The sequence below is a fragment of the Engystomops pustulosus genome, chromosome 2 (genome assembly GCF_040894005.1).
Source record: "Engystomops pustulosus chromosome 2, aEngPut4.maternal, whole genome shotgun sequence".
Classification (NCBI taxonomy): Eukaryota; Metazoa; Chordata; class Amphibia; order Anura; family Leptodactylidae; genus Engystomops; species Engystomops pustulosus.
Genome location: NC_092412.1, coordinates 221,861,111 through 222,005,289, shown reverse-complemented (window position 1 = coordinate 222,005,289; position 144,179 = coordinate 221,861,111). Strand labels below are relative to the sequence as shown.

The following is a 144,179-nucleotide window of genomic DNA, read 5'->3' as shown; positions in this document are numbered from 1 at the left end:
CCATTTTGCCCCGATTTTTTGGCACACGTGATCAGATTGTGTTGCATTGGCGCCGGGTTTCACACAAAGGAAATTTGCGGCGTGGGCATCGGAGAACCCGACGTATTCGGAAAAACCACGGTATTTTAAAAAAAAATGTGTCGCTTGACACGCACTTACATGCACCAGGAAAAGAATGCTGAACTCCGGCGGACCTCGGCGCAGCAACACCTAGTGGATATCGGGCGCACGACCTTAGTGAATCCCGGCAGACCCGAATCCTCGTCGGACAACACGCCGCGGGATCGCGAATGGACCGGGTAAGTAAATGAGCCCCATTATATTTATCCGGGGGAGGGGGGCACATCAGGTCTGACAATGTGTTGCAGCATAGCTAAGAATGTCATTGTTTGTAATATGCATCTCATGTATCTCATGGATTTCTCATCTATAATCTGTCTCAGCTCTCTTTCTATGTTTCAGATACTAGTAGACAGGTGCGGAGTGGGAATTTAAAGTGGCCCTGGAAAAAACTGTAAAAGTGGCCCCATTTTGTGGGTGGGGGCCAAAACAAGTAGGCGTGGTCATGCAATGTGGGTGGAGTTCCTGAACTCCACACAAACTGTTTAAAGATAGTCTAAATTAACACGTACAGCACAGAGAAAGAAACTCATACTGCCTCCCTCATACAGGAATAAAGCTTCTTTTTATATACTTATATGTATATACACACACACACATATATATATATATATAGATACACAGAAAATGACTACAATACCTTATCCACCAAATAGGTACGGGAATATACCGTAGTTACTATAATACTGCCCCCTATGTACAAGAATATAACTACTATAATACTGCCCCCTATGTACAAGAATATAACTACTATAATACTGCCCCCTATGTACAAGAATATAACTACTACAATTACTGCCCCCTATGTACAAGAATATAACTACTATAATAATGCTCCTATGTACAAGAATATAACTACTATAATACTGCCCCCTATGTACAGGAATATAACTACTATAATACTGCCCCCTATGTACAAGACTATAACGACTATAATACTGCCCCCTATGTACAAGAATATAACTACTATAATACTGTCCCATATGTACAAGACTATAACGACTATAATACTGCCCCCTATGTACAAGAATATAACTACTATAGTACTGCCCCCTATGTACAAGAATATAACTACTTTAATACTGCTCCCTATGTACAAGAATATAACTACTATAATACTGCCTCCTATGTACAAGAATATAACTACTATAATACTGTCCCCTATGTTCAAGAATATAACTACTATAATACTGTCCCCTATGTACAAGAATATAACTACTATAATACTGCCCCCTATGTACAGGGATATAACTGCTATAATACTGCCCCCTATGTACAGGAATATAACTACTATAATACTGCCCCCTATGTACAAGAATATAACTACTATAATACTGTCCCCTATGTACAAGAATATAACTACTATAATACTGTCCCCTATGTACAAGAATATAACTACTATAATACTGCCCCCTATGTACAGGGATATAACTGCTATAATACTGCCCCCTATGTACAGGAATATAACTACTATAATACTGCCCCCTATGTACAGGAATATAACTACTATAATACTGCCCCCTATGTATAAGAATATAACTACTATAATACTGCCCCCTATGTACAATAATATAACTTCTATAATACAGCCCCCTATGTACAGGAATATAACTACTATAATACTGCCCCCTATGTACAGGAATATAACTACTATAATACTGCCCCCTATGTACATTGTACAAGAATATAACTACTATAATACTGCTCCCTATGTACAAGAATATAACTACTATAATACTGCCCCCTATGTATAAGAATATAACTACTATAATACTGCCCCTTATGTACAATAATATAACTTCTATAATACATCCCCCTATGTACAAGAATATAACTACTATAATACTGCCCCCTATGTACAAGAATATAACTACTATAATACTACCCACTATGTACAGGAATATAACTACTATAATACTGCCCCCTATGTACAGGAATATAACTACTATAATACTGCCCCCTATGTACATTGTACAAGAATATAACTACTATAATACTGCTCCCTATGTACAAGAATATAACTACTATAATACTGCCCCCTATGTACAAGAATATAGCTACTATAATACTGCCCCCTATGTATAAGAATATAACTACTATAATACTGCCCCCTATGTACAATAATATAACTTCTATAATACAGCCCCCTATGTACAGGAATATAACTACTATAATACTACCCCCTATGTACAGGAATATAACTACTGTAATACTGCCCTCTATGTACAAGAATATAACTACTATAATACTGCCCCCTATGTACAATAATATAACTTCTATAATACAGCCCTCTATGTACAAGAATATGACTACTATAATACTGTTTCCTGTGTACAGGAATATAACAACTATTACTACTTCTACTATGCCATATAACACGCCAGCCAGTCCCCTGTATATAGCCAGCCAGTCGCATCGGTATTCAGCCCACCAACCCCCAGAGTATGTAACACCCCCCCAGTACATAGCATGCCAGCCTCCACCACAGTATATAGCAAGCCAGCCCCCCACAGTATACAGCAGCCTACCCCAGTATATAGCCAGCCAGTCCCGCCGGTATTCAGCCAGTCAGCCCCCCCAGAGTATATAACCAGCCCCAGAATACCTCTTGAACTATTTCACAACAAACTGGTAGTTGTTTATTAGGGCTATTTCTGCTGACAGGTTTCCTTTAAGCAGTTTGATATTCATGAGGGAAATATTCTTTCCTAAGCACCCTTGTAACACGATTTTCAAATTTTTCTTGGGACAGGCACATGATGTATCAAATGAAGTTGCAAAAATATCCAAGAGATCCATAATAGAGGATTCCAGAATAGGACGAATGGTAATACAATTTGGGCGGTTTGTTGAACATGACATTACTTTCTCTCCTCCCACTCCAACTTCATCATTTTTGGAAGATGTGGATTGTAATCGCTGTGTTAAAACTCATCCCTGTTTCCCTATAATGGTAAGACCATTTCCTTCTGCATGTATAAATATTCTCGCTGTAGATCTCTCTACGTGTTCTCTCTCATGCTGGGACTCCTTACACATAAGTATGATGCCAACAAGTCTTGGATAATCAGGTTTCACTCACTATAAAGAGCTGGCTTTTCTGGCTCCTGAGCAGCTCAATGTGTAATTACATATGCAACATCCCCCACCGGGGCCTAGCCTTTTCTTGGGGCCTGGAGACAGCCGGGGCCTAGAATACCGGGGTGGCTGGCGGTTGCGGCCTAGGCACGCTAGTGTCACGGTGCTTGGTATGGGGACGGGAGGGCTGACACCCATCCCCACTCCAGTTTTAACTCAAATTTTTTTTTGGGGGGGGCTACTTGATTGGGCGGGGATAACTGAGTCATTGGGGCACATTGACTTACCTGGTCCCTGCGTGATCCCCGACGAGGATGAAGTCTTCTGCAATTCAACAAGATCATGCGCCCGAGATCCTGCATGTGTCCCTTGCCCGCTCAGGTCTGCTGGAGTTCACCTTCTTTTTCCCGGTATATATGAGTGCATGTCTTGTGACACAATTTGACTTGTTAAATCCCGCGCCTAGTCCGAATCCGTCGGATCGTCAGTCGGCCCACCCGCTATTTGTGTTGCGTGAAAGTTTGCGTGATTGTGACACAATCCTATCGCTTCCGACGCAATCCCTGGCACGATCGCCGAAAACGTTGGCAAACCCGATGGAAATGCGGCCTCGGGACCTTAGTAAATAAGGCCCATTGCCTCTCTGCCAACACCCAACACCAGTCATTCACCATAAAGGGCAAGCTCCTTGAGCTGACTCATTCGCGAACATCTCATCACAAATGCAGAGCGACACACAGCTGCGTAGATGTTGCACGGCTGCAAGTAGGACACTCCAGTGGCAAGGGAGAGCAGAGATGAGTAATAATTGTATTACCTGCTGCAGATTGCACTGGCACACTGACAGTGCCAGGCGATCCCCAAGACGATATAGATCACCTTCAAGCTGCAACAGCCTGCTAATGAGGACAGTCTATAACGCCTCACATCCTCAAGCAGTTAATAACAAATCCATGTGGCTCTTTACGTTCCCATAGTTTTGGAGAGGTGAATTACCACTAAGCTGTGTTACCCTGTGAGTGCTTGTGTGCTAGCAGTTAGCTATAAGCAGTGTGTATCCAGGTAGTGGATGGAGTAAGCATGTTAGGAAGCAGAGTGGTAGGGGAGTCTGATGAGCGGTTTCCTTTACAGAATTGGGTGCTAGGTGGTAGGGGAACAGAATTTAGTATAAAGACTCCATCTTACGTAGGTGGATGGGGCTTTATTTGCTAAATTTGAGGCTCTCTAGAGTAGGTGCACCCCGTGACGACGCTCGGCAGTCAGGAGTTTGTCACAGTAAAGGACTACTAGTGTGTGAGACAGCATCAGTCTGTAAATTCAGGGGATCAGGGTGTAGAGAACTGGAGGGGGCAGCATTTAATTTTTTGTCTCAGACAGAAAAAAGGCTGGAATTGGCCCTGCTCATAAATAACAGTCTATGAATGTTCAGTGAAAATGGTTATGACTAGGACATGCTTGCTGTTTAAGGAATCATTTATATGGTCTGTTAAAAAAACAACCCTGGTTATTAATCCTAAAAAATATATTGTATTTAGTGCAGTTTTGTGCAATCCGTCCTAAAAATTGAGGGCACTCAGCCAATATTCACTGCCACATGCACCTTTTTAAAATGGTTAATATTTCATCACAATTTATCAATATTTTAAAATAAAAAAAAAATAGAAATATATTAGTTTTTGTAGTATAACATTAATATATTAACATTTTATTCTGTATTTTTCCAGTTTTCACCAAGTGATCCCCGGTACATCAATGGGACGGAGTGTATCCCATTCACCCGCTCAGCTTCTGTGTGCAGTCAGACAAATCCTGTACGTGAGCAGGTGAACATGCAGACTTCATACCTTGATGGCAGCCAGATCTATGGCAGTGACAACAAACTCGCCAATATGCTTCGCAACAACACAAACCAACTGGGTCTTTTGGCTGTTAATCAGAACTTCTCTGACCATGGATTTGCCTTCCTGCCTTTTCATAGGAATGTACGTGACCAATGTTCTATGGCCGATCCATCAGTAAAAGGTCCTTGTTTTATAGCAGGTGAGATTATGGAAAACTTCATGGTGTGTTTAAAGAAAGTTTACTTACATAAAACAGTATGAGGCAATGATGGTAGTCCAGGAGGCGAGTGGTTGGATGGTACAGCTGTTTGTCACAGCTCTCTCCTGGTATAGGGCCCCCTCCATACGTGTTGGCGCCATCAGAGATGAATTATGATCGTAAGCTTCCCCCTGGAGCACTCCCGGCTGATGTTAAAGGGGAGGTCCGTGATGGTTAGTGGCTAGCCAGGACACATGCCATCTCTCTGACTGTTTACTGTCCAAAATAGAACAGTCTGAACATCCATCTCTGGCGGCAAAGCTTGTTGCAAATTATCCCCTTTGTTGCTGGTGTCAGTCCATTGTAGCAAAAGTCTGCTGGCTAAGTCCTTCTCTGCTATATCACAGTTTAGCAACTCCAGACTCATAAACTCCTCTATCTCGGAAAGACTAGGACAGAAAAGACTAAAGCAGAATTCCCAAGTACATGGCTAACTGCACACAATCGTTGTCTGCAATCTGTAATGGCTTTTTGGGGGGCCGTGTGTAATCTGTTTTCCAGGAAGCCAGTGATTGAGCTAGGTCAGCCAATTAAGGTCATGTAATTTTTTTCTGCCAAAGTGCAAAAGACAGAGAAGATATCATTTGCATGCTGTGCCACCAGTGCCTAAAGCGAGGGCAAGGTTACAACAATATGAGCCCCTCATGTATGACCGGACACCTGCAAAGTAATCATGACCAGTGGCGTAACTAGGAGTGGCAGGGCCCCATAGCAGGCTTCGGCTTGGGGCCCCCCTTCCCACTTCAAAATTATACATATTTGTATACTCACACATGCAAGTTACAATCACACATTTATACACTTATGCACACTCATGTAGAGCATATACACACACATACAGTGACATATACAAACACACAGCATATATACACACACACAGTATATGCTGACGCCATACACCGTATAGACATACAGCATGTACACATCACAGATGCAGCATATATACATCACATATTTGTTATATACATATTGGGGCAGATTTATCAAGTGTCTGAAAGTCAGAATATTCCCAGTTGCCCATGGCAACCAATCACAGCTCCGCTTTAAAATATTCATGAGCACTGGTAAAATGAAAGCTGAGCTGTGATTGGTTGCTATGGGCAACTGGAAATATTCTGACTTTCAGACACTTGATAAATCTGCCCCATTATGATGTAAAAAGTGCAGCATAATATGGATATAATGATGCACATCCTCCACTCTTTAGTATGTCAAATCGGATGATGGGGCCCCCTGACAATGTGGGCCCCATAGCGGTTGCTATGGCTGTTACCACTGTAGTTACGCCCCTGATTATGACCTATAGTGGATGAGAAACCTTTTTTGGAGCATTCAAACACCTGGGTTCCCTCTGCTGCTTCTGTTGGATCAGCCTATACCACTGCTTCAGGAGTGACAAAACTACCAGTCTACCCACAAAGGGAGGATGTCCCACCACCAGCAGCAGGGCCACTGTCACCATCACCAAGCTAGTCCACACCATCCATACAGCTTCCATTTCCCTAAACAATTGATAGATTAGGAAAATTTGGGCCATCTCCAATCTGGTGGCAGCAACTTCCCTATAGTATGAAGTTCCTAATTGCCACATCATTTTCAGACAGGCCATCCCTGCCCTTTAAAAACAGGTTGTGGGCAAAATCAGATGTGTACTGCACAATGCCAGCTTCTGAGTAGGAGGAGTTCTCACATTGGGGGATATCATCCATTGTAGGGATACCCCAGTTGCTTGTCATATGATCTTGTTCCACAGTGGTAACATTAAAGGGGTTGGCTCCTGTATTTTGTAATGTGTGTATACGTGTGTGTGTGGGAGGGGGGGGGGGGCTGCAGGATATTAGGCAATTTACCAAGATGCATCATTAATAGTTCTGCTCCACTTTATTGATATGTAAAGTGAAGCCTCCTGTGTTTTACCTCATCAGCCGGACATTCCTGACCATAAAATGGCCGCAGATGGAGGGTCATGTGATCTCTATCTGTCCATGAACAATCACCAGTTAGAGATCCCATGACCGTCCATATGCGGCCATATGCGGAGCAGAACTAGTAATAGATGTACCTCATATGCTGCCCCTAACACTTACACACACATTACAAAAAAATAAGGTAACGTGGTCAATCCCTTTAATGTCATCTAATTCATGGGTATAGACCATGTGACTCCAAGAGAGGAAGACTCGGACAAATCCATGTTGCAGAGAGAGACAAAGTGGATTTTTTTGTGTGATATTGTGATAAATATGATATGATGTTGATGTTGAATCGTCAGTCCCCCTCAACCACGTAATAATCCAGGACAGACAACCTCAGTTCTTTCCCTGAGATGAAAACTTCTTTATTGGATTTAAGGCTAGAGACGCCCAGACATTGACATTGACATACAGCCTTCTCTTCTTATACAATTTACTTCACATTGACTAGAATGTGGAAGATGTCTTATTGGTTAAAACAGAGATAACTAACTTTCTCACCACTGAAATCAGCTAATTAGTGCCTACAGGGCCGGCTACAGGTTTCAGTAGTCCCCTGGGCGACAGAGCCTCAGTGGGCCCCTTTGCATTGAACTCCCATCGTGGCATTAAAAGTTCAGAAACTAAAACAGTCTCCTGTTCCCTAAAATATTCCATTGTTTATCATACCAGAGAGCCCCCTCATGGTTATTTTGTATAAACATAATATACAATATATGCATTCATATAATAGTGTGGCTTCAACAACTGCAACACTACTAAGTGATGCTATAGGTAGCCTTGCAACGTATGGTGGTATCCGCTGAAGTAGGTGGCATCCGCTGTGTCCCCACCTCCAAAATTATTTATACATCTAAAAACGGAGAGGTGCGGATATATCTGTGAACTCATAATAACAATATTACTTTATTCTTTCCAAACTGTAAAAAAACGCATGATCTCATGCGTTTTTCTCAGCCATGTAAATATGCACCAGCAGCATTGAACAAAGAATAACTTATTCTGTTAATCTTAGGGTGCCGCATACCGCTACTCTTCTCTGCAATATTTATTGTTACCCACAGCACCCAGTATCTGATGTCCTGCACATCTCCCCGTATATATTGTCCCCACAGCCCCCAGTATCTGATGTCCCCCACAGCCCCCAGTATCTGATGTCCCCCACAGCCCCCAGGATCTGATGTCCCCCACAGCCCCCAGTATCTGATGTCCCCCACAGCCCCCAGGATCTGATGTCCTGCACATCTCCCCGTATATATTGTCCCCACAGCCCCCAGTATCTGATGTCCCCCACAGCCCCCAGGATCTGATGTCCCCCACAGCCCCCAGGATCTGATGTCCCCCACAGCCCCCCATATCTGATGTCCCCCACAGTCCCCAGGATCTGATGTTCCCCACAGCCCCTGGTATATATTGTCCTAAACAGCCCCCAGTATCTGATGTCCCCCACAGCCCCCAGTATCTGATGTCCCCCACAGCCCCCAGGATCTGATGTTCCCCACAGCCCCTGGTATATATTGTCCTACACAGCCCCCATTATCTGATGTCCACCATAGCGTCCAGTATATATTGTCATCCACGGTTCCCAGTATCTGATGTCATCCACAGTCCCTAGTATCTCATGTCGTTCCCAGTATCCAATGTCCTCCATAGCCCAGAATATATAATGTCCCCCACAGCCCCCCATATTAAATTTTGCTCAGTTTTAGTGCTGTTTAAGCTCCTATCAGTGATGGCCAGTGTAAAATTCAAGGGTATGGGTGGGGACTCTCTAAGCAGACACAGTGGGGGTTATTTACTAAGCCCGATTCACGTTTTCCCAACGTGTTACCCGAATATTTCCGATTTGCGCCGATTTTCCCTGAATTGCCCCGGGTTTTTGGAGCACGCGATCGGATTGTGGCGCATCGGCACCGGCGTGCACGCGACAGAAATGGGGGGGGCGTGGCCGAATGAAAACCCGACGGATTCGGAGAAACCACCGCATTTAAAATAAAAAAGTGTCGCGGAACACGCGCTTACCTTCACCAGGAATAGGAACGTGAACTCCGGCGGACCTCGGCGGACTTCAGCGCAGCAGCGACACCTGGTGGACGTCGGAGGAACTGCCGCAGTGAATCGCCGGAAGACCCGAATCCACCGCAGAGAACGCGCCGCTGGATCGCGAATGGACCGGGTAAGTAAATCTGCCCCATTATGATCCCTCTAGTGCTGTTAGATACAGCATGCTGAAAATGTGGTTAGATTATCAGGGTACAGGGTTTATATACACATTAATTTACCTTCTGAACATTGTACTAGTATCTGACACATAGAAAGAGAGATGAGACAGATCTGAAATTAGATGATGAGATGCATATTACACACAATGACAGTCAGCGCTGCTACATCTCTGCTCTATCACACTGTCAGATCTGACGTGCCTTCCTCCCCCTACCCTGATAAAGAACTTATCTGCCAGTAGCTTGTAGCTCTCCCCTCGTTGCTGCTGTTCTTTGCTGGCAGGAAGTCAGTGTGTATCAGTGTGAGCTCCTCCTGGAATGCAGGGGGGAGGGACTAGAGGCATAGAGACCTCAGCTACACAGCCTCAGGCAAGATGGCTGCCGACCCTAAAGGCAGAATATACTGTGAAATTGTGTACACCAGGGCTGATAGAGACAGGTTGAAATTATATCTGTGAAATGCTGTATTTTTTAATAACATTGGATTAGATAACATGTTATTTTGTTAACCTGAGTACATTTAAGAAACTTGTCTTCAGTGTAATCATTTCAACGTGTCTCTGCCACCCCCTGCTGGCAGGAGGAAGCTGCTGCCTGAAGTAAAATCTTCACCTTACTTCATGGACAATGCTTCACTTGATCCATATTGCGTGCAGAATGCCCAGTAGATGAATTAAAAATATTATCCATCAAGTAATATCTCTCAGTCAAATCATGGAAATCCTGCAGAGCGAGTGATACAGTCTGTGGGGAAGTGCTTTCAATGCCTTCTTTCGTTTTGTATAGTTAGGAATTAATAGCTGCCATTGACTGGCAATAAGGACCAAGATCCAGAGAATTAATGCAACTTGAGAATCTGATGTTGGAAGGAACAGCTCATCTCCAGGGGCAAGACTGAATAGGAAAGACGTCGGCTTCCTATGTGCATATACATGGGATGTGAAAGGCCCTTATTTGAAGACTTAAAAATGTAGATTTAGCCGCCTTACTACTCCAAACACAGTAGAGTAGGCTGATGCTGTTTCTTCATACATCCCTGAGCAGGTGCACAGACCGCTAAAAACCTGGCACAGATCATAGGTGTTAAACATTTAACGATCCCCGGAAAACCATCTTGGTCTAGGTAGCGCCCAGTAGTATGGCAGGATATGTTAGGATCGATCAGACATCCTAGGGTTCAAGTACCATAGGAGGTCTAAAAAAGAAAGAAAAAAAAATTTAAAAAAAAAACCCTAAAAGCTAAAATCCCCCTCCTTCCTTTAGAACTGATGCAGAAATAAATAAAGAAACATAATCATAAAGATACTAGGTATTCATCAAATATAAAAACAGTTATTCCCAACAGTGAAAGCCATAGCAGAAAATAGCTCCCAAAATGTTTTGAAGGTCAGGAGAGAAAAATGGAAATGTAAAAACAAAAATGGCTGTGTCCTTGAGAGTTTAAAATCAAATTGTTCCTATCATTAAAGGAAACCTACCACTTGTAGTGGCAGGTTTCTGATGGAAATACCGGGCACCAGCTCAGGGTGAGCTGGTGCCGGAGCTTATTTTCGTTAGTGTTTTAAACCGCGGTATCGCGGTTTAAAACACTTTTTAAACTTTATAGCCGGCGCAGGCAGGAAGTGAATGAGAGCCGCACGCATGGTAAGCGCCGAGCGCGTACCTGCCTGCGCCGGCTATAAAGTTTAAAAAGTGTTTTAAACCGCGATACCGCGGTTTAAAACACTAACGAAAATAAGCTCTGGCACCAGCTCACCCTGAGCTGGTGCCCGGTATTGCCATCAGAAACCTGCCACTACAAGTGGTAGGTTTCCTTTAAAGGGGTATTCCCATTTCAGAAAATAAATGTTATTGTTTTTATGATAAAATGTTATACAATTTTCCAATATACTTTCTGTATCAATTCTTCACGGTTTTCTAGATCTCTGTTTGCTGTCATTATATAGAAAGCTTCTTTGTTTACTTAGAAATGGTCACACAGGTCCAGGGCTCGTTATATCTCACAGCTCTGATCACTGTATAACCTTTCATTAGACAGACAATAACATTAATTTATTGTAATGGGAAAACACGTTACAATAAACTTCTTGTCGCATTGCCATTGAATCCACCAGCCTAATAATGTACCCACACCAGTTTTCCCCTACAAAGTATGCCCCCATGCAAGTAATGTCCCCTCACTAATTTTGAGCCAATGCCAGTAATGCACCCCCACTATTTGTTCCCACACACCAGTTATGCCCCCTAATTGTACCCCCATTAATGCCCCTCCTATATGTGTCCCCACACCAGTAATGCCCCATCTTGTTTGTGGCCCCCCCACATCAGTAATGCCCAATCCTATTTGTGCACCATCAGTAACGCCCCATCCTGTTTTTGCCCTCTCACTAGTAATGCCCCATCCTATTTGTTCCCCTCGCTCATTGTAAAATTAGATATTAAAAAAAACACTAATACTCACCTGTCTTTCGTCCTTGACCTTCCTCTTCTCACTGAGCTTGCGCACTACAGGACAAATAAACTAAAACTGGAAAGCCAAATTTATAGCAATGCCAAATGCCTGATTTTAAATTTTCCATCTTTGCTATGATTTCAATTTTTATCTTAGGGGACAGTCGTGTCAATAAGCAGCCTGTGCTGACTGCCCTCCATACACTCTTCATGAGAGAGCACAATCGCCTGGTGACAGAGTTGCATGAATTAAACACAAATTGGACAGGAGAGAAACTATACCAAGAAGCCCGCAAGATAATGGGTGCCGTCTTACAGGTGCAGTATTATTATTTCAGTTTGTCTCCATTAAACAGACAATAGTCTGCTGTAGACTTTTCCTTTTATAATGTTATAATGTTTAATATTTTTTTGGTATTGACAGAAAGTAACATACAAGGACTGGCTTCCTTTATTGTTGGGTGATGAAATCTCAAAGGAGCTTCCCCCATATACATCCTACGATGAAGACGTGAACCCAGCAGTAGCCAATGTTTTCCCCATTGCCTTCAGGACGGGTCATATCAGTAACTTATTGGCAGAGGACTACTCCCCCACCAATGAAACATCTGTTACCCCATGGAGTACAGTAAAAGGTAACCTATCAATTCCATCGCAAATACATTTTGCATACTGTAGAAATGTAAAATGTCATAATAATAGTGGCTGTACAGATTTAATTCTCATAACGGTAATTATTAAAGATGACCTGTCACCAGAATTTTACCCCTCATATCAGTAATACTTGCTGGTAAAGGGTTAAAAGTCCTCCCCATATCCCCTAAAATTACCTGCCACTGTGCCTTAAATACAGCTGTTTTTCTGATATGCAAATAAGACTAGATGAGTCATTCTGAATAGAAGTGTTCCGTTTTGTAAAGGCCGCCTGTGAACCCCGCCTCTTTCTTTTGAATGACAGCCTGAGCAGAATGGGAGTCTTCTTTCTGTCCACTTCCTGTACTTACCAGAATGCTGTCCCTCTCACTGCATGTTGAATTTAGCAATGAGCACTCTTTGGGATACTGCAGCTCCTGTTACCATTTCACACACCCCTCGATGGATGGAGCCACGCCCCAATGGGCGCAGCCAACATAGACAAAGCCATAAAAAGTTTAGACAACCAATATTTTGGTGGGAGGAGACAGATTTAAACTAGAACACATGTGCTTCACTTTTCAATAAAGGCACAGGGGTTGGGGGTGGGTGAATAAGTTTTATTGTGCCTGCTCTTGATGACAGGTTCCCTTTAAGCTGCCATCTCTAATGACCCTTTATTACGTCTACAGATGGAATTGATCCTGTCCTCAGAGATTTATTATTGAATAAAGTCAGAAAAACCCTCCTGGTTAATGGTATCAGAACGGATCTAACGTCAGTCAATATACAGAGAGGGCGAGACCATGGAATACCAGGTAGGGTGTGAACACCTTTACAACTTTAGAAATAAAAAAAATTGCATATTTTATTTTTTTTAAAGCATATATCAAAAAATATATATAATGCAGTATAAGACAAGTGCCCAGATTTATTAAAGATAGTGGAATCTGTACTAGGTGCAGTTAGCCTCACTAACGTGCAGGATGCCCCAGATTATTGTATACTGGCGCACAGTTTTCAATTATCTGGTGCCCCCCATACTGCTCGGGAAGTGGGCACCAACTTTTTTTTTGGGTGCACCTTTAACATAGAGCGTGCAACACAATTTTGTCGTTTCACAGTAATATTATGTGGTTCAAAAAACTGGCGCTGACACATTATAAACACATGTACAAGCAGTTTGTACGTTCTTTTCAATGCAAAGTCAGATAGAAAACTGGCGCAAGCACTTTAATAAATGTGTCCCAATATGTCATTATGTTAAGAAATTATAAAAAATTAGCAGCACAAAGTTAATAAAAAAACTGGTTCCAATCCTTTTACAAAATTCATCCTACTCTTTACCCAGACCCATTAGGCTTCCACAACATTCACCAGGACATACGCAGTTTGTACCTTCAGGCACAGCCTCTTTTTTTTGTACTATGGGACGTGTCACTTTATATGGTTGCAACTTTTGAACACTTTAACTTGTTAAAATGATTTAATATTATTTTTTATTATTATTTTTATGTTACATTGTACAAATTAGTGGCATATTTTGGTGGATAAGTTTTGTATTTATTTTAAAAAAAATGCCATTCTTTTGAGAAATTTGTCATTTACTAAATGTAAAATTATCTGCTTTTGATTGATAGTTTTACCACCAAAATAAGTTACTTACTAACATTTCCTAAATCTCAACTTTATATTTTTATCCTTTTTTTAAAAGTCCTTGTATTTGTATATGACGGTAGACAGCTTACAAATAGAACAGAGATTTTCCTTTTTTTTTAAAAAAAAGATCAATTTGAAATTTTTGGGATCATTTATTTTTAAATAAGTTAGTAATATAAATTATTTGAATCCCGCTGTGAAACCACCCATTTTCAAAAGTACACCCCTCAAACTACAAGAAACTGCTTTTAGGAATATTTTAAACTCAAAGTAATTAAAACAAAATGGAGTTGAAATTTAGAATGGTCTAATTTTGTCGATAATACATTCAATTAGCCCTAAAATTTGCACATTTCCAAAAGATTAAAAGAGAAAACCCAACTTAAAATTTGTTATGCATTTTCTCCCAAGTACAGAGACACCCCACTTGTGGACGTTGTATGGGCACACAGCAAGGAGCAGAAGGGAAAGAGTGCCATTCAGTTACCAGTTTTGCCCTATAGAACTAAGTGGATTTTAGTTTCCTCATTGGCACCCTTTTGTAGGCTACAAAATTTTTGGTTTTCCGCTTGTGGCGTCATGTAATGCCATTTTTTGGGGGGATGAGATGCATTTTCCATTTTGGGGCTGCTATTCCCTATTGCTGAAAATGTATTCACTTTTTTGGGGGGGACAGAGGAGTAGAAAAGCATCAGTTCTGTAATGGATTTTTGGTGTTCGCCATATAGCCTAATAAACATTTTATCTTTATTCTTTGGGTCAGTATGATCATGGGGATACGATACTTAAATAATTTTTCTTACGTTTTACTAAATTTGAAAAATAAAATCTAATGTGGGGGAGAAAAAAATTGTTTTTGCATTGCCGTCTTCCAAGTGGCATAACATTTTTATTTTTTTTTTTGTCTACGGAGCTGGTGGATGGCCTGTTTTTTGCAGGACATGTTACACTTTGCACCAGTATCATTCTGGAGAATTTCCCATTTTCACCTACTGACAGATTCCCATAGCCTTTTTAATGATAATACCTAATCTTCTTTTATAACTTACATTAAAAAACCACCCGAAACACAGATTTGGAATTATTATGAAAAGATCTATCTGAACACAGTCAGTATTATTCTTGAAATCTACTGATCTGGTAGTTTTGTTTCCCTACAAACTACATTTCCTATTAGTTTCTAGTAAAGCAATTCAATGTACTCACTTTTCGGAACTTCGTAGGGTACAATTCATGGAGAAGGTTCTGTGGACTTTCTGCACCAAATAATCTTGATGAATTGGCTGATGTGTTGAAGAACAGAGAACTTGCCGAGAAGCTCATTAATCTGTATGGAACAGTTGAAAATATTGATATGTCAGTCGGTGGAGTCTCTGAGCCCCCAGTTAAAAATGGAAGAATTGGGACATTGTTAACTTGCTTGATTGGAAACCAATTCCGCAGGCTCAGAGATGGAGATAGGTAAGTGCCAATGTACAGTACACAGTATATATACACTCACCGGCCACTTTATTAGGTACACCTGTCCAACTGCTCGTTAACACTTAATTTCTAATCAGCCAATCACATGGCGGCAACTCAGTGCATTTAGGCATGTAGACATGGTCAAGACAATCTCCTGCAGTTCAAACCGAGCATCAGTATGGGGAAGAAAGGTGATTTGAGTGCCTTTGAACGTGGCATGGTTGTTGGTGCCAGAAGGGCTGGTCTGAGTATTTCAGAAACTGCTGATCTACTGGGATTTTCACGCACAACCATCTCTAGGGTTTACAGAGAATGGTCCGAAAAAGAAAAAAAATCCAGTGAGCGGCAGTTCTGTGGGCGTAAATGCCTTGTTGATGCCAGAGGTCAGAGGAGAATGGGCAGACTGGTTCGAGCTGATAGAAAGACAACAGCGCCACCCGTTACAACCAAGGTAGGCAGAAGAGCATCTCTGAACGCACAGTACGTCGAACTTTGAGGCAGATGGGCTACAGCAGCAGAAGACCACACCGGGTGCCGCTCCTTTCAGCTAAGAACAGGAAACTGAGGCTACAATTTGCACAAGCTCATCGAAATTGAACAGTAGAAGATTGGAAAAACGTTGCCTGGTCTGATGAGTCTCGATTTCTGCTGCGACATTCGGATGGTAGGGTCAGAATTTGGCGTCAACAACATGAAAGCATGGATCCATCCTGCCTTGTATCAACGGTTCAGGCTGGTGGTGGTGGTGTCATGGTGTGGGGAATATTTTCTTGGCACTCTTTGGGCCCCTTGGTACCAATTGAGCATCGTTGCAACGCCACAGCCTACCTGAGTATTGTTGCTGACCATATCCATCCCTTTATGACCACAATGTACCCAACATCTGATGGCTACTTTCAGCAGGATAATGCGCCATGTCATAAAGCTGGAATCATCTCAGACTGGTTTCTTGAACATGACAATGAGTTCACTGTACTCAAATGGCCTCCACAGTCACCAGATCTCAATCCAATAGAGCATCTTTGGGATGTGGTGGAACGGGAGATTTGCATCATGGATGTGCAGCTGACAAATCTGCGGCATCTGTGTGATGCCATCATGTCAATATGGACCAAAATCTCTGAGGAATGCTTCCAGCACCTTGTTGAATCTATGCCACGAAGAATTGAGGCAGTTCTGAAGGCAAAAGGGGGTCCAACCCGTTACTAGCATGGTGTACCTAATAAAGTGGCCGGTGAGTGTATATATATATATATTTACATACAGTACAAAGATGTCAAATTTGGACTCATCCGACCAAAGCACAGATTTCCACTGGTCTAATGTCCGTTCGCTGTGTTCTTTAACAAGTCTCTTCTGCTTGTTACCTGTCCTTAGCAGTGGTTTCCTAGCAGCTATTTTACCATGACAGCTGCTGCACACAGTCTCCTCTTAACAGAGGACTCTGTGTGACATTGACCTGGTTTCTAATCTAAACTGCTGCTGTTACCCTGCAATTTCTGAGGCTGGTGACTAGGATGAACTTATCCTCCGCAGCAGAGGTGACTCTTGATCTTCCTTTCCTGGGGCGGTCCACATGTGACCCAGTTTCTTTGTTGCACTTGATGGTTTTTAACTACACTTAGGGACACTTTCAAATTTTTCCCAATTTTTCAGACTGATTGACCTTCATTTCTTAAAGCAATGATGACCACTTGTTTTTACTTTACTTAGCTGCCTTTTATAGCCATATAACAAATTGTACCAGTCTATTCAGTACGACTATCAGCTGACTTCTGCACAACACAACTGAGGGTCCCAACCCCATTTATAAGGCAGGAAATCCCACTTATAACACCTGACAGGGCACATGTGATGTGAAAACCTTTTCAGGTGACTACCTCTTGAAATTCATCAAGAGAGTGTGCAAAACAGTAATCAAAAGGTGGCAACTTTGAAGAACCTAGAATATAAGACATATTTGCATTAGTTTCACACTTTTTTGTTAAGTAGATAATTCCACATGTGTTAATTCATAGTATTGATGCCTTCAGTGTGAATCTACAATTTTTATAATCATAAAAATACAGAAAACTCTGTATATATACATTTCTTTAATTGAATATTATTAAAAAAAAATTACCTGTGTGAAGATAATTTCCCATAGCTATATTTATATGGTCCCTTAGAAAAGGAGGGCAATTGTCCTTAGATATGTTATGATTTTGTGTTATGATTGCACAAATAAACTGTTTTTGCATATGAACTGAATGGAAGTTACTGCATGTCCCACAGCTATTCTGTGGTAATGAACACTGAATCAAGGTGGTTGGGCACCTCGATAATGGTGGTGATCGTGTCCAATGACAACTATATAACTATCTCGTTCCTAAGGGACAACATGGCTTCCTTTATGGGAAATTAACTTCACATAGGTACACTTTTTAAAAGTTTTCCCGATTTTTCAGACTGACTGACCTTCATTTTTTAAAGTAATGATGGCCACTCTTTTTTCTTTACTTAGCTGCTTTTTTCTAGCCATAATATAAATTCTAACAGTCTATTCAGTACAACTATCTGCTGTGTATCTACCTGACTTCTGTATAACACAACTGATGGTGCCAACCCCATTTATAAGGCAGGAAATCCCACTTATAACACCTGACAGGGCATCTTTGATGTGAAAATCTTTTCTGGTGACTACCTCTTGAAGCTCATCAAGAGAATGCCAAGTGTGTGCAAAGCAGTAATCAAAGCAAAAGGTGGCTACTTTGAAGAACCTAGAATATAAGACATATTTTCAGTTGTTTCACAGTTTTTTGTTAAAGGGTTTTCCCACAAAAGAAAATTCTCACATTTCCCGTAGTGATGTTAACACAATAAAGATCATTTTAACCTTACTTTACAATTTTGCTCGGTTTTATTGCTCTTTTAGCTCCTATCACTCCCTAGGCAGACACGTCTAGTTCTGAGAGGTGACAATGTGGTTAGATTATCAGGGTACAGGTTTTTATACACTTTCATCTGGTGTCTGACATTATGCTAACACATTGACACATAGAAAGAGATGACACAGATCAGAGATGCATGAGATTACAAATACGCTGACAGACGTTTACACTGATACACTGTGAGCTCTGCTACATCTCACAGATATGTTCCTGCCTCCCCTTTTCCCCGGATCACTTATCTCCTTGTAGTTTGAAGCCTCTCTCTCTGCTCTTCGTCTCCTGGCAAAAAGTAAATCAGTCAGTGTCTCTGAGCTCCGTGCAGGGGGCGTGGCTACAGGCTCACACAGAAATGCAATATGGCGGCCACCTGACCCTAAGTCAGAAGTTACAGGGTCGTGGCTAGGGGCAACTTAAATTGTGTACAGAGAGAGACAGGTTGCACTTATATCTGTGAAATGCTGTATTTTTGTTAATAACAGTGAATTAGAGAATGTGTTATTTTGTTATCCTGAGTACATATAAGAAACTTGTCTTTGTGGGAATACCCCTTTAAGTACAGGCGGTCCCCTACTTAAGAACACTTGACTTACAGACGACCCCTAGTTACACACGGACCTCTGGATGTTGGAGATTTACTGTACTATAGCCCTCGGCTACAATAAACAGCTAGAACACTTATTAAAGGTGTCTGTAATTAGGAATTAAAGAAATTTATCCTTCTATTTTCTTTTAGTTATTATTATGAACGCTCCACAGTTTTCAGCTCAGCACAAAGGAGATCAATAGAGTCAGAGACTTTGGCACAGATCATATGCGCTAACACCAACATTAAAAAAGTCCCTCCAAATGTCTTTGAGGCCAATGATTACCCAGCAGATTTAATGAAATGTTCTAACTTCCCAGTCATGGATCTGACTCCTTGGAAAGCTTAGAAGTCCATATTGTAAGTATGTCTCACTATAAAGAAATGAAATACTATATATTGTTCAATGTTTTAAATCTAGTTTACATTATACTGTTTATAGTATGGCTCTATGGATAACCATTTATTGAAAGGGCTTGTTTTCTGAGTAACAAATTGTACTTCCTAGAGGCCTATTGACTATTCCATTCTATGTACTGGGAAGCGGGAAAAAATTCCGGAAGCAGTTATTGATGCATTTGTGGCAGTTTCTTGATGGGTTTGTTTTTATGGCTTTCACTATGTGTTTACAGCTTTATGGCTTTCACTGTGGTTGGTATAGCTATTCACTTGGTCGGTATGGGATAACCCAATTTATGTAGATTAGCCAGAATAGGCTTTCGCCATATTCTGGCATTAAAACTTTTTCACATTTTGGTGTTGTGGGGTATTGCTCAGGTATAAGCTAGGTAGCGGTCGCAGACAGAGGGAAAGAGACAGTTCTCAGTTCAGTTCAGTGTTTATTCACACCACAAAACAAATGGAACAAAAATCCAGCATTGTCTTCATGCTTGTTTAAAACATAAACATACAGACCAGGCTTGGCCTTCTCACCCAGTAGCAGGGTCTTCACAAATAGTCCAAATTGTTGGTGTAAGTTCACACCTTGCAGAAGCTGCTGCATAGCACTTAGTCCATTTAAAGTCCAAAACAGCCAACCGGTCCTCCTAGACAGGACACGTGTTTGCTCTTGGAACAAGCTTCTCCCTCCGAGACTAGAGCTCACTCCACTCTCTTGTGCACACTTCCAGCTCAGCTTTGTTAGCTGGAACACCCTGAAAACCCGGTTTGGACCGGTGCTTGAAGTTTGGTCCGGTGCTTGATTTCAGCTTGCTGCATTACTCTGAGCAACACAAGCTGAGAGGATAATACCTCCCATCCAGCAACAAACCCCTGACTGTGTCACATACCCCCTCCCTTTGTTCAACCTTGAGGGGATGAACACTCGCCAGACAGTGCACCCGGGACAGGGCATCTGCATTCCCCTGTAGCCGGCCTGCTCTGTGTTCCACTGTGAATTTGAAGTTCTGTAGAGACAAGAACCATCTGGTGACCCGAGCATTCCTCTCCTTGGCCTGGCTCATCCACTTGAGAGGTGAATGGTCAGTCACCAGTCGGAACTTCCTCCCCAACAGATAATAGCGGAGAGACTCGAGTGCCCACTTGATGGCTAGGCACTCCCTCTCCACTATACTGTACCTGGTTTCGGCTGGGGTGAGCTTGCGACTCAGGAACCCAACAGGATGCTCTTCCCCATTAATTTCCTGAGATAGTACAGCACCGAGGCCCACTTCAGAGGCATCGGTCTGTACTACAAACTCCCTCTTGAAGTCGGGTGTCACCAGGACTGGTGACCCGCACAAGGCCGACTTCAAAGCGGAAAAAGCCTTCTCCGCTTGGTCATTCCAGCGAACCATCACTGTCTTACGTCCCTTCAGGAGCCCTGTCAATGGAGCCGCTACAGTAGCAAAATGGGGAATAAATCTCATATAATACCCCACCATCCCCAGGAATGACTTTATTTGCCTGGTGGTGACAGGTCGTGGCCAACTCCGTATTGCCTCTACCTTATTCATCTGGGGTTTGATGACTCCACGCCCAATGATATAGCCTAAGTACCGTGCCTCCTCTAGCCCTATGGCACATTTCTTTGGGTTAGCAGTTAGCCCGGCCCTACGGAGGGAGTCTACTACAGCCTGCACTTTTGCCAGATGACTCTCCCAGTCAGCACTGAAAATGACAATATCATCGAGGTACGCTGACGCGTAACGCCGATGTGGACGAAGCACAATGTCCATTAAACGCTGGAACGTGGCCGGGGCGCCATGCAGGCCAAAGGGTAACACTTTATACTGAAATAGTCCCTCAGGTGTGATAAAGGCAGTTTTCTCCTTGGCAGCCTCCGTCAAGGGCACTTGCCAGTACCCTTTAGTGAGGTCCAAGGTAGAAAAATACCTGGCCTGTCCTAAGCGCTCAATTAGCTCGTCCACCCGGGGCATGGGATAAGCATCAAATTTGGACACTTCGTTCAGTTTACGAAAATCGTTACAGAAACGTAGCGTCCCATCTGGTTTGGGTATCAAAACTATTGGGCTTGCCCACTCACTTCTTGACTCTTCAATTACGTCCAGCCGCAGCATCAACTGTACTTCCTCCGTGATGGCTTGTCGCCGAGCTTCGGGCACCCGGTACGGCTTTAGCCGGACTTTTGCCTGGGGCTCCGTGACAATGTCATGTTGGATTACGGAAGTACGTCCAGGGAGGTCAGAGAACACGTCCGTGTTCCGACTAATGAACTCCTTGGCCTCTTGAGCCTGTTTAGGGGAAAGGCTGTCAGCAATGTGCACTGTGGCAGCCGCTTCCCCGGGGACAGTTGGAGGTACTGGTTTCCCTTCCCCTAAACATACCGGCTGCGGGGTGCTCCCAACGCAGGTCTCCCTATCTCTCCAAGGCTTTAGCAAATTGACATGGTAGACCTGCTCTGGCTTCCGTCGCCCTGGCTGATGTACCTTGTAATTTACATTGCTTACCTTTTCCAGAATTTCGTAAGGGCCTTGCCACCTTGCGAGGAACTTACTGTCTACCGTTGGTACTAAAACCAAGACTCTGTCTCCTGGGTTAAAGCTCCGCACCTTAGCTACTCTATTGTAGACCTGACTCTGGGCTCGCTGAGCCGCCTCCATATGTTCCCTGACAAGGGGCAACACTGTCTCCATCCGCTCCTGCATCTTAGTGACATATTCAATGACACTCTTATGCGGAGTGGGCTGTTGCTCCCATGCCTCTTTGGCCACGTCCAGCAAACCTCGGGGATGTCTGCCATATAGTAATTCAAAGGGCGAGAACCCAGTAGAGGCCTGGGGCACCTCTCGCACTGCGAACATAAGATAGGGCAGAAGCAGATCCCAGTCCCTTCCATCCTTGGACACTGCTCTTTTCAGCATATTTTTCAAAGTTTGATTAAATCTCTCCACCAGGCCGTCTGTTTGGGGGTGGTAAACTGAAGTCCTTAACTGTTTAATCCCCAGCAACTTGCAGAGTTCCTTCATGACCTTCGACATGAAGGGAGTCCCCTGGTCTGTCAGAATCTCCTTAGGTATCCCAACCCTTGAAAACATCTCCATTAACTCCTTAGCTATAAGTTTGGCAGAGGTATGACGCAGTGGCACTGCTTCTGGATACCGGGTTGCGTAGTCAAGGACAACTAAAATATGTTGGTGACCCCTAGCAGATTTAGGTACTGGACCCACAAGGTCCATGGCAATTCTCTCAAAAGGTACCTCGATAATTGGGAGGGGTACTAGGGGACTGCGGAAGTGCTGCTGGGGGCTAGTTATTTGACAGGTCGGACAGGACTTACAAAACTCTTCCACCTCTTTGAACACACTGGGCCAGTAAAATCGCTGTAGTATACGGTCCTGGGTTTTCTGCGGCCCAAGGTGTCCACCTAAAACATGTTGGTGAGCAAGATCCAGTACCAACCTACGATATGCCTGAGGCACTATTAATTGTTCAACATTCTCACCCCGTAGTTGGGTGACCCGATACAGTAAATTTTGGTGAACCACAAAACGAGGAAAAACTGCCTCAGCTCCTGGTTGTTGTGGCTCACCTTCAACCATTAACACATTCCCCCAGGCTCGGGACAGAGTCTGGTCCCGGAGTTGCGCCGTACCAAAATTGTCACCAGAGACGTTTAAGTCTGACAATTCAGGGCCTGGCGGCAAGTCCTCTACTTCCCCAACCATTACATTCATTGGTAGTGTCTCCCCATCATCCACCGAAGTGGTGGTCACCCCTACCGCTGGCCCTTCCGCCTCGGGTTCCCAAGGTTCTGGTTCTAGGTCTGGAACATGACCTTCAGCTATTGCTCTCCCTGACCCCTGGGGACTGACATGCAGTAACGATGGCCATAGTGCAGAGAATAATGGAAAGTCTCTTCCTATAATTAGGTCATAGGGCAGATTTGATGCTACTGCCACCTCGTGGACTTTCCTCCCAGCAGGTGTTTTTATGACCACCAGTGCGGTTGGATAATCTTTTAAGTCTCCATGAATACACAATACTCGAACCTTGCGACTAGTGAACTGAGAGGGTAGCGCCAGGGTATCCCGTACTATGGTCACTAGGCTCCCTGAGTCAAGTAATGCATTAGCCCTGCACCCATCAACGGACACTGGGCACATGGGAGGTGCCCTATCTGCATCCAGGACGTCAGCGGTACATACAGGCCGTGCATAGAAGGAAGTACGGCGAGCGTACCCACAGTCCATAGGTTCGGAGGCCAAGGGGCAATTTGCAGCCATATGTCCCAGGACATGACAGCGCCAACAGCGGAGTGTGGGGATCTCACGAATCTTTGTGGAACGTTGTTTGGACATCGTTGGGGAGCTACTCCCAGCAGAAGGTCGGGGCTTTTCCTCAGTCACTGCAAGTGGGGGTGAGGGACGGGGTGGCTTACGCGTAGGGGTACAGTCCCGCACAAAGTCCTGGGTGGCTATATAACGTTCGACCAGACCAACCAGCTGGTCTAAATTACCTGGGTCACCTTGACCTACCCAGCGCTGAATGGCAACCGGCAGAGTGCGCACAAAACGGTCTACCACCACCCTCTCCACTATTTGGGCTGGGGTTAAAGTCTCAGGCTGAAGCCACCTTTTTACCAGGTGCAGTAGGTCATAAGCTTGAGACCTGGCAGCTCGGGATTCCACAAACCCCCACTGATATACACGTTGGGCCCGCACATAAACATTGCCTCCCATGCGTGCCAGGATCTCACCTTTCAACTTCTTGTAGTCCAGGGCATCCTCCTGAGTGAGGTCAAAATATGCCTTTAACGCATCGCCAGTCAGGAACGGGGCCACCACATCAGCCCACTGGTCAGGCTGCAGCCCCTCACGCTCTGCCGTTCTCTCGAACACCGCCAGGAAGGCCTCTACGTCATCCTCCGCTGTCAGCTTTCTCAGCGCAGTTCAGACTCTCTCTCTGGCCGCAGGCTGTAGCTGGGTCACCACTGTTGGAGTCTCACGCAGCGCCTTTATTTGTTGTAGCAGTAAGTCGTTAGTCTGTTGCTGGGCCTGCATAGCCTCAGAGTGTGCCATCTGCTGTTGAACATTAGCTTGCACAAGTTGTTTAATCAGCTCCTCCATCTTGTCCGGTGATGCTAGCTGAAACTTTGCAGGTTTAATCCACGACATGCAATGGTGCCCAGAAAAAAAAACTCCGGTTTTGCACCACCCTCACTGCGTTTTGCCCGCTCCAAGCCACCAATTGTGGGGTATTGCTCAGGTATAAGCTAGGTAGCGGTCGCAGACAGAGGGAAAGAGACAGTTCTCAGTTCAGTTCAGTGTTTATTCACACCACAAAACAAATGGAACAAAAATCCAGCATTGTCTTCATGCTTGTTTAAAACATAAACATACAGACCAGGCTTGGCCTTCTCACCCAGTAGCAGGGTCTTCACAAATAGTCCAAATTGTTGGTGTAAGTTCACACCTTGCAGAAGCTGCTGCATAGCACTTAGTCCATTTAAAGTCCAAAACAGCCAACCGGTCCTCCTAGACAGGACACGTGTTTGCTCTTGGAACAAGCTTCTCCCTCCGAGACTAGAGCTCACTCCACTCTCTTGTGCACACTTCCAGCTCAGCTTTGTTAGCTGGAACACCCTGAAAACCCGGTTTGGACCGGTGCTTGAAGTTTGGTCCGGTGCTTGATTTCAGCTTGCTGCATTACTCTGAGCAACACAAGCTGAGAGGATAATACCTCCCATCCAGCAACAAACCCCTGACTGTGTCACAGTGTATAGAACTGTGTAAGGTGTAATTTTTTATGTTTTCATTTATAATGTTTTTCGGACTGTAACACCTTCTAAATAATTTTTATTTAACTTTTTATGATTTACAAAAGTGCAAAAAAGTGATGATTTGTACATTTGGGCGCTATTTTCTGTTATAGGATTTACCCCATAGATCAGCAACTGTTATAGATTAGGAAGTGTTTAGGGTTTTTTTGTTTTATTTTTATATCAGTTCTAAGGAAAGTTAATTGAATTTTACTGTATTTTTTTATCTCATATTTTTTTTATTGGACTTTCAGTTCCCCTAGGGTACTGTACCCCAAGGGAGTCTGATTGTTCCTACCATATACTGCAATCCAGCTGCATTGAAATATATGGTGATTTGGTGATGAGCTGTTACAATGTGCACCAGCATCAGAAATGACAATGCCTGGATTCTGTGTTATAGAGTCGATCGCCCTTCCCCAATGACATTATGGGGAGCTAAAATCCTTTGAAGATGATATAAATACCACCAACGGCTTTGCCAAAAAAATTAAACAGGCTAATATTAGCATCTGGTGTTTCCAGTGGGTGTTTGCTGCATAATGCAACAAACACCCAGTCTGTTGGTGTAGCCTGTGAGCCCTATTGAAACATCCATAAAGATAAACTGTATAAAAAGTATAACATTTTTTCCCTAACTCTACATTAATCTAAGATAAGCAATTTGCTAATTTGCACTCATTAGCTATTTGCATCCATTTTCCCGCTAGCCTATGTTTAGAATGGTTGCCATTGGAATCCGTAGCTGGAGATGAGAGGAGGGTAGGGGGATCTTATTGTGAGGGGCACTAGAAGAGGTATGCACTCCCGAGAATATCAGTCCTGATAATTGATGGCAACCTGAAAAAATCTTGAGTGATGTCACAAGCACGTGACTGATCAAATGCTTCATGTCATCCAATTACTAGGAGGCAGCCTCTGCACACTGTGCATATGAATGATATGTAGCAGAGCTGGGTGTGTGTGACAGTTTGAATGCAAATATAGAGAGAGAGCTCAGACTCACTATCAATTGTAATGAATGGCATCACATCCTGCTCACACAGCTTCTCTTTGCACAGGAAAAGGGTGGTTTCCGGATACAGATAGGGGGCAGCTTCCATAGAGTATAATGTCAAATCAACATACACTATATATATATATATATATATATATATATATATATATATATATATGTACACATACAATGATGTTGCCATGTGTTTATCTTTTTATTCCTATGTAGGTGTTTTATGGTGTAGGTGGACATGTTTTAATATATCTTTTTCTTTGTGGTGTAGTAGATTACTGTGTGAAAATTTTCATACTATGATGCAGAGATTGAGTGCTCTGTGCAGTCAGCTCTGTATCTTCCTTGCCTTGCTCTGCATCTCTGTACATGCAGTAATGCTTATTCTGTGTCCTGATTGGCTGTTTGTGCACATTCACATGAATGGCCTCAGTGCTCTGGCCTCACTGCCCTTAGCTGATGTCACAACCAGGAATTTCCGCCCACCTTTGGAGAAACAGCAGCAGACTTTACAGATAAAGCTCATAGATATATCATATCATAATCATTGACCACAACTCTCTGGATGCTATCCTTCAGCCAGTTTTCAATCCAATTGCAAATGATAACTGCCAAACTAATGGGTAAAATTAGGGCTATTGGTTTGGCAGAAATCATTTGCAATTGGATTGAGAACTGGCTGAAGAATCGTATCCAGAGAGTTGTGGTCAATGATTCCTACTCGGAATGGTCACCAGTTATGAGTGGTGTATCCCAGGGTTCTTCTCTTGGCCCACTACTATTTAATACATTTATTAATGATGTAGAGGTAGGAATTAACAGCACTGTATCTATTTTTGCAGATGACACCAAGCTGTGTAGTGTAATGGAGGATGTTCATAGGCTGCAGGGTGACTTGGACAAACTGAGTCATCCACTTGGCAAATCAGGTTCAATGTGGATAAATGTAAGGTTATGCACCTGGGGGCTAATAATCCAAAGGCAAAATATGTCCTTGGGGGAGTAAATATGGGAGAGTCCCTTGTTGAGAAGGACCTGGGGGTACTAGTAGATCATAAATTGAATAACAGCATGCAATGTCAATCAGCTGCCTCTAAAGCCAGCAAGATCTTGTCATGTATCAAAAGTGGTATGGACTCTCGGGATAGGGATGTAATATTACCACTATACAAGGCACTGGTTCGGCCTCACCTGGAATATTCTGTCCAGTTCTGGGCACTGGTCCATTAAAAGCATGCCCTGGAGCTGGAGAGGGTTCAATGTAGAGCCACAAAAATGATATGGAGATATGGAGGGTCTTAGGTATGAGGAAAGATTAAAAAAACTAGATTTATTTAGTCTGGAAAAGAGACGACTACAAGAGTAAATGATTAATTTATATAAATATATGAATCCATGAATCCATATGGTCCATACAAAAAATGTGGTGGTAAGTTGTTCCAAAAGACGAGAGGGCACTGTCTCTGTCTGGAGAAATCAAGGTTTAATCACCAGAGGTGACAGGACTTTTTTACTATGAGAACTGTCAATCTGTGGAATAGCCTGCCTCAGGCGCTGGTCACAGCAGGGACAGCAGAGAGCTTCAAGAAGGGTCTAGATGCCTTTTTACACCTAAATAACATTGATTGTTATGCTATATAGATACATATATAGATACATATACATATGGGACAGAATGGAGAGGGGAGAGTCCTGAAGAAGTGATTTGATGATACATTGTTTTTAATAAGACTCTTATGTTTTTTTTATATATTTATCACAGATAATCCCATGGAAGTTGCAAAAACAAAATCTCTGGCCTAGAATTTCCCTTGCTGATTCCTGATCATTTTGTTCTGCTGATTCCACAACTATGACATCCTCTTTTTAAAACTTTCATTCTTTTCTTTGGATTTTATTCTGTAAATGTGTTACCTAAGTGTCCATAAGACTCCTATACACCTATGGAAACAGAAGACTCTGTAAACCCTGGTTACCACTGCTTAGCATCGCACTGTTGTCATTTTTACTTATGTCTGCCATGCATAAAGGGAATCCAAAGTTTCCTTAGGAATAAATTTGTCCTTTTTTGTTGCCCAAGGGAAATGTTTCCATTTGACAATAGGAATAGTGAGATACAGATTATGTAGAGGACTGTTAGCACATGGATAATTTGTATTGTAATTATTACAATAAACTGAAAACACATTACTGTTATGTCAGTGTCTGAAATCTGTATATTATCAAAGAAAATGCTGAGATTTTCTGAATAAATGACATGCAATGGTCTTTGTTTTATTATTGTTTTTTTTAAATGAATCTAATCTCATCTGCACTACCCTACATAACCTCTGGAGGATTGTGGCAGTGTTTCTGAAAACATAAACTGCAATATCTTCTATTTCCCCTCCTGATTCATTTAACTCTTTCAAAACTTGGTCTGCGATAAGGTGATTCAAAGAAATTTAGTTTTTAGTTACACTTTATTTTTCATCTTTCCAATATAGGGGGTCCTCGGCTTAAGGACACCCGACTTACAAACAACCCCTAGTTACAGACAAACCTCTATGGCCACTGTGACCTCTGGTGAGGCTCCCAGGATGCGTTACTTTCGTCCCAGAAAGCAATGATCAGCTGTAAGGTGTCTAATGAAGTTTTATTAATAATCCCTGTTCCAAAAAATGTTGAAAATCCAATTGTCATAGGGACAAAACATTTGGTCTGGAGCTACAATTATAAAACATACCTGTAATGACTTACATACAAATTCAAATTAAGAACAAACCTAAAAAGCCTATCTTGTACATTACCCGGGGGCTGCCTGTACATTGTATGGGATATTAAACATACCATTACATGGATATATCCCAGTTCCACAAAATGTTACAACTGACTTATGGATCAACTAGTCTTGTCAATGAAACCAAATCTGTTCTTTTGTATTCCACCTAAAATATACACAATTGACATTACCTTTAGCAATGGGTAAGCTTGTTAACCCTTTAAAGAGAACCTACCACCACATATCTACCTATAAAGGTAGATCAGGTGGTAGGTGGATCCATAGGACGTGACAATAAGGCCTAATCCTCAAGTCTCCGCAATCTTTTGCTAACTTTTTTTAGGTAAATATGTAAATTTTGTAAAGCGGCTACTGGGGCGTGGAGTAGACGGAGCTGAGGCTACACCGCACGGCTACTCCACGCCCCAGTAGCCTCTTTGTTCCTCCTACCAAAAATCTTCGGCGCGCAGCTCCTCATAGCTGTGCGCCCTCGTCTGAGAATCCTGTGGTCCTATAGATCCACCTACCACCCGGTCTACCTTTATAGGTAGATATGTGGTGGTAGGTTCCCTTTAACTCCTTCCCGCCGCAGCCCTTTTTCGTTTTTGCGTTTTCATTTTTCACTCCCCACCTTCAAAAATCTATTACTTTTTTATTTTTCCATGTACAGAGCTGTGTTATGGCTTATTTGCTGCATAATCAATAGAAAATGGAACCTTGCACAGCAGAATACTGCACCAAGTAGAGGTAATAGTCGACACACTCAAATCGAGCAAATCAAGAATCAGAGAAAAAAGTAGTGTAGTTATTTGCTGCATAACAAATTACACTTCAAAATGGTGGTATTGAATATTCCATGCCGTGTACTGGGAAGCGGGAAAAAAATTCCAAATGCAGTAAAATTGGTAAAAAAAATTGTACCGTATTCTTGTGGGCTTGGATTTTACGGATTTCACTGTATGCCCTAAATGACATGTCTGCTTTATTCTTTGGGTGGGTACGATTACGGGGATACCAAATCTATATAGGTTTTATAATGTTTTCATACATTTACAAAAATTAAAACCTAATGTACAATAGATTTTTTGGGGGGATTTTGACATCTTCTGGCCTTAATAACTTTTTTATACTTTGGTGTACGGAGATTTGGGAGGTGTCTTTTTTGCGGCTTTTGATGACGTTTACAATTTTCATTTTTAGGACTGTATAACCTTTTGATCGATTTTTATAGAATTTTTTTTTTTTTTTTAATGGCACAAAAGTGCCATTTTCGACTTTGGGCACTTTTGACTTCTGACTTTTCCGTTACGGGGTTGAACGCAGTGTAAAACCGTTATTATATTTTGATAGATCGGGTATTTTCGCATGGGTCGATACCTAATGTGTTTATGATTTTTACTGTTTATTTATATTAGTTCTAGGGAAAGGGGGGGTGATTTGAATTTTTAGTTTTTTTTTATTATAATTTTTTTAAAACTTTTTTTTACTTTTATTTTTACTATTTTTAGACTCCCTAGGGTACTTTAACCCTAGGTTGTCTGTATGATCCTATCATATACTGCCATACTACAGTATGCTGATAGCACATTGTAATGAATAGGTTAACCCGAAGCAGCCTCGGGCCTTCGGAAGACCAGAGGCTGTCATGGCGATGGATCGCGGCTCCCCTATGACGTCACAGGGAGCTGACATAAACAAGAGTCATTTTTTAGGTATTTATTGTTATAGGACCTTGAAAAAAGGTAAATTTTGTTTTATATATTAGTTTAATTAAAAGAATAATACAGATGATTAAATTTTTTAAATTTTTTTTTTGCTTGAGCTTATTAAGACGCTCGTTGGGATCACAACTGACAGCGGTGTGCACGCCGGCTGTGCCTGTAGCAGTGGATAAGCAAATGCTCTGTAGTCTAGAGTCAGGGCTGGCTCCAGGTTTTAGTGGGCCCCTGGGCGACAGAGCCCTAGTGAGCCCCTTTATGGGCCGCCCTCCAGTAGTCACACTGCCCCCCCTCCCACGCATGGACACAGTGTCGCCCCCATCCCACTGTGTATACATTCCTCCCCCCCTGTGGAAACTCTGCCCCCCCTCCCCCTGTATACATTCTGTCCCCCCCCTTTATACACACTGCCCCCCTCCCCCTGTATACACACTGCCCCCTCCCCCTGTATACACACTGTCCCCCCTCCCTCTGTATTCACACTGCCCCCCTCCCCTGTATACACACTGCTCCCCTCCCCCTGTATACACACTGCCCCCCTGTATAAACACTGCCCCCCCCAGTAAGTAATGCGCCCACACAGTTCCCCCCTCAGTAAGTAATGTACCCACACAGACCCCCAGTAAGTAATGTACCCACACAGCCTTCCAGTAAGTAATGTGCCCACACAGCCCCCCAGTAAGTAATGTGCCCATACACAGCCCCCCAGTAAGTAATGTGCCCACACACAGCCCACCAGTAAAGTCCTCACACAGACCCCCCAGTAAGTAATGTCCTCACACAGCCCCCCAAGTAAGTAATGTCCTCACACAGCCCCCCCAGTAAGTAATGTGGCCAACACATCCCCCCAGTAAGTAATGTCCCCACACAGCCCCCCAGTGAGTAATGCGCCCACACAGCCCCCCAGTAAGTAATGTGCCCACACAGCCCCCCCAGTAAGTAATGTCCTCACACAGCCCCCCAGTAATTAATGTCTTCACACAGCCCCCCCAGTGAGTAATGTCCCCACACAGCCCCCCAGTAATGTCCCCCACACAGCCCCCCAGTAAGTAATGTCCCCACACAGCACCCCAGTAAGTAATGTCCTCACACAGCCCCCCAGTAAGTAATATCCTCACACAGCCCCCCAGTATGTATTGTGCCCACACAGCCCCCCAGTAAGTAATGTCCCCCACACAGCCCCCCAGTAATTAATGTCCTCACACAGCCCCCCCAGTAAGTAATGTGCCCAACACAGCCTCCCAGTAAGTAATGTGCCCACGCAGCCCCCCAGTAAGTAATGTGCCCACACAGCCCCCCCAGTAAGTAATGTCCTCACACAGCCCCCCAGTAAGTAATGTCCTCACACAGCCCCCCAGTATGTATTGTGCCCACACAGCCCCCCAGTAAGCAATGTCCCCCACACAGCCCCCCAGTAAGTAATGTCCTCACACAGCCCCCCCAGTAAGTAATGTGCCCAACACAGCCCCCCAGTAAGTAATGTGCCCACGCAGCCCCCAGTAAGTAATGTGCCCACACAGCCCCCCCAGTAAGTAATGTCCTCACACAGCCCCCCAGTAAGTAATGTCCTCACACAGCCCCCCAGTATGTATTGTGCCCACACAGCCTCCCAGTAAGTAATGTCCCCCACACAGCCCCCAGTAAGTAATGTGCCCAACACATTCCCCCAGTAAGTAATGTGCCCAACACATTCCCCCAGTAAGTAATGTCCCCACACACCCCCCCAGTAAGTAATGTGCCCACACAGCCCCCCAGTAAGTAACGTGCCCACACAGCCCCCCCAGTAAGTAATGTCCTCACACAGCCCCCCAGTAAGTAATGTGCCCAACACATTCCCCCAGTAAGTAATGTCCCCACACACCCCCCAGTAAGTAATGTGCCCACGTAGCCCCCCAGTAAGTAACGTGCCCACACAGCCCCCCCAGTAAGTAATGTCCTCACACAGCCCCCCAGTAAGTAATGTCCCCACACAGCCCCCCAGTAATGTCCCCCACACAGCCCCCCAGTAAGTAATGTCCCCACACAGCACCCCAGTAAGTAATGTCCCCACACAGCCCCCCAGTAAGTAATATCCTCACACAGCCCCCCAGTATGTATTGTGCCCACACAGCCCCCCAGTAAGTAATGTCCCCCACACAGCCCCCCAGTAAGTAATGTCCTCACACAGCCCCCCCAGTAAGTAATGTGCCCAACACAGCCCCCCAGTAAGTAATGTGCCCACGCAGCCCCCCAGTAAGTAATGTGCCCACACAGCCCCCCCAGTAAGTAATGTCCTCCACACAGCCCCCCAGTAAGTAATGTCCTCACACAGCCCCCCAGTATGTATTGTGCCCACACAGCCTCCCAGTAAGTAATGTCCCCCACACAGCCCCCCAGTAAGTAATGTGCCCAACACATTCCCCCAGTAAGTAATGTGCCCAACACATTCCCCCAGTAAGTAATGTCCCCACACACACCCCCAGTAAGTAATGTGCCCACGCAGCCCCCCAGTAAGTAACGTGCCCACACAGCCCCCCCAGTAAGTAATGTCCTCACACAGCCCCCCAGTAAGTAATGTGCCCACATAGCCCCACAGTAAGTAATGTGCCCACACAGCCCCCCAGTAAGTAATGTGTGAGGACACAGATCGTGATGAGAGAGGGAAGGAATCTCCCAGGCAGCGGGGCAGATGTCCTGCTGACCCGGGGAGACCCTGGGCACCGGCCAAAAGATCTGGGGCATGAGCCCCGGATCTTTTGACCTAGTGACGCCCCTTGCGACACTGGTACAATTTATGAAGTTCATAAATGCTTCAGATTTTCCAATTTATTGTAATTAGAGATGAGCGAGCACTAAAATGCTCGGGTGCTCGTTATTCGAGATGAACTTTTCCCGATGCTCGAGTTCTCGTCTCGAATAACGAACCCCATTGAAGTCAATGGGAGACTCAAGCATTTTTCAAGGGGACCAAGGGTCTGCACAGGGAAGCTTGGCCAAACACCTGGAAACCTCAGAAAATTATGGAAACACCACGGAAATGGACAGGAAACAGCAGGGGCAGAATGCATGGAAGCCTCTGAGGCTGCTTAATCGCACCATTATGCCAAAATTAGGGGCAACAGCATGGCGATTACAGAGTGACCGAATGAGGCTAGATAGCATCTAAAACATACAATAATTGACCCTGACACTATAGAAGATGGCATGCAGAGGCAGCGGCAGCAGCGGCAGGCTAGAGAGTGGCATGGCGACATACCCCAAATGGACTCAGGCTTCAAACCAATGGGTGGCAGAAAGGAACCAAAGGAGGTGAGCAAGAAGCGCTGAAATGATTTCCTATGTGAACAAAAGGTTGACGGTATATTTATTCGATAACACAGCATGGTGGCGACATAGTGACCAAGTTCCATAACGTATCTGGTGAAACACCCAAAAAATGAGCCTGACACAGCTTGTTTGATAAGGGGACGACATGTGGAGGCAGCCATGGAGACGACTTCCATGATTAAGAGTGACAGTATGGGGCATCCATATTGCGTTGCTATGATTGAAACTTTAGGTCTCCAGCATGGTGGCGACAGATGCGCCGAGTTCCATTATGTATCTGGTGAAACACCTGAAAATTCTGCCTGACACAGCTCGTTTGATAAGGGGATGATGTGCTTTATATCCTCTCACGCTCCAGCGTCTGGGGTATAGAGAGTTGAAAGTTGTGCAGGGAGACATTGGTGGACGCTGTGGAGGATCGTGGAGGCGAAATGGACAGGAAACAGCAGGGGCAGTATGCATGGATGCCTCTGAGGCTGCCTAATCTTGGGATGGAGCTGGCGGTCCGCTGCCAGGCGAGCTTTCGCCTGTCCAAGCCCCTGTCTCTCCGCTCCTCCCCACCCAAAATGGGCCTGGGGGCCAGAAGCGTCTACTTTGAAAAAATTATAATTTTCAAAGCAGGCGGGGTCGTTTGAATATTTCATCTAGGAATAATGGAATAGCATAGCGGTTCTATTTTTAATAGTTTTTTCGGAAAAGGTTCCATGATTAAGAGCGACAGTATGGGGCATCCATATTGCGCTGCTATGATTGCAACTTCAGGTCTCCAGCATGGCGGTGACAGATGCGCCGAGTTCCATTATGTATCTGGTGAAACACCCGAAAATTCTGCCTGACACAGCTCGTTTCATAAGGGGACCATGTTTGGAGGCAGTGAACTAGTAGTAGATTAAAGGTGCTGCAGTTAAAACTATGTTAGTTGTTATGTCTCTCGGCTACTCCCCAAACAGCACCTCTAAGAAGCTTTTGTATAAGATCAAGTGTAGTAGTGTTCTTATAAGTTTGGGTTATGGCGGGTGAGGGGAATGTAAACAGATGCGCAAGAAGCGCTAAAATAATATTGGTAAATGATAAAAGTTTGCCAGTATATTTTGTGGATTACACAGCAGGGTGGCGACAAAGTTAACAAGTTTGATGTGGAAGCCATGAAAACAACCCAAAATTCTGCCTGACACAGCTCGTTTGATAAGGGGACCATGTTTGGAGGCAGTGAACTAGTGGTAGATTAAAGGTGCTGCAGTTAAAACTATGTTAGTTGGATCTTGGGATGGAGCTGGCGCTCCGCTGCCAGACGAGCTTTCGCCAATCCAAGCCCCTGTCTCTCGGCTACTCCCCAAACAGCACCTCTAAGAACCTTTTGTATAAGATCAAGTGTAGTAGTGTTCTTATAAGTTTGGGTTATGGCGGGTGAGGGGAATGTAAACAGATGTGCAAGAAGGACTGAAATAATATTGGTAAATGATAAAAGTTTGCCAGTATATTTTGTGGATTACACAGCAGGGTGGCGACAAAGTTAACAAGTTTTATGTGGAAGCCATGAAAACAACTCAAAATTCTGCCTGACACAGCTCGTTTGATAAGGGGACCATGTATGGAGGCAGTGAACTAGTAGTAGATTAAAGGTGCTGCAGTTAAAACTATGTTAGTTGGATCTTGGAATGGAGCTGGCGCTCCGCTGCCAGACTAGCTTTTGCCAATCCAAGCCCCTGTCTCTCGGCTACTCCCCAAATAGCACCTCTAAGAACCTTTTGTATAAGATCAAGTGTAGTAGTGTTCTTATAAGTTTGGGTTATGGCGGGTGAGGGGAATGTAAACAGATGCGCAAGAAGCGCTGAAATAATATCGGTAAATGATAAAAGTTTGCCAGTGTATTTTGTGGATTACACAGCAGGGTGGCGACAAAGTTAACAAGTTTGATGTGGAAGCCATGAAAACAACCCAAAATTCTGCCTGACACAGCTCGTTTGATAAGGGGACCATGTATGGAGGCAGCTATATGGACGACTTTTGGAGGCAGCTATTGCGATGACGTGTGGAGGAAGCAATGGAGACTACGTGTGGAGGCAGCTAAAAAGACGACGTGTGGAGGCTGCTATGGAGACATTTTAATTTGGATAGTGCCTGTATGTGGCAGTACAAAAAAGTTTTCAAACCAGAGGAGCAGGTAGGTGGTCCTCCAGAAAAATTAAATAGATTGAGTGCCTGTATGTGGCAGTCCAAAAAAGTTTTCAAACCAGAGGAGCAAGTAGGTGGTCCTCCAGAAAAATTAAATAGAGTGAGTGCCTTTATGTGGCACTCCTAAAAATTGTTTAAAACAGAGGACCGGGTAGGTGGCCCTCCAGAAAAATTAAATACATACAGTACTATAGCTATAGCCAGTTGGCCCTGGCAAAAAATAGCCAGTTTCCTCTGCTTTAGTGTACAAAGAGGAGAAGAAGGAGGACAATGAGGAGGAGGAGTGCATACATTATTCAGGTTGAGCTTCTTTCACCTAGTGGAGAATGGAAATTCTGAGAAATCCAGGCTTTATTCATCTTGATAAGCGTCAGCCTGTCAGCGCTGTCAGACGACAGGCGTCTACGCTTATTGGTGATGATGCCACCAGCTGCACTGAAAACCCGCTCGGACAACACGCTAGCGGCAGGGCAGGCAAGAACCTCCAAGGCGTACAGCGCCAGTTCGTGCCACATGTCCAGCTTTGAAACCCAGTAGTTGTAGGGAGCTGTGTGATCATTTAGGACGATGGTATGGTCAGCTCGGCCTCAACAGTGCTCTACCACGAGTCCCAGTAACTTGAGACATGATGAACCTAGGGAGTGTAGCTCTGCGGCGTTCCCCTGCTCCCTCATCAGCAGGTGGTGTCTCACCCCGCCCAGGACCACGGCCTTTGACCCCTGCAGTAGTTTGACGCCCACGTCCACGCCTTCGTCCTCTACCCCTTGCCCTCGGGTTAAACATTTTCCAAATTAAAGTGTAAGCTTTAAATTTTTTTTTTTTGTGTTTATTTTTTATTTTTATTTTTTAAACAACACAATGCTATCCTATTGCTATGGCTAGTTTCTAACCTACACTGACAGCACACAACTGGATTTTGTGCTGTGCCTGATGACTTTGAGTTATAAAAAGAAATAGACGTAAAAAAAAATAAATCAGAAGACTGTGCCTAATTCAAATCAAACCCCTAATAAATTGTCCCACTTCGGTGTTTGAGGTGGATATGTTTGTCACTAAGAGCTAAACACAACGGTCGCAAGTCTCCCAGCAAATTCCTCACAATATGGTACTAGCTGCACTACTAGTGGCAGCAAGCCCAGCCACAAGCAAACAATAAAAAGTAAAATATAATGCTATTGTAGGCCTAAATAAGCCGTTGGGGTTCTCCTATGGCTATTTTCTAGCCTACACTGAAAGCACACTGCTTTGCCACATTACTTTGAGTTCTAAAAAGAAATAAACGTAAAAATAAATAAATCAGCAGACACTGCCTAATTCAAATAAAACCCCTAATAAATTGTCCCACTTTGGTGTTTGAGGTGGATATGTGTGTCACTAAGAGCTAAACACAACGGTCGCAAGTCTCCCAGCAAATTCCTCACAATATGGTACTAGCTGCACTACTAATGGCAGCAAGCCCAGCCACAAGCAAACCAAAAAAAGTAAAATAAAACGTTATTGGAGCCCTAAGAAGGGCTGTTGGGTTCTTGTAGAATCACTGCTGCCTAACACTATTCTAATAGAACACCCTAACGCTTTCCCTGACCAGCAGCAGCTCTCTCCCTAGCGGCATCCAGACAGAGAATGATCCGAGCAGCGCGGGCAGGGGCTAGTCTATTCCAGGGTCACCTGATCAGGCCAGCCAACCACTGCTATCGACGTGTAAGGGTACCACGTCATGCTGGGTGGAGTGCAGAGTCTCCTGGCTTGTGATTGGCTCTTTTTCTGGCCGCCAAAAATCACAACGGCGGGAGATGCCATTTTCTCGAGCGGGCGAAGTATTCGTCCGAGCAACGAGCAATTTCGAGTACGCTAATGCTCGAACGAGCATCAAGCTCGGACGAGTATGTTCACTCATCTCTAGTCAGACCCCTCATTCCTGCAGACCCCTCTCCATGACCACTCCAGTAACCAGAATCCAAATGTGCTGTTTGATCGTTTGGCCCGTTGCCTGCTGTCTACTGTGCAATAAAGAACTGTAAGCTGATTTGCAAAACGTTGCCTCCATCTGGTCCCTGGATATGGCTGCTTACCACCACGGGCTTCATTACCCCGGAACTCATCCTACAGACACTCAGGTGTTGCCCCAGGGAGAAACCAGTACATCAGCCTCTCCCTCCTTAGTTCTTGCACACACCACGTGCTGGAGACCTGGCAGGCTGTAGGTTAGCCCTCCGGTCCCCATACCAAGCCAGCCATTCAAGTATGATAGTTATACCCTATAGTTATAATTTAGTGAGATACATTTTAGATACAGTATAGTGAGTGTTAGATACAGTATCGTCAATATAATTCCATATCTAACATATATTTTGGCTCGTATGCAGATGTGCAATCCGGTCGGACAATGCACTCTCGGGGATCACACAGGTCAGGTAAGTAAATGTGCCCCACTGTCTCTCTCTCTTCACTCTGACTGCCAGAACAGACTCCTGAGACAGACCATGTGCTCCCACTGCACAGGGCTTTTATACTCCCCCTGGTCAGGTGGTAGCACCTCTCCAATCACACTCCAGCTAACAATACAGCCACATAATTGGATAATTACTTAAATCAACTTAACTATTGCCTTCCCAGGCAGTATCTACAGCTGCAATTACATCAAGTTCCCCTAGCATTATATTCTGGGTGAGTTGTGCAGGCTCACCAGATAGATCCTGACATAGAGAGGGCGCTATTCGCAACTACCCACCTGCCTATGCATTGGCAGGGGTGTTGCACACAGAATAAAGATTACAGAGTATAATAGAGCTGGCAGACTAATAGTTTGACCAGCAAGGGAAAATGGCTGCACACAGATCTTCAATCAGAGCTAACCAGCTGAAGGAGAGGTATGTCTGACGGTGTGTTCACAACTTGAAATGGCTGAGGTCCGCACTCACTGTTGCTTGAGTAGAGGTAATTTTTATGGAAAGACAGTTACAGATACAATAAGGTTACAAATCTGACACGTTTCTGACCTTTCCTTAGTAACTAAGGACCGTAAAGGTCAGAAACGCGTCAGATTTCCACCTTATTGTATATGAACTGCTGTCTTTCCATGAAACAATAAAGAAATAACCTCTACTCAAGCAACAGTGAGTGCGGACCTCAGCCATTTCAAGTTGTGTGTGTCTGGGAAAAGAAAGGCGTTTCTGGAGGTCTTATGCACCACTATAGTTAGGGTGTGTTCATACTTGTTGTTAAAGGGAACCTGTCAACAGATATTGCCTAATAAACCACTACCAGTATGGTGTCAAGCAGCTGAACAGCTTCTAGATCTTGTTTCTTTCAGAGCCCAGCTTGATAGAAAAAAAATCAACTTTGAAGCAACATGTAAGTTGGATGCAGGGGTACACCTGCCATGAGGTGAGTTGAGACTCTCGTCTCAGGCAGCGCACCACCTGCTGGACAAGGGGGCAGCATCGTGTGCCCGCCCGCCCGTGCTTCTGTCCGCTAGCCATGCCGATGCCTATGCCGCCGCCCAGGCTGACCCCCCCCTCCTCCATGCCGGCTGGCGCATTCTCTTTCCTGCTGCACACATACCCCTGCCCAAAGTGTAGCACCACCTGCCCTTCCACCCCGCATACCCTCTCGGCTCCCTCTCCGCTCCATCTCCTCTCCTCTCTGCTCGGCTCCCTCTCCTCTCCGCTCGGCTCCCTCTCCTTTCCACTCCACTCGGCTCCCTCTTCTCTCCACTCCACTCGGCTCCCTCTCCACTCCCTCTCCGCTCGAGTCCCTCTCCTCTCCGCTCCCTCCCTTCTCCGCTGGGCTCCCTCTCCACTCCCTCTCTACTCCCCCCGCTCCCTCTGTCGCCCCCTCCCCCCGCTCCCTCTGTCGTCCCCTCCGCTCCCTCCGCCCACCTCAAGTGCAGGACAAGGCAGAAGCTTCCTAAAAGAAAAGAAAGTAAGTTTATATGTATATGTATGTGGATGTGTATATGGATGTGTATATGGATGTTATGTGTATATGTATGTATTTATATATATATATTTATATATATATATATATTACTCTGTATGCATTTTATACTACATGGCGATATGCTGTATGTATTTTATACTACATGGTGGTACACTGTATGCATTTTATACTACATGGCGGTACACTGTATGCATTTTATACTACATGGCGATATGCTGTATGCATTTTATATTACATGGTGGCAATCGGTATGCATTTTATATTACGTGGCATGCTGTATGCATTTTATACTACATGGCGGTACTACGTGGCATGCTGTATGCATTCTATACTACATGGTGGTACGCTGTATGTATTTTATACTACATGGCGGTACACTGCACGCTTTATGCATTTTTCATTGATTTATTTTCACACCAAACCAATATGAAGGATCTGGTCCTGACACTCCCATATTACATATATGGGTTGGGGGGGACATCTCTCTATGGCTCGCCTCAGGCAGCAGACAGGCTTGGTACACCCCTGGTTGGATGTATAAAAGTAAAGCACCCCCTCCCTCTGAGCACCTCCTCCCATGTGATTGGCATCATGTGCCAGACTTCAGGAGATCTGGTCAATGATGTCCCTGGACACAGGAACATCAGTCACAGTGAAGGGGCCATTCTATGGCAGGAAAAGCTTGTGTTAAACTCTCCTCCTCCTTGACTTTATAAAACCAATTTACAACTCACTTCAAAGTTAATTATCTGGAAAAATGCCACCATGAAACAAACTAGTTCTTAAAGCTGTTTAGCTGACAACATACTGGTTTTAGTTTACTAGGCTAATTTCACATGACAGGTTCCCTTTCAAGGGGTTATCCGGGTGTTAAAAATTACTTAGGGCCGGACTGGGGCGGGCTATTTAAAAATAATAAACATGTAGATATCTCCTCCAGCGCCGCCGATGTCCCGCGCCACGGTCCGCTTGACCCGTGCCCCTGTTTGTTTACAGGGACACAGAAGCCACGCACAGGGAGCTTCCGGTCCGCGATGTGGCCGCCTCCTCCCATCCGTCCCTATCTCTCAGCATTGTAGGGCGCTGGGAGATGGTGTCGAATGCAATCAAACCGGCACACAGAGGAGACGGACTGCGTCATGGGACATCAGCGGCGCTGGACGAGGTAAGTAGATGTTTATTATGTTTAAATAGCCCACCCCATCCCGGCCCTCAGTATTTTTTAACACCCGGATAACTCCTTTAACACATGTGTTTTTTAACCACAACAGTAGAGAAGAGGAGGTTTGCCTAATTACATTGCTGTCAACATTGTATTTACAAAATTAACACAATGTTAACATCTGTGTTAACATGGGGGTTAACGAACACATGCGTTAACTGATTTGTTTCCTAAACGCAATGTTGACAGCAATGTAATTAGGAAAATCTCCTCTTTTCAGGTGCTGTGATGCATTTGAAAACGCATGCGTTAACGCCACTTTGCAGCTGTCAGCAGTAGAGCGCAGTTCAGACTGCTGACTGAAAAGCATCAAGGAATTCAGTGCAGGGCCGCACCTGCCATGAGGCGAGATGAAAATCTCGCCTCAGGCGGCAGACGTCTGAGCCCTGATGAGAGCGGCATCTTGGGTGAATAAAATTAGGGTGATTTGGGCGCCCATTGCCGCCCATCATGAAATTAATCGCGTCTGTTTCTTTAAGAACACAGACGCGATTAATATACAGAGCGGCGCAGGCCTGTTTGCCTGCGCCGCTCTGTTGCTCTGGAGGACCCAGGCGGCGTGTGATGATGTCACGCCGCCTGCGTCCCGGCACAGATCGTTCGGGGGAAGTAGAGGAAATGGCAGCGGCTGTGGGCAGGCTCGGGTCTCCGTGCTGCCACCGGAAGCATCTGATAACGATCCCCTCCAGACTTGCAGGGAGCGGCGTAGGAGGCTTAGATCATGCACAGCAGCTGCCTGGGGCCGTCGATGGTGATGGGGGTCCGTGCAACTCAGCCCCGAAGTCTCACAGCTGCAGCTCCTCCTGCTCAGGATACTGGCACCATCGGATCCCCACGCTGCTCACACAGCAGCAGCCCGCATCGCGCATCGCAGCCCTAGCCACACAGCCATCTTGGGGACACAATATGAGGAACTGATGTATGTATATGATGTATGTAAATAATGTGTCTATGTGTTTATGGTGTGTATGCTGTGTGTATGTATGCTGTGTGTGTGTGTGTGTATGGTGGGTGGGAGTGTGTATGGTGGGTGTGTGTGTATATATTGTAAATCGTTATATATATATGTCCAAGTATATTATGTTTATATGCTATAAGTACTATACAGAATGTGTGTATATGATGTCTATATATTGTGTGTGTGTATAAATGTATGTGTACATATTTTGTGTGTATATACTTTGAGTTTACATATAATGTGTATATATATATATATATATATATATATGTATATATGTATAGAACTTTATGTAAATGTGTGTGATTTTACAAATCTGTATAAATCTGCTATTGGGCTGCGTGGGGACGTAAACAGAGGTTTATTGGGGGGGGGGGGGGACAGCATTTTCAAGTTTCGCCTCAGGCAGCAAAAAGGCTAGAATCGACCCTGATTCAGTGCCCTCTCATTCGAGGAGCAGAAGATTGTGACACAACAGTAACGGTGGTACTTTGTCCCCTAGTGTGGAGAATGCTGAAGGGAACCCCAAAAGCACGGGGCTTAGAGTCTTGGTATATTACAAGTGTGGCTCTAATAGATGTAATTGTTGCAGAGTTTCGCAACCTACTAAAAATGTGATGATTGACGTTGATAATACTAATTATAGAATAAAAGATTTTATCAACTGCAACACAAATAATGTAGTGTAGTAAAGTTTATACATTGTGTAATCTCTGCTATGTTACATGATGCACCAGAGTTTGAAAGTCAGGAGTAACAAACATCTTAATGGAGCAGTCAACAAAGAGGTTAAAAATCTATCTAATGTGGCCAAACATTTTCAGCAGTATCATGATGGAGATTTGGCTGGCATCAGAGTACTTGGACTAGAAAGGGTTAAGTGGTTAAAACAGACGGCTACTCGATAGGGAAAGCTTTTGGATTTGATAATGATAAATACTATTATATATCATGGACATCTTTGGGGAGATTTATCATCAAGTTTCTGAGGTTAGACTGTTGAAGTTGCCCATAGAAACCAATCAGGGCTCAGCTTTAATTTTATAAATAGCTGTGAGAAAATGAAAGCTGTGCTCTGATTGGTTGCCACTTGAGACTTGATGATAAATCTCCTCCCATGTGAGAAATGACTTGATTATATTGTATTGATTTTGTTTTTGAGGATGCACAGATTATTTATATATATGTCTTTGTATGTGATTTTACTCTCTCTGCTTGAACCTTTTGTATTCCACACCTGGACTGATTGGGGCAGATTTACTTACCCGGTCCATTCGCGATCCAGCGGCGCGTTCTCTGCAGTGGATTCAGGTCTTCCGGCGATTCACTAAGGCAGTTCCTCCGACGTCCACCAGGTGTCACTGCTGCGCTGAATGCACTGAACTTCACCAAGCCGGGCCGAGTGAAGGTAAGCGCGTGTCGAGCGACACTTTTTTTTTAAAATGCGGCAGTTTCTCCGAATCTGTCCGGTTTTCGTTCAGCCACGCCCCCCAATTTCTGTTGCGTGCAAGCCGACGCCGATGCGTCACAATCCAATCGCGTGCGCCAAAAACCCGGGGCAATTCAGGAAAAATTGGCGCAAATCGGAAATATTTGGGTAACACGTCGGGAAAACACGAATCGGGCCCTTAGTAAATGACCCCCACTGTGTGATGTTTGGGGGATACTTTAGACACTATGGGGCAGATTTACTTACCCGGTCCATTCGCGATCCAGCGGTGCGTTCTCTGCGGTGGATTCGGGTCTTCTGGCGATTCACTAAGGCAGTTCCTCCGACGTCGACCAGGTATCGCTGCTGCGCTGAAGTCTGCCGGAGTTCACGATCCTATTCCTTGTGCAGGTAAGCGCGTGTCCAGCGACACTTTTTTTAAAAAAAAATGTGGCGGTTTCTCCGAATCTGTCGGGTTTTCAGTCGGCCACGCCCCCCATTTCTGTGGCGTGCACGCCAGCTCCACAATCCGATCGTGTGTGCCAAAAACCCGGGGCAATTCAGGAAAAATCGGCACAAATCGGAAATATTTGGGTAACACGTCGGGAAAACGCGAATCGGCCCCTTAGAAAATGACCCCCTATATGTGTTAGTTCACTTTGATTAAAGACCTTGACGGTCAGAAACGCAACAGTTTGTTTGTACTGTATTGCTTTTAATGCTGTCTATGTAACGAATAAAGCTGGATGCCAATTTCTGTTATGACACTGGAGTTCCGACCTTCCCTTCTGAAGTGTTGTTCATCTATTGTACTGGAACAAGAAGAGGATTATACTTTAAGTGTGCACTCGATTAGTGAACTGATATATTCTGGTGTGTGAATTGCATTTGATGTTCATAACCCTATCTCCACGTGTGAGACTTGACTGCCACTAACATCACATGCCCTCCCTTCACCATCTTCCCGGGGATTTGGCCTGTTCAACTGGTCCAACCTAACCATGACACTATTGCTATGGCATGCTTCAAGCCAGCCATTCAAGTATGATAGTGATGCCCTATAGTTATAATTTAGTGAGATATAATTCCATATCTAACATGTATTTTGGCTCATAGACCTTTAAGCTACTTAGGAATCAAGGAGTTTTTAGCATCACTGACTTAGCAAACATCCGCTCAAGACAGAATATTGGAACTTGACATCTCAATCCGGAAAGCACACAGCAACACAAAGGGAATAATGCCTGAATGTATCTACTAAAATGTTTAACGTGTTTAACATCGCCATAAAAAGTAAACTAATATAAACGTTTCAGAGAGATTAGTGAGTTCACTATAAAGCAGGCCCCGGAGTGAAGGTGAAGACGTAACAGAGGGGACACATGACAGGGGCTGTAATCTTGCAGCCTCACAGGGGGGGATCATGGAGAGGTCACTTGGGAGGGGTTGTTTAGGTTAGAGGAAAAGTTATGTTCAACATTAAAAGGGGGTGGAACAGAGCTTTTATAAGGGGCTTTCACAGGTGCATATTAACATTTGCTGGGTTAGAGCCATTAGTGAATTTTCCCCTGTGATGTCTGACATGGACGATTTGATGCAGCGAGTTATGCAGGCTGTCGCCCGGCGTGGCACAGCATGGCTGGAGCAGCAGCACCTCGATGGGGAGCCTGCAGGTCCCTCATCCCCAGCTGAGGTACCTGTAGTTCCGAGGAGGAGCTGACGTGCACGCCCTCCTACCAGGCTTAGTCCTGATATAACCCCCAGGCCTCAGCGCCGCCGCAGGAGCCCCAGCAGGGAACCTCCAGCCGCCTCTCGCAAACGCTCTTCCAGAGCAGAGGTTCGGCCTGAGAGGAATCCGGGATCGTGTCGGGGTGTGGGCGCGCTGAATTTGTGGATACGGCTTACCGGGCCAGTCAGCGGTCGTCGAGGAGGCAGATCCCGGGAGCTTCGGCGGCTCCTCTCCCTCCCGGAGGGAGCCTACATCCTTAGTCTTTAGTGTCGGCCAGGACATCTGTGCGGAGGGGCCAGGAGACCGCAGGCAAGAGCCAGCGAGTGGGACCCGGCGAAGTGGTGGTACGGCGACCATCTCTGGATTTCCAATATGAGGGGAAGTGGCCAGAAGCAGGGGCGGAGCTGGAGGCTCTTCCCCTTAGCAACTTTGAGGATCCCTGTCTGGGCGGCAATGGGGGTGAGGGCCTGCTTCATTGCAGGAGCCGGATGTGAGCAGGGTGATTTCGGCACGGCAGCCGCAGTCGACGGCTGGATCCACAACTGCCAAGCCGGAAGCTCTGTGACACCGGCAGCTGGATCCAGGAGGGGACCGGGACCGCAGGCTTCACCCACGGGGGGGGGGGGGGTGTCAGCGCCCCCTGCGAGGACAGGTGAGGTTACCACTTGTGCGGTTGGGGCATTTGAGGTGACTACGGAGGGTTTGCAGAGGGTATTTTCTAGTGTGCAGGATCTCTTAGGGTTAGGGGTGTGCGGGTCAGAGGGGTCCCCGGCCCAGGTGAGGGAGGGGGGTCTATGCCCGAGCAGTTTCTATGACAAGCAGTTTCGTCAGCGGAAGGCAAACCACCCCTCCCTCAAGTGGGATCACAAAGATATTAATTTTTGAATGCGTCTGATTTCTACTCCACGTGGGGGAAAGCCCTTTCGGGAGTTGGGAGGGGGGTTTGGTTACTCCTCTGCTAGGCCCACGAGTACGGGGAGGGGTTGTTGCTGGCAGTTTAATGAGGGCCAGTGCAAGTTTGGAAATGACCGTCGCTTCAAACACGAATGTTCAGGGTGTGGAGGAGCTAATGGATTGTCTCGCTGCTTTAGGAAGCTTAGAGGGTGGAAAAGATGCGCCCGTACCTCGCGGCATACCCCAACAGGGAAGCGGCGCGCATGTTAATTGAGGTGTTTAGTGTTGGTTTTCGGATCCCGTCGATCCAAGCGGTTAAAGGGGATCAGGAGCCGGGTAATTTAGTTTCTGCTAGGGGTCATTCTGAGGTGGTGAGGGAGAAACTGCTTAAGGAGGTAGGGTTGGGGCGCATGGCGGTCCCGTTTAAATGTCCTCCTTTTGAGGACCTTTTGGTTTCACCGTTGGGGGTGGTGCCTAAAAAGGAGCCGAATAAGTTTCGGCTCATTCACCACCTCTCCTATCCTACTGGAGTGTCAGTGAATGACGGCATTCCAGATGAACTGAGCTCGGTGTCGTACACGTCCTTCGATTCGGCTTTGCAATGGGTTCGCTGTTATGGCCCGGGGACCCTTATGGCCAAGACAGATGTCGAGGCGGCGTTTCGACTGTTGCCTGTGCATCCGGACAGTTGTTGGGGTGTATGTGGGACGGGCAGTATTTTGTTGATCTCTGTTTGGCTATAGGCTGTTCGATTTCCTGTTCTTACTTCGAAAAGTTTACCTGTTTTTTGGAGTGGGAAGTGCGCTGGGAGGCATTGGTTGACTCGGTTTTACACTACCTAGACGACTTCCTACTGATTGGCCCCCCGGGTAAGTGGGTGTGTTCCCAGTTGTTGCTCACTATGGAGCGCAAGGCGTGTAGTTTTGGCGCCAGAAAAAAATGGACGGCCTGTGTACGGAGATTACGTTTTTGGGCATTATTATCGAGTCAGTTGAGATGAAATATAGATTGCCAGTTGAGAAAGTGGAGGACATGCGGGCAGCGGTACGTAGGGCAGACAGGTCTCATAAAATCAAGTTGCGGGACCTGCAGTCAGTTTTGGGCACACTGAATTTCGCCTGCAGAATTATGCCCATTAGGCGTATATTTTGCAGGCGCTTGGTGCAAGCGGCTTCGGGAGTGAGACATCCCGATCATTTTGTGAAGTTGAACGTAGATCTACGGGATGATTTAAAGGTTTGGGAGGTGTTTCTGGAGCAGTATAACGGACGATCGGTTATACAGTTGAGACCCGTAACTAGTGCGGATTTGGAGTCCGGAATCCTGGATATCGCAGGGTTTAGTGGCTAACTTGGCCTTGCTTGAACTGTTTCCCATTATTGTGGCTATTGAGCTTTGGGGGGATAGGTTGCAGAACAGAAAAGTTCGTTTTAATTGTGACAACATGCGAGTGGTGCAGGCTATTAACAGTCAAATTCTCCACCGGTTGTACGTCTGTTGCGGCATCTTGTTTTAAGGGGGTAAGTGTTGAATGCGCAGTTTGGGGCAGTACATTTGCCGGGTGTCAAGAATGAGGTAGCTGATTCTCTGTCTCGTTTTCAGTGGCAGCTGTTCGGGAAACTGGTAACAGAAGCAGAGGATCGGGGGATGGATTGTCCGGAGAAGTTATGGAGTCTGGTATGAAAGCGGGTTGGTTATTGGTCAGGCAGTTGGTGAGCGAGGGTACGTGGAGGACTTATCAGGCAGTTTGGTGTGATTGGGTTCCTTGGGCTTGAATGGGGCCCCTGGTCATTGGGAAGCGACTTTGATGTTCTGGATTGAGGAGGTGTATAATGAGGGAAAATCAGGGGCTAGTAACTCAAAAAGGATGTGAGCCTTGGCTTTTTGGTTTAAAGTGAGAGGTTTAGAGAACTTTGCTGTGCGACAGGCGCTGAAGGGTTTTCAGAGGATTAGGGTAGCCCGTGACTCTCGGAGGCCTGTGTCGTATGAGTTGCTGATTGGTGGGGTTCTATCGGAGTTGTGTTGGTCCAATTTCGAGGTGTGCCTTTTTTTCGGTTGGCCTTTTCCTTGGCTTTCTTTGGGGTGTTTGGGATTTCAGAATTGGTTGCTAAGAATAAGACTGCGTTGGGGGTTTAATTGCAGAGCAGGTCTCGACCTTTAGCAGGAACGGTCTCTCTGATCAGGCCGTGTAAAAACTGGAGCAGAAGCAAAGGCAGACTTCAGCTTAGAGAAAGCTTCTTCAGCCGCTAGAGGCCAGAGTCTAGGATTGGAATTCTTCTTGGTCAGCGCCACAATAGGAGAAAAATGAAAAGAGATATGTTGAATAAATTGCCAGTAATAATTGGCGAAGCCCAGAAATCTCTGTATGGCATGTAATCAACTGGGCAAGTTGGTAGCCACTGAAGCACGGCAGACAGCTTGGCATGATCCATCTTTAGTCCTTTGTCAGAAATAATGTATCCCAGGAACGGAAGGCTACTTTGATGAAACTGGCATTGCTTGAGCTTAGCTTAGGCCCTTAGACGCCTACAAACTTGCCGGATGTGGACCTGATGAGACTGCAGGTCAGGAGAAAATCACAGAATACCGTCCAAGTAGACAACGACACAAGTGTAGAGCAAGTCTCTGAAGATATCATTGACAAATTCCTGGAACACTGCTGGAGCATTGCAGAGTCCAAAGGGCATTACAAGATACTCAAAATGTCCGTCACGAGTATTGAAGGCCGTCTTCCATTCAACACATTCACGGATGCGGATGAGGTTGTATGCACCCCACAGATCCAGTTTGGTGAAAACCTTGGCACCCCTAATTCGATCAAAAAGGTCAGTGAAGAGAGGCAACAGGTAACGGTATTTCACTGTGTTTTTATTGAGACCACGGTAGTCGATGCACGGGTGGAGAGAACCATCCTTCTTGGCCACAAAGAAGAATCCACCACAGGCAGGGGAAGACGATTTGCAGATGAATCCCTTCTGCAAATTCTCCTTGATGTAGGCTGACATAGCCGCGGTTTCAGGCACAAATAACGGTATACCCAACCTCATGGAGGAGATGTACCCGGCAGCAGGTCAATGGGGCAGTCATAGGGACGGTGTGGTGGCAGAATCTCCGCGAGAGGCCAGAGAGATGAGACCACTCAGAGTAGATGACAGGTCACGTGCAGACAGCTTGTCTTTAACTTGTTCCGAAAGACTCTTTTTAAAGGTTGCAATCAGGGCTGCTTCGTTCCAGGCTAACTCACAGGCCAGAGTATAGAACTTAACCGCATAGTCACCAACGGATGAGTCACCTTGACGCAAGTTCAGCAGTATGGCCTCAGCTGAAGACGCCCTGGCAGGATCCTCAAAAGACAGACGGGAATTCTGCAAGGAATGTGTCGAGAGTAGCTGTGACTGGATTGTTCCTGTCCCAGAGGGGAGTAGCCAATGCCAGGGCTTTTCCTGGGAAGAAGACTGATCACAAAAGCCACCTTAGCCCGCTCTGTGGCAAACTGCGCAGGCATGAGTTTGATATGTAGGGAGCACTGAGTAATGAAGCCTCTGCATAACTTGGCCTCACCGTCACATTTGGAGGGCATGGATAAACACAGCATGGGTTCAGCAGGAGACAATGCAGCCGTAGCGGGAGGTACCGCAACAGTTGCTGCAGGGCGGCGTTGACTTGTCCAAGTTGCTGTCCTTGTGCGGCAATCTGTTTAGACTGCTGGACCACGATGGTGGTAAGATCAGCCAGTTCTGGAAGCGGAACCTCGACAGGATCCATGGCCGGATCTTACTATCAGGCTCCAAGGGTAGTGGACCAACTGGACCACTGCGGACGATGACATAAGCCGCAAAGCCATTTGGACTTGCTGCGGCGTGGTACCACCAGGTCATTCCACAGGTGCGACTGTCCACAGTGGCAGCCAAATGGAAGTACACAGACGTTAGGCACCATGACATCAGCGCACCCTAGGCTGCAATCACCAGCCACTCCGGTATTCTGGGCCCAGACTGTCTCCAGGCCCCAAAAAAAGGCTAGGCACTGGTAGGGGATGTTTCAATTACCTTTAAGAACAAATTCAAAGAACCTTTCCTGTATATAACCTGTAATATCTTGTGCCCATCTTGCACATAACCTGCCTGTACAGTTTTTTTTTACATTTTACATGTTTACATGTTTACATGTTTAATATTCAATCTGCTTTATTTTTATCTGTTAAACTATCCCATGAAAAGTTATCTAGAAAGAATCCACGGATTCCACAGTATCTTATGAAATATTTACAAGTTTTTCTTAATTTCCTGTTGCATAACTAAAGGTCACTGTAATTGGGGGGTAACTGTGGCCAATCACAATAGCTAGCCATGCCTATAAATCCAAGGTAAATAGAGAACTTCTCAGAAGGAGGAGGTAGAGGCGCTCAGTATCTTATACAGAGACGCATCATCCAGCAGCTGTAGTCACATATTGCATTTTCTTTCACGTGTCCAAAATGAATTCTCCACCTATATGTGCTGTACTTCTGCTGGCAAGTTTACTGATCCCGACAGCTTCTAGTCAAGGTAATTTCTGTCTCCTTTGTGTACCATTGTGTCACAATATCATATAATAATCTACTCTTTTATATTATTTTTTTGAAAAATGCCATACTGCCATTTCTATTATATTTACCCATTTCTGCTCCTTAACCCTTTGGTAATTGGTAACTGAATGTCCAGGTACATTTTTGCAGTACAGTTCTTCTTTAAATGACAATATCATTGGAAGAGCTTTACATATTATAGCAATTAACTAGCTTTAAATTGATAGGATAGTTTTATTATTTCCATGTATTGTCTTTATAGACAAATGACAAAAAGTGTGCACAATGTACTTTTGCCAATTTATTCCCATAAATGTTTTGAAATTGAATAAAACTTTAACAAAATATGTTAAAAATAAGCATGGTGTCAGCTCACAGGTTCAGCTACAGATGCAACGGGTGCGTGTAATTCTGCAGACTCTCATCTCTGTCTCCCTGTAGCTACTTCTCCATTCTACAATCGGCTGACAGGCTGGGGAGGGGGGGTTGATACACTACAAACAGTTATACCTTCTGTGGCACTTAGTGTGTATAACACAGAAGATGTATAAATCTTCCCATTATATTATTTCTCTGTAGGATCAATTGCTGGTTTTGACTTAGAGATACTGGTGCTAAATATTGACCAGTGTGGAACTAGCCTAACTGATACAGATACATACCTCCCAACTTGACCAAAATCATCAGTTGCACAGTTGACTTTTTCTGGTCAGTGAGTGCGCAGACACGAGAATTCAACTGTAGTGGAGGATGACTCCAGCTGAAGGGAGAGAGGTTTTAGGGAGATACCAGAAACACAAGAAAAGTGGGCTTAGTCACACAGAGGCGCGTCTGAATAAGATATGCCCCTTGTGATTCGCTGCACCTTCTGGCAGGTTGCCAGGTCGGGCTTACAAAGTAAATTTTCTTGGGATAGGAACTATGCATTTTTTTGTTAAAACAATGTGGGCAATCATTAACATGGGCTATGGTTACCTTCATTTTTTTATTTATAATTCTGCTTGCATATTGTATAAGACACAGTGTACTATATGTTCAGCTCCTCCTACTCTATAACATGCTGCCTGCAGATAGGACATTATGTACAAACTGCTCAGCTACTACTACTTATTTACATGCTGCCTGCAGATAGGACACTAGGTACAATCTGCTCAGATCCTCCTCCTCTATAACATGCTGCCTGCTGATAGGACACTATGTAAAATCTGCTTAGCTCCTCCTGCTCTATAACATGCTGCCTGCAGATAGGACACTATACAATCTGCTCCGTGAATCTTTCTTTATTTTTACAGGTAGAATTAAAATATCTGAAACATTGTTGAAGTTACCACTTCTAGATTTAGATTGTAAATTTAGATGCTACAAGTAATGCTGAAACAGATCTCATAATTATTAACATGCACATGTTACTATGTAACTCTTCTGACAGAAGAACAGAATGAAATGATTTCCCAGATGACTGAATGTGTCAGTAATGTGAATCAGGATCTACCAAAAGTCTGCGACCTGACGCCCTACCGCAGCATCACTGGAGTGTGTAATAACAGGTGAGAAACCTCTTTCTAAAAATACAGCCTTATAGTCTGCCAGTATGACAATATATGATAAAACTGTGATTGAAAATATCTAGAAGTAACAGGTTTCTGTATTAAATTCAGGGACATAACTAGTAGAGGCAGGGCCCCATAGCAGATTTCTGAATATACAGAAGCATTTCTATACCTATAAACATACAGTTCGTTACTCATACACACACATTTATACACTCTTCTCTTACACTCATATGCACATATACACACATACAGTGCTATATACAGACCTACAGCATATATACACACACATTCAGTATATACACCATACACACATACTGCATATACACATCAGATATACACACATATACGGCATATATACATATTATGCTGAACAATGTGCAGAATATACAAGAACACCCCACTTACAGATGAACCCTAGTTACAAACGGACCTCTGGATGTTGGTAATTTACTGTACTTTGGCCTTAGGCTACAATAAACATCTATAACAGTTATCACAGGTGTCTGTAATTAAGCTTTATTATTAATCCTGGTTCTTATGACAATCCAACATTTTAAAAATCCAATTGTCACAGAGACCAAAAAAAAAATTTCACTGGAGTTACAGTCAAAATACACAGTTCCGACTTACATAGAAATTCAACTTAAGAACAAACCTACAGAACCTATCTAGTACGTAACCCCAGGACTGCCTGTGATTTTCTCACCCACTTTGGAGACAGAAGGCTGTAATGTGGTCCTGCCCCCCCCACACACACACTTGTGGACCTCTGGGTGGGATGTTTTCCTCTTGCTTTCAGGCATCCGGTTGGAGGTATAGGAGTCTGTAATCTGTGCAGCTTCATCTGCAGTTTTAGGCTTCCTGTCACAAATAAACTGTCCTACATCCATATAAAAATATAAATAAATAGGACTTTAATCAGGTCCTCATGGCTTTTGACAGAAAGTCCTCAGGTCCATTGTTGGAAAGTAGTTCTTAAATTGCCCACAGTATCAGCGTAGCCGTCAGTTGGTTCTCGCTTCTCAATCCGGAACTTCCTGCAGTACTCCTCTAGAGTTTTTAACTAAAGCTGCTTTTATAGAGTCATTATCCTCATCAAACTCAGGGAACAGGTCAGTGACTACTTCCATGGCTGTGCCTATTAGTCTTAGGGCTTAAAATACTGTGCGCACTGATCTCCAGGCAGATGGTATTGCCTGCGGGTCTTCTCAAATGACTGCAGAAAAATAGCCAAGTACCCATCTGTGTGCAGCACCGGGAAACTTTCCTAACAAGGTATGTTAGGATTTATATCCTGAGAGTAGGGTTGCACAGAACTGTTGCCCATATCAATATGTTCCATTTCCAAATGGAATTCTCAATCTAGTTGGCGCTCTGGTACTGCAACCTCTTTATTTATTTAGTTTTCCTTCTGTCCCTCTGCAAGGCGCACAGTAGGATCACATTCACCTAGCTGCTATTCTTTGATAGTCCCTGCAATCCAGCGGGCAATAGGTGACCTGGAGGTTCTCTTTTTTCTGTTCTTTCCTGCCATTTGAATAAATTAATTTCCTTTCTTCAGGACGATGTCCATGTATATATAAATATATCCGTCTTACATCCAAGAGATGCCAGGTTTTGTTGGTGGAATTTCTTGGCTGGTTACAACAGGATGGTAAGACAATCTCTTGGCTCCTGTGGAAATTAGATTCAACTTTAGGCAGGAAGTCTTCATCAAGCTTAAAGGAAACCTACCACTTGTAGTGGCAGGTTTCTGATGGAAATACCGGGCACCAGCTCAGGGTGAGCTGGTGCCGGAGCTTATTTTCGTTAGTGTTTTAAACCGCGGTATCGTGGTATGCGCGCGGCTCTCATTCACTTCCTATGTAGCCGCGCGCACGGTAAGCGCCGAGCGCGTACCTGCCTGCGCCAGCTATAAAGTTTAAAAAGTGTTTTAAACCGCGATACCGCGGTTTAAAACACTAATGAAAATAAGCTCCGGCACCAGCTCACCCTGAGCTGGTGCCCGGTATTTCCATCAGAAACCTGCCACTACAAGTGGTAGGTTTCCTTTAAGAGTTATTCTATCCTCCAAGACCACAACATAAGGTTCTCGAGCGCCTCCATGTTATGGCTACTAAGAAAGCTGTTTTAAAAAGTCACAAACCGAATGTTGTTCATAGTATTCAAAGGGCTCTTTGTTCAAGGCATCTAGAACAAAAAATAAAATCCCACTGAGGGGGATGAGCCTTTAAGAAGTAAACGAGACCAGACTTGCATGAATCTCATTCCCCACCTGTGTTCTACCAAAGAGGTATTGAAGAAGACACTTAAAGCTGAAATCTGGGCCTTTAGTGTACTGGGCCTTAGACCTTTCTTAAATCCATCCTGCAAAAAAATTGCAAATTTGAGAAATATTTTGGAAGCTCTGGTCAGGAGAGTCTTTCGTACATGAGAGAATTTTTTCCCCCATATTTTCTGGTATATGGCATGAGTTAGTGGTTCTCTACTACTCTTTAAGGTTTAGAAGATAAGCCTCTAGAAGTCAGCAAGGCGCTCTCAGGATCCAAGCTGTTTTAAAAACCCAGGTCTCTGATGTAGCAGATCTGGTCTCTTTGGGTAAATGAATGGAAGATCTAGATTCAGTTTTTGAAAAAGAGGGAACCAAAACTTCTTTAACCAAAAAAGTAGTATTAAGACTACTCTCACCTTGCTTATGAGGGATTTTTTTTATAGAACCTTGTTGAAGAAGGGAATAGGACGAAATGCATACTTCACCTGGTGTTAGTCTGGAGAAAAGGCATCTATGCCCTAAAAATTGATAGAATTTTGCATTTCTTCTGGTGGTGAAAAGGTCTATGGCCAGAAGTCCACATCTGAACACAATGGGGCTTATTTACTAAGGGTCCGCGTGCTCTTTCGTCAGACTTTCCGTTTCGGGGGATTGTACAGCTGTGACAGGTATTTGACAGGGGTTAGCGCCTGGATTGTGTTACACGCCAGCTGCACTGGCTTTCATAGGACAGAAGTTGGGGGGGGGGTTGCAATTGGACAATCCGACTGATTCAGACTGAGAGTAGGATTTAACTTTCAAATTGTGGCGCAAGACAATGCCCTTACATGCACCACGAAGAAGAAGGTGAAATCAGGTGGACCTGAGTGGGGAAGCGACACATGCAGTTTATTGGGCGCACGTTCATAGTGATCATTCTCGTCGAGTACATTCTCGTCGGACAATGCACTTTCGGTGAAATCCGGGGACTGGGTTAGTAAATGTGCCCCAATATCTTTATTGTTTAGGCACCATTTGTGAAGGAGCAACTACATTCTCTAATCCCTTCAGATGGGTGGCTGAAATAGAGCTGACATTGACTTCTGCCCACAAAAATATTTTCTGAGAATTTTTTTGCAGGCTTGCGAACATCCTTCCCCCCCTCCCTCCTTGTCTTCTTAAATAATATTTGTGACCCATTTCAGAGATAATTTTTTATGTGCTTATTCTGTAGTTACCTGGAACTGGCTTTTAGAGTTTATCAGACCGTTTTTAATTCTCTTTTGTTTGAAGGGGCTAGAGCCATATTCTTGAAAAATATTTTTCTGCAAGACAGCACCCCAGCCCTTCTGGTTGGTCTGTATTTGAATCACTGGCCACATGGCTCCAATTCACCTCTTTCACCAGATTTAGGGGTTTCTTCCAATTTCCTAATTTGGAGATCTTTTTACTTTGGAAGGAATTACTAAACACCTGTTTAGATAATACTGGTTCATGTCCCACCTTGATAGTATCCAGGATTGCATTTTTCTCAAGTGGTTTTGACACCAAGCTACACTCTGGATTCACGAGGTCATGAGACCCAGAAGACTGATGGCCCCTCTGATGGAAATTGATCTCTTTGTCTGGAAATCCTTTACTTTCTTCAGAAGTCTGTCCAGATGTTCCTGTGGAAGATAGGAAATCTGAGTTATATTATTTACATTTACGCCCAGAAATTATTTTGCATAACTTGGAGAAAGGTTTGATTTTTTTCAAGTTTATAATCCAACCTAAGTCTTGCAGGATTTGGATAGTTAACAACCTCTGTTGATTGAGGACATCCTCTGTGCTTAGGTATTTTAATCAGAACTTTTTTTTATTTAAGGCAAAGAAACACTAGGACTTACATTTTCATTTTAGAATAAAGATAGACACAAACGGACTGCTCCGAAAGAACGGGAGAGACCGATAACATACAGATACTCTCCGTAAGCACCAGGAGGTATACAAAACAATCAGAGAAAAATAAACAACAACTACCTGTGTAGTGACAACTTAGGCACCATATCCAACAGGTCATTGTACTGGTGATACGCAACGGGGCCCACATAATCCTCCCATTTCTGTCTGGATGGGACCTGGAAGTCATCCAAGAATTTACCCAGAAGCCAGGAGGACAGGAAAGAGATCATTCCTAATGTCTTTTTCTTTTGGCAATATATGTAAGCAATATACTGATATGAATCTTTATAGTTCCCTTCCCAAATTGAGCCGTCATAGCATATTGCGCCCATAAATATTGGCAAAACCTGCCCCCTAAATTAAATTCACTGTTAAGTTGTAGGACTTGAGTGACCCTACCCTTGTTGGATCACCATATTCCCATGGAGAGAAGCCTTCTAACTGAAATAGTTCTGGCAATTTGATGTTTTGCCATAAGATACTGTGTTCAGTTATTGGGCCTAGCCATGTAAGAACGCTGAAGGACTACCATATGTGAGCCATCATATACAGAGTAGTTGGCATAGCTGTATGGAGCTTAGTAAACCCAGCTGCCAGATCCTGCATCAGGACAGGGTACCCTGACCATTGACAGACTAGTCTCCCAGCAGTCCCAAATCTATCTCGATTTCCCCATCATTTAAAATGTTGCAGTTGGGATGAAAGATAGTATAGCCAGGGGTTAAGAAGCGCCAACTCCCCTGCACATTTATTGCATTGCAAATATTCACATTTGATTCTGACACCCCCTTTTTCCATACCAAGGATCAAAAGATCCCAAGGACTTTGAGGAAGTATAATTTAGGGATCTAGACTAGGGAGTTGTGCAATAAGTAGAGCAATTAGGGCTTGTGATAAATATGGCCATGGGGAGGGAGGCCTTATACTACTCAAATCCCCCACTTCCCTCCAACCTCAACCCAATTAGCCTAATGGAGCTAGCTAACACTACAAAGGCTGCAGAGGAACTCTGGCTCGATGGGGGGGGGTAGCTATTAACTAACACCTTGTGCAGCCACAGCGACTCCAAAGGCTTGAGCTGATTTCCCCCCCATTTTCAAACGATAGATGATGAGTCAAAAAACCCTTAAACCAATACCTTGATTAGGGACAGTTATGAAGTTATGGTCCATCTCAGCCCAAGGGCAACTACATTTTTGGATTTGTTATCTTCAGGGGATCACAGAGGCCTTGGGTCCAGAGATATAAATATCTCTGGATAGAAACATAGCAAATGGGTCAGATTTGGTATCAATGCAATCCAGGGATTCATCTGGTTCCAATAATACCATAACCTTGATCCCACGACTTCCCCTTGAGCAGCTCTGACTTCTCCAAGGTTCTGGACGTAATACCAGGTAGGAGGGACCCATGACCCCTCCTGGGGGTGGATAGAGGTGTGTTTGAACCTAAAATAATCAGAAAACCCCTTATGCTTTTAACTTTTGTCTGGGAACCCATTTAGCATCAAGTGCAGAGGAAGATCTTAAGCTGTGGTCTATCAGGTTCCATTAGACCCACACACAAGGTAACTAATTTACTGAACTGCTGATACTTGTAGTGCTACCTTTGTATTTTGTACTCTGTTTACTGTATATATCCACAACTGCCGCGATTCATGAAGATCGTGCGCCCGAGTTCCTGCATCTGTTGCTTCCCCGCTGAGGTCCACCGGAGTTCACCTTCTTCTTCCTGGTGCTTGTAAGTGCGTGTGTTGCGACACAATTTCAATTTTAAATCCAGCCCGTAGTCTGAATCCGTCGGGTTGTCTGACGGCCACACCCCCCCCCATTTGCATTGCGTGAAAGCCGGTGCCGATGCACCAAAATCCAATCCCGTGCGCCAAAAAACCTTTCTAAATGCAGCAATTAACGGAAATCGTCGGGTATTCTGACGATAGCACGGACCCTTAGTAAATGAGCCCCACTGTTTTGTCTAGTGTGCCTTTAAGGCAATTAAATATAAAAGTTAACCTGTGTTGCTCTTTTATCTTAAACCACGAACACCATGTCCGCGTCTCACTTATATAGATGCTACCGGGTTGGTTCAGCACCCTATATAATCCTGTTACGGACCGGAGTTATATTAAAGGAGAACTGGTGGCAGCTTAATTGAGTTGATAAGGCTCTGTTTCACAGAAGCTAGAGAAAGAGGTCTTATAGCCATTCAGGGTTGTTATTTATTGTTGTGCCATATCAGAAGTTGTGTAGACAACTTTAAATCACTTCCTGCGCCTTCCCAGGAGCCAGCCGCCAGTGGTCAGTCCCACATTGGACCGCCCACTGCCCGCCCACCCACATGGTATGTTTTCGGCTTGGCGGCCAACTTGCAAGCTGCCTTGACCAGTTTACAGGCACGTAACCATTTTATCTTGCCACCCACCAATTCCAGGCTAATAGAAGGGATGGAGGGAGGAGTCAGGGCTGTATTTACCACTAGGCACTGAGACAGAAAGCTGGAAATTTGTATAGAAAAAAAAAATTTGTGGCACTCCCTGTCACCAGGTTTGAGAGTGGTTAGGGGTAGGGTCCACTCTGAGGGCATGCAAGCATTTGACATGGATAGGAGCTTGTGTAAATTCATCAGAACCTGGGGCTACATGCTGTGAGTATAGGGTAGCATAGGACCTGTCTGCATCTCTGCTCCGCCACCCCTCCCCCTGACTGCACTGTGTACTCCAGCATTCTGCTCCTACAGTTTGCGGCTGTGATCCGGACCCTCATGATTATGACTGATCTCAAGCTTTCCAGATGCTGACCATATGTATGTACACTACACACAGAGGCTCTTGTCTTCCCTCCTGAATCTGCTGAAGCTTCCTCTGGTTCTTAGTATGGTATAGGGCATATAGATAGGGGAGAACGCATATAGATATTTATAGTGAGATATTATTTCAAATAAATGAATGAATATACAGTGATCAGACAACTAATACATAGAACTATATTCTAACACTCAGGAATAGGGTAAAACTTTCCAAGACTCAGCATCCTCCTCCTGGGTTGGACTGGGGCCCACACGTGAAAATTGATTCTAGGGGGCCACACTATGACTACATCGAAATATTACCTATATTGTGGGGGTTAGGAATCAGGGATTTTGTAGGTACTGGGGGGACAGTGAAATCAAGAATACAGGACTACCTTTCTCCTTCTCTCGTCCAGTGCACAGCTCTTGGTTTGTAAACTAAGGTTACAATCACGTAATGCTAGGGATGGTATATAATTACCTGTGGTTTCCTGCTGGTAGCTGGGCTGTGGTTAGGGATGTTAGTGTCAGCACCAATGTTACTAATTAAAAACTGAGGACAACATTTATTGATAACAATAACTCCACAGCATAACATACAGAAGAGAAACTTCAATCAATGACATTATGGACAAAACACTGAGCATGCTGATCACGCCATCTCACAGCCTTGGTGGCTAGACAGTAACTACAGTATTGATCAGAAGTGGGATCAAGTACCTTACGGCCCCTTCCACACTTGTGTTGCAGATCACGTCAGAGTTTGATCAGTGTGCGATCAGGGTTTGGTCAGTGAAAAACACACATTTTGCATCAGAGTGCAATCAGTTTTCAGTCAGAGTTTGTTCAGTGTCTCAGTTTTTCACGCGCGTTTTTGATGCAATTTCAATGCAATTTCAATGCGTTTTTCACGCGCAGAAAATGTGCGTGAAATGGACTCAGGCCTGAGCTCTATCTTTTCTATGGCAATTGATGCGTGAAAAACGCATTGCACTTACATAGCACTTGCAAGTGTCTCAAAGTGCAATGCGTTTTTGATGCGTCTCCATAGACTTGTATGGTGCGTTTTTCACGTGACTTGCAAAAGTAGAGCATGTCGAGATTTAAACGCGCGTTAAAAAAAACGCGCGTGTGTGCGTGAAAAAAAATGCAAGTCTGAAAAGGCCCATTGGTTACCATAGGTCAGAGTGCAATGCAAGTTCTGCACGTCAAAAGCACGCGCAGAAAACGCGCGTGAAAAACGCAAGTGTGAAAGGGGCCTAAGACTTCTCCTCATGTCACTTATGGCTGCATAATTTTTCATCAGAAATCTTTGGCTCTGAGCAGTACATGTCCACACCGTGCAACTAAAAATACCACAGTCACATGCATTGTAGTGTTACCTAAATAACAATGTCACAAACTGTGCTTCTAAATTGCTCCATTGTAATTAATTATACTATACAAAATGCTCCCCTTCATTATTCGTATTTATATTTAGAGTTCCCAAATCAGTTAATAAATATTGCACCACCAATCGATTTTTTTAAAATACAATGTCAGTTTTTCTACATTGTGCCCTGTTATAATTTCCAGGCACCCTATGTCCTCTTGGCCTCTCAAGCTTTACTTGCAAGGTATCTCTTAAAAGAAACGATTAAGCCATGCTCAGACCCATTCCTCCTCCAGACCCCTATGTCCTGCTCCTCCAGGCCCCTCTACCTTTAAAAAAAAGTTATGTACTCAACTATGGCAGCAGGTCTTTTCTATGCAGCGGGAGTCAGGACAGACTGGAACAGGATGCGCAGCCGTGTGGTGTCATTATCAAGCCGGCGTGCATCCTTTGTCAAAGTGCAACATGGGGAAGTCTCCAGGCAGCATTGAACTGTCACCGTCAATGGCAACTGAATCTTAACTGACATCTACCACCAGGATGAAAGATTGTAAACCGAGCACACAGACATACTGGTGTGCGCCTCCTCGGAATCTGCTCTTCTTTCAGCTTTTTATTCCCTGGTTTTCACAAAAAAGGGATTTTAAAATTATGCAAATGAGCCAGAGTGGCTCTCAGCTCCATTGGTTTTACTGGAGCCTAGAGCCCCTTAGGCTCATTTGCATAATTTTAAAGCCATTTTTTCTTAAAAAACAAGGACATAAGAAGCTTAAAAAAATGGATCCTGCCAAAAGGGGGCACACTCCAGTATGTAAGTTTACAATCCTTCATCCTGGTGGTAGATTTCTTTTAAATATTTGTGTGATGTCTAGCCCTGTCACCTGAACTTTAATCAACGCATGGACAATAATTTTCTAATCTTTGACAGCCCTTTAATCTGTGTTACTACAAAATTAATCAAAGTATTTTCATTATTACAGAAAAAAAACAAATCTTGGTGCTTCAAACACAGGCTTCACACGTTTTCTCATGCCTGAATATGAAGATAAGAATTCCCTGCCACGAGGCTGGACAGCTGACCTCCCCATCAATGGCTTTACTCTACCCCTGGTAAAATAGCTTTGAAATACAGAATAAGGATATTTTTCATTAAGGCTGAAAAGACACGAATATGCTCAGTCCATAAAACCTGAACCATGTGATGACTAGATTTCACATACTGTACATAGTGGCAGGGACAGTACTTCATAGTTGTATATATTACAAGTATCCACTGCTTCCCAGCAGAAATGTAACCTTGAGGACAGTATGGCGCTGTTTTTTCTGGGTTTTTGTGTTACATGGAAATTCCCATGAAGAAAAGTTTCTTATATGTACTCAGGATAACAAAATAACACATTCTCTAATTCACTGTTATTAACAGAAATACAGCATTTCACAGACAGTCCAACCTGTCTCTATCAGTCCTGCTGTACACAATTCCAGTTGCCCCTGGTTTCCAACCTTTTGACATTAAGGTAGGCAACCATGTTGGGGGACATTAAGTATAGTGGGTCTTAGGTTCGCCTATTTTTGCGCTTGGTTTGTTCTTTTTTTTTGGCTTGTCATTTATGATGGCTCTAGTTCTGCCTTATTAAATGCGTTTTTGAATTGTCGCATGTCCGATTAATTTGCACCAAATTTGTCTCTGATTTTTACCCTACAAAGTAGATCTCATTTGTGACTATTAATGGAACGAGATTGAAAGAAGGTGACAGAACGTTCAGGGCTTCATTTTTACCCAAAAACTTAACTGCATGTACAATGTCTGGACTACATTGTGATGCAAATACAGGGACTAAAAGTTACAGATATGTAAAAAAAAAAAAAAAACAGAAAAAAATTCTTGCTCAAATGAGTTTTTGCCCTTTTTATTATAATGTACAGGAAATGGAGTCTGATAATATTTTCAGATCTGTACAATTAGGCAATCACTCACATAGATGATCCTATAGAAAATGATGAAGTTGTTACTTGAGAAATTTTACATTTTAAAACTGCTCTGAAGTTTTTTTTTTATGTTGCATCGAGGCATTTTTTCATTTGGGAAGCGAAAACCTTTGCTTTGAGTAATGAAAAGTGATGTTTTTTTCAAATGCATGTAAGTGCATGATCTTGCGACACATTTTGTTGTTTAAATTCCGCAGTTTTTCCAAATCCGTCGGGTTGTCCGACGGCCACGCCCCCTGATTTCTGTCGCGTACAAGCCGGCGCCAATCGCGTGTGCCAAAAAACCTGGGGCAATTCGGCGCAAACTAGAAATATTTGGGAAAACCCGATGGAATCGTGGTCCGTGGACCCTTAGTAAATGTGCCCCACCATGTCAGATAAAGTGCAGACACTCAAAACCACTTGGTGCCTAACTTTTGCTTGCACCCAAAAAAGTTGCAGATTAGAGACAAATTTACTAAAAACAAATTGCGGAAAAAAACCCGGCAAAAACTGTCTAAAAAACTATGTTAAATGTCCCCCTTGTTCTCCTGTCTGACACTGCACTGAGCTGCTTTCTGCCTCCAGCCCCCACCCTTGCATTCCAGGACGAGCTCACACACACTGGGGCACATTTACTTACCCGTCCCCGAGGTGCGTTGTCTGGCGAGGTTTCGGATCTGCCGTGATCCGCGTAGCTCGTGCGCCCGATTTCCTGCATCTCTCGCTTCCCCTGCTCAGGTCCAACGGAGTTCACCTTCTTCTTCCCGGTGCTTGTCAGTGCATGTCTTGCGACACAAGTTGATTTTTAAATCCCGTGCTTAGTCCGAATCAGTCGGGTTGTCCGACGGCCACGCCCCCCAATTTCCGATCACTTGCGACAAAAAGCCGTTCTAAATGCGGCGCACACTGGAAATCGTACGATATTCCGACGATAGTGCGGTCCGCAGACCCTTAGTAAATGAGCCCCACTGACTTACTGCCGGCAAACAATAAACCAAATTGTGAGGAGAGCTACAAGCTACAGGATGATAAGTTCTTTATCTGGGGAAGGGTTAGGGAGGCACATCAGATCTGACAGTGTGCTGTGGTAGAGCAGGGATGTAGCAGAGCTAAAAATGTCATTGGGGTACATTTACTTACTTGTCCGATGGAGTTCACCAAACGTTCATTGTCCGTGTATAATGCACTGTGCCGCGATTCACTAAGATCGTGCCCCTAATATCCTGCATGTGTCGCTTCACCGCTCAGGTCCAACGGAGTTCACCTTCTTCTTCATGGTGCATGTAAGTGCATTGTCTGGCGACACAATTTTAAACTTAAATCCCACTCTTAAATCAGTCGGATCGTCATGCCCCCCAATTTGTGTCGAATGGAAGTCAGTGGAGCCGTGCCAAAAAACGATCGCGTGCAATCCCAGCGCAAACACCTGTTAAATACCTGTCCAAGCAGTGTAATCCCTGAAAATGGCGCAAAGTCCAACTAAAGTGCGATCCACGACCATTAGTAAATGAGCCCCATTGTGTGTAATATGCATGTCATCTCTGATCTGTCTCCTCTCTCTATCTATGTGTCAGATACTAGTAGAATGTTCAGAAGGTAAATACTTTTAATAAAGAGACGTTAAGGAGCCAGAAGAGCTGGCTCTTCTTAGTGAGCGGAGCCTAATGATCCAGCTTACTAAGAAGATTCAGACTTCTCATCACTAGTGTGTGTAAGCTTGTCTTGGAATGTAAGGCGAGGGGCTGATGCATTGAGGTGCTCACTGCTCGACCCTAGACTTCTTAATTACAGACAAGTCCCGGGGCACACCAGGACTGATAGAGACAGCCTGTGATTATATCTGTGAAATGCTGTATTTTTGTTAATAGCAGTGAATTAGAGAATGTGCTATTTTGTTATCCTGAATAAATTTAGGAATCTTGTCTTTGTGGGAACAGCCCTTTAACTATTTGACAACAAACTGTAGGTAGTAGTTTATTAGGCCAATTTCTGCTGACAGGTTTCCTTTAAAGCAGTGGTTCTCAACCTTTCTAATGCTGTGACCCCGCAATACAGTCCCTCATGTTGTGGTGACCCCAAACCATGAGATTCCCAGTAAAAATGTAATAAAATTGCGGCTCCGATGGCTTTAGGCGACCCCTGGTTTTGGTCGCTCGACCCCTGCTGGGGTCGCAACCCACAGGTTGAGAACCACTGCTTTAAAGGAAATCTACCACCAGGATAAAGAATTGTAAACCAAGCACACTGACATACTGGTGAGTGCCCTCTCTGGTAGGTTCTGCTTTTATTTTAGTTTCTTAGGACCTTATTTTTACAAGAAAAAGGTTTCACAAATTATGCAAATGGGCCTCCAGGATTCCAGACTCTATAGATGTCAATGGAGCTTGGAGCCATGAAGGCTCACCTGCATAATTTCTAAAACCTCCTTTTCTTAAAAAATAAAGTATGTCAGTGTCCTGGTGGTAGATTTTCTTATAAGCAGTTTGATATTCATGATATCCCTACTTATAACATGATTTTCTCACTTTTTTATGGGACAGGCACATGATGTATCAAATGAAGTTGCAAAAATATCCAAGAGATCCATAATAGAGGATTCCAGAATAGGACGAATGGTAATACAATTTGGGCAGTTTGTTGAACATGACATTACCTTCTCTCCTCCCACTCCAACTTCATCATTTTTGGAAGATGTGGATTGTAATCGCTGTGTTAAAACTCATCCCTGTTTCCCTATAATGGTAAGACCATTCTGGCTGTAGATCTCTCTTGTACCATAGCTATAAAACCTTCACATAAGGAAGTTATGTGCCTAAAATAGTTCCATAACATGTGTGAGGTCACTGCGCCACCAGCAGCAGGGCGCCACCATCTAAGTACACCCCTGATGGTATCCTGACACCGCAAAGAAGATGAGGTTGGCGCGCATCGGGGGAACAAAGGAAGGTGAGTACAATTTTATTATTTTATCTAGAACTGTATATAGTAATTTTTTGGGGGAGGGTGTATATAGTTTTTTTTTATGGGGGGTGTATATAATTATTATGGAGGACTGTATATAGTTATTATAGGGGGCTGTATATAGTGATTACTGGGGGATGAACATAGTAATTACTGGGGGTCTGTATCGTTATTACTTGGAAGGCTGTAAATAGTGATTGCTGTTCCCTGTCTCGAGAACATTCAATGGGGGCCCCCACCAACCTTAATCCGACTCTGTTAGGGACAAATATATACACCTGATTGGGATGACTTCTACAGCATTGTGTGGAGAAGGCTTTGGGCTTGTTTACGACATGTGCTGGAACTTCAAACTGCGGAGTCCCTGCATACCAATGGGACAATTGTGATGCCAACAAGCCTTTAGTTATTATAGAAACGTCGGCAAAAACGTTAACATCGTTAAAGCTAATACACTTTAGTCTGGTATAATTTTATTCAAGGTAGCTCAGGGCCACATCTGCCATGAGGTGTGATGAAGATATTGAAAATCTGACATGTCTGCACTCATCAGAAAAATAATTAGCATCTGTGTCTCTTTAAGACAAGTCATATGCAGAGCGGAGCAGTGCTGACACTTCAGTTTGCTCCGCTCTGCATGTCTTAACCCGACGTGATGTCATACAGAGTAGTGATGGGAAGTCTGGCTTCAGGCTCCACTCACTATAAAGAGCTGGCTTTTCTGGCTCCTGAACAGCTCAATGTGTAATGTTTTGTGTTTGATGTGTTTTCAGGCAACCAGACACCCGTCCCCACTCCCATTTTAGCGCAAATTTTTGGGGTTAAAAGGGGCGTGGCCCCAACACTAGAGGTGGGGCTACTTGATTGGGGTGGGGATAACTGAGTCATTGGGGGTCATTTACTAAGGGCCCAATTCGCGTTTTCCCGACGTGTTACCCGAATATTTCCGATTTGCTCCGATTTCCCCTGAATTGCCCCGGGATTTTGGCGCACGCGATCGGATTGTGGCGCATCCGCGCTGGCATGCACGCGACGGAAATCGGGGGCGTGGCCGAACGAAAACCCAACGGATTCGGAAAAACCGCCGCATTTAAAAAAAAAAAGGGTTGCGGAGCTAGCACTTACCTTCACTAGGAATAGGCCGGTGAACTTGAGTGCGTTCCGATCCTCTTCAGCGCAGCAGCCACCTGGTGGACGTCGGAGGAACTGCCTTAATGAATCCCGTCCGGACCCGAATCCACGGTAGAGAACATGCCGCTGGATCGCGAATGGACCGGGTAAGTAAATCTGCCCCATTGTCTCTGCCCAGACCCAACTCCTGTCATTCACCATAAAGGGCAAGCTCCTTAAGCTGACTCATTCGCAAACAACCCATCACTAATGCAGAGCGACACACAGCATCTATGCAATCAAGATGCTGCACGGCTGCGAGGAGGTGACTGCAGTTGCAAGGGAGAGCAGAGATGAGTAATAATTGTATTACCTGCTGCAGATTGCACTGGCACACTAAGAGTGCCAGTGCGATTCCCAAGACGATATAGATCGCCCTCATGGGGCAACAGCCTGCTAATGAGGACAATCTATAACGCCTCACATCCTCAAGCAGTTAATAACATATCCATGTGGCTCTTTACGTTCCCATAGTTTTGGAGAGGTGAATTACCACTAAGCTGTGTTACCCTGTGAGTGCTTGTGTGCTAGCAGTTAGCTATAAGCAGTGTGTTTCCAGGTAAACTGCACCTAGAGGAGTTTGTACCTCAGTGTATGTATGTGGTCCTGGTATAGGCATCTTGTAAGCCATAATTACGGGTGGTGGCAGCTAGGAAATGGATGGAATAAGCATGTGACTGTATTATGGAGCACAGTGAATTGCAGTAGCATTCCATAGGCACATAAGTGGTAAGGGAGTCTTATGAGTGGTTTCCTTGACAGAATTGGGTGCTGGGTGCTAAAGGAATAGAATTTAGTATAAGGACTCCATCTTACGTAGGTGGGTTTCATGTGCTAAATTTGAGGCTCTCTAGAGTAGGTGTACCCCGTGACGACGCTCGGCAGTCGGGAGTTTGTCACAGTAAAGGACTACTAGTGTGTGAGACAGCATCAGTCTGTAAATTCAGGGGATCAGGGTGTAGAGAACTGGAGGGGGCAACATTTAATTTTTTTGGCTCAGGCAGCAAAAAGACTAGAATTGGCCCTGTTCATAAATAACAGTCTATGAACGTTCAGTGAAAATGGTTATGACTAGGACATGCTTGCTGTTTAAGATATCATTTATATGGTCTGATAAAAAAACAACCCGGTCATTAATCCTTTAAAATCTATTGTATTTAGTGCAGTTTTGTGCAATCCATCCTAAAAATTAAAGGCACTTGGCCAATACTCACTGCCACATGCACCTGCCCCACGCTTTTTAAAAATGGTTAATATTTCACCACTATTTATCAATATTTGAAAAATCAATTCAATACTGAAATATATTTTTTGTAGTATAACATTAATATATTAACCTTTTATTCTGTATTTTTCCAGTTTTCACCAAGTGATCCTCGGTACATCAATGGGACGGAGTGTATCCCATTCATCCGCTCAGCTTCTGTGTGCAGTCAGACAAATCCTGTACGTGAGCAGGTGAACATGCAGACTTCATACCTTGATGGCAGCCAGATCTATGGCAGTGACAACAATCTCGCCAATTTGCTTCGCAACAACACAAACCAATTGGGCCTTTTGGCTGTTAATCAGAACTTCTCCGATCATGGATTTGCCTTCCTCCCTTTTGATGAGAACGCTACTGACCAATGTTCTATGGTCGATCCATCGGTAAAAGGTCCTTGTTTTACAGCAGGTGAGATTATGGAAAACTTCACGGTGTGTTTGATGAAAATTAAGAGTACTTACATAAAAGGAACAGCCAGGGCCTAATGGAGTATGAGGCAATGATGATAGTCCAGGAAGCGAGTGGTTAAAATGTTAAGGGATAAGTCACGGCTCTCTCCTGGTTTAGGGCCCCCTCCATACCTGTCGGCGCTGACAAAGATGATTCATGATCATAAGGTTCCCCCTGGAGCACTTCCAGCTGATGTTAAAGGGGAGGTCCATGATGGTTAGTGGCTAGCCAGGACACCTGCCATCTCAGTCTATTTCCAGTCCAAAAGAAAACAGTAGTCTGAACATCCATCTCTGGTGGAGAAGCTGGTAACAAATTATCCCCTTTGTTGGTGGAGTCAGAACTCTCTATACCAGGGCTACAGAGAAGGTCTCATCAACCCCTCTATCTCTAGGAGAGAAAAGACCAAGGTGGAATCTGAAAGGATTAAGTTACCTGCACACAATCATTGTTTTTCTATGTCCAAAACCTGTAATGGCTTTTTGGGGCTGCGTGTAATCCGTATTTTACCTGTGTCACAGCTGTATTTTTGAGCAAGGCCAGCCAATTAAGGTCATGTAATTGTTTTCCAGCAACAAACCACAAAAACGCCCAGAAAACCAAGTACACCCACGTGCAGTATGTTTTTAATTTTACAGCTCCATTTACTTTTATGAGTTTTGACTAAGAGGTGTTGGTCAGGGAGCCCCAGGCAACAAGCAGAAGAACCAAAATGGTGTCAAGGCTCAGAGGTCAGCCTACGGCCATAACTCTGCCTTCTGCTTCACAGCATGTGCAGGGACGCAGCACACAAAGACCATGTAATGGCATTTTTTCTGCCAGAGTGCAAAAGACAGAGCACATATTATTTGCATGCTGTGCCACCAGTGCCTAGAGCGAGAGCAAGGTTACAACAATCTAAGCTCCCCATGTGTGACCGGACACCTGCAAATTAATCATGACCTATAGTGGATGAAACACCAAAAAAACCTTCAAACACCTGGGTTCCCTCTGCTGCTTCTGTTGGGTCAGCCTATAGCACTGCTTCAGTAGTGACAAGACTACCAGTCTACCCACAAAGGGAGGATGTCCCACCACCAGCAGCACGACTGTCACTTTCCCCAAGCTAGTCCACACCATCCATACCACTTTCATTTCCCCAAATAATTGATAGAAAAAGGAAATTTGGGCCATCTCCGATCTTGTGGAAGCAACTTCCTTATAGTATGAAGTTCACAGTTGCCACAACATTTTCAGCCATCCCCGTCCTCCACAAACAGGCTGTGGACAAAATTAGATGTGTACTGCACAATGCCAGATACTGAGTAGGAGGAGTGCTCATATTATCATCCATTGTAGGGATACCCCAGTTGCTTGCCATATGATCTTGTTCCATAGTGGTAGCCTTAAAGGGGTTGGTCTCTTTAACTAATGTTTTTTGTAATGTGTGTAAGTGTGGGAGGCAGGATATTAGGTAATTTACCAATATACATCTATTAATAGTTCTTCTCTGGTTTCTAAATATATAAAGTGAAGTCTGTGTTTTACCTCATCAGCCAGAGTTTCCTGTCCATAAAATGGCCACAAATGGCGGGTCATGTGATCCCTATCTGTCCATGAACAATCACCAGTTAGAGATCCCATGACCCTCCTTTCGTGGCCATTTTATGATCAGGTAAAAAGATAGGAGGTTTCTCTTTACATATCAAGAAAGTGGAGCAGAACTATTAATAGATGTATACTGGTAAATTACCTCATATCCTGCCCCCCACACTTACACACACATTACAAAAAAAGTTAGGTAAAGTGGTCAATCCCTTTAATGTAATCTAATTCATGGGTATAGACCATGTGATTCCAAGCACCAGAGGGGGAGACTTGGACAAATCCATGTTGTACAGAGACTTGGATTTTTTTTGTGTGATATTGTGATATGATGTTGATGTTGAATCAGCTTTGTCTTGACCATTGCCCCATGCTTACTTGTAGTTGCAGCAACAGTCCCTGCATTAGCCTTAGCAGGTGGCAAACTCGGCATTTACTCAGAAGGATTCTTAGCCATCAGGCTGCAGGGAGAATTTGCTGCACACAGGATCTGCTGCACCTCACAGATAATGGAAATATTCACTTTATGGAGCTTATATAGTCATCGGATCGCACTTTCGGCAGATTTTAGAAATTTTTCGGGATTTGCACCGCTGTGACATGTATTTAACTGGGGATTGTGTCGCACATGATTGCATTGTGGCGCATTAGCACTGGCATGCGGCAAAAATCAGAAGGGGGGGGGGCGTCGGATGATCCGACAGATTCGGACGGAGTGCGGGATTTAATTTTAAAATTGTGTCGCAAGACATGCCCTTACCTACACCGGGAAGAAGGTGAACTCCGGCGGACCTGAGCGTGGAAGCGATAGATGCAATCGGGCACACAATCGTTGTGAATCGCGGCAAAGATCATTCTCGTCAGACAATGTACAGCGGGGATCGCGGAGGACCGGGTAAGTAAATGTGCCCCTATATGTTACTAAATTTTGATAAGGGATAATATTAACTAATGTTCATGTTTTTAACTCTCTTCTATCCAGAACAATCTAAGAACACACTTGGTCTCTGATTGGCTTTTATTTGATAATTGTTTTTTTGGGAACATTGAGCGATACGATGAACATTCGATCTTCTTTGCCCAATGTTGCTACATGTTAACACCGAAACCCAGAACATGTCCATAAAGTTATATGTAACACCAAAAACACACACACGTTCCTGAATAAAGTTTTTATTTCACACCATCCTCCATTATTTATAGATATGTAATGACATTCTCACTCAAATTCTTATGAGCCACGGAGGGTTCTGTTATTGGGCGGCTAATACAAAGGCGGACATCTAAAAGTGACTTTTGTTATTTCATTAGCTTGGTTTATGGATATATAGTTATTTATTTTGGTTGCCATTGTGTAAGGATCATACAGTGATAGATTTGTGTGAAGCTCGGTGCTATTTTCTGCAAAAAAAATTTTGGTGTCCCCTGTGGATTTAAGGTTCCCTTTGCTGCATATTTTGGTGAATATACACATGTGTGGTATGTATGATCTCCTCAAATCTCGCTGTTTTATATATTAGTATTCTGGATTTGAACATATTTTAGAGGAAATTTAGAATTTTAATGCAATTTTGCATTTTATTACTGTTTTCTGTAAAGTTGCATGAAGATGGTAGTGTGTATGAATTAAAAAGTTACTCCTGTCTTCATGGTGATTTCTGGAAAATAAATTAGTTTGGACAGAATAGGAGCTTTTTATTTTGTGCGGTATATATTTTTAAACACATTTGTGGATAGCAACCAAATATGGCATGGTTTTTGTTTTAGCATTTTTGAGAGTGTAAATTCTTGTAGATGTTGTGTATTGTGGTCTATCTGCTTACTTTGTGTTATTATTTTTTTTAAATCCCTATCTGCTTTGATGTGAGTTTTATGTAAAAATGTATGTTTTCATGGCATTTTCAATTTAATAATTTTTTGTTTTATAATTTATGTTTTTCACAAAGTTATATGAGGGTGGTACAGGCTGTCAACTGTTAATAAAGGCAAATACAATTGCCTGGTTTTCTGATTTCAAAAATATATTGGGTTTAGGGGGGTGCTTTTAGAGGGTTTACTTTTCAATCTGTTATTGCTATGTTTTGCAGGTTGTGACTGTCTAATCATTTTTGGCTGAAAGGCAGATATCTAATATCATCGATCTACTGTATATATAATATACTATATAGTTCTGCATCTATAAATCTATATCATCTTATATATTTATTTTCCATCATCAATCTCCCTATCATCTGTCTATCTCCTATAAGATTCTCCTACACCCCTATATTACACATACTTACCTTACTACTTGGTGTAACTACAAAGTGTTATTATTATTGTGCAGGGCAAAAGAAGCCTCTTACTGACTATGACTCTTCATAAAATAGTTTTATTTTGGGGCCCCACATTTAGTTTTGCCCAGGGCCCAACTTTGTCTAAAACAGGCCCTGGGCCTCACTTCCACCTCCTCTCTGTTCCTTGGAAAGTAGGGATCACAAAGTTCTCCGTCCTCTGCAAATACACTAAGCAAGTGAGATAGGTGTCCCCACCTACAAGATTATTTATACATCTAAAAACGGAGAGGTGTGGATTTATCTGTGAACTAATAATAACAATATTACTTTATTATTTCCAAACGGTAAAAAAGGAAAATTGCACAGCTCCAGATTAATACAATAATAGGTTAACAAGAACATATACAAACAAGAGACATTACTCATTACTTAAAATTCATAAGGACCAGGAATCAAGATTAATCTTATGGAGAGTTTGCCGTTTTCCAATTAAAGGAAACCTACTACCACAGAACTTTTTTAAATTTTAATTTCCCCAATATTCAAATTTCCTAAAGAGGCTAATGGGGTACAGAGTAGCCAGAGCTGAGGCTACACGGCACAGCTACTCCAAGCCCCAGTAGCCTCTTGAATTTCGCCTACCCTGATATCTTCAGCGCGCAGCTCTTGGTAGCTGCCTGAATCCATCTGCAAAGCTGGGTTCTGCGCATGCGCAGAATGCAGGCCGCCAGCTGCAAGGTCTCAGCTCTAAAGCTGGAGCTACTGCGCATGCGCAGAACCCAGCTTCACATACGAGTGTGTGCAGCTACCAGGAGATGTGTGCTGAAGATGTCTGGGTAGGCAGAACGCAAGAGGCTACTGGGGAGTGGAGTAGCGCTGCCCTGTAGCCTCAGTTCTGGCTACTCAACGCCCCAGTAGCCTCTTAAGAAAGTTATGGGCCACAAAAGAATTAGCCCTAAAAAGGGCTATAATACTCTACATTAGAGGAATCTGCCACCGGATCTACCTTAATAGGTAGATCCGTGGTGGTAGGTTTCCTTTAAGGCCGCCTAAAAGGCTTAATCTAACAATAGGTCATTAGTGTTCTTGTAAGTCATGTTTGGTGTTAGTCCCTTAACATCCAGGCCCTTTTTCATTTTTGCGTTTTTCAGTCCCCATCTTCAAAAATTCATTATTTTTTTTATTTCCCATGTGAGGGCTTGTTTTCTGCGAATTCTAATGAATTGCACTTCAAAGTGATGGTATTTAATATTCCATGCTGTATAATGGTAAGAGGGAAACATCAAAATACAGTGAAATTGGTGAAAAAACTGCATTTGGTTTTTATGGCTTTCACTATGGGGCTTATTTACTAAGGGTCTGCGGACGCACTTTCGTTGGTTTTTCCGTCGTTTTCAGTATTTGGGGATATTTGGCTGTGGCATACGTTTATGTGAGTGTCTTACGATTTTACCATTGATTTTTTAAATAACTGTTTAAAAGTTATGTTCTAAATAACTTTTTTTATCTCTTCCATTAACACAATGGGGGGGGGGGATTTACTAATTCTGGCGCAAGCATGACTGTTGGCATCGGAGATCAGTCTCTGGAAAGCACAGTCCGATGTTTTAAAGTTGCGCACGGCTGTAAGTAAATAATGGGTAGATGGTAATAATCAGTCGTGCGCCATAAAAATGCCAACATCAATAAGTTGTGCGCCAAAAGCTTACATGGACTGCACCTTAATTTTGCTCTCTAACCATATTTTTCCTGGTCTATTGTGTGCCAAAAAATGCACAAAAAAATGCACATGTGACGGATAATGTGGAATGGTAAGGCCACGTCCAATCGTGTCAAAAAAAGACGGAGGAGTCGGGATAGTCGGAAACATATGTTCTTTCTGGCGCAAACTCATTATCACATGATCCGCAACAATTCTTTACCCAAAAGAACGAAAGATCCCGGCATCTTTTAGGCGCAGATACGATAATACATGTGCCCCAATTGGGCACATTTACTAAAGGCTGTGCGCCAGTTTTCTGGTGGACTTTGCAGGTTCTTTTAGGTGCAAACTGATGGCACAGGTATTTAAAGGGGTTTTCCCACCAAGCAAATTATTACCTAACTTGCTGATCGATGGGGGTCTCAGTGGGGGTCTCATCTGTATAGCAATGAAAGGAGAAAATCATTCATGCACAGCCATCTGTTCCATTCATCTTGAGGAGCGACAAGGGGTGTGACGGAGCTACCTGGAATCCTGTTGGACCCCCTGTTCTGGTGATCTGGAGACCCTCGCCGATCAGAGCCTATCTTCTTGGTGGGAAAACCCTTTTCAGAAGTGCCTTCACCACATTTGTGTCGCACACAACCATTTTGTGACGCAGCTGCACTATTCTTCATGCAACACAAATTTCTGCACTGAAATGTGCATTCCGGTGCTCATTCGAACCATGCGCCAGATTTATCATGCAAAGTCCAACAGAAATGTGTTGCTCTCCCTACGTTAAAGGTGCACTCTGTCAGGGCAGTGCAGAGTGTGGCAGAAATTCTGAATCTGTCACACTCTGCACTATAAACAGGCAAACTGCACATAGTACAGATTGCACTGTTCTTAATAAATGTGCCCCAATATGTGATGTTCCTCAGTATTTATTGTACCCCAGTATCTGATGTCCTCCACAGCCCCTGGTATAAATTGTCATCCACCATCCCCATTATCTGATGTTGTCCCGAGTATCCACTGTCCTCCACAGCCCCCATATAAAATGTCCCCCTCAGCCCCAGTATATAATATCCCCTAAGTTAAAGTGCCCTTGCCTGTGCTTTCCTTCTCACACTCTCATGTCTTTTAAAAAATGAACATTAATACTTACCTGTCTCCCCTTCTTCTTCTCCTCTTTAACTTGACAGAAGGGCCGATGTGAGGTGATGTCATTATATCCCACCTTTCTTACAGTAGCTGTATAAAAGGTTTTTGCCCATGAAAGAAAATTCTAAAATTTCAATCTCCTAGTGATGTTTACACAATAAAGATAATGTTTAACCCCTAACTTTCCAATTTTACTCAATTTTATTGCTGTTTTAGCTCCTATCAGTGATGGACAGTGTAAAATCCCAGGCCACCTGGCCGCCGGAGTTCACCCGTAGTGCATTGTCCGAGTGTCGCGATTCACAAAGATCGTGCGCCTGATTTCCTGCATCTGTCGCTTCCCTGCTCAGGTCCAACATAGTTCACCCTCTTCTTCCCGGTGTATGTAAGTGCATTGGTTGCGACACAATTTGAATATTGAGAGAGAGATGAGATAGATCAGAAATGAAATGATGAGATCCATGAGGTGCACATTACACACACTATGACACAGTCAGCTCTGCTACATCTCTGTTCCATCACACTGTCAGATTTGATGTGCCTCCCCCCCCCCCCCGATTAAGAACTTATCTGCCCGTAGCTTGTAGCTCTTTTCTCGCTGCTGCTGATGTTTGCAGACAGGAAGTCAGTGTGCATCAGTGTGAGCTCCTCCTGGAATGCAAGGGGAGGGGGGGGGGGGCTAGAGGCAGAGAGCAGAGAAGAGCTCAGCTTCACAGTTTCATGCAAGATGGCTGCCGACCCTAAAGTCAGAAGATACAGGGTCAGAAACCGGGGGCAACTGAAATTGTGTAAACCGGTACTGATAGAGACAGGTTGGAATTATATCTTTGAAATACTATATTTTTGTTAATAACAGTGATTTAGAAAATATGTCATATTATTATCCTGAGTATATTTAAGAAACTTTCTTTGTAATCATTTCACCGTGTCTCTGCCGCCCCCTTCTGGCAGGAGGAAGCTGTTGCCTGAGGCAAAATCTTCACCTTGCTTCATGGACAATGCATCACTTGATCCATATTGCATGCTTTATCCCCAGTAGATTCATTGAAAATATTATCCAACAAGTAATATCTCTCAGTCAAATCATGAAAATCCTGCAGAGTATGTGATATAGTCTGTGGGGAAGTGCTCTCAATGCCTTCTTTCATTTTGTATAGTTAAGAATTAATAGCTGCCATTGACTGACCATAAGGACCAAGATCTAGAGAATTAATGCAACTTGAGAATCTGATGTTGGGAGGAACAGCTCATCTCCAGGGGCAAGACTCTTGCTTCCTGTGTGCATATACAAAAAAATTCGATTTAGCTTTCTTAATCCAAACACTGTAGAATAGGCTGACTCTTTCACCTCATATATACCCGACTAGCCAGAAAGCACCACAACATAATTGGTCAATGCACAGGTTCATAATGCAGCCAATACCCAATGCTGGTACAGATTGTGCATGTAAACCATTTAAAGCCACCAGCATTTGTGCAAAGTAGTATTGGAGTATATGTTAAGTAGATCAGACACCCTAGGGTTCAAGTACCTTAGGGGTCTAAAATGGAAAGTGTAAAAAAACCCTAAAGGCTCAAATCACCCTCCTTCCTTTCGAACTGATATAAAAATAAATAAACATAATCATAAACAAACAGGCGGTCCCCGACTTAAGAACACCTGACTTACAAATGACCCTTAGTTACAAACTGACCTCTTGATTTTGGTAATTTACTGTACTTCAGCCCTAGGCTACAATAAGTTGTAACAGTTATTATAGGTGTCTGCAATTTATTGTTAATCCTGGTTCTTATGACAACCCAAAAGTTTTAAAATCCAGAGACCAAAAATTTTTTGCGACAGTTGCGACGTACATACAAATTCATCTTAAGAACAAACCTAAAGAACCTATCTTGTACGTAACCCAGTGACCGCCTGTACTAGGCATTGCTACTAGGCATCGCCTGTACTAGGCATGCCCGATCCATCAAAATATAAAAACGGTTATTCTGAACAAGTAGAGCCTTAAAAGTTTAAAATAAAATTGTTTCTAAAATTAAGACATTTAGGAGTAATGCAATCCATCATCAATATCCAAAAACCTTCTTCAAGCTCCTCTTCTTCCTGCTGCAATGCTCAGGGTCCTGAAGCTGACTACATGTGTCAGCGTTAGTAACAAGGTCAGTGCACTGCCCCCAATGCAGGAGAGGAGTTGAGCAATAGGTAAAAAAAAACTGACATGTACCCTCAATGTGCCACTCACCTAACAATGACCCCTTAATGTGGCCTAATATAAATACTGTACACAAGATTTCCCCTTTAATATGCCTTCAATGTGGCCCTCAATAATTCCCACTTGCTGTGTCCTCCACCTAATATTCCCCCCAGAATGTGTCATCCACACTAAATAATGCCCCCAATGTGTTGCCCCCACCTAATACCTACACTGAATATTTCCCCCATGCCAGTTGTGACAACTTGTAAGTACCATCCCCACAAGCAAGTAACGACCCCGGACCAGAAATGCCCCACACTTATTATGTTGCATTGCCAGTGAATCTACCAAACTAATAATGTACCCACACCAGTTTTCCCCCACTAATTACGCCCTTATGCAAGTATTGTCCCCACACTAATTTTGCATCAAAGCCACTAATGCTCTCCCACTTTTTCTGCCCACACATAATGCCCGCTAATTGTTCCCCCACATCAGTAATGCCCTATCCTATTTGTGCCCCACATCAGTAATGTCCCATCCTATTTGTGCCCCCACATCAGTAATGCCTCATCCTATTTGTGCCCCCACATCAGTAATGTCCCATCCTATTTCTGCCACCACATCAGTAATGCCTCATCCTATTTGTGCCCCCACATCACTGATGCCCAATCCTATTTGTGCCCCCACATCACTGATGCCCAATCCTATTTGTGCCCCCACATCAGTGATGCCCAATCCTATTTGTGCCCCCACATCAGTAATGCCCCATCCTATTTGTGGCCTCACATCAGTAATGCCCCATCCTATTTGTGGCCTCACATCAGTAATGCCCCATCCTATTTGTGGCCTCACATCAGTAATGCCCCATCCTATTTGTGGCCTCACATCAGTAATGCCCCATCCTATTTGTGGCCTCACATCAGTAATGCCCCATCCTATTTGTGGCCTCACATCAGTAATGCCCCATCCTATTTGTGGCCTCACATCAGTAATGCCCCATCCTATTCGTGCCCCCACACCAGTAATGCCCCATCCTATTTGTGGCCCCACATCAGTAATGCCCCATCCTATTAGTGCCTCCTCACCTACTGTGCAATCTGTCCTCTCACGGGTAATGTCATCTTAATTCTCCTGCTCACAGCCCTGAAATCAACGGCTAAAAGCAGGAAACGAAGTATAATGACATCACCACATCTCCTGGGCTCTGTAGTGGAGCAAGGAGCTGACATTCCATGGACTCATGCTGCCAGGACAGCTGGAGCTGAACCTTGCTGACCCAGGGACATTCAGGGCTGGCCTGCCTCCTACACCAATGATGTCTGTATTTTAGGGGCAGCAACCCAATTAAAATTTTCCATCTTTTTTACAATTTCAATTTTTATCTTAGGGGACAGTCGTGTCAATAAGCAGCCTATGCTGACTGCCCTCCATACACTCTTCATGAGAGAGCACAACCGCCTTGTGACAGAGTTGCATGAATTAAACCCAAATTGGACAGGAGAGAAACTATACCAAGAAGCCCGCAAGATAATGGGTGCCGTCTTACAGGTGCAGTATTATTATTTCAGTTCCTTTCCATTAAACAGACAATAGACTGCTGTAGACTTTTCCTTTTACTAAAGTGATAATGTTTAATGTTTTATTGTTATTGACAGAAAGTAACATACAAGGACTGGCTGCCTCGAATGTTGGGTAATGAAATCTCAAAGGAGCTTCCCCCATATACATCCTACGATGAAGACGTGAACCCAGCAGTAGCCAATGTCTTCCCCATTGCCTTCAGGACGGGTCATATCAGTAACTTATTGGCAGAGGACTACTCCCCCACCAATGAAACATCTGTTACCCCATGGAGTACAGTAAAAGGTAACCTATCAATTTCATCGCGAATACATTTTGCATACTAGAAATGTAAAATGTCATAATGATAACATTCTCATACCAGTAATGATTAAAGATGACATGTCACCAGCATTTACCCCTCACATTAGTAATACCTGCTGGGAAAGGGTTAAAAATCCTTAACATATCCCCTAAAATTATCTGCCACTGAGGCGCTGTGCCTTAACCCCTTCCCGACATTTATGCAGTACTATTACGTCAAGGTTCTGGTACCTGCTTCTTAACGGAGCTGACACAAGAAGCTGCGGGTGTCAGCTGTAAATTACAGACAACACATGTCCCTAACATCACGATAGGAAATTGATTTTTGGATTTAGGAATTGATTGATTTGATTTGATCAAGTGATTTGGATCCCCCGCGGAGGTCGGATGGCAGCCCCGGAGTCTGCCAGTGCCCGGGGCTGTGCGATCTTCCTCCCTTAGCATGCACAGCATCTGTATTACACTGTGTTATATGAATGACAGCCGGAACAAGCCAACCTTGTTTAAATCACTTAATAAAGTTTTTGTAATAAAGAGAATTAATGAAATAAAGTAAAAGTCCCCTAAACACAAACATCCCCTATATCTAATAAAGTAAAGTAAAATTAAAACACAAAATCACCGAAAAACCCCTACATATTTGGTATTGCTGCATCTGTAACAATCTGTATAATAACTCATAAATGTTATTGCACCAACTCGGTGAAGGCTGTAAAAACGAAACCCCAAAAACTCGCCAAAAATTTAAAATTTTCATAAAATTCCTTCATAAAAAAAAAGTGATCATAAAAAGTTTGTGCGCCAAAATGGTACCACTGAAAAGGACTACTCAACATGTAAAAACAAGCCCTAAACCAGCTCTGTCAACCAAAAAATATTAAAGTTATCCGATAAAAGATGGCAATATCCAAACAAATGAGATTTTCTCTATATTAGTTTTTCTCCAGTAAAATTGTAAAAATATATAAAAAAACTATATAAATGAGGTATCACAATAATCGTAGAGATCTTGCATCTGTCGCTTCCCCCACTGAGGTCCGCCGGAGTTCACCTTCTTCTTCCCGGTGCTTGTAAGAGTGTGTCTTGCGACACAATTTACGATGTTAAATCCTGCGCGTTGTCCGAATCCGTCGGATCGTCTGACGGTCCACCCCCCGATTTTTGTCGCGTGGAAGCTGGCGCCAAAAACCGATCACATGTTAAATGCGCCGCAAATCGGAAATCATTGGGAAACCCAACAAAAATGCGCTCGGCAGACCCTTAGTAAATCAGCCCCAATATTTTATTTTTATGATGCGGCCCTAAAAAAATACAAGAAGAAAAAAACCCAGAATTTTCTTTTTCTCCATAGATTCAAAAGTTAATAAAATCTCATCAATAAGCTAAGGACTCACTAAAATGAAGTATTTGTAAAGTGCATCTAATGTCGCAGAAAACAAGCCTTTACATGTCCAAATTGCCAAATATGGCTATAAAATAAGGATTTTATAGCCATTAAAAAAGGAACAATGCATAATCTGCTGTGAAAGGCGCAGCCTCCCTTTAATGCCCCGGTGTGTGCCCATACAGCAGGTCACCACCACATATAGGGTATTGTTATACTCGGGAGAAGTTTGATATTTTATCCACTGAAATTATGTACATTTTTTGAAAAACACATTCATTTAGCCAAAAAAAAAAAAATGTAAAATTGCACACGATTTTAACAAACAAGGGTTAACAAACTTCATAAAAGTTGCTTTACATACATTGAGGGGTGTGGTTTGTGTAATGGGGTAATTTATGGGGTATTACTTTTAGTCCGGTCTCTCAAGGGTACTTGAAACCTAAGCAGGTCCCTCAAAAGCACAATTTTGTGTTTTTTAATGAAAATGTGAAAAATCACACCTAATGTTCAAAGCCCCATAACATCCTACATTAACCCCTTATCACCGACACTAGTTTTCAGCTCAATGACCAGACTCGATTTTTCAAATTTGACAAGTCTCATGATAATTGGTTATAACTTCGGAACGCTTTAACATATCCGGGTGATTTTGAGAATGTTTTCTCGTGACACTTCATGTTAGTTATAAAATTTAAGTAATAAGTTTTGCATTTCGTTCTGAAAAAAAGTGAAAATTTGGCAACAGTTTGTAAAAATTCTTCATTTTCCAAGTTTGAAATGTTCTGGTTTCCAGACAAGATGTAAAACTACCCAAAAAGTTTGATAATTAACATTTACAGAATATCTGCTTTATGTTGGGATGATATTTTATGCTTCCGGTCATTTTTCTAGGATGTTATGAGGCGCAGAACTTTAGGTGCGATTTTTCTTATTTTCATGAAAATTGCCAAAACTCACATTTTGAGGGACAACTCAGCTTTCAAGTGACTTTGAGAGGTCTAAATAATAGTAAAACCCCATAAATTACCCCACTATAGAAACTTCACCCCTCAACGTATGTAAAACAACTTCTATTAAGTCTATTAACCCTTTAAGTGTTTCACATGGGTTAAAAAATATGGACCTGCAATTTAGAAACTATAGAATTTTTTGGGAAAATACATTCATTTAGGCCAAAACTGAAATTTTCAGAATAAATTAAATGATGAAACGCACTGCAACGCTTGATGCCCAATTCCTCCCGAGTGTACTGATACCCCATATGTGGTGGTAACTGCTGTATGGGCGCACGGCCGGGCATAGAATGAATGGAGGCGCCATTCACAGCAGATTTGTATTGTCACATTGTACGACCTATAAATTTTTATTTTTTTTGGTAATACAAACATATGAGGGCTTATTTTTTATGGGATGATATACAATGTATAGATAATTTATTTTGGGAGTCTAAAGCTTATTCTTGAGATTTTATTAACTATTTCAAGGGGGACACAAACAAAATCATCAATTTTTATTTTGGATTGTGAGCATTTTTTCCCCCCGCTCACCGTAATGTAAAAATAATATTTTATCTTTATTCTCTGGTTCACTACGATTGCGGTGATACCTCATTTATATAGTTTTTCTTATTTTTGCTTAATTTTCCTGAGCAAAACCAATATTGGAGAAAATCGCATTGTTTTTACTATTGACAACTTTTCATGGCCATAACTTCTGTATTTTTCTGTTCTCAGATCTGGTTGAGGGCTTATTTTTTGCGAAAACAGTTGTTCTTTTCAGTCGTATCATAATAGGGAACGTAACTTTTTTTGATCACTTTTTAGAACATTTTTTGTGATGGTGTTTGATGAAAAATTGTATACTATGGGAAGTTTTCCGAGTTTTTTTTTTACGTAGTTCACCAAGCGGGTTCAATATTGATTTAGATTTATTGTACAGATTAATACGGACGCGGTGATACCAAATATGTATGTTTTTGTGTTTTATTTACTGTATTTGCATTTTATGTGTTACTGGGGAGATTATGGGACTTTTATTTTATTTATTTATTTAATTATATTATAAAAAGATTAAAAATTTTTTTTTTTTACATTTTCTACTTCTTGGCTTGAATAAGCGATCATCCGATCGCTTATTCAAGCCTTTACACTACAATACACTTGTATGCTCAGTTACTTACAGCCGGGTCCTTCTGGCAGGACCCGGCGAAAAGAGGAGCCGACAGCCTCGGGTCACTCGTCGGGACCCGGGGCAGTGGCAGGAGGGATCGGATCCCCCGGTAAGCACACCGGGGGGGGGGGTCTGATCCACGGGGACACACTTGCACGCCGCGGTCATGCTTGACCGCGGCGTGTAAGGGGTTAAACACCCGGGATCGGAGTTTTTCCGATCCCGGGTGTTAGTGCCGGGTCTATGCTGTGATATCACAGCCCGACACCGGCACTATACTGACCCGATGTCCCGAAATCTTCTTCTGACGCGGCGCCGGAGAAAGGCGTATGCGTCAGAAGAAGTACCCTTAATGACCGCCGTAAAAACCCGATAGGGCGGTCATTAAGGGGTTAAAAAAATATTTTGGCATAAAGCAGACATTCGGCGAATGTTAGTTTTTACGTTTTTTTGCTGTAATGACTGTGTCAAAAAAGTAGAACATTTTGAATTTCGAAAATTGATAATTATTCCAAATTTTCACCAAATATCTGATTTTTTTCATAAATAAACTCAAAACATACCACAAAAGTTTTTCAACTAACATAAAGTACAAAGCGTCCCAAGAAAACTATTTCAATATCCCTTAGATATGTTAAAGCGACACAAAGTTATAACCAAAATATATGTCAGATTTGGAAAAATGTGCTGTGTCAGGAAAGTGAAAAGTGGTAAGGGTTTAAAAACAACTGTTTTTCTGATATGCAAATGAGACTAGATGAGTCATATTCTGAAGTGTCACGTTTTCCACAGGCTGCCAGTGAACCCCTCCTCTTTCTTTTGATTGACAGCCTGAGCAGAACGCAAGCCCTCTTCCTGTCAACTTCCTGTACTTAGCAGTGAGCACTGTGTGGAAAACTGCAGATACTGTTACCATTTCACACACGCCTCTATGGGCGGAGCCACGCCCCAATGGGCAGAGCCAACATAGACAAAGCCAGAAAATGTTTGGGGAACCATTTTTTTGGTGGAAGTAGATTTAAGCTGGGACACCTGTGCTGCACTTTTTAACTAAGGCACGGGGGTTGGGGGGGGTGGGTGAATACGTTTTATCGTCCCTGTTCTTAAAGACAGGGTCCCTATAAGGTGCCATTTCTAATGACCCTTTATTACATCTACAGATGGAATTGATCCTGTCCTCAGAGATTCATTATTGAATAAAGTCAGGCAAAACCTCCTGGTTAATGGTATCAGAACGGATCTAATGTCATTCATTATACAGCGAGGGCGAGACCATGGAATACCAGGTAGGGTATCACCTTTACAACTTTAGAAATATAAAATTATATATTTTATTTTCTTAAAAGCATATCTCAAAAAAAAAAAAAATAAATAAAATGCAGTATAAGACAAAATTAAGATTTATCAAAAGTAGTGCAGCCTCACTAACATGCAGGGTGCGGCAGAATATTGAATACTGGCGCACGGTCTTCAATAATCTGCCACTGGTAGGGAAGTGTGCACCAACTTTTTTTTTGGTGCATCTTTAACATAGAGGGGCAGATTTACTTACCCGGTCCATTCACGATCCACCGGCGCGTTCTCTGCAGTGGATTCGGGTCCAGCCGGGATTCATTAAGGCAGTTCCTCCGACATCCACCAGGTGGCGCTGCTGCGCTGAAGTTCCCTGGAATGCACTGAAGTACACCGGCCTATTCCTAGTGAAGGTAAGCGCGAGCCCCACGACACTTTTTTTTTTTCTTTAAATGTGGCGGTTTTTCCAAATCCGTCGGGTTTTCGTTTGGCCACTCCCCCGGATTTCCGTCGCGTGCATGCCGGTGCCGATGCGCCACAATCCGATCACGTGCGCCAAAATCCCAGGGCAATACAGGGAAAATCTGCGCAAATTGGAAATATTTGGGTAACACGTCGGGAAAACGCGAATCGGGCCCTTAGTAAATGACCCCCAGAGTGAGCAACACAATTCGCAGTAATAAATGTGGCTGCCACAAAACTGGTGAAGACACTTTATAAATACATGTAAAAGCAGTTTTGTGGCCCAATGGGGGGAAGATGTATTGACGCACTTGCTGCACAATTTTGGTGGTTTTGCGCCTAAAACACAGCGGGGCTCGCGGACTGCATTTAGGTTTCCAAAACTTCCGTACTTTGCACCAGTACCATTCTGGAGTATGATTTTAAAAATATATGATTGCTCACGAATGATGGGTCCCAACTTGTACTAGAATCAACAAAAGGACCTGTCATCATGATTTCACATTTTCACCTACTGACAGATTCCCATAGCCTTTTTAATTATAATACCTTATCTTCTTTTATAACTTACATTCCAAAAACCCCCAAGCCAGGTAAACTTTTATATACTTTTAAAAATGGTAATTTGAATTTATGATGATTATAAAAGCAGATATCGAATTATTATGAAAAGGGTTATCTCAAAGTTATTTTACTTCCCTACAAACTTAATTTCCTATTAGCTTCTAGTAAAGCAATTCAATGTACTCAATTTTCGGAACTTCATAGGGTACAATGATTGGAGAAGGTTCTGTGGACTTTCTGCACCAAATAATCTTGATGAATTGGCTGATGTGTTGATGAACAGAGAACTTGCCGAGAAGCTCATTAATCTGTATGGAACAGTTGAAAATATTGATATGTCGGTCGGTGGAATCTCTGAGCCCCCAGTTGCAAATGGAAGAATTGGGAAATCACTTACTTGCTTGTTTGGAAAACAATTCCGCAGGCTCCGAGATGGAGATAGGTAAGTGCCAATGTAGAGTACACAGTATATATTTATTTATATATACATACAGTACTAAGATCTCAAATTTGGACTCATTAGACCAAAGCACAGATTTCCACTGGTCTAATGTCCATTCCTTGTGTCCTTCATCCCAAACAAGTCTCCTCTTCTTGTTGTCTGACCTTAGCAGTGGTTTCCTAGCAGTTATTTTACTATGACGGCTGCTGCACACAGTCTCCTCTTAACAGTTGTTATAGAGATGTGTCTGCTGCTAGACCTCTGTGCGGCAGTGATCTGGTCTCTAATCTGAGCTGCTGTTAACCTGCAATTTCTGAGGCTGATGACCCGGATGAACTTATCCTCCGCAGCAGATGGTCTTCCTTTCCTGGGGTGGTCCTCATGTGACCCAGTTTCTTTTTAGAGCTCGATGGTTTTCCCAATTCGTTTATGGCTAGAAAAAGCAGCTAAGAGTCTTTTCAGTACAACTATCAACTGTGTATCCATCCGACTTCCGCACAACACAACTGATGGTCCCAACCCCAATTATAAGGCGAGAAATCCCACTTATAAAACCTGCAAAAAAAAAAGTAAAAGGTGGCTACTTTGAAGAACCTAGAATATAAGACTCAGTTGTTTCACACTTTTTTGTTATGTATATAATTCCACATGTGTTAATTCATAGTTTTGATGCCTTCAGTGTGAATCTACAATTTTTATAGCCATGAAAATACAGAAAACTCTTTGAATGAGAAGGTGTGTCCAAATTTTTGGTCTGTATTGTACATATATATACTGAAACCTCTCCAAAAGACTACCTTTTTAACAAGATCACTACTTAGGCCGCATTCACATGAATTCGCTTCAATGTTATCGGAGGAGGGGTGATCCCTCCCCTCTCCACAGCGATGCATGGTGCGCGGCGCCGTAACATGAGGAAAGATAGAACATGTATTACTCCTTGCGGCCATTGCTGGCCTATGGGGGACGTATATACGGCCGCTAGATTGCGGCCGTTTATACATACCCCAACGGTCGTGTGAATGTAGCCTTAGACCAGATAATTATCATTTCAAAAATACTTTTCAGATACTCAGTCCAACCTGTTTCATCACGATCATAAGTTAAAGGAATTTTTTTATCCTTCTATTATCTTTTTCAGTTATTATTACGAACACTCCTCAGTTTTCAGCTCAGCACAAAGGAGATCAATAGAGTCGGTTACTTTGGCACAGATCATATGCGCTAACACCAACATAAAAAAAGTCCCTCCAAATGTCTTCATGGCCAATGATTACTCAGATTTCATGGAGTGTTCTAACTTCCCAGTCATGGATCTGACTCCTTGGAAAGCTTAGCATCCCAAATTGTAAGTATGTCTTTAAGTAAAGAAATGAAATACTATATATTGTTCAATGTTTTAAATCTAGTTTACATTATACTGTTTACATTGGCTCTATGGATAACCATTTATTGAAAGGGCTTGTTTTCTGAGTAACTTCCTAGTGGCTTATTGAATATTCCATTCTATGTACTGGGAAGCAGGAAAAATTTCAAAAGCAGTTAAATTGATGCATTTGTGGCAGGTTCTTGACGGGTTTGCTTTTATGGCTTTCTCTATGTGTTTACTTTCACTGTGGTTGGTATGGCTATTCACTTGGTCGGTATGGGATATTTATATAGGTTTTATAGATTTTAAAAAATTAAAAGCTTTTTGCACGAAAAAAAAATCTTTGTTTCGCCATAGACGATGATTTAAATGCCACCACTGGCTTTGCCAACAGAATTTAACAGGCTAATATTAGCGGCTGGTGTTTCCAGTGGGTGTTTGCTGCATAATGCAGCAAACACCCAGTATGTGCGAAGAAGGTGCAGCCTGTGAACCCTATTGAAACATCCATAAAGAACAACTGTATAAAAAGTATAAGATTTTTTTTGCCTAACTCTGTATTAATCTAAAATAAGCAATTTGCTAATTTGCACTCATTAGCTATTTGCAGCCATTTGCCCGCTAGCCTTTGTTTAGAATGCATGCCACTGGAATCCGTAGCTGGAGATGAGAGGAGGGTGGGGGGATCTTATTGATGGCAACATGAAAAAAATGTTGAATGATGTCACAAGCATGTGACTGATCACAAGCTTCATGTCATCCAATTACAAAGAGGCAGACTCTGATGTTGAAGGTGGACATGTTTTAATATATCTTTTTTGTTGTTTAGTAGATTACTGTATGATAATTTTCTTACTATGATGCATAGTTTGAGTGCTCTGTGCAGTCAGCTTTGTATCTTCCATGCCTTTCTCTGCATCTGAATGTCTGTACACATAATAACGCTGATTTTGTGTCCTGATTGCCTGGGCTGTTTGTACATATTCACATGATTGACCTCAGTGCTCTGGCCTCACTGCCTTTAGCTGATGTCACAACCAGGAAGTCCCACCCACCTAAGAGAAACGGCAGCGGATTTTACAGATAGAGCTGATAGATATCTAAGGTTGAATCTCAGGATAGGAAGAAGCCAGCAGCATATAGGTATCATTTGAATTGTTGTCAAAGGCTCTCTAAAGCTTTGCAAAAAATATTTTTTTTCTCAAGCAACTTTACAGCTACCATTTGTTATGGGCCTCCTCTAATGGATGGATTTTATAGTTTTCTGTGAGTTTTGCTTCAGTTTGTCCAGAATTTTGCATAGAAGAAAGCTTCATACTATGGAGCACAGGGTCGTAACTCCAGGGGTAGCAGCCATATTGCGCTATTGGTTGCGAATATGCTGTCTGCGTGTATTATTGATGATGTATATGCTCTAAATATATGTGTAAATGTGATGTGTATATGATGGATGTCTGTGCATATGATGCATGGGTGTATATGGTACTGTATGTATGTATGAAATATATATGTATATATGGTGTGTATATACTGTATGTATATTTTTATATATTTTTTTTATATTTATCACAGATAATCCTATGGAAGACTCCAAGTTGCAAAAACGAAATCTCTGGCCTAGAATTTCCCTTGCTGATTCCTGATCATTTTGTTCTGCTGATTCTACAACTATGACATCCCCTTTTTAAAACTTTTATATAGAGACTCCAAAGTTTCCTTAGGAAAAAATTTGTCCTTTTTTGTTGCCCAAGAGGAAATCTTCCATTTGATAGGTAGAGTGAGATACAGATTATGTAGAGGACTGTTAGCATATGGATACTTTGTATTGTAATTATTAAAATAACCCAAAAAGATGTTGGTGTTATACCAGTGCATTCAATCTGTATATTATCAAAGAAAATGCTGAGATCTGAATAAATTTGCCATACAAAAGTCTTAGTTTTATTTACCTTTTAAATGAATCCAATATTACACACTTATCCCCATCTCATCTTTTGCTTTTCCCTTTGTAGTACATGACACTCATCTGCAATTACCCTACACTCCCTCTGGAGGATTGTGGCAGTGTTTCTGAAAACAAAACCTGCAATATCTTATATTTACCCTCCTGACTCATTTAACCCTTTCAAATATTTGGTCTGCGATAAGGTGATTAAAAGAAATTTAGTTTTTTAGCTACACTTAGTTTTTTTTTTCACCTCTCCAATATAGAGGGTCCTTGGCTTAAAGGAAACCCACCACTACGGATTTAAGTATTAAAGAAGGTGCATCTAACGTATGTAAGAAAAGCCCTTTTTAGGGCTAATCCTTTACTCCCTTCTATCTTTTCTAATCTTTAATCAGGGTAATATGCAAATTTAAATAGGATACTGGGGCGTGGAATAGTCGGAGCAGAACCTACACAGCGCGGCTACTCCACGCTCCAATAGCCTCTTTGATCCTCCTACCCAGACATCTTCAGCACGCAGCTACAAGAAGCTTGTCCGTGAAGCTGGAGCTGTGGGCAAGCGCAGTAGCTCCGTCTTTGGGGCAGAGATTGCGCAGCCAATGGCCTGTGTTCTGCACATGCGACACCTGACTTACAAACAACCCCTAGTTACAGACAAACCTCTATGGCAACTGTGACATCTGGTGAGGCTCCCAGGATGCGTTACTTTCGTCCCAGGAAGCAATGATCAGATGTAAGGTGTCTAATAAAGTTTTATTAACAATCCCTGTTCCAAAAATGTTGAAAATCCAATTGTCATAGGGACAAAACATTTGGTCTGGAGCTACAATTATAAAACATACCTGTAATGACTTACATACAAATTCAAATTAAGAACAAACCTAAAAAGCCTATCTTGTACATTATCCGGGGGCTGCCTGTACATTGTGTGGAATATTAAACATTCCAACACATGGATATATCCCAGTTACACAAAATGTCGCCACTGACTTATGGATCAACTAGTCTTGTCAATGAAACCAAATCTGTTCTTTCGTATTCCACCTAAAATATACACAATTGACATTACCTTTAAAGGGTTAACAAGCTTACTGAATGCTAAACATGCCACAGGAATAAAAACACAATTGAGGTAAAATTTTAAATGACCCTTCATGTTCAAAATTACCTCTGTGTCACTCATAGAACTTCTGCCTCCCCTCTATAGAATGTTTTTAATTTGATTTCATGCATTATGAACAAAACTTACCTCAAGAATGCTGTAGCTACACTGATGCAGGCATATATCTTGTTTAATCTCTGAGCTGAGTGGTTTTACTGAAAAACAACTATAAAATGATGATAATGATGCTCTGTTGCTTCTGTTCTGGGGCTCAGCACTTCTCCTCTCACATTAAGTATGCACTGTTTGAGGGAACAATGTAATCACTGTGTTGTGTGTGACAGGCAGAAGTAATCAATCGCTGCACCATCCCTCAGCTGCTGTGTATTAGTGATCCAGCTCAGGTTGGTTAGTCCTGTTGGGACAGTTCAGGAAACTCTGTGTTAATGTGCAGGCTGAAGGCAATCCAGCTTTCCCAAGAACTATAGTTATAAGGACCCTTGAAAAATAAATGCCAGACTGGAGCAAAAAAAAAAGAAATGTCAGTTTTACATGTTGATTAGAGATGAGCGAGCACTAAAATGCTCGGGTACTCGTTATTCGAGACGAACTTTTCCCGATGCTCGAGTGCTCGTTTCGAGTAACGAGCCCCATTGAAGTCAATGGGAGACTCGAGCATTTTTCAAGGGGACCAAGGCTCTGCACAGGGAAGCTTGGCCAAACACCTGGGAACCTCAGAAAAGGATGGAAACACCACGGAAATGGACAGGAAACAGCAGGGGCAGCATGCATGGATGCCTCTGAGGCTGCTTAATCGCACCATTATGCCAAAATTATGGGCAACAGCATGGCCATGACAGAGTGACAGAATGAAGCTAGATAGCATCTAAAACATCCAATAATTGACCCTGACACTATAGGGGACGGCATGCAGAGGCAGCGGCAGCAGCGGCAGGCTAGAGAGTGGCATGGCGACATACCCTAAATGGACTCAGGCTTCAAACCAATGGGTAGCAGAGAGGAACCAAAGGAGGTGAGCAAGAAGCGCTCAAATAATATCGGTACATGATAAAAGTTTGCCAGTATATTTTGTGGATTACACAGCAGGGTGGCGACAAAGTTAACATGGAAGCCATGAAAACAATCCAAAATTCTGCCTGACACAGCACGTTTGATAAGGCGGGCATGTATGGAGGCAGTGAACTAGTAGTAGATTAAAGGTGCTGCAGTTAAAACTATGTTAGTTGGTTCTTGGCATGGAGCTGGCGCTCCGCTGCCAGGCGAGCTTTCGCCAATCCAAGCCCCTGTCTCTAGGCTACTCCCCAAACAGCACTTCTAAGAACCTTTTGTATAAGATCAAGTGTAGTAGCGTTCTTATAAGTTTAGGATATGGCGGGTGAGGGGAATGTAAACAGATGCGCAAGAAGCGCTGAAATAATATCCGTAAATGGTAAAAGTTTGCCAGTATATTTTGTGGATTACACAGCAGGGTGGCGACAAAGTTAACAAGTTTGTTGTGGAAGCCATGAAAACAACCCAAAATTCTGCCTGACACAGCACGTTTGATAAGGCGGGCATGTATGGAGGCAGTGAACTAGTAGTAGATTAAAGGTGCTGCAGTTAAAACTATGTTAGTTGGTTCTTGGCATGGAGCTGGCGCTCCGCTGCCAGGCGAGCTTTCGCCAATCCAAGCCCCTGTCTCTAGGCTACTCCCCAAACAGCACTTCTAAGAACCTTTTGTATAAGATCAAGTGTAGTAGCGTTCTTATAAGTTTAGGATATGGCGGGTGAGGGGAATGTAAACAGATGCGCAAGAAGCGCTGAAATAATATCCGTAAATGGTAAAAGTTTGCCAGTATATTTTGTGGATTACACAGCAGGGTGGCGACAAAGTTAACAAGTTTGTTGTGGAAGCCATGAAAACAACCCAAAATTCTGCCTGACACAGCACGTTTGATAAGGCGGGCATGTATGGAGGCAGTGAACTAGTAGTAGATTAAAGGTGCTGCAGTTAAAACTATGTTAGTTGGTTCTTGGCATGGAGCTGGCGCTCCGCTGCCAGGCGAGCTTTCGCCAATCCAAGCCCCTGTCTCTAGGCTACTCCCCAAACAGCACTTCTAAGAACCTTTTGTATAAGATCAAGTGTAGTAGCGTTCTTATAAGTTTGGGATATGGCGGGTGAGGGGAATGTAAACAGATGCGCAAGAAGCGCTGAAATAATATCCGTAAATGGTAAAAGTTTGCCAGTGTATTTTGTGGATAACACAGCAGGGTGGCGACAAAGTTAACAACTTTGATGTGGAATCCATGAAAACAACCCAAATTTCGGCCTGACAAACCTCGCTTGATAAAGGGACGATGTATGGAGGCAGCTATATGGACGACTTTTGGAGGTAGCAATGGAGACAACGTGTGGAGGCTGCTATGGAGACAATTCAATTTGGATAGTGCCTGTATGTGGCAGTCCAAAAAATTTTTCAAACCAGAGGAGCAGGTAGGTGGCCCTCCAGAAAAATGGAATAGATTGAGTGCCTGTATGTGGCAGTCCAAAAAAGTTTTTAAACCAGAGGAGCAGGTAGGTGGCCCTCCAGAAAAATGGAATAGATTGAGTGCCTGTATGTGGCAGTCCAAAAAAGTTTTTAAACCAGAGGAGCAGGTAGGTGGCCCTCCAGAAAAATGGAATAGATTGAGTGCCTGTATGTGGCAGTCCAAAAAATTTTTCAAACCAGAGGAGCAGGTAGGTGGAGCTCCAGAAAAATTGAATAGATTGAGTGCCTGTATGTGGCACTCCCAAACATTGTTTAAAACAGAGGACCGGGTCGGTGGCCCTCCAGAAAAATTAAATGCATAAAGTACTATAGGTAGAGCCAGTGGGCCCTGTCAAAAAATAGCCAGTTTCCTCTGCTTTACTGTACAAAGAGCAGGAGAAGGAGGAAAATGAGGAGGAGGAGGAGGAGTGGATAAATTATTCAGGTTGAGCTTCCTTCACCTGCTGGAGATTGGAAATTAGGAGAAATCCATGCTTTATTCATCTTGATAAGCGTCAGCCTGTCAGCGCTGTCAGTCGACAGGCGTGTACGCTTATCGGTGATGATGCCACCAGCTGCACTGAAAACCCGCTCGGACAAGACGCTAGCGGCAGGGCAGGCAAGAACCTCCAAGGCGTACAGCGCCAGTTCGTGCCACATGTCCAGCTTTGAAACCCAGTAGTTGTAGGGAGCTGTGTGATCATTTAGGACGATGGTATGGTCAGCTACGTACTCCCTCACCATCTTTCTGTAAAGATCAGCCCTACTCTGCCGAGACTGGGGACAGGTGACAGTGTCTTGCTGGGGTGACATAAAGCTGGCAAAAGCCTTGTAAAGCGTACCCTTGCCAGTGCTGGACAAGCTGCCTGCTCGCCTACTCTCCCTCGCTACTTGTCCCGCAGAACTACGCACTCTGCCGCTAGCGCTGTCAGAAGGGAAATACTGTTTCAGCTTGTGCACCAGGGCCTGCTGGTATTCATGCATTCTCACACTCCTTTCCTCTCCAGGGATGAGAGTGGAAAGATTTTGCTTGTACCGTGGGTCCAGGAGAGTGAACACCCAGTAATCGGTGCTGGAATAAATTCTTTGAACGCGAGGGTCACGGGATAGGCAGCCTAGCATGAAATCTGCCATATGCGCCAGAGTACCAACGCGTAAGAATTCGCTCCCCTCACTGGCCTGACTGTCCATTTCCTCCTCCTCCAACTCCTCCAATTCCTCTTCTTCTGCCCATACACGCTCAACAGTGAAGGACTCAACAATGGTCCCCTCTTGTGTCTCGCCAACATTCTCCTCCTCTTCCTCCTCATCCTCCTCCACCTCCACCTCCTCCGATATGCGCTGAGAAACAGACCTAAGGGTGCTTTGGCTATCAACAAGGGAATCTTCTTCCCCCGTCTCTTGTGAGGAGCGGAAAGCTTCCGACTTCATGCTGACCAGAGAGTTTTTCAACAGGCCAAGCAGCGGGATGGTGAGGCTGATGATGGCGGCATCGCCACTGACCATCTGTGTTGACTCCTCAAAGTTACTCAGCACCTGACAGATATCAGACATCCACGTCCACTCCTCATTGTAGACTTGAGGAAGCTGACTGACCTGACTACCAGTTCTGGTGGAAGTTGACATCTGGCAGTCTACAATCGCTCGGCGCTGCTGGTAAACTCTGGATAACATGGTCAGTGTTGAATTCCACCTCGTGGGCACGTCGCACAACAGTCGGTGAACGGGCAGTTGGAGGCGGCGCTGCGCTGCCCTGAGAGTGGCAGCATCTGTGCTGGACTTCCTGAAATGCGCACAGATGCGGCGCACCTTCGTGAGCAAATCAGACAGATTGGGGTATGTCTTGAGGAAACGCTGAACTATCAGATTTAACACATGGGCCAGGCATGGCACATGTGTCAGTCTGCCGAGTTGCAGAGCCGCCACCAGGTTACGGCCGTTGTCACACACAACCATGCCTGGCTTCATGTTCAGCGGTGCCAGCCACAGATCAGTCTGCGCCGTGATGCCCTGTAATAGTTCTTGGGCGGTGTGCCTTTTATCGCCTAGGCTCAGCAGTTTGAGCACCGCCTGCTGTCGCTTAGCGACGGCACTGCTGCTGTGCCTAGAGCTACCGACTGATGGCGCCATGCCCACGGATGGTCATTCGGAGGAGGAGGTGGAGGAGGGGTGGGAGGAGGAGGAGGCATAGTAGGCCTCAAACACCTGGACCGAGGTAGGCCCCGCAATCCTCGGCGTCGGCAGTATATGACCAGCCGCAGGGTCACACTCGGTCCCAGCCTCCACCAAGTTAACCCAATGTGCCGTCAGAGATATATAGTGGCCCTGCCCGGCAGCACTCGTCCACGTGTCCGTGGTCAGGTGGACCTTGTCAGAAACGGCGTTGGTCAGGGCACGGATTATGTTGTCTGACACGTGCTGGTGCAGGGCTGGGACGGCACATCGGGAAAAGTAGTGGCAGCTGGGGACCGAATACCGAGGGGCGGCCGCCGCCATGAGGCTGCGAAAGGCCTCGGTCTCTACTAGCCTATAGGGCAGCATCTCCAGGCTTAGCAATCTGGAGATGTGCACATTAAGGGCTTGGGCGTGCGGGTGGGTTGCACTATATTTGCGTTTCCGCTCCAGCGTCTGGGGTATGGAGAGCTGAACGCTGGTGGATGCTGTGGAGGATCGTGGAGGCGACGATGGGGTTTTTGTGGCAGGGTCCTGGGCAGGGGGCTGACTATCAGCTGACACAGGGGAAGGAGCAGTGGTGTGCACGGCCGGAGGTGAACGCGCTTGTTGCCACTGAGTGGGGTGTTTAGCATTCATATGCCTGCGCATACTGGTGGTAGTTAAGCTAGTAGTGGTGGAACCCCTGCTGATCCTGGTTTGGCAAATGTGGCACACCACAGTCCGTCGGTCATCCGGTGTTTCCTTAAAGAACCTCCAGACTTCTGAAAATCTAGCCCTCGCCGCAGGAGCCCTTGCCACGGGAGCTTCACTAGTTGACACATTTGGCGCTGATGCACCAGCTCTGGCCCTGCCTCTCCGTCTGGCCCCACCACTGCCTCTTCCAACCTGTTCTGGTCGAGGACTCTCCTCCGTCTCAGAAGCACTGTGTTCACCCGGCCTCTCAACCCAGCTTGGGTCTGTCACCTCATCATCCTCCGATCCCTCAGTCTGCTCCCCCCTCGGACTTCCTGCCCTGACAACAACTTCCCCACTGTCTGACAACCGTGTCTCCTCATCGTCGGACACCTCTTTACACACTTCTTCCAGTACGTCAACAAGGTCATCATCACCCACAGACTGCGACTGGTGGAAAACCTGGGCATCGGAAAATTGCTCATCAGCAACCGGACAAGTGGTTTGTGACTGTGGGAATGGTCCAGAAAACAGTTCCTCAGAGTATGCCGGTTCAAATGGCAAATTTTGCTGGGAGGGGGCAGACTGGGGGGGAGGAGGCTGAGGTGCAGGAGCTGGAGGAGTGCCGATTTCGGTGACATGGGTGGACTGCGTGGAAGACTGACTGGTGGACAAATTGCTCGAAGCATTGTCGGCAATCCACGACATCACCTGTTCGCACTGTTCTGGCCTCAACAGTGCTCTACCACGATTCCCAGTAACTTCAGACATGAACCTAGGGAGTGTAGCTCTGCGGCGTTCCCCTGCTCCCTCATAAGCAGGTGGTGTCTCACCCCGCCCAGGACCACGGCCTCTGACCCCTGCAGTAGTTGGACGCCCACGTCCCCGCCCTCGTCCTCTACCCCTAGCCCTCGGGTTAAACATTTTGAAAATGAGAGTTATAACTTGAATTTTTTTTTTAACTTTTTTTTTTTTTTTTTGTTTTTTAGTTTTTAAAACCAAACGATGCTATCCTATTGCTATGGCTATTTTCTAGCCAAGTATGAAAGCACACTGCTATGCCAGATGAGATGACGCTGAGTTATGAAAAAAATAAAGGTAAAATAAAAAAGGAAATGGCAGACTGTGCCTAATTGAAATACAACCCCGGGCCCTAATAAATTTTCCCACTTCGGTCTTTGCGATGGATATGTGCGTCACTAAAACACAGTGGTCGCAAGTCTGACTCCAAATTGCTCACAATTTACTAGTAGATGCACTGCAACAACTACAGCCACCAGCAGATCAACCAGAAATCAAATATATATAACGCTACTGTAGGCGTAATTAAGCCGTTTGTATTCTCCTATGGCTATTTTCTAGCCAAGTATTACAGCACACTACTATGCCAGATGAGATGACGCTGAGTTATGAAAAAAATAAACGTAAAATAAAAAAGGAAATGGCAGACTGTGCCTAATTGAAATACAACCCCGGGCCCTAATAAATTTTCCCACTTCGGTCTTTGCGATGGATATGTGCGTCACTAAAACACAGTGGTCGCAAGTCTGACTCCAAATTGCTCACAATTTACTAGTAGATGCACTGCAACAACTACAGCCACCAGCAGATCAACCAGAAATCAAATATATATAACGCTACTGTAGGCGTAATTAAGCCGTTTGTATTCTCCTATGGCTATTTTCTAGCCAAGTATTACAGCACACTACTATGCCAGATGAGATGACGCTGAGTTATGAAAAAAATAAACGTAAAATAAAAAAGGAAATGGCAGACTGTGCCTAATTGAAATACAACCCCGGGCCCTAATAAATTTTCCCACTTCGGTCTTTGCGATGGATATGTGCGTCACTAAAACACAGTGGTCGCAAGTCTGACTCCAACTAACCTGCAAAGATTAGTCCAATAGGCGATACGCCGCATTTGCAGTCTGCACTCTACTTAATAGATAGATATCGATAATTGTGTTCTTACGTATGCCAATTTTTGCCTTCTTTGCATCATTCATATTTGTATTTGCGCCGCATTACATGTATTTGAATTTTGCGCCGTACCATATGTATATGCACTGTGCGCCGTTTCATTTTTACATTTCCTTATTTTCTGTTTGTATTATGCGCCGCTTCAATTAACTTTCGCATTTATAAATTGACACATGCTCAATTTTTTTTGTTTACTTTTTTGTTTACTTTTTTTGTTTACTTTTTTGTTTACTTTTTTGTTTACTTTTTTTTTTTTTTTTTTTTTTTTCTGCTACCTCTATACCATAGATTGCATGTATTCATAATTTGATATTGCAGACATTGTGTCGCCCGGTTGATTGCCAGAGCTCTGTGCGCCGCCGCAATTGACACATATCTGGATCTCTCGCCGTCATCTTTGTACTCTAGATTATACATACAGTTTGGCATTATATGCATTACGCTGCCTTGGTATCTTCTAGACAGCGCAAGTGTTAGACTTTGCTACGATCATGCGTCTATAGTTCATTTATATACACACTCTGTTCGATCGTTACAACTCCATCTGAGTCATATCTTCCTTTTTTTCTGTTGTACGGATCGGATCTTCAAACTTAGCACGGGGTCTGTCCCCGTTGCTTGGCAACACATGCATACTTGACTCAGGATCTCTGACCTCCTTGATCCGGAAGTAGTTTATGCCGCACTGCTAAGGCTTGGAACCTGGCTCACACATCAGATTAACTTAACAAACTTACAAATCGGCAGGGGAAACCCTCTGATACAGTACCTTTTTAGACTCACCATGAACTATGAATCATACTTTGATGTGTTCTAACACTAAAAGGGGCGGTATGGTAGGACATCCATACACCGCTGGGGGGCGGGACTGGATGATTTAAATAGCTGGGTTGATTTCCCTTTCCTTATCCCCTGAGGAAGCCCGCCAGACGGGCGATACGCGTGGGGCGTTTGTGGTCTCTCCTCTTCATGCTCTACATTAGGTAATATAATGTGATGTACTGCTTTATTGTATCTACTTGAATTGTGTATCTACACCACTAGCTGCTATTTTCTGCACGCAGCACTTTATCTATGTTTTGTTTCGTTTTTTGATCTCATAATATGTAAACACCTTGCATTGAGACACTGTCTCTACTTGTCTTGTACACCACACAGCACACAGTCCAAGAACCGTTGTATGTATTCAGCCTAGGCACTTTGCACCTTATTATTACATGTGATTTTGTGCATATTTTTACACCTTTATATTTAGCAGCTTTGTTATCCATTGTTGGTTGTACATATATGAAATATTTCTGAGGAGAGACCATTGTGTTCTTTTTCCCATTTTTTGGGTTTTTAAATGTTTTTATCTTTGTATATTGATGAAATAATAAAATTTATCTTGTTTGCACATCCGCTTTCCCTCTCTTTTTTAAAGTATCATTATTTGGATGTGTTATTTGTCTATTGCATTATTTTCCCCTCTCAAATCTTGTTTTGACTAAAACACAGTGGTCGCAAGTCTGACTCCAAATTGCTCACAATTTACTAGTAGATGCACTGCAACAACTACAGCCACCAGCAGATCAACCAGAAATCAAATATATATAACGCTACTGTAGGCGTAATTAAGCAGTTTGTATTCTCCTATGGCTATTTTCTAGCCAAGTTGTTAAGATTGGTACACAAAAGACAGGGGATAGTGAGCCCTGAGCTTGCCCCAACCTCTGTCCCTTCCTATAGCCCCCCCACGCTAAACCGTGGGGCGACTACTTGAAGACTTCGAGATACACTGGAATAAGTGTGGGAAGGAAAACACAAACAGACTGACAACATAAAACACAAAAGAATCGTAAACAAGCCGGAATCACAACGAGAGGGTACGTCAATAGCAAAATCAGTAAGCAAAGAGTCAAAGTCAAAAACTAGCCGAGGTAACAACAATACAGATAAAGATACTGAGCAATACAACCTAGAGCAGCGAGTGGAGAAAGGGATTTTCAAACACTGGCACAGGTGACTAGTGAAGCTGCAATTTATGCAGCCAGAACTCCACCTCCAGAACCTGATAGGAGCTGGACAGCATCTGGGAATTAACCCCTCACGGTGCAGAACAACAGGCACCAAGCAGAGGTTCAAAGTCCCAGCCACTCCTAGACAGCGCGAGATCTTAGCAGCCGCAGCTCAGGACGAGAGGTGGAGTTTGCGCGGACACGCGCCGGGGTTCGGAGAATGCTGCTGGCACCACCAGAAGTCCCAGCATTCTCCCTAGCGAACCTGACAGTACCCCCCCCCTGACGGGGGGCCTTCGGACCCCTAGATCTTAAAGATGGCTTCTGAGGGTAGGTCTGATGAAACAACCTGAGTAACCGTGGAGCATGAACATCTCTAGCTGGAACCCAAGACCTATCCTCAGGACCAAAACCTTTCCAATGGACCAGGTACTGCAGGGAGTTACCTACCCATCTGGAATTCACAATTTTTTCTACCTCAAATTCCAGATTCCCCTCCACAATAGATGGAGAAGGAGGGTCAGAAAGAGGCAAAACAGGCTCAACATAGCGCTTCAGAAGACTCTTATGGAAGGTGTTATGGACCCGCCACCCTGCTGGAAGTGTAATCTTGAAGGAAACCGGGTTAACAATATGCGTAACAACAAACGGACCCACAAACCTGGGCGCAAACTTCAAAGAGGGGACCTTCAATTTAAGGTTTTTCGTGGATAACCACACTTTATCCCCCACCACAAACGTATCGGAGTTAGTGCGCCTTCTTTCAGTTTGTTGGACCATAGAATTTTGTGCCCTCTGAATATTCCCCCGAACCTGTGACCAGAGTGAGCGCAACTTGGATGTAATAGCTTCCGCTCGAGGAATATTAGAGACAGGCACAGATGAAAAAGAGAAACGAGGATGAAAACCATAATTGCAGAAAAACGGAGATACCTGTGTGGACGAACTACTGTGGTTATTAATAGCAAATTCTGCCAACGGAAGGAATTTCACCCACTGGTCCTGACTGTCCGAGACAAAGAGTCGCAGATATTGAATCATCTCCTGATTCATCCTCTCGGACTGACCATTAGACTCAGGGTGAAATGCCGACAAGAACGATAAACTAACTTCCAGTCTAGAACAAAATGCTCGCCAAAATTTGGAAACAAATTGTACGCCCCTATCTGACACAATATCATCTGGTATACCATGGAGGCGTACAATATTCTGTATAAACAATTCAGCTAATTCTTCAGCTGAAGGTAACTTTTTTAATGGAACAAAGTGTCCCATTTTAGAGAAACGGTCCACTACTACCCAAACCACTGTACAGCCTTGAGATGCTGGCAGATCAGTGACAAAATCCATAGACACTTTAGACCACGGCCTGGTGGGAACTGGAAGCGGAAGAAGAGGCCCCTCAGGACGTCTCCTGGGAGTCTTTCCTCGCGCACAGACCTGACAGGCTTGGACAAATGCGTGCACATCCTTAGTCATGTGAGGCCACCAGTAACTTCTCTTCAAGAGATCCAAGGTACTCCGCATTCCCGGATGACCTGCCAACACCGAGCAATGCGTCTCCTCCAACACTCTCAAACGACAAGAAAGAGGAACAAATAATTTGCCTTCCGGAAGGTCTTTAGGTGCAGATCTTTGTCCTGCTAAAATTTGAGAGGAGAGGTGGGAGGAGACAGCTGCCAGCACAACCCCTGGAGACAAAATATTACTGTCAGTAGCCTCTGGAAGCTCAGGAGTCCCGAAGCTACGGGACAAGGCATCAGCCTTCACGTTTTTTGACCCAGGTCGGTAGGTGACCACAAAATTGAAGCGAGAAAAAAACAAGGCCCACCTAGCCTGACGTGAGTTCAAACGTTTAGCAGTATCCAAATATACTAAGTTCTTATGATCCGTGAGCACAGTGATCGGATGAAGAGCTCCCTCCAAAAAGTGTCGCCAGACTTCAAATGCCCACTTAATGGCAAGGAGCTCTCGATTACCAATATCATAATTCCTCTCACAAGAGGAAAACTTTCTAGAGAAATATGCACAGGGCCTAAGTCTGGTGAGAGTGGAGGACCCCTGAGACAACACTGCACCAACTCCTACCTCGGAGGCATCCACCTCCACAACAAACGGTAGAGAGAGGTCAGGTTGAACCAAGACTGGGGCTGACGAGAATGCCGCTTTTAAAGTTTCAAACGCTGAGCAAGCGGCAGGGGACCAATTGTTCGGATCAGCACCCTTACGGGTTAGATCCGTGAGGGGTTTGGCGATCACGGAAAAGTTCTTTATAAAGTTCCGATAATAATTAGCGAAACCTAAAAAACGTTGTAGGGCCTTAAGATTGGTAGGCCGAACCCAGTCCGTGAGCGCCTGAACCTTACTCGGATCCATCTGTACATCAGAGGGAGTCACAACATAACCTAAGAAGGAAACCTTCTGGACGCAAAAAACACACTTTTCTAGCTTAGCGAAGAGGTGGTTTTTGCGCAACCTGGTAAGTACTTGGAGGAGGTGTTGCTGGTGCGAAACCATATCAGGAGAGAAAATCAAAATATCGTCTAGATAAACCACCATAAACACACCGATGTAATCATGAAAGATGGAGTTCATAAACCCTTGAAAAACCGCTGGGGCATTACTCAAACCAAAGGGCATAACCAGGTATTCAAAGTGCCCCAAAGGTGTATTAAATGCGGTTTTCCACTGATCCCCTTGCCGGATCCGAATCAGGTTATAAGCCCCTCTGAGATCTAATTTAGAGAAAACTTGGGCCCCAGAAACCTGATTTAAGAGATCCGGGATCAAGGGGAGAGGACCTGAGTTTTTTACCGTTATCTTGTTTAATTCTCAATAATCAATACACAGCCGTAAACCACCGTCTTTTTTCTCAACAAAAAAAGAACCCGGCCCCAGTGGGCGACTCAGAAGGACGGATATGTCCGATTGCCAAACTCTCATCAATATAACTCTTCAGTGCCTCCCGTTCTGGTACTGACAGGTTATATATACGACCCTTTGGCAATCTAGCATCAGGAAGAAGGTCAATTTTACAATCAAACTCCCTGTGAGGAGGAAGTACTTGGGATAAGGGTTTTGAAAACACATCTGAGTAATCAGAGAGAAAACCTGGAAGACTCTGATCTTCCGCCACTACTGTACATAATGAAACTCTGGACAGGTGATCCTTACAGTGAGGACCCCAATGAACCAGCTCCAGAGTTTCCCAATTAATTACCGGATTATGGATCCGGAGCCAGGGTAGACCAAGAATGACATTTTCAGACAGGTTTTCCATAACTAGGAAAGAACACCATTCTACATGCATAGCTCCTACCATAAGTTTTATCTGCGGGGTTCGGAATTTAATCAACCCTGCCTGTAGAGGGGTCAAATCCGCACCCGACATCTGGATAGGAGTGGGCAATGGAATCAATGACATGCGAAACTGAGAGACAAAACTATAATCAATTAAATTAGACGCCGCACCTGAATCCAAAAAGGCGCGACCAGTGCAGGAAACAGACTGAAACTTAATAGTACAAGGTAAATACATTCTAGACACAATTGGGAGTACCTGAGCTCCTAAGCAGTCCCCCCGACTACTGCTTAGGAGCGGAAGTTTTCCTGCTGCTGCCTCTTGGAACAGGTGTTGACCTGATGATCAGGACTTCCACAGTAGAAACAAAGATGACGTCTCATTCGATGTTGCTTCCGCTGTGCAGGAGAGATGCTATCCAGCTCCATGGATTCCAATTCTGGACTACCCGGAGACAGATTGGCCGCTGGCTGACAGTCAGAGGACACCCGAGGTGATCGCCTGGATCTTAGGCGACGATCAACTCGGATGACCAGAGTCATAGCATCATCTAATGTCTGAGGCTCGGCATAAGCTAAGACTAAGTCCTGTACTCGGTCTGACAGTCCGGACATAAATTGGTCTTTTAGGGCGCAGTCATTCCATTGCGAGTCAGTCACATACTGTCTGAACTGGGCACAATAATCTTCTGCTGTCCGTTTTCCCTGACACAGAGATCTAAGGTGGGAAACTGCAAGTGCTCGGCGGTCAGGTTCGTCATAAATCTGGCCTAAAGCAGAAAAAAAAGCGTCAAGAGAAGAACGGGATCGAGAGTCAGGTGGGAGAGAAAAGGCCCAATTTTGCGGATCCCCACGCAACAGGGAAATTACCACGCCCACCCTTTGAATCTCTGTGCCCGATGAACGAGGGCGTAAAGAAAAGTAAAGTTTACAGCCCTCCCGAAATGAAAAAAATTTCTTACGGTCACCAAAAAACACGTCAGGGAGAGGAACCTTAGGTTCAGGTGTGGGTGGCAGTGGATCCTGCGGTGATGTCTGTCGTGGAACCAACATAGATTCCTGAATTTGGAGACGGGAAGCTAGATCCTGAACAAGCTGAGTTAGGGTCTGGACCTGAGCGACGACAGCTGACAAAGGCTCCATGGAAGGAGAGAATGTAGCAGGTCGGATACAGGATGCAGACCTATGTGTGGCCAGTGTTTCTGTTAAGATTGGTACACAAAAGACAGGGGATAGTGAGCCCTGAGCTTGCCCCAACCTCTGTCCCTTCCTATAGCCCCCCCCACGCTAAACCGTGGGGCGACTACTTGAAGACTTCGAGATACACTGGAATAAGTGTGGGAAGGAAAACACAAACAGACTGACAACATAAAACACAAAAGAATCGTAAACAAGCCGGAATCACAACGAGAGGGAACGTCAATAGCAAAATCAGTAAGCAAAGAGTCAAAGTCAAAAACTAGCCGAGGTAACAACAATACAGATAAAGATACTGAGCAATACAACCTAGAGCAGCGAGTGGAGAAAGGGATTTTCAAACACTGGCACAGGTGACTAGTGAAGCTGCAATTTATGCAGCCAGAACTCCACCTCCAGAACCTGATAGGAGCTGGACAGCATCTGGGAATTAACCCCTCACGGTGCAGAACAACAGACACGCGCCGGGGTTCGGAGAACGCTGCTGGCACCACCAGAAGTCCCAGCATTCTCCCTAGCGAACCTGACACAAGTATTACAGCACACTACTATGCCAGATGAGATGACGCTGAGTTATGAAAAAAATAAACGTAAAATAAAAAAGGAAATGGCAGACTGTGCCTAATTGAAATACAACCCCGGGCCCTAATAAATTTTCCCACTTCGGTCTTTGCGATGGATATGTGCGTCACTAAAACACAGTGGTCGCAAGTCTGACTCCAAATTGCTCACAATTTACTAGTAGATGCACTGCAACAACTACAGCCACCAGCAGATCAACCAGAAATCAAATATATATAACGCTACTGTAGGCGTAATTAAGCCGTTTGTATTCTCCTATGGCTATTTTCTAGCCAAGTATTACAGCACACTACTATGCCAGATGAGATGACGCTGAGTTATGAAAAAAATAAACGTAAAATAAAAAAGGAAATGGCAGACTGTGCCTAATTGAAATACAACCCCGGGCCCTAATAAATTTTCCCATTTCGGTCTTTGCGATGGATATGTGCGTCACTAAAACACAGTGGTCGCAAGTCTGACTCCAAATTGCTCACAATTTACTAGTAGATGCACTGCAACAACTACAGCCACCAGCAGATCAACCAGAAATCAAATATATATAACGCTACTGTAGGCGTAATTAAGCCGTTTGTATTCTCCTATGGCTATTTTCTAGCCAAGTATTACAGCACACTACTATGCAAGATGAGATGACACTGAGTTATTAAAACAATAAACGTAAAATAAAAAGAAACTGGCAGACTGTGCCTAATTCTACTCAAACCCCTAATAAATTTTCCCACTTTGGTGTTTGAGGTGGATATGTGTGTCACTAAGAGCTAAACACAACGGTAGCAAGTCCCCCTGCAAATTCCTCACAATATGGTACTAGCTGCAAATAAAAAAAAAAAAAATTATAACGTTATTGTAGCCCTAAGAAGGGCTGTTGGGTTCTTGTAGAATCACTCCTGCCTAACAGTAAGCTAATAGAACACCCTAACGCTTTCCCTGACCAGCAGCAGCTCTCTCCCTAGCGGCATCCAGACAGAGAATGATCCGAGCAGCGCGGGCAGCGGCTAGTCTATCCCAGGGTCACCTGATCTGGCCAGCCAACCACTGCTATCTACGTGTAAGGGTACCACGTCATGCTGGGTGGAGTGCAGAGTCTCCTGGCTTGTGATTGGCTCTGTTTCTGGCCGCCAAAAAGCAAAACGGCGGGAGCTGCCATTTTCTCGAGCGGGCGAAATACTCGTCCGAGCAACGAGCAGTTACGAGTACGCTAATGCTCGATCGAGCATCAAGCTCGGACGAGTATGTTCGCTCATCTCTAATGTTGATTTATATCCATAATACAAAAGGCTGACATAAATAAGAGTCAGGCTTTAGGTATTTATTGTTATAGGACCAGGACAAATGGTAATTTTTGCTTTATATATATATCAGTTTAATCTACCATATTTATATAGGTTTTCTAATGTTTTCATACATTTACAACAATTAAAACCTCCTGTATGAAAAAAAATTATTCATTTTGCCATCTTCTGGCCCCAATAACTTGAGCTGTGGGTGGTGTCATTTATTGCGACTTTTGGGGATGTTTTCAATACTGACATTGAGGACTGTATGGCCTTTTGATCACTTTTTATCAAATTTTTTATACGTTGCAAAAAGGCAAAAAAGTGTCATTTTTAACTTTGGGCCCTATTTTATGGTCTTACTGATCAGACAAACCAAAAAAATAAAGGAGACATGTAATTTGGGGCTCACAGTAAAAGCTGTACAAACCAAGAAAATGGTGGCAATGCATTTTTTTTTCACTGCATTTGGCATTTTTTCCCGCTTCCCAGTACATGGAATTTTAAAGGGTCATCATTAACAGTTCACTCGAGTATAAGCCAACCCGAGTACATTTTTTGTGCTGAAAAACTCAGCTTATACTTGAGTAGATACGGGTATGCCACCGAAAAGATGACCATACGAAAATAAATTAGATTCTATAAGTATCAAGGTAATTGTAGAGATCTATAGAATAAAGATAATTTATTAGAAACCAAAAATGTTGATTTTCTTTTCCTTTGTGCTTTCAAGAATCTTTCAAGAAACTTTAAAATCTCATCAATAAGCCAATGACCCACTAAAATGAAGTATTTGTAAAGTGCATCTCATGTTGCAGAAAATAAGCCCTTATTTGTCCAAATTGCGGAAAAAATTAAGATTGTATAGCCGCTAAAAAATGACAATGCATAATCTGCTGTGAATGGTGCAGTTTCCCTTCAATGCCCTGGCGTGTGCCCATACAGCAGGTTACCACTACATAAGGGGGATAGTTATTCAAGAGAAATTGGGTATCAAACTTTGTGGAGTATTTTGGTATTTTATCCACTGAGATTGTGTACATTTTTTGAAAAACACATTACCGTATATACTCGAGTATAAGCCGACCCGAGTATAAGCCGAGACCCCTAATTTCAACACAAAAACTGGGAAAGCCTATTGACTTGAGTATAAGCCGAGGGTGGGAAATGCATTCGTTACAGCCTCCCAGTATATAGTCTGCCAGCCCCTAGTAGTATACAGCCTGCCCAGCCCCTGTAGCATACAGCCTGCCCAACCCCTGTAGTATACAGCTTGCCCAGCCCCTGTAGTAGGAAAAAAAATAACACTGTACTCATCTTTCCGACGTCCCCCATAGGTCCTCTTCTGTCTCAGACTGTCTCAGACAGAAGAGGACCTATGGGTGACGTCAGAAAGGTGAGTTTTGTCTTTATGTTTTTAGTTGACTCGAGTATAAGCCGAGTTAGGGTTTTTGAGCACACATTTTGTGCTGAAAAACTAGGCTTATACTCGAGTATATAAGGTAATTGAAAAAAAAAACTGAAACACATTCATTGAAAAAAAAAATAGAAATTTCAAAATTTCATAAAAGTTGTTTTACATACGTTGAGTGGTGTAGTTTGAATAATGGGGTAATTTATGGGGTTTTACTATTATTTAGGCCTCTCAAAGTGACTTGAAATCGGCGCAGGTCCCTTAATAGCATGATTTTGCGTTTTATGAAAATGTGAAAAATCGCACCTTAAGTTCAAAGCCCTATAACCTCCTAAAAAAATGAAAGGATGCATTAAAAACCAAGTCAACATTAAGCAGACATCTGTTTAACCCCTTAACGCTCTGCGCCGTAGCTCTACGGCGCAGAGGTATAAGGGTTGTGTGAAGACGGCTCACGGGCTGAGTCCTCTTCATACAAAGGTGGGGGTTTTTGCATTTTGACCCGAGGCTTAATGGCTTCTGCAGATTCGTTACAATGAGCCAGTGGCTCATTGTAATGAATGTGCTGCAAAAATGCCATATATTGCAATACAGAAGTATTGCAGTATATGGTAGGAGCGATCTGACCATCTAGGGTTAATGTACCCTAGATGGTCTAAAAAATAGTGAAAAAAAATGTTTAAAAAAAGTTAAAAAAAAAAATTAATAAAATATTAAAAATTCAAATCACCCCCCTTTCCCTAGAACGGATATAAAACATAATAAACAGTAAAAATCACAAAAAATCACAAACATATTAGGTATCGCCGCGTCCCAAAATGCCCGATCTATCAAAATATAAAAACGGTTACGGCCGGCGGTGACCTCCGAGGCGGGAAATGGCGCCCAAATGTCCGAAATGCGACTTTTACACCTTTTTACATAACATAAAAAATGAAATAAAAAATGATCAAAATGTCGCACAGATCTCAAAATGGTAGCAATGAAAACGTCGCCTCATTTCGCAAAAAATGACCCCTCACATATCTCCGTGCGCCAAAGTATGAAAAAGTTATTAGCGTCAGAAGATGGCAAAAAATTTTTTTTCTTTTTTGTACACATTCATTTAATTTTTGAAAATGTATTAAAACACAATAAAACCTATATAAATTTGGTATCACCATGATCGCACCGAACCAAAGAATAAAGTAGGCGTGTTATTTGGAGCGAAGAGTGAAAGTCGTAAAAACTGAGCCCACAAGAACGTGACACACGTGCGGTTTTTTTCAATTTTTCCACATTTGAATTATTTTTCAGCTTCGCAGTACACGGCATGTTAAAATAAATACCATTACGGGAAAGTAAAATTTATTACGCACAAAATAAGCCCTCACACAGGTCTGTACACGTAAAAATGAAAAAGTTATGGATTTTTGAAGTTGGAGAGCGAGAAATGAGCCAAAAAACCCTGCGTCCTTAAGGATTTAATATTAGTTATCAAGTATTTTTGCTGTTATGGCTATGTGTTGAAAAAGTAGAACATTTTGAATTTCAAAAATCAAGAATTTTTCCAAATTTATACCAAATATCTGTTTTTTTCCATAAATAAACTCAAAACATACCACAAAAATTTTTCAACGAACATAAAGTACAAAGTGTTTCAAGAAAACACTTTCACAATCACTTTGATATTTTGAAACGTTCAAAAGGTATAATCAAGTTTATAAAGGTCAGATTTGAAAAAAATGGGCCATGTAAGGAAGGTGAAAAGTGGCTCCGGGGGTGAAGGTTAAAAAACTACTTGTGGCTGGAAAGTTCCAGTTCAGGACAGGTTCAGTGCAGAGGTCAGTCCAGGAGATCTTTTGCTACACAGTTCCTGAAAGCAACGCTGCCCTGACAGACTTGGCCTTTCAGGGAACACCAGGTCCCAGCAGACATCCACCATCTGGAGTCTTCCCTACCTGTTGCTGAAGCAGCCAACTATTCCCTCCAGCCAGAAGCTACCTTGCCAGGCTGAGAGTCCTCCTGAGGAACCATATCCAACCAACCATCTCTACTGGACTTTGCTGCTGTTGTGGCTGTTGCCCAGTTCCAATAAAGGACTGAAAGTCAAATGTTTTACCACCGTTGCCTCTGAGCAATCCCTGTGCCAGGCTGTATACCACCAAGGACACCCCATCCTCCATCACCAGGGATCCCTATCTACACATCGGGGTTGGCCCATGGGGAAACCTACACCTTCAGCCTCTCCCTGTATTTTCTTGCACATACCACCTGCTGGAGAGCTGCCAGGCTGTGGACAAGCCTTCCGTTTCCTGATACCAAGTACCGTGACCACGAACAAGCGCAAGGCTGCTCTAGCCAGCCACTCAGGTATTCAGGGCCCAGCCTTCCTCTTGCCCTGAAAAAGGCTAGGTTCTGGTGGGGGATGTTGCACTTGTATGTGCCACAGGTGAGTATGACAGTGTGAATTCTGGCCAAACTGAGGGAGATAGTAAATGTGCCCCAATAATCACTCTAAGAACAATGCACACTGAACTATGTCCAGTCTGCCCGTGTATAGTGTAGCATGCCCCAGAATTAGATTTTCTGGCACCCGTTCTGCATGCCCTTTGCACTGTTCCGATAGAGTGCACCACTTTTTTTTGGTGCATATTTTAAATGGGGCATGTGACACAATTCTGTTGGAATTTGCTTGTTATATCTGGCACACGGTCCAACGAGGCACCGGATTGCCTGTTTCAGTGCAGAAATTCATGCTGCATGACGCCTGGTGCAGCCCTGCCACAAAAGGGTCACTTATGACATTAATGTGCTGCAGGTCCTTCTTAAGTATCTATGCAAGCACAGAAAAGAACGTGCACAGTCTGACGAAAACTGGCGCACAGACATTAGTACATGTGCCCCAAATTGTTGCACTCCAGGGGGCAGCAACATAAACCATGACAATTCTTGAAGAGACATATAAAGGTTATTTTTTAGCTGTTGAGAACCACCAGGGGGCAGAAAATGAATAGTTGCAATGCTAGCAGAGACACAAAGGAGGTTTATCAATGGCTGCTGGAAACCACCAGGAGCCAGCAAAGAAATGGTGGTGATGCCAGCAGAAACACAGAGAGCTTTTTCATTGATGCTGAAACCACCAGGGGCAGCTAAATGAATAATAGCAAAAATTGTCAGAGACACATAAATGGCTTTTTGTGTACATGAGTTATTTGTAACAATACTAGGAATGCTTACGTAAATTTATATGGCTGGGCACGCAGTTAGTAATAAACTCTGGCGCCAATTTCCTTCCCTTTGTGGTTTAAGGACACAGTCAATGTCAAAAATTGATAGGCAGACATTTAAACATCGTAGCACAAGGCAAAATGTCTAGATACCCCGAAAATATTGGGGCGCATTTACTAAGGGCTTTGCGACAGTTTTCTGTCTGACTTTGCACATTCTTTCTAGTGCAAACTACTTTCACATATATTAAAGAAGTGTCTGCACCACAAATGTGTTGCATGTGACCCTTCTGTGGTGGGGCTGCGCTAGTCATCATGCGATACAAATTAGGGGGCCTTCCAGTGCTCAGTCGGACCGAGCGCCAGATTTAACATGCAAAGTCCGGCAGAACTGTGTCACATCCTGTGTTAAAGGTGCACCTATAGATGCTGGTGCACTCTGTCAGAGCAGTGCAGGGGGCGCCAGATTCATGAAAAACGGGTGCCAGAAATCTGGTGCACTGTGCACTATACACAGGTGAAAGGCACAAAGTGCAGTTTGAGCTGTTTTTAGTAATTGTGCCCCATTGTGACTGAGGGGCTTACAACAGATGCGCTGCAATATGAGTTTTCTTGTGCTACGACAAAAATATTTTTTATATTGCAAGGTTGGCACTGACAGTGATTGTCATACTTTTTCTCAAAGGACAAATAAAGGAAAATTAACTTCTCAGTCTCCCATAGAGGACAATACTCCATTTATTTAAGTGTGTTTATTGCATATGCAAAGATTCTGTCCAATAGGTCAGAACTCCAATTACAACCATCATGGGTACAGGTAATATGCAAATATTGTACTCGGTAATACATTATCCAATGAGAACATAACAAACAGTATAGCATAAATCACCAATCACAAGTCAGATATGAGGATGATGTGTGTGAAAGGGACCTTACATCACATATTATTGTTGTTCAAAATATCTCTGCCTGGTTCATCCAATCCACCTCCTTCCTTTTTTGAACTTGATGAACATTTTTTTTAAAAAAAAAAAACCTCATTTGTGTAATGTAGTGTTCTCACATTTTTAAAACCATAATATAGTCATGTTCCAGGTCAGTCCAGTCATGGTATCTTTTAGAGGGACCATGGAGAGGGACTAAAGGAAATAATTAGGCTACTAGTTTGATGGCAGATTAGACAGTCAGCTGAAAGTATAAAAACAAAGATATGTGGAAATTAAAACATTTGAAGACTAAAACATCCTTCTCATCATTGGAGAGGCCACTTACTTATATGTTATATATGTATATACTATATTACAACAAGCAGCATTATTCATATAGATATTATTTTATTATGATTACATTTATTATTATTTTTCCATATCATTTGTCCCTCTGATAATTTACGATTATCACTTATTACTCTATATAATAATAGTGTTTAGCAGGTTCATGCATTTGCACAGGTATTTCCTCACTCACTCTTTCACCGTTATCGTCCGGTAAGAAGGTGAACATTTACTTGAGCAGCAGCTTTGCAAAACAAGTATTGATCCATTTTATTGTCTTGACCATGAGCCAAAGTACAATACAGATCAAACATATTTGCACAAAGAAGGGCCCTACTCCAGAAATCCATCCCCCTATATTTTGAAACCTATTGTTGGGAATAATTAAAGAAAACTATGAAGATTCCTCTTAATATATCTCTAAACATTTCTGACAGGTCTTGGGACTTGTGAATATGTACTTCTACTCTAAAATCGGCATTCACATAGTGAGGGCAGGCAGGTCACATTATATGACACATGCTGTCTTGGCTGGCAGTGAGATAATATGGAGGAATCAGATGTTGATTTAAGACCTTAGCATAAAACTGGTTTGATTTAAAGGGCCAGCGCGCCAATAATTGGCGCTGGCCTGCCACCTTCCCACATAAATTCCTGCCCCTTCCTGTGACCCTTGCCGGATCTTTGTGCCTCACTGCCTTAGAAAAAGCTCCCTAGCGATTATCCTGTGTTTCTGTGTCTCCTTCGTTCCTGTGTATCCTGCGTTCCTGCTCCCGTGTGTTCCTGCTCCTGAGTTCCCATGTCCTGTGTCCCGTGTGCCTGTGTTCCCGTTCCCATCTGCCTGGACCTCCCGTTGCTGACTCCGGATTGGACTTGACCCCGCTGCTCTGCCGCCTGACCTTGTGCCTGGACCTGACCACGAGACTGTCTCCTGCTAAGGTACCTCGACCTCGGCTGCCACCGCGGGCTAGTCGCACCTGTTGAACGACCTGGTAGTACCCTGCCACAGCAAGTCCAACCCGCTTTGCGGCGGGCTCTGGTGAAGACCAGGTGCCACTTAGACTATTACCACCTCCCCCGGTTGTCCAGTGGATTCACGCATCCCAAATCCTGGCAAGGGGTAGATAAAATTGGCATTGAAAGGGAACATTTCCAGCAATATGAGTTTTCTGCATACTTAATAGTTATCCAATACCAATAGGTGTTCATGTATCTAGGGTAAACTGGTACAACTGGCTAAAAGATTCTACAAAACTTTCACATCAATTTTGTTTGATTGGGGGGGGGGAGCAACTTCACTCAGGTGATCTCCACTACCAGTGCTGGCAAAGGTATAGCAATGATAATCAATGTATGAACATCACTATGAGGAACCATCCAAACACTGTAAAAGAAGTTTACTGGGATTAGGGCTGAAGAGTTTGTCAAATAGGGGCTTCATTTTTACGTGATGGAAGAGCACCTTATGTAATGGTAACTCTTTCTGTTCTCTTCAATCCTCTGGCTACTCAGCTGTGGCTTAGGTGGCAGTCTGAGGGAGACATTATTATATTCTCCTTCTACTCAGACCACAGGCACTGTGTCACACACTTTTAAGGGTTTAGGTCTGGATGAAGGGAGCCGATTGTCACGGGCGCCTCTTACTTTCCTTGGCTCCAGCGGCAATCTCCGCTGCTCCTGCGGCTTGGCGCGTGCACGCCAGCTTGCTAAGATTTAAAGGGCCAGCACGCCGATAATTCCTGCCCCTTTCTGTGACCCTTGCCGGATCTTCAAGCCTTCCCCTGAAGAGTAAGCTCCCCTGTGTATCCTGCATTGCTGTGTATCCCGCATTCCTGTGTGCCAGTCTGTTCCTGTGTATCCTGCGTTCCTGTGTGCCAGTCCGTTCCTGTGTATCCTGCGTTCCTGTGTGCCAGTCTATTCATGTGTATCCAGCGTTCCCTTGTGCCAGTCCGTTCCTGTGTATCCTGCGTTCCTGTGTGCCAGTCCGTTCCTGTGAATCCTGCGTTCCTGTGTGCCAGTCCGTTCCTGTGAATCCTGCGTTCCTGTGTGCCAGTCCGTTCCTGTGAATCCTGCGTTCCTGTGTGCCAGTCCGTTCCTGTGAATCCTGCGTTCCTGTGTATCCTGCGTTCCTGTGTGCCAGTTCCTGCGATTCATGACGTGAGTCTTAGTGTGCCTTCCAGGTGCTATTCTATCCTGTGCACCTGTGGAACGACCTGATGGTGTCCCACTGCAGCAAGCCCATCCAGTCTTGCGGCGGGCTCTAGTGATATCTGCAGCTACCTTTTTGCTTTGCAGGCTCTGGTGCATTGGTTGGCTGGAATTCTTTTGCAGTGTGATATGTGGATCCCGGTCCCACTTCCTTACACCTTGGCAATGGGACTTGCTACAGACCTTCTCAACTCTCTAAGGGAACCAGATCATAAAAACTTTTTATACACCAGAACAAGATCTCCAGGCTTCACGTAGTGACACAGCGCTGTAGTCTCAGGTTGCTTGTGAATGTACATCAGTTAAAGCTGGAGTTGGGGCATATATTCCATATTCAGAGTGTCTTCTACAGTTTGACTGGGAGTGAAAGCAGATGGTTAGGTAGATTTCCAAATAAAACCCCAAATGGTCACAGCTGCAGTGGTCCTGAGATCAAGGCGCACTGAGGCAGCCGGAGCACTGATGCACTGGTTGTCCCTGGGGAAACCCCTTAGTGTCTGTAGTATGAGTCTCTGGATGATAGATGGGGCGCCCTTGCTGGTGATACAGCCATAGCAGGGACCAGAAGGAGGCAACATTGTGCAAAAAATAACTTACAGTTCTTTATTCAAACCAACAGCAGCAACAGGCGAAATTATTCTGTACAGAGGCAGATTACTGGAGTGATTTTGGAGAGGGAACCTCAGGAGTTTGGTCACCAGCCTGGATGCAGGGGCAGGCTGGGATGTAGCTGTGTCCCATGCTGGAAGCTGCAGCTTTGTCCTGGATAGGTTGAGTTGCAGCCCTGATGATGGACTGACACAATGGGGGTCATTTACTAAGGGCCCGATTCACGTTTTCCCGACGTGTTACCCGATATATTTCCGATTTGCACCGATTTCCCCTTGATTGCCCCGGGATTTTGGTGCATGCGATCGGATTGTGGCGCATCGGCGCCGGCATGCACGCGACAGAAATCGGGGGGCGTGGCCGAACTAAAACCCGACGGATTCTGAAAAAACGCTGCATTTTAAAAAAAAATGTGTCGCGAAAATTGCACTTACCTTCACTCAGCCCGGCTCGGTGTATTCCAGTGCGTTCCGATGCTCTTCAGCGCAGCAGCGTCACCTGGTGGACGGTGGAGGAACTACCTTAATAAATAAATAAAGAGAACGCGCCGCTGGATCGCGAATGGGCCGGGTAAGTAAATCTGCCCCAGTATCTCTCACTATGTGCTCTGTAGATGATCTAGATGCTCCTCCCTAAGGAGCTGGGACCCAGGGTGCGGTCACACGTCGTTTAACGCAAGCGTTTAAAAACGCATTGGAATAGCTGAGGTGTGATTTGCCTAATTAAACAGCTGTTGCATTTACAAAACACAAATTTTAACTCTTGCATTAATGTGTGTGTTAACATTGTGTTAACAAACTCATGCATTAACAATGCATTAAAGGTTGTGTTTTGTAAACACATGTGTTAACTGCTGTTTAATTAGGCAAATCACTCTTCATCTATTGCAATGCGTTTTTAAACGCATGCGTTAAACGCAACGTGTGACCGCACCCCCAAGAGCTTGAGCTCTAAGAAGTTTTTCCACTCTAGACCTCATGCTCAAGAGCAAAGCTCTGGCCTTAGAGAGCTTGTCTCTTCCTGTCCAGGGGTTTTGTTAATCCCTGGTCAGGTGATCTCCCTCTCCAATCACACTGCATAATTACCTCTAGGTGTACTGAATGGTACAAGGGGCTTATTCGCAACTACTCCTCTGCCTTGCGCATTGGCAGGGATGTTGCACAGTTGTATCTTTCATGTTTTCTACTGGATTCAGGATGAAAAGGAGTTTGTAACTTCTGTATAACTGCAATCATAGTACAAATGGTCTAAAATACATATCCAGTAAAGGATGGACCTTGGTCACTGGAGATGATTTGATGAATCCCATATCTACACACAAACTCTCAGCATTTTTTTCTGCTGTTTTTTTTTTCTTTTACTAAAAACAAAATAAAACTTAACATACAAAACATAAACTAATCCTAGAATGTTCTAGTAAGTTCTAAACCCTGTATGGAATAAGGAGTCAAGCAGGCATACAATACTCTAGGGAAAATTACTGATTATAAAATAAAAATTTAAACTTTCACCTTGAAGTTGTACACGCTCTCTGGGCTCTAAAACACAAAAGAGACAATGTGAGTTTAAAAGATAAAGATAAAAGGTCACCAACATGTATAAAGAAAATACCTAGACTTGTATTCTTATACTTTTTAAGAGTATAACTACTGTATGCATGCTTGCTGCTTTCCAATCTTATTACCTCCCTAAATGTGTGAAATAAAAACCCAACAATGTGGATGCAAATATACAACAAGTGCAGCATATAGGCCAGCAAGTGTGTTGTGGACACTGGCTGCAGCTGCTTGCTCTAAAATCATGGCACTACTTCTATAAGCAGAAAATCTTGAATAATTTAAATAATCAAATTGTTCCATACTCAATGGGGCTCATTTACTAAGGGTCGGTGGACCGCATTTTTGTCGGGTTTCCCAACGATTTCCAATTAGCGCCACATTTAACAGGGGTTTTTGGCGCACGGGATCGGATTTTGGCGCATCTGCACCAGCTTTCAAGCGACAATCGGACGGATTTGGTCAACGTGCAGGACCGGGAAGAAGAGGGTTAACTCCAGTGGACCTCAGCGGGGGAAGCGAAAGATGCATGATCTCGGACGCATGATGTTGGTGAATCGCACTGGACTTCATCTTTGTCGGACCGACCGGATCGGGGATCGCAACAGGACCGGGTAAGTAAATGTGCCCCAATGGATACACTTTTGATTTCAACATCTGTAAATAAAACTAGAAATGTTCATACATCTATGGATATGCGTATCTGAAATTGATTACAGAATATAAACCCTCAGGAACATAACTCCATAGGACTAATAAGAGAACACAATCTTCTAGTACTCAGTACTTTCCCACATGCTAGAACAAATCAACTTCTAACAAATCAAATGAAATAGTTTCACTGGTTACTAATTCTAATGACTTGAGAAAAATAATTGGCTTTCTAAAGAGTTTTTCTCTAATCTCTCTCTACTCTGCTGCTACAGAGAAGGGAGAATCCCCCCTTTACCTGTGTGACTGTAAAAAAAACAGTATATCGCTAGGAGGGAGTAGCCCCCACCTTCCCTTCTACATTGTGCTTTCTGGGCTGAATTCTGCCATCCCTGTCTAATCACAAGCATTAAATGCTGCTTTGTGTTGGACTACAAGTCCCAGAAGTAATACAAAGTAACACAGAGGAGAATACTGAAATACCTTTTTATACAAAGTTATTTTAAAATCACTTCTCTCTTAGTCCGCTGTCTTGACCGAATACTTTTTTCAATTACACATCAGTAACAAATACATTTTAACTGGACCATAAGCAAACAAAACAAACATAGATCCTACCATATACTGCCATACTATCAGACAACCTAGGGTTAAAGTACCCTAGGGAGTCTGAAAAATAGTAAAATTAAAATAAAAAAAAAGTTTTAAAAAAAATTATAATAAAAAAACATAAAATTTCAAATCACCCCCTTTGCTTAGAACTGATATAAATATAAATAAACAGTAAAAATCATAAAAACATTAGGTATCAATGTATCCAAAAATGCCCATTCTATCAAAATATAATAACCGCTTTTCACAGCATTTAACCCTGTGACGGAAAATAGTCAAATAGTCACTTTTATGCCATTTTAAAAAATATAAAAAATTCTATAAAAAGTGATCAAAAGGTCACACAGTCCTAAATATTATAACATTGAAAATGTCATCAAAAGTCGCAAAAAACATAATTTTTGTAAATGTATGAAAACATTATAAAACCTATATAAATTTGGTATCCCCGTAGAATTAGAAACTAATTATATCTTTATCTGTGCACACACATACATATAAGATATACTTAGCTTCTAATTCATACAGGATATACTCATACTGCAGATACACACTTACAGCATATATATATATATATATATATATATATATATACACACACACATATATATGCTGTATGTGTGTATCTGCAGTATGAGTATATCCTGTATGAGTGTATATAGCGTGTGTTTAAGCAGTATGTGTGTATGTATAGATACTGTATGTGGGACTTTCCTGTCCCAGCGCCTCTGGACTTTTGCTGCAGCCAGGAAAATTCGCCGGCTGGGTGTATAAACGCTGCCCTGGACCCGCCAGATACACCAGAAGGCCGAAGCCTCTTGATGTATCCGGCTGTGCTGGAGCAGCGACTGGTGTATGATAAAAGTGTTTATACTGCATGTATGTGTACATATGGTGAGTGTATACTTTATGTATTAGTATATGCTGTATATATACTATACACTCACCGGCCACTTTATTAGGTACACCATGCTAGTAACGGGTTGGACCCCCTTTTGCCTTCAGAACTGCCTCAATTCTTCGTGGCATAGATTCAACAAGGTGCTGGAAGCATTCCTCAGAGATTGTGGTCCATATTGACACAATGGCATCACACAGATGCCGCAGATTTGTCGGCTGCACATCCATGATGCGAATCTCCCGTTCCACCACATCCCAAAGATGCTCTATTGGATTGAGATCTGGTGACTGTGGAGGCCATTTGAGTACAGTGACCTCATTGTCATGTTCAAGAAACCAGTCTGAGATGATTCCAGCTTTATGACATGGCGCATTATCCTGCTGAAAGTAGCTATCAGATGTTGGGTACATTGTGGTCATAAAGGGATGGACATGGTCAGCAACAATACTCAGGTAGGCTGTGGCGTTGCAACGATGCTCAATTGGTACCAAGGGGCCCAAAGAGTGGCAAGAAAATATTCCCCACACCATGACACCACCACCACCAGCCTGAACCGTTGATACAAGGCAGGATGGATCCATGCTCTCATTTTGTTGACGCCAAATTCTGACCCTACCATCCAAATGTCGGAGCAGAAATCGAGACTCATCAGACCAGGCAACGTTTTTCCAATCTTCTACTGTCCAATTTCGACGAGCTTGTGCAAATTGTAGCCTCGGTTTCCTGTTCTTAGCTGAAAGGATTGGCACCCGGTGTGGTCTTTTGTTGCTGTAGCCCATCTGCCTCAAAGTTCGACGTACTGTGCGTTCAGAAATGCTCTTTTGCCTACCTTGGTTGGAACGGGTGGCGATTTGAGTCACTGTTGCCTTTCTATCAGCTCGAACCAGTCTGCCCATTCTCCTCTGACCTCTGGCATCAACAAGGCATTTCCGCCCACAGAACTGCCACTCACTGGATGTTTTTTCTTTTTCGGACCATTCTCTGTAAACCCTAGAGATGGTTGTGCGTGAAAATCCCAGTAGATCAGCAGTTTCTGAAATACTCAGACCAGCCCTTCTGGCACAACCATACTGATGCCCGGTTTGAACTGCAGGAGATTTTCTTGACCATGTCTACATGCCTAAATGCACTGAGTTGCCACCATGTGATTGGCTGATTAGAAATTAAGTGTTAACGAGCAGTTGGACAGGTGTACCTAATAAAGTGGCAGGTGAGTGTATGTATGTATGTATATAATGTACTGTATACAAAAGTGAGTATATGAGTTTAGAACTTTATGTATGTGTATATAATTTAAATGTGTGTACATGAATGCGTAAATGTGTGCCATTATATAAACTTGCATGGTATATAGCAATAACGTTTCATCATTTAAGGGTGGGAAAATTGTGCTGCCTCACGGACTACAAGCTGAGGGCCAAGATCCCACTATAACATCAAAGAGTGCACTCTTTTTACACTGACATCAGATGATTCCATAGATTACGACAGAACCTGTTCTGTTAAACGCGGATACATGTAGAAGCTCCCCAAAAGAGTGGAGAGGGTGTCGGCAGTAATTTTTCTTTGAAACTAATTTGAAGTTTGAAACTAATTTGAAGTTTGAAACTAATTTGAAGTTGAAATTTTCAATTAAAATTTGAATTTGCATCATACATTACAATCCTACACACAATCCTGAAAATATTATGATTTTGCCAAAAAAGGTGGCAGCAACCTGAGGCCAGAGAGTGGCACAATGACAAATTCTGGTGCTGCCATCAACGTGGGAGGCCACAGAGTGGTACAATGACAGAGTATGGAGGTGGCGGCAGCAGCAGGAGGTCAGAGAGTGGCACAATGAAGGTGGAAGCAACGTGGTAAGCCAAAGAGTGGCACAATGATAGAGTGTGGAGGTGGCAGCAGCAGCAACCCACAGAGTGGCACAATGACACAGTGGAGGTGGCGGAAACATGGTAAGCCACAGAGTGACACAATGATAGAGTGTGGAGCTGGCGGCAGCAGCAGCAGGTTGGAGAGTGGCACAATGACAAATTCTTTACCTGGCAGCAACATGGTAGGCCACAGAGTGGCACAATGACAGAGTATGGAGGTGGGTGACAATTCCAGTCCCTGGTAAAGATGGTGGGAAGCAGATGGAGCAACTGGCAGCAGATGTGTGGCATCAGTTGGGTGGCAGCATCAAAATAGTGGCTGAGGAAGGTAGTTAGAATCCAGACTCATTTCTCGACGTTTGGGCGAGATGTCATGGCTGATCTAATCGGATGCATAAGGTATTGGTGTGTTGAAATCCTGGCCGATCCATGCCTGATTCATCTCGACAAAGGTCAGTCTCTCCACATTACGACAAGCGGGTTCTCCTTGGGGTAACGATGGGCCCTGCCGCAACGGATCACCCGCTCTGATGCAGCACTACTGGCCGGGCAGGACAGCTTCTCTACTGCAAACTCCGCTAGCTGCGGCCACACATAAAGTTTGGCTGCTCAGTAGTCCAGGGGATCCTTTACCTGGGGTGGTAAAGTGCTTTCCAAGTAGGCCACCACCTGCTGGTGCAGGGTCTGCTCCATGTCCTGCTGCTGCTGCTGGTGGTGAGTCATCTGCCTCATCTTCTACCTCCTCTGGATGCTCCTAATCCTTCTCTCTTGTCACCCGAGTTGAAAAACCACAGATTTCACCAGATTCTGCTTGTGCTCCATGTCCTCCACCTCCTCCAGTTCAGCCCCACCGGACTCATGTGGCCATGAGATGTAGTCTCCACTTCTCCAGTGCCCTGACCAGACAGATTTTGCAGCATTAGTTCCAGGACATGAAGCATCGAATGACGTTATTCATCCTGCAGTCCTGGCAACTGACAAATAACGTCGTCTCTTCAAAGGGCCTGAGCAAATGGCAGATGTCAAGCATGAGCTGCCAGTGGCTGACATCAAAGTTACACAGGGGAGTACTCCTGTCCGCTTGCATCATCAACAAATCATTAAGGGCTTTTCTCCGTTCATACAGGGGGTCTAACATATGGAGGCTGGAATTCCAACGGGTGGAAACCTTGCATATCAGACTATGTTGGGGGAGGCCGTTCTGCCACTGCAACTCGAGGAGGGTGTGCTTTGCTTTGTAAGAATGGCTGAAGTACATGCACAGTTTCCTGGCCATTTTTAGAATGTTTTGCCGATGGATGGAAGACTTGAGGAATCTGTTGACAACCAGATTGAGCATGTGCACCATGCAGGGGGCATGGCCCATCCCTCCTAGGTGCAGCGCAGACACCATGTTCCTCCCATTGTCTGTCACCATGGTTCCAATTTTCAGTTGTCGCGGAGAAAGCCACACATTGATTTCTTCTTGCATGACGCGGAGCAGTTCCTCCCCTGTGTGACTTTGTTCGCCGAGGAAAACCAGGTGTAGAACTGCGTGACACCACTGTGCCCTGCACATGTGGTATGATGGAGCAGACTTGTGGAGGCTGAGGTGGTGGTGGAGAAGGTGAACATTGGCACATGCGTAGCAGTATGACAATGTGGAGGAGAAAGTGGCGTCTCTTGTTCAAGTTGTTGGTGTGGCTGGGCGGGAAGCACATTCACCCAGTGGGCTGTAAAGGACATGTACTGGCCCTGGCCATAGTTAGAGGCTCCACATGGCCGTGCTGCCGTTCACTTTGGAAGAAACAGATAAGCTCAAGGACTGGCCCACCTTCTGTTCTACATATTTGTGAAGGGCTGGCACTGCCTTTTTGGAAAAAAATTTTGTCTTGGAACTCTCCACCTTGGTTCGGCACAAGTCATTAGTTCTCTGAAGGGTGCAGAGTCCACGACTTGGAAAGGGAGGGACTGCAGGACAGGAGAGTTGTCTCTCTGTAATCGCCTCTTTCAACAACTGCTGGCGCAATGTGTAGTGAGGAGCAGGAACATCTGGACCAAGAGATGATGTCAAAGACAAACAGCTCCCTTCGGCAGATGTGCTGGAGCCTTGACTGGGTGAAATGGCATGTGCGCCACTAGAAGCTGCTGCTGTTGCTGCGGCGGCAGGATGGACCTCCATATCTGTTCCATGTTTCTCCCAGGCCATTGGATGGTGACGCTGCATGTGTTGAGGCAGGGCCGTGGTGCCAAAGTTAGCTCCCTGGCCATGCTTCACTTTCTGCCAGCAGATTCTACATATACACACACATCAGCTCCTCTTGTGTCTTAACATAAAATTGCCACACCGCCGAGGTGATTTTACTGCCAACACTCTGCACTGACTGTATACTAAGTCCGCCTCTTTGCTGAGCCCCTGTATCACTGCTTACTTGGACCAGCGAAGTGGGGTTTGAACCCAGCGGCCTTTTGGCTCCTGTCCTCACACTGCTCCCACCCTGCTGACTCACGACCACAATAGTGACTTGCTGCCTGCTTCACTGACTGCTCAAATAATTAACACTTACTAACCCGGAGCCGGACTGGCCCCTTTAATACCGCATACCCCAAATATAAATAACCACACAGAAACCATTGCTTAACCATTCTCCATTGTGGGTTGACTCGGGGTCGGCCACAGCTTTATTGAAACCATTGATAATTTAACCATTTCTTTGTTTGAATATATACACACTTTTAACCATTCCACTTTACATAACACCAGATAACACCCTGTATGCCTGCCATATGTAAGGGCATGTAGGGCAGTGTTACCCCTAAAAAACCGCCACGGAGGAGGTCATGTATCCACCACTACATGACCCTCCGACCCCCAGCCAACCAAAAACCACACCATATCCTTTCCAACCTGGTGTCCGAAAGATGGACGCCAACAGGTAACAGCAAACAATCACTGGTGCCCACCAGCTGATGTAATACACCACTCTTCCTCTGGCGCAAACAAATTGCGACACTCAGGTATTGTCACATCCACTATTGCTGCATCTCTAGCCCCGTACCATACTGCCCTCATGATTACGTCCTACCACGCCAACTCCCGGTAGAGAAAGAAAAACGTAAATCGCTCCAGGTCGTGCTGGATTAGTGTAATTTGCCGCCTAAGGCGAATGTAGCAGATGACGACACCCTTTAAATGACGACTACTGAATAATGGCCGATTATCGTAAGCTCAAGCTGTTTTTTGCAAGCAGTGCAGGACCGGGAGACCTCACCCACAGATGTTGGTACCATAGAGATGGATATCCACACAGGCGGATATTCACGCGCTGATCTGCCCAATAGACACACGAGTGTCCTAGTATTCACATGCTGGAGTGAAAACCTGAAAAAGATAATGCATTAGCAAAGAAGCAAAATTAAAGTGACATAACCTGCAAAACAATTAGAACGCCAGCACCTTATCCATCCCACCCCTGAAACTAAAAAGACCTTACACACTAGCTGTAAGTGCAGCGCCAATTTTAAGAGGGTTCCTAGAAGGAGTCCAACTGCACGAAACCCTTCATAAAACCGCAGCAAATTGTAAACAACTCGCAGGAAACTGATTTGCAGGAGCAAACCCAATCCCACGCACACAAACTTTGAAATACAAGGAAACCTCAATTACATGACAAGTCTCACCCCAAAAAAGGCCATAATGCCAGCCCAATACTCTTATTAAGTTATTTGACACAATGACATCTACATAAAGCCGGGGCCAGGAACAGGCATCAGCCCCTACAACACAACTGTCCGCTATGATCAACAAAAATAGCTCTAAAAACCTCAATGGCGCTAATGATCCAAACCCTTTGATGCAGGGAGATTACACCCATTGCAGATATGGAGCCCCTACTAGCAAAAACCCCCCCATCGTCATAACCTGACATACAGAAACCAGAAGGCCCAGGACTGACCACGCTGCAAAAGCGACTCAAAGACGCACAAACAGGATGACAAGACAGCGCAAGGCATTGTAACTGCTTCCCCTTTTCTTAGGCAAAATACCATCCCCAAAATAAATTTCCATACCACTAAAATAGGATTCAGCTGAAGAGGGGGCAACCTAAAGACAGTGAAGGTAAGGAAAGAAAATAAGCAGGTAACTTCAATGAGGAGAGTCACAAGGACCAACAGAAAATTATGAGAGTAACCAGAGAAGAGGGCCCCTATCCCACCAGATCCACACCAAAAATGGTTCTAAAAACCACTAAAAACCACTCAACAACAAATGAAGCAGCCCACCGATAAACACAATCTAATAAGACATCATACATCTGGCAACCCAATCATTGGACACTTCAGGAACAGGTAATAAGAATAAGACAGATTCAGCGTTCGATTTGCCATAAGGACCCAGGACTCGCCTTGTAAACCAACTCAACACTCTAACAAGGGAGACATAAGATACCAATACCAGATCCTTCATGATGCTTCTAGGACCTGCACAGGTGAGGGATGGTGGATCAACCTGAACTGCTCTACAAATCCTGAGAGCAATTCTGAGAGAATTCAAAAATTCTGAAGTAACTGAGAAATACACGAGGAACAAAGAAGAAATACTCTGCTTATTTGGGTACCCCACTCTGAGGGCACAAAGGGGCAGCCAGCGGACAGGGACACTGGATGGTGCAATGATTTCCCCAACAGTTGGACTATACACAACAGACTTACAGGCACCGAAAATAGACAGTGACCGTACAGCATGAAGCAGACCTCCGCACTGCCCCCTGAGAAACCCCAAGGTGGAAAAGCAAAAGGAAGATGCCCCAATTAAGAGCATAGTGGTAATCGTGGCCCCAAGCCACACATAAGTAACCTCATAATCCAGAATTATTTACTTCAATTATGTGATCTCATTAATGAATGGTTGGTCCATTGTACCAGTGCTGCCACCTCCTGTGTCCTACTCCTCATAGATTGTAAGCTCTTGTGATTATTGTACAAGCCCCATCATGATCTGCATCACCCCTTCTCCTCATAGACTAAGTTCTTGGGGGGCAAGCCCTCACTCATTGTATCACGTGGCTACGATATTTCACTGTTATGTCTTATTTTATTTGTAAGGCTGCTAAATGAAGGGTATAAAACACAACCTATGAAGTGTATTAGAAAGGCTGTAAGCTATTGTGCACAGGGTCCTTATTCCTATTGGTCCTTCTGACCCTGCAACGTCTTATTTTGTCCGCATAGGTAGGTAATGATCTGTAAGACGCTGTGGAATATGACAATGCGCTCTATAAATACTTATTATTAAGAACTTGCATATATGCGCCATGAGTTGTACAGCGCTATGGAATATGATGGAACATATAAATACAGATTTATTATTAGTACTATTGTCCCAACCAACACCAGGACTTTCACCTCCTCCTAAATCACATCTCAGCCAGTCACATCCCCGTGGGAAGGGGAGAAACTGATCAGGACATTTTCCGTGTAATATCGCAACCAAAAACTGGTAAACTTGAATATAATTATGGCCATAATTTCGGGTGTTTTGATTTAATTAATGACACTGCACTCAGAATGGCGCCGCTTGTAAGCAATCACCAAATCCAGAGACAACAAGGACCAAATGTCCAAATGCTGGTTATGTAGGCTCTAGACCTGGTGTCATCAGTCAGGTGAGCGCTGAGAGGAGAAACATCACAGAAATAAGTATCACTAACGCTAGGACTGGTAGGGGTGATAATAGATGTGACGATAATATATGTGACGCTTCAGCAAACTACCTCTCTTTTGAAAGCGTTTGCCCCATACCTACGAACGCCATCCCCAAAGGTGAACTACAAGACACAAAATTGCAGATTAAGACAAAGACCCCCAATCCTGCAGCATAGGAACTCACCAACACGTGCGGGAGCTACTGGCGCTCTGATCACAGCCGTGTGGACCACGAGAGGCGCCGGAGGTATCGGAACGCCGCATGACGACCTAGAGGAGCCGCTGCGAGATCGCCGGCTATGGAGGCTGAGGGAACGACCGTGGAACGGAGTGCTGCCATCGGATTTTAAAGACCTAGATATGGAAGAGCTGCGCCAATCCCCAGACTGGCATCGCCAGTAGGAGTGGGTTGCAGTGCACTTCCAGGAAAACACGGGAGGATATAACCGAGTCCCAGGTCATAGGATTTTAAAGACCTGGCAACCTGGATGTGGAAGAGCTGCGCCAATCCCCAGACTGGCATTGCCAGTGAGAGTGGGTTGCAGTACACATCCTAAAATCGCAAGAGTATATAACAGTGCCCCACATCGCCAGTTAGCATGATGCACCCTGGGATGGAGGAAGTTGGGGAGCATAAGCTGCCTATTGTAAAGGGGGGGGGGGAGCAGGTCTTCATCAGGGACCTCAAAATCTATAGGGTATGATGGGGGGGGGGGGGGGTTACTCATAGCTGGGGCAGGGGGCTAGAGACTCCTAGCAGCAGCAGAAGCCCCTGCCCTGGGGCACCACATGTGAGGGAAGGATCCAGCAGCCAGAGTAGGGAGCTGGGGATCCATAACTGCAGCTGAGCCTCTACCCTGCAGCACTGCAAGGGTTAAATATGCTGCTAGAAGCAGAGGGCAGTGAGGGTGGGGGCGGTGTGCTGCTTAAGGCACTGTAAGTGAAGGTGCCTGGGCAGGAGATTTACTATAGATAAGCCCTGGCAGGACTATGGGGTCCATGTGGTGGGTGCATGTACAGTAGTACAAGCAGCTGCTGGGGATCTACTAGAGCTATTCCCTGTCTGGCAGCACAATGGAGGTGATGTGGTGTGTGCATGTACAAGCTGCTGGGGCTGGGGATGCACTAGAGCTACTCCCTGCCTGGCAGCACTATAGGGGCAATGGGGTGAGTGCAAGCACTATAGCTATAGGGACCATGTGGTGAGTGCATGTACAGTAGTACATGCAGCTGCTGGGGCAGGGGACAGGCTCATTACAGCTACTGCCAGACGGCCCTGATGATAGGGGAGAGGTGGCAGGAGACAGCCATACCTGGAGTGACTGAGCAGGCCATGGCTGGTCTCTGCAGGGGAGGTGGTGGGACAATGTCCTGCCTGGTCCCTGCACCACAGCTACAGCAGGCAGAGGTGCAGGGGGGCCAGGCAGGAGCAGGGCTGGGGGTGCAGAGCTCCTGTGCTCTGCCAGGAGAGAGGACTCGGCGGTGACTTCCTACCAGAGCCTGGAGCAGGGTTGTAGGAGCCAGTACAGCAGGGGGAAGCAGCAATGGTGGTTTCCATCAGGAGTGACGCAGCCATGCTGAACCCTTGGCCTGCAGACGACGGCGCATCCTCAGACAGCACAGAACACGCGGGAAAACCGATGAAAAAGAGGCTGAGTCACTGCTACTCAGAGTATTTGAGCATGTGCCCACCTCTTGCAACGCCCACGTTACTAGCCACACCCCCAGCACATCCCTCTGATGAATAAAGATGAGAGAGGGTAGAGCAACCTCCAATTAAAGGGGCCACACACCTTTTATTGTATCCAGACTGTTAGCCACCTTTGAGCAGTCATTAGCCCAACAGCTATGCGCCTAGGGGCTATCAAGTCTGACGTGCAAGCTTACACCCTCTTTCCCGACGATGATGATGAATCCCTGGCTTCACCCAGCTCCCAAGTGCGATCGGCTACATCATCATGGATTTGTGTTTCCCTGTCACTGCTATTCTTAATGGTCTCAGTATGCACAGCCAGACTACTTGCAAGTGCAACATAACCTCCCATGCCGCTCTCCACATCTCTACTTTCCAACCTACTTCATAAAGAAGCGGATGTCTGCCCCACCTCTTCACTGCCAAGCAGCTGCTGACTGTCCTCAAATGATTCATCCTCGCTCTAGAATGGTGCTAAGCCCAGACCACCTAGTAGATCCCTGGCTGAGGGAAATGAACAGGACAGAGGCTGGTTGAGGACAGGTGAGCACCGCACTGCTCCTGGGCCATGCCAACAAAGGGTTGTATCTGACGAACCCATGGATACTTGGCTGGGCTTATCAAATGTCATCTGGGAGGAAGTGGATGACCTAGTCAACCAATTGAAAACCTTTGGGTTGTTTATCAACATACTGCCGCTAAATGACAACGGCACTTCTGGCCTCACAGAGTCACTCCTGCCACGACGTCCCCTTACTATGCTGCAACCTTTGCTTGCTCCACCAGCAATCTCTCTGTCAGACATATTGGTTAATATACTATGTTGATTTGACACGGATCTACTTTATCTACCAAAAAAACTTGAAATTTGGGGTATACAGAAGCACAAGAACTGAGATGATGTCAAAGACAAACAGCTCCCTTCGGCAGATTTGCTGGAGCCTTGACTGGGTGAAATGGCATGTGCGCCACTAGAAGCTGCTGCTGTTGCTGCGGCGGCAGGATGGACCTCCATATCTGTTCCATGTTTCTCCCAGGCCATTGGATGGTGACGCTGCATGTGTTGAGGCAGGGCCGTGGTGCCAACGTTAGCTCCCTGGCCATGCTTCACTTTCTGCCAGCAGATTCTACATATACACACCTGGGAGGAAGTGGATGACCTAGTCAACCAATTGAAAACCTTTGGGTTGTTTATCAACATACTGCTGCTAGATGACAATGGCACTTCTGGCCTCACAGAGTCACCCCTGCCACGACGTCCCCTTACTATGCTGCAACCTTTGCTTGCTTTGGGGTATACAGAAGCACAAGAACTGACACCCTGGAATAGGAGCAAAAATCACTGCTGCAACTATGTGGGTTTTAAACCGATTTCTTCCTATTCACTTCAACAACAAAAAAGAACTGCTATTTGGGGTATACAGATCCCCTAAAACGGACAACCTTGGAGCAAAAATCACTACAGTACAGTACAAGCAGCTGGACGCTACAGGCAGCACATGCAGTGTGAAGTGCCTGTTTTTATAGGGCTGTATGACATCACAAAAGCCTGCCGGTCGCTGATTGGCTTACAGGTATGCACATGTGATCGAGGGTGTTCCTTTCTCCTTCCCAGAGTTCTCTGCCCCATGTAATACATTGTACTCGGGCCCATTTTGTTAATAAAGGAGAAAAAAAAACTTTGTTCCCCAAATACTTTGGATTCATGACGAATCAAAGTTTTCCTGAAATTTTAAGCGAATTCCGATTTGTTAGAATCGATTCACCCATCTCTAAAAACTAAGGATATCAAATGTCAACGGCTGAAGATTTGCCTCTGCTTAGGGCAGGGTTTTGCATTCTCTTGTAAGTTGGGAACTTCAGGAACCTCTTTACAGTGAATTACTTATGTAGGCAGCAGCACATTGTGATTGCTGCAGAGGAGAAGTGTTAGCATAATAACATTGAAAAAGATAAGATAGAAGTATTGTAACGTTTGTTTGATTGGCTCACAGCTCCCAATGAATAGAGGACAATGGGGCTTATTTACTAAAGTCCCGTGGCCGCATTTCCGTCCGGTTTTCCGACGTTTTCTGGGATCTCGCCGGGGACTCCCTGTTCTGCAAGTGATAGCAGGGTCAGGTGAAACATGCAGAGATCTCTGTACAACAAGTGAAAAAAACTGTAAAATATGCAGAGATCAGGAGAAAACAGGTTAAAAAACCGCATAACATATATCACAGGTGTATCAAGGTTCTCCAGTACGAGAGACCAGCGGCCTGGTATCCAGCCTGGATATACTCACTGATACAATGGGGGTCATTTACTAAGGGCCTGAATCGCTCTTTTTCGTCGGGTTTCCCGAATTTTTCGTATTTGTGACAAATTGCCCCGGGATTTTAGCGCACGCGATGGGATTTCGGCACATCGGCGGCGGGTTGCATGCGACAGAAATCGGGGGGCGTGGCCGTCGGAAAACCCGACGGATTCGGAAAAACCTCGGTATTTAAAAAAAAAAAAAAATGTGTCGCTTGACATGCGCTTACCTGCACCCAGGATAAGATGGTGAACTCCGGCGAACTCCAGCGCAGCAGCGACACCTGGTGGACATTGGCGCACCACCTTAGTGAATCGCCGGAAGACCTGAATCCTCGACGGAGAACGCGCCTCTGGATCGCGACAGGACCAGGTAAGTAAATGTGCCCCAATGTGATGCCTCCGTCTAGATGAACAAATGGTTAATACCAGGAGCTGCGGCCTATGCAGGAGGTGATCTAAGGGTCTGATAGTGAGGCACGCAGGGTTAATGAACCACAAGGCCCAGCAGGTAGGAGATATTAGCAGCAATCTCATGTGTCAGTGATGTGTGGTAGATACTCAACCAGTGGCGTAACTAGGAGAAGCTGGGCCCCATAGCAGATTTCCCCCTTCTCCTTTAAAAGATATATGCAAATTTATGCACACTCACGCATTCACTTTTCTATACTTGCACCCACAAACATACATGTATATACGTATATGCACACATTTATGTACTCATATATACATTTATACACTAATACATTAAGTACATACAAACTCATACAGTACACATACAGTATAGACACATCAAATTTGCACACATACTGTATAGTACATACACATTATATACTTATATGCACATAGTATAAACACACCATATACATACATACTGGGGGTCATTTACTAAGGGCCCGATTCGCGTTTTCCCGACGTGTTACCCGAATATTTCCGATTTGCGCCGCTTGTACATGAATTGCCCCGGGTTTTTGGCGCACGCGATCAGATTGTGGCGCATCGGGGCCGGCATGCGCGCGACAGAAATGGGGGGGGCGTGGCCGAACGAAAACCCGACGTATTCGGAAAAACCGCCGCATTTAAAAACCGAAAATGTGTCGCTTGGGGAGCGCTCACCTTCACCTTCTATGGGATGGTGCATTCCGGGGCGTTAAGATTATTTTCGGCGCTGCAGCGCCACCTGGTGGACGGCGGAGGAACTACCATCTTAAATCCCAGCCGGACCCGAATCCTGTGCAGAGAACGCGCCGCTGGATCGCGAATGGGCCGGGTAAGTAAATGTGCCCCACTGTGTTTACAAACAGTAGATACAGCATTTAACCCTTTCACGACCCGTGACGTAATAGCACGTCACGGGTCGGCCGCGGGTGCATGGAGAGGGCTCACGCGCTGAGCCCTCTCCATAGCCGGTAAGTCTTTGCTGCATATTGCAGCAAAGGCTTACCGGTAACACCCGCGATCGGTGCTAGCACCGATCTCGGGTGTTTTCACCTCGATCGCCGCCGGCAATACTGCCGGCGGCTTCAAAAGGATGGCGGCGCGTGGGCGCCGCCATCTTTTCGAGGATCGCCGCTCCCCGTGGCGTAATCGGGGAGCGGCGATCCGCCGCCATGGTAACCTCGGGTCTCACGAAGACCCGAGGCTACTTCGGGTTAACCCATGCATTACAATGTGCTATCAGCACATTGTAATGTATGAGTAGTAAAATCCCCATATACTGCCATACTGTAGTATGGCAGAATATGATAGGATCGTGCAGACACCCTAGGGTTAAAGTACCCTAGGGAGTCTGAAAAGTACTAAAAATAAAAAAAGTTAAAAAAAAAAAAATTATAATAAAAAACCCTAAAAACTCAAATCACCCCCCTTTCCCTAGAACTGATATAAATATAAATAAACAGTAAAAATCATAAACACATTAGGTATCGCCGCGTCCGAAAATGCCCGATCTATCAAAATATGATAACGTTTTTTCACTGCGTTTAATCCCGTAACGGAAAATCGCGCCCAAAGTCGAAAATGGCACTTTTTTTGTCATTTAAAAAAATTAAAAAATTCTATAAAAAGTGATCACAAGGTTGAACAGTCCTAAAATTGATAACATTGTAAACGTCATCAAAATCCGCAAAAAACGACACCACCCACAGCTCAGTACACCAAAGTATAAAAAAGTTATTAGCGCCAGAAGATGGCAAAATCCCCCCCAAAATTTTTGTACAGGAGGTTTTAATTTTTTTAAATGTATGAAAACATTATAAAACCTATATAAATCTGGTATCCCCGTAATCGCACAGACCCAAAGAATAAAGTGGACATGTCATTTGGGGCGCACAGTGAAATCCGTAAGATCCAAGCCCACAAGAAGACGGCACAAATGTGTTTTTTTACCAATTTCACTGCATTTGGAATTTTTTTCCCGCTTCCTAGTACATGGCATGGAATATTCAATACCATCTCTATGAAGTGCAATTTGTTACGCAGAAAATAAGCCGTCACACAGCTCTGTACATGGAAAAATAAAAAAGTTATGGATTTTTGATCATGGGGAGTAAAAAATGAAAATGAAAAAACAAAAAAGGGCAAGGTCCTGAAAGGGTTAAACACACACAGCAGCAAACGCATACATACACATACATACAGTACATGCAGCAGCATATACAAAAATACACACACACACAAGCATATACATATATAGATAGAAATACACACACACACAAGCATATGCATATATAGATAGAAATACACACACACACACAAGCATATGCATATATAGATAGAAATACACACACACACAAGCATATACATATATAGATAGAAATACACACACAAGCATATACATATATAGATAGATATATACACACACACACACACAAGCATATACATATTGTAAGAAAGTGAGAGGTGTCATTTGGGAAAACCGCTATCTGTCCTACAGGCAGATGAAGGGTGTGTGGTAAAAGCCCTGGGTTTGTCTGCAGTAACCCAAGGGTTAATGCAGACATGATAAGCAGGAATAGTCTGTTTTGTCTGTGTTGGCCTAGCTAACACATACACATTTGTAATGTCCGTACTGGGCCTGCTTATTATGGAGTAGGGGTAGGCTGGTAGTGGTACTCCTACTCCACCCGGGCTTCGGTCCTGGGTTTGTGAATTGCCCACAGGTGCGGGTCACAGGCCTCGTTAGGGCCTGATTTAGTCTGCAGGCCAGAAGCAGTAGGAGAGGCCCTACCTGGAGAGCTGAAAGCGAGATTGCATTCTCACAGCAAAGGTAACTGAGGGTCTCCTGTCTTGCTGCTGGCCAAGAGCAGGTGCCAGGCAGCCTGGTACCCGGATAGCTAGGGTCCGTCAAATGTATTAGACAGCGCCTAGCCGGGCAGGAATTACTTTTGTAATGTTTTTTTGCATGTGCCTAAGCCAAGGCTGAAGTTGTGTTCTATTTTGAAAGTGTGAATAAACACTTAAATTGGACTTTAAACCTGCGTGTGTCACTGCTTCCTGCACTGCTACCAGTCAACTACCAGAGCAATTCCCCACACATGGTGGATTGGAGCGGGTATAGTGCAGTGAAGTATACACTAGTGCATGTCCTGGACAGCACTGAAGCTGCAAGCCACAGCCAGTTAATCAAGCAGCTATTCCAGTCCAACGTGCAGCAGCAAGAGACAAACAGATTGCTGCTCCAGCAGGTAACAGCCCTGACCGCTGCTCAGCAAAGAACTGTCCCAGCAATGACGGTGAAGGACGCCAGGAAAGAGGTCCGCAAAGCTTTGACCAAGATGACCGCCGAGGATGATGTGGAGGCCTATCTGACAGGCTTTGAGAGGGTGGCCACCCGAGAGAGGTTGCCACAGCAGCACTGGGCAGAGGTGTTGGCCCTCTTCCTCATTGCTGATCCCCAGCAGGCATACTACGACCTGAGCGAGGAGTATGCCCGGGACTACTCCAAGGTAAAGGCAGAGATCTTGGCCCGACTAGGAGTGGATCAGCATCTACGCGCTCAAAGAGTGAATAGCTGGAGATACCAGGAGGCGCTACCACCGAGGGGGCAGATGCACCAACTTGTTCACTTGGTCCGCAAGTGGCTTCAGCCGGAGACATCAACCCCAGCCCAGATGGTCGAGAAGGTTGTTTTGGACCGTTTCCTGAGGGCCTTGCCGGGTGAGATCCAACAATAGGTGGGACACGGGGACCCGTCTGATGCCGATGCGCTGGTGGGGTTGGTGGAGAGGTTTTGTGCCACTCAGGCCCTAACAAAGAAAGCCCCTTATACCAAGACAGGCCTTAAGGCACGGAAGGTCTTGTCACCCACAAATTCCCGGGGCAGGACAACGCCCAATGTCCGGGAAGTACCCCAGGGGAGGAGGAGGGGGGAGGCTCCCACCTGTTGGACCTGCCATGAGCCAGGTCATATTGCAGCCCATTGCCGCAATTCCTCAGAGCCCATGGACTGCAGTTCCGCCAGAAGGGTTTCTCTCTATGCTGCCCCTGTCTACACAGCTACTAGCCCCGACTCTGCTGATGAGCGCCACCTGTGCCGGGTGACTGTGGCAGGGCATCCAGTGTTGGCCCTGCTGGACTCAGGCAGTCGGGTGACCTTGATTAATGGGTCCCTCACAGACCCCAAGGCGGTCACAGGGCGCACAATTGGAGTCATGTGCATCCATGGGGACGTAAAGGACTACCCCACCTCAGTTATTAACTTCCAGACCTCTTGTGGAGAGACGCTACATGAGGCAGCAGTTGTCATGAACTTGCCCCATGATCTTATTTTGGGACGGGACTTCCCCATGTTCTGGACTCTATGGCGGGGAAACCAAGAGTTGGGGGGTTGTTCTCCTGTGTTGTCTGGTCAGATCTCTGAACCCGAGCCTGATGACCCAGATTCTGGAGTTCCTGCCGTAGGGGTGACCGCCACAGAAGATGGAAGTGTAATGTTTCCCCTAGATGTTATGGCAGGCAAAACTGAGGAGGTAGTGACAGGACCGCAGTTGTCGGATTTGGAGGTATCCCGTGACAACTTTGGTACTGCACAACTCCAGGACCCCACTCTGGTCCGCGCCAGAGAAAATGTGGTAGAGATTAATGGTGTACCTCAGCACCCAGGTGCGGATAAGTTGTTCCCTCGAGTGGTGGTAAATCAGGAGTTATTGTACCGCATTGATAAGGTCCACGGTGAAACCCGGGAGCAGTTAATGGTACCTCAGCCATATCGTCAGATGGTGTTAGACCTTGCACATAAGCATGTGATGGAAGGGCACCTAGGTACCACAAAAACTCTGGAACGCATCTTGAGGCGTTTTTATTGGCCCGGAGTGTACGATAGGGTAAAAAGGTATTGTGAAACTTGCCCTGATTGTCAATTGCATGCTCCCATGGTACACTTTTGGTACCTCTGCCCATTATTGAGGTACCCTTTGAAAGGGTCGCCATGGATTTGGTCGGTCCTTTGGTTAAATCTGCTCGGGGGCATCAGCATATCCTGGTAGTCATGGACTATGCTACCCGATATCCTGAGGCCATCCCACTACGGCACACCTCTGCGAAACTAATTGCTAAAGAGTTGTTTGCCATGTTCTGCCGGGTGGGACTTCCCAAGGAGATCCTCACAGATCAGGGGACTCCTTTTATGTCAAAAGTCACCAAGGAGCTATGTCGGCTCTTTAATATTAAACAGTTACGCACCTCTGTGTACCATCCTCAGACGGATGGATTGGTAGAACGGTTTAACAAAACTTTAAAGAGTATGCTAAAAAAGGTGGTAAACAAGGATGGGAAGGACTGGGATGTACTGTTGCCATATTTAATGTTCGCCATCCGAGAAGTCCCACAAGCCTCTACTGGGTTCTCGCCGTTTGAGTTAGTGTATGGCAGACATCCCAGGGGTCTCCTGGACATAGCCAAAGAGACATGGGAACAAGAGCCCACCCCCCACAAAAGTGTAATAGACCATATCTCAGATATGCAGGACAGGGTGGCGGCCGTCATGCCCATTGTCAAGGAGCATATGGAGGAGGCACAAAGAACTCAAAGCCGGGTTTATAACAGGTCAGCAAAAGTAAGGACCTTTAATCCCGGTGATCGTGTGTTGGTACTAGTCCCCACTGTAGAAAGTAAGTTTCTAGCTAAATGGCAAGGACCGTATGAGGTTATAGAGAAAATAGGAGAGGTGAACTACAGGATACGTCAGCCCGGACGGAGAAAACCCGAGCAGACTTATCATGTAAATCTGTTAAAGGCCTGGAAAGACAGAGAGAGTCTGCTTACAGAGATGGTTCTGGCTAGTCCACCTCCTGCGATACCCTCACAGGCTGCAGGTAAGCCTGTGCCGGAGGCAGAAGTGCGAATAGCCGATACCCTTACCAAAGAGCAACAGCGAGAGGCTAGAGAGTTTGTAGCAAGAAATACAGATGTGTTCTCAGAGTTGCCAGGCTACACATCTGTAATTAAACATGATATTGTCACTGAGCCAGGGGTAAAGGTAAGATTAAGGCCGTACCGAGTCCCTGAAGCTCGTAGACAAGCCATATCAGAAGAAGTTCAGAAGATGCTGAAGCTAGGGGTTATTGAGGAGTCCAAAAGTGAGTGGGCCAGTCCAATTGTTCTAATTCCCAAACCGGATGGGACGTTGCGATTTTTGCAACGATTTTAGAAAATTGAATGAGGTGTCTAAGTTTGATGCCTACCCCATGCCCCGGGTGGACGAGCTTATTGAGAGACTAGGGGGTGCTCGGTACTTCACCACCCTGGATCTAACTAAAGGATATTGGCAGGTACCCCTGACAGATAGGGCTAAGGAAAAGACAGCCTTTGTTACCCCTGAGGGCCTTTTTCACTATGTTGTGTTACCGTTTGGGCTTCATGGGGCCCCCGCTACCTTTCAACGGTTAATGGACATCGTGTTAAAGCCACATAGGAGATACGCCTCCGCCTATCTAGATGACATTATCATCTACAGCCAAGACTGGGCGAGTCACTTGGCCAAGGTACAGGCCGTAGTAAACTCTCTAAGGGCAGCGGGCCTGACTGCAAACCCCAAGAAGTGTGCGCTGGGAATGGAGGAGGCACACTATTTGGGGTATGTGATTGGTTGAGGTATAATTAAACCTCAGGTCAACAAGATTGACGCTATACAGGGTTGGCCTCAACCAGTGAGCACAAAACAAGTCAGGGCATTCCTGGGCATTGTCGGGTACTACAGACGGTTTATACCAAACTTTGCCACCGTGTCCGCTCCCCTGACAGACCTGCTGAAGGGTAAAAGGCCAGTCAAGGTGCGATGGAATGAACAAGCAGAAGGTGCTTTTCAGGCCTTGAAGTCTGCGTTGTGTGGATCTCCCGTCCTCATTACGCCAAACTTCAAGAGAGAGTTTATTGTACAGACGGATGCGTCAGATGTAGGGCTGGGAGCTGTCCTCTCTCAGGAGGTGAATGGAGAAGAACATCCCATTACCTACCTAAGCAGGAAGCTCACGCCAGCAGAGAAAAATTACAGTATCGTAGAGAAGGAATGTCTGGCGATAAAATGGGCATTGGAGTCCCTACGGTACTACTTGCTGGGACGACAGTTCCGTCTCATAACTGACCACTCTCCTCTCACGTGGATGAGTAGAACTAAGGAGAAGAATGCCAGGGTCACTAGGTGGTTCTTGTCCCTCCAAAATTTCAGCTTTACGGTGGAGCACAGAGCCGGGAAACTACAGGGCAATGCGGATGCCTTGTCCCGAACGCATTGCTTAATGTCAGGAGTTCGCCCCGGTGGGTCTGAACTGAGAGGGAGGGTATGTAAGAAAGTGAGAGGTGTCATTTGGGAAAACCGCTATCTGTCCTACAGGCAGATGAAGGGTGTGTGGTAAAAGCCCTGGGTTTGTCTGCAGTAACCCAAGGGTTAATGCAGACATGATAAGCAGGAATAGTCTGTTTTGTCTGTGTTGGCCTAGCTAACACAGACACATTTGTAATGTCCGTACTGGGCCTGCTTATTATGGAGTAGGGGTAGGCTGGTAGTGGGACTCCTACTCCACCCGGGCTTCGGTCCTGGGTTTGTGAATTGCCCACAGGTGCGGGTCACAGGCCTCGTTAGGGCCTGATTTAGTCTGCAGGCCAGAAGCAGTAGGGGAGGCCCTACCTGGAGAGCTGAAAGCGAGATTGCATTCTCACAGCAAAGGTAACTGAGGGTCTCCTGTCTTGCTGCTGGCCAAGAGCAGGTGCCAGGCAGCCTGGTACCCGGATGGCTAGGGTCCGTCAAATGTATTAGACAGCGCCTAGCCGGGCAGGAATTACTTTTGTAATGTTTTTTTGCATGTGCCTAAGCCAAGGCTGAAGTTGTGTTCTATTTTGCAAGTGTGAATAAACACTTAAAATTGTACTTTAAACCTGCGTGTGTCACTGCTTCCTGCACTGCTACCAGTCAACTACCAGAGCAATTCCCCACAATATATAGATAGATGTACACACACACACAAGCATATACATATATAGATGGATATACACACAAGCATATACATATATAGATATATATATATACACACACACACACACACACACACACAAGCATATACATATATAGATATACACACAAGCATATACATATATAGATATACACACAAGCATATACATATATAGATATATATACACACACACACACACACACGCATATACATATATAGATATATATATACACACACACACGCATATACATATATAGATATATACACACACACGCATATACATATATAGATATATATACACACACACACACACGCATATACATATATAGATATATACACACACACACACACGCATATACATATATAGATATATATACACACACACGCATATACATATATAGATATATACACACACACGCATATACATATATAGATATATACACACACACGCATATACATATATAGATATATATACACACACACACACACACACACATATATATATACATATATAGATATATATACACACACACACATATATATATACATATATAGATATATATACACACACACACATATATATATACATATATAGATATATATACACACACACACATATATATATACATATATAGATATATATACACACACACACATATATATATATACATATATAGATATATATACACACACACACATATATATATACATATATAGATATATATATAGATATATATACACACACACGCATATACATATATAGATATATATACACACACACGCATATACATATATAGATATATATACACACACACACACACGCATATACATATATAGATATATATACACACACACGCATATACATATATAGATATATATACACACACACAAGCATATACATATATAGATGGATATACACACAAGCATATACATATATAGATATATATATACACACACACACACACACACACACACACACACACAAGCATATACATATATAGATAGATATACACACAAGCATATACATATATAGATATACACACAAGCATATACATATATAGATATACACACAAGCATATACATAGATATACACACAAGCATATACATATATAGATATATATACACACACACACGCATATACATATATAGATATATATATACACACACACACACACACACGCATATACATATATAGATATATACACACACACACACGCATATACATATATAGATATATATATACACACACACACACACGCATATACATATATAGATATATATACTCACACACACACGCATATACATATATAGATATATATATACACACACACGCATATACATATATAGATATATATATACACACACACACACGCATATACATATATAGATATATACACACACACACGCATATACATATATAGATATATATACACACACGCATATACATATATAGATATATACACACACACGCATATACATATATAGATATATATACACACACACACGCATATACATATATAGATATATATACGCACACACACACACACGCATATACATATATAGATATATATATACACACACACACACACACACATATACATATATAGATATATATATACACACACACACACACACACACGCATATACATATATAGATATATATATAGATATATATACACACACACACGCATATATATAGATATATATACACACACACGCATATACATATATAGATATATATACACACACACGCATATACATATATAGATATATATACACACACACACACACGCATATACATATATAGATATATATATACACACACACACGCATATACATATATAGATACACACACACACGCATATACATATATAGATATATATATACACACACACACACGCATATACATATATAGATATATATACACACACACACACGCATATACATATATAGATATATATACACACACACACACGCATATACATATATAGATATATATACACACACACACGCATATACATATATAGATATATATATACACACACACACACGCATATACATATATAGATATATATATACACACACACACACGCATATACATATATAGATATAAACACACACACGCATATACATATATAGATATATATATACACACACACACACGCATATACATATATAGATATATATACATACACACACGCATATACATATATAGATATATATATACACACACACACGCATATACATATATAGATACACACACACACGCATATACATATATAGATATATATATACACACACACACGCATATACATATATAGATATATATATACACACACACACACGCATATACATATATAGATATATATACACACACACACACGCATATACATATATAGATATATATACACACACACACACACACGCATATACATATATAGATATATATATACACACACACACGCATATACATATATAGATATATATATACACACACACACACGCATATACATATATAGATATATATACACACACACACGCATATACATATATAGATATAAACACACACACGCATATACATATTGTGGGGTATTGCTCAGGTATAAGCTAGGTAGCGGTCGCAGACAGAGGGAAAGAGACAGTTCTCAGTTCAGTTCAGTGTTTATTCACACCACAAAACAAATGGAACAAAAGTCCAGCATTGTCTTCATGCTTGTTTAAAACATAAACATACAGACCAGGCTTGGCCTTCTCACCCAGTAGCAGGGTCTTCACAAATAGTCCAAATTGTTGGTGTAAGTTCACACCTTGCAGAAGCTGCTGCATAGCACTTAGTCCATTTAAAGTCCAAAACAGCCAACCTGTCCTCCTAGACAGGACACGTGTTTGCTCTTGGAACAAGCTTCTCCCTCCGAGACTAGAGCTCACTCCACTCTCTTGTGCACACTTCCAGCTCAGCTTTGTTAGCTGGAACACCCTGAAAACCCGGTTTGGACCGGTGCTTGAAGTTTGGTCCGGTGCTTGATTTCAGCTTGCTGCATTACTCTGAGCAACACAAGCTGAGAGGATAATACCTCCCATCCAGCAACAAACCCCTGACTGTGTCACATACCCCCTCCCTTTGTTCAACCTTGAGGGGATGAACACTCGCCAGACAGTGCACCCGGGACAGGGCATCTGCATTCCCCTGTAGCCGGCCTGCTCTGTGTTCCACTGTGAATTTGAAGTTCTGTAGAGACAAGAACCATCTGGTGACCCGAGCATTCCTCTCCTTGGCCTGGCTCATCCACTTGAGAGGTGAATGGTCAGTCACCAGTCGGAACTTCCTCCCCAACAGATAATAGCGGAGAGACTCGAGTGCCCACTTGATGGCTAGGCACTCCCTCTCCACTATACTGTACCTGGTTTCGGCTGGGGTGAGCTTGCGACTCAGGAACCCAACAGGATGCTCTTCCCCATTAATTTCCTGAGATAGTACAGCACCGAGGCCCACTTCAGAGGCATCGGTCTGTACTACAAACTCCCTCTTGAAGTCGGGTGTCACCAGGACTGGTGACCCGCACAAGGCCGACTTCAAAGCGGAAAAAGCCTTCTCCGCTTGGTCATTCCAGCGAACCATCACTGTCTTACGTCCCTTCAGGAGCCCTGTCAATGGAGCCGCTACAGTAGCAAAATGGGGAATAAATCTCATATAATACCCCACCATCCCCAGGAATGACTTTATTTGCCTGGTGGTGACAGGTCGTGGCCAACTCCGTATTGCCTCTACCTTATTCATCTGGGGTTTGATGACTCCACGCCCAATGATATAGCCTAAGTACCGTGCCTCCTCTAGCCCTATGGCACATTTCTTTGGGTTAGCAGTTAGCCCGGCCCTACGGAGGGAGTCTACTACAGCCTGCACTTTTGCCAGATGACTCTCCCAGTCAGCACTGAAAATGACAATATCATCGAGGTACGCTGACGCGTAACGCCGATGTGGACGAAGCACAATGTCCATTAAACGCTGGAACGTGGCCGGGGCGCCATGCAGGCCAAAGGGTAACACTTTATACTGAAATAGTCCCTCAGGTGTGATAAAGGCAGTTTTCTCCTTGGCAGCCTCCGTCAAGGGCACTTGCCAGTACCCTTTAGTGAGGTCCAAGGTAGAAAAATACCTGGCCTGTCCTAAGCGCTCAATTAGCTCGTCCACCCGGGGCATGGGATAAGCATCAAATTTGGACACTTCGTTCAGTTTACGAAAATCGTTACAGAAACGTAGCGTCCCATCTGGTTTGGGTATCAAAACTATTGGGCTTGCCCACTCACTTCTTGACTCTTCAATTACGTCCAGCCGCAGCATCAACTGTACTTCCTCCGTGATGGCTTGTCGCCGAGCTTCGGGCACCCGGTACGGCTTTAGCCGGACTTTTGCCTGGGGCTCCGTGACAATGTCATGTTGGATTACGGAAGTACGTCCAGGGAGGTCAGAGAACACGTCCGTGTTCCGACTAATGAACTCCTTGGCCTCTTGAGCCTGTTTAGGGGAAAGGCTGTCAGCAATGCGCACTGTGGCAGCCGCTTCCCCGGGAACAGTTGGAGGTACTGGTTTCCCTTCCCCTAAACATACCGGCTGCGGGGTGCTCCCAACGCAGGTCTCCCTATCTCTCCAAGGCTTTAGCAAATTGACATGGTAGACCTGCTCTGGCTTCCGTCGCCCTGGCTGATGTACCTTGTAATTTACATTGCTTACCTTTTCCAGAATTTCGTAAGGGCCTTGCCACCTTGCGAGGAACTTACTGTCTACCGTTGGTACTAAAACCAAGACTCTGTCTCCTGGGTTAAAGCTCCGCACCTTAGCTACTCTATTGTAGACCTGACTCTGGGCTCGCTGAGCCGCCTCCATATGTTCCCTGACAAGGGGCAACACTGTCTCCATCCGCTCCTGCATCTTAGTGACATATTCATTGACACTCTTATGCGGAGTGGGCTGTTGCTCCCATGCCTCTTTGGCCACGTCCAGCAAACCTCGGGGATGTCTGCCATATAGTAATTCAAAGGGCGAGAACCCAGTAGAGGCCTGGGGCACCTCTCGCACTGCGAACATAAGATAGGGCAGAAGCAGATCCCAGTCCCTTCCATCCTTGGACACTGCTCTTTTCAGCATATTTTTCAAAGTTTGATTAAATCTCTCCACCAGGCCGTCTGTTTGGGGGTGGTAAACTGAAGTCCTTAACTGTTTAATCCCCAGCAACTTGCAGAGTTCCTTCATGACCTTCGACATGAAGGGAGTCCCCTGGTCTGTCAGAATCTCCTTAGGTATCCCAACCCTTGAAAACATCTCCATTAACTCCTTAGCTATAAGTTTGGCAGAGGTATGACGCAGTGGCACTGCTTCTGGATACCGGGTTGCGTAGTCAAGGACAACTAAAATATGTTGGTGACCCCTAGCAGATTTAGGTACTGGACCCACAAGGTCCATGGCAATTCTCTCAAAAGGTACCTCGATAATTGGGAGGGGTACTAGGGGACTGCGGAAGTGCTGCTGGGGGCTAGTTATTTGACAGGTCGGACAGGACTTACAAAACTCTTCCACCTCTTTGAACACACTGGGCCAGTAAAATCGCTGTAGTATACGGTCCTGGGTTTTCTGCGGCCCAAGGTGTC

At 44.2% G+C, this 144,179-nt stretch overlaps 2 protein-coding genes across 2 annotated transcripts in view; both read left to right on the top strand.

The window, feature by feature from the left end:
* LOC140119994 (myeloperoxidase-like) overlaps positions 1–14,234 on the top strand; it is a 15,283-nt gene extending 1,049 nt beyond the window's left edge. Inside the window, exons 2-6 of the mRNA XM_072139414.1 lie at positions 2,873–3,073; positions 4,923–5,238; positions 12,102–12,262; positions 12,369–12,579; positions 14,218–14,234. Of these exons, the coding sequence (XP_071995515.1) occupies positions 2,945–3,073; positions 4,923–5,238; positions 12,102–12,262; positions 12,369–12,579; positions 14,218–14,234 (834 nt within the window). The 5' untranslated portion in view covers positions 2,873–2,944. The remainder of the gene's footprint in view (positions 1–2,872; positions 3,074–4,922; positions 5,239–12,101; positions 12,263–12,368; positions 12,580–14,217) is intronic.
* A 36,773-nt stretch (positions 14,235–51,007) lies between these two features.
* Positions 51,008–89,269, top strand: LOC140119329 (myeloperoxidase-like). Its single transcript, XM_072138234.1, has 11 exons — positions 51,008–51,123; positions 52,573–52,690; positions 62,031–62,160; positions 65,562–65,762; positions 68,512–68,827; positions 79,163–79,323; positions 79,431–79,641; positions 84,376–84,501; positions 85,739–85,976; positions 87,118–87,324; positions 88,918–89,269. The coding sequence occupies exons 1-10, from the start codon at positions 51,054–51,056 to the stop codon at positions 87,311–87,313; spliced, it is 1,767 nt and encodes a 588-aa protein (XP_071994335.1). The 5' UTR covers positions 51,008–51,053; the 3' UTR covers positions 87,314–87,324; positions 88,918–89,269.
* Positions 89,270–144,179: the final 54,910 nt, after the last annotated feature.

What these genes read in the sequence shown, in the direction of transcription:
- LOC140119329 (XM_072138234.1), top strand. Translation starts at nt 51,054, where the DNA reads ATGAATTCTCCACCTATATGTGCTGTACTTCTGCTGGCAAGTTTACTG. An exon ending in CCCGACAGCTTCTAGTCAAG is followed by an intron (nt 51,124 to 52,572) that starts GTAATTTCTGTC and finishes CTCTTCTGACAG; the next exon opens with AAGAACAGAATGAAATGATT. An exon ending in ACTGGAGTGTGTAATAACAG is followed by an intron (nt 52,691 to 62,030) that starts GTGAGAAACCTC and finishes TCATTATTACAG; the next exon opens with AAAAAAAACAAATCTTGGTG.